General features: G+C 42.7%; 1 protein-coding gene and 1 pseudogene across 1 annotated transcript; one reads left to right on the plus strand and one right to left on the minus strand.

Moving 5' to 3' along the window:
• Window positions 1-7,976: 7,976 nt before the first annotated feature.
• Window positions 7,977-81,966, plus strand: TRPA1 (transient receptor potential cation channel subfamily A member 1). Its single transcript, XM_075920527.1, has 27 exons — window positions 7,977-9,625; window positions 21,072-21,234; window positions 21,706-21,881; window positions 26,018-26,125; window positions 28,193-28,301; window positions 30,553-30,698; window positions 34,793-34,929; window positions 37,287-37,335; window positions 48,815-48,914; window positions 50,176-50,276; window positions 52,237-52,406; window positions 52,494-52,658; window positions 53,609-53,723; window positions 55,232-55,398; window positions 58,166-58,259; window positions 58,625-58,684; window positions 62,904-63,002; window positions 64,581-64,651; window positions 65,210-65,357; window positions 68,591-68,680; window positions 68,906-69,075; window positions 70,708-70,837; window positions 72,313-72,495; window positions 73,712-73,780; window positions 79,117-79,227; window positions 80,070-80,167; window positions 80,841-81,966. Exons 1-27 carry the CDS (start codon window positions 9,509-9,511, stop codon window positions 81,037-81,039), a joined length of 3,345 nt encoding a protein of 1,114 aa, XP_075776642.1. The 5' UTR covers window positions 7,977-9,508; the 3' UTR covers window positions 81,040-81,966.
• A 50,358-nt stretch (window positions 81,967-132,324) lies between these two features.
• LOC102450806 (ubiquitin-protein ligase E3B pseudogene) lies at window positions 132,325-140,626 on the minus strand (annotated as a pseudogene).
• Window positions 140,627-144,179: the final 3,553 nt, after the last annotated feature.

The following is a 144,179-nucleotide window of genomic DNA, read 5'->3' on the forward strand; positions in this document are numbered from 1 at the left end:
CACAGGTGCCCTGATGGCCACTCCGTCCATAGCAATCACATCTTAAATGCAAGATGGCGTCCATTCAATGTGGACGCTATCTTTTGAAAAAGCAGATTGCTTTTTCGATGCACTTTAGCAGTGTGGATGCTCTCTTTCGGAAGAAGTCTTTTTGGAAGATCTTTTCTGGAAAACCGTCTTCTGAAAGAAGTCTGCTCTCAAGACGCAGCCAAACACACCATGATAATTAGCAGGAAAACACTAAATTTCTTGTCAGTTTACCACATAAAAATTGTGCCTGAGTTCTGTGTGTATGTGTGTATAAACACAAAACAACTTTTTTTTTTATAACATGGGGGAATCTTTCTTGCAGGATCTAAGATATTTGTGAGTGGGGTAAAAATGCAAGAAACAATGTGGGAGTGGGTATTGAAGGGTGGGATGAGAGCAAGACTATAAAACATACTGCCATGCAGGACTCTACCTCTTTCCAGCTCATTATATTGCTAGATATAACCAAGGGACCTTTGTAGATGGCCTTTTCTCCTGATCACATAGAATTCCTGGTTAATGAAAAATGTCATTTCAGTAGGGATGCTGTTGTCTTAGAAGAAGCAATAATTAGGAAGAGGCACTAACTGTAGGGACCACAATGATAATTTAGCATGTGCAGCTGATATGGAAGGGTCAAGCTAAGAGTAGCCAGTAGCACTTTTTAATTGTATCACAGCTAAAAAAAAAAATGGAAAAGAACTGTCAGAGGAGTAAACATTCAGACCTAGCCAGGCATTGAGACATAGTCAGAATTAAACATCAATTTGTCATAAGAACATATATCCATTAAGCAGAATCTAGCTCTGTTAAGAAGCAACTATTGCATTTGGTTTAATTATTTGTCAGATTTCAATTGACTCCCTGTGAGTCAAAAGGGAAGGGCAATCCAGGGAACTACAGACCAATCAGCCTTACCTCAGTCACTGGAAAAATCATGGAGGGGATCCTCAAGGAATCCGTTTTGAAGCACTTGGAAGAGGGGAAAGTGATCAGGAATAGTCAACATGGATTCACCAAGGGCAAGATACGCCTGACCAATCTGATTAGCTTCTATGGTGAGGTAACTGGCTCTGTGGACATGGGGAAATCTGTGGATGTGATATACCTTGACTTTAGCAAAGCTTTTGATAGTCTCCCACAATATTCTTGCCAGCAAGTTAATGAAGTATGGCTTGGATAAATGGACTGTAAGGTGGATAGAAATCTGCCTAGATTGTCAGGCCCAACGGGAAGTGATCAACGCTCAATGTCTGGTTGGTGGTCAGTTTCAAGTGGAATGCCCCAAGGATCAGTTCTAGGACCCATTTTGTTCAACATCTTTATTAATGACCTGAATGAGGGGACTGATTGCACCCACAGCAAGTTTGTGGATGACATTAAGCTAGGGGGAGAGGTAGATATGTTGGTGGGCAGGGACAGAGTGACCTAGACAAATAGGAGAATTGGGCCAAAAGAAATCTGATGAGGTTCAACAAGGACAAATACAGAGTCCTGAACTTGGGACAGAAGAATCCCAAGCTTTATTACAGGCAGGGGACCGACTGGCTAAGTAGCAGTTCTGCAGAAAAGGACCTAGGGATTACAGTGGATGAGAAGTTGTAACCAAAAAGGCTAATGGCATATTAGGGTGCATTAGGAAGAGCATTTCCAACAGATCTAAATAAGTTATTCCCCTTTACCCAGCACTGGTGAGGCTGCATCTGGAGTACTGTGTCCAGTTCTGGGCTCCACACTATACAAAGGATATGGATGCACTGGAGAAGGTCTAGCAGAAGGCAACCAAAATGATTAGGGAGCTGAAGCACATGACCTACGAGGAGAGGCTGATGGATTTGGGCTTTTTTAGTCTGCCGAAAATAAGAGTGTGTGACTGGAGGTGAGGGGGAGATTCAACTTCCTGAGGATGGAGAGAGGCTGTTCTCAGTAGTGACGGATGGCAGAACAAGGAGCAATGGTCTTAAATTACAGTGGGGGAGGTCTACATTGGATATTAGGAAGCACTATTTCACTAGGACGGTGGTGAAGCACTGGAATAGGTTATCTAGGGAGGTGATGGACTCTTCATCCCTAGACATTTTTAGGTCCAGGCTTGACAAAACCCTGGCTGGGATGATTTAGTTGGGGTTGGTCCTGCTTTGGGCAGGGAGCTGGACACAATGACCTTTTGAGGTCTCTTCCAACCTTATGATTCTATGAGACATCCTGATTAAGGACATATTTATTAGGCAGAGTGGCCTCTATTCAATGTGAATACTTAATAACTTCACGCACTCATGTTTCATATTTCCATTTCATCAGCTTTGGACAGTACAAAAAATGTCATTGCCTATATTCCCGTTTTCTGTCATTTCTCCACATTCATGTTATATATCTCACATTCCAGGGCAGTACTACAGTTCAAGATCTTGTTTCATATTCCCACTGACATTTTAAAAAGATTTTTCAGCATTTCAGGATTTGGTGGTAATATCTATTCTCGTTTACAATCCCCATTTTGATTTTATGAGATACATTAAACATTTGTCATAATAAGTTAAGCCATTTAATCGAAAGCAATTAGTGTACTCCTTAGTTACAAGAAAATTCCATTAAGATATAACACAGTAAAATGAGTCATGAGATTTATGTAAAGTTTTAAAATAAATTCAGTTAAAGGTCACAAGATTATACACAGGAAAAAAACAAGTATTTAAAGACAATATTATTGTTCTTTACAGTCAAGGAGTGCCAGAGTGCTTTTTATAAGCTACTATAGAACCATAATTTTGTAAGTCTAATAGCACTAGATCAAATTAAACTCTGGGTAACTCCATTGACCCAAGTAGAGTTATACAAGGGTTAATATGGCTTATTCATTAAATCAACAATATTAAACTCTAAATAATATTATTTTACATATCAATAATTTACAACATTTCTATTTGACAATGCTGCCAAATGGGATCATCTTCATAGTAAAAATGATAGTGTAATTTTTCCATTTATTTATGGAGGGCTAATTTTGCAGTGCCTATGACTATGAAACTTGACTTATTTGCAAGATTTTCCTGTGTCGAGCCCTTGTATATTCACTGTGCATGCAATTCAGTTATTAAACAGTCATATTTTCAATGAAAATTTTCTCTATGGAATTTTGCTGTACTAATGGAGCCATTGTTTTACCATTAGTGAGCTCATATCTGAAAGAAAATGGTATAAATGTGTTTTCAATCCACTCTAGGGAAAATGATTCTAAGAAGAGTTACTTTTTGACTGCTTATTTAAATTTGTTTCTTATGTCAAGTCATTATGGGGAAATCTGAAGCTGTGGTCAGTAGGCTTATGATTCCATTTGATTTCTATTGGGAACTAAAAAAGTGCATATTATTTTTTCACACTCTAAGCATTTCCTCTGCACACCACTGTAAGACTTCTAACTCATAGTGACTGAAAAAGAAAACAGAAGTATAATGAGTCTCAAGAATATTACTAAAACCACTGTAAGAATCTAGTGATGGCACTTTATGTGGGGATATAGCCTGCCATTGTTCTACAGAAAGAATTGTGGCAAAAATCCAAGGGAATTTTACATAAAAGGAGATAGCTGACATGATCCTAGAAAAATATTAGTTAAATACAAAGTGCAGATGAATTCAGTGATATACAGTAAAACTCCATTAGTTCGGCATCCAATGCTCCGGGACTCCTGATGGTCTGGCACCATCAGGAACCCGGAAGTGCTGGGGCAGCCGGACAGGCTTCCCCCATTCAGCTGCTGCTGAAACTGACCAGCAGCTGAATTGGGGAAGCCGGGAGCAGAGCAGCTGGGGTGCTGCCGGGTTGGTCCCGTAGCGTTGCCCCTCGGGGCTGCGGGACCAACCCAGCAGGACCCCAGCTGTTCTTGGGGACGCCTGGGACAGAGCAGCTGGAGTGCTGCCGGGTTGGTCCCGCAGCGCCAAAGGACGGCGCTGCGGGACCAACCCGGCAGGACCCCACCTGCTCTGCCACAGGGGTCCCCGATTCAACCTCTGCTGAAACAGATCAGCGGCTGATTCCAGGAAGCCAGGGGCAGAGCTGCTCTGCCTGGGGCTTCCTGGAATCAGCTGCTGATCTGTTTCAGCAGCGGCTGACTTAGGGAGCCCTGGAGCAGAGCAGCTGGGGTGCTGCCGGGTTGGTCCCGCAGTGCCGAGGGGCGACGCTATGGGACCAACCCCGCAGCACCCCAGCTGCTTTGCCCCAGGCATCGGGATTCAGCCGCTGCTGAAACTGACCAGCAGCGTCAGTTTCACCAGCAGGCTGAATCCGGACGCCTGGGGCAGAGCAGCTGGGGTGCTGCCGGGTTGGTCTCGTAGCGCCTCCCCTCGGCACTGCGGGACCAACCCGGCAGGACCCCAGCTGCTCTGCCCCAGGGGTCCCCAAGTCAGCCACTGCTGAAACAGATCAGCGGCTGATTCCAGGAAGCCCCGGGCAGAGCAGCTCTGCCCCGGGCTTCCTGGAATCAGCCTCTGATCTGTTTCAGCAGCGGCTGAATCGGGGACCTCTGGGGCAGAGCAGCTGGGGTGCTGCTGGGTTGGTCCCGCAGCCCCGAGGGGCAGCGCTACGGGACCAACTGGGCAGTACCCCAGCTGCTCTGTCCCAGGCGTCCCCAAGAGCAGCTGGAGTGCTGCTGGGTTGGTGCCGTAGCGCCGCCCCTCGGTGCTGTGGGACCAACCCGGCAACACCCCAGCTGCTCTATTGCAGGCATCCCCGATTCAGCTGCTGCTGAAACTCACCAGCAGCAGCTGAATCAGGGATGCCTGGGGCAGAGCCGGACTATCAAAAGGGGGGCTATGAGGGGTCTGGGGTGGCATCCCCTCCCACCCCACTCCAGACCCCTCATAGCCCCCCTTCTGATAGTCCGGCATATTTGATAATCCGGCACCCCCTGGGTCCTAAAGGTGCTGGATTATCGGAAGTTTACTGTACTATGCTCTTCATTATATAGCAAAGATCCCTGCAGAGAATGAAACTTAGGTGAAAAGGGCAGCCCTGTAAGCTACCTGAACCAGGCCTGCTGACGGGGAGGAATGGAAGGGCAAAAGGGGAAGTTGCCCCAATGTCCAGCGATTCAAAGGGACCCTGGGCTCTGGTCACTGCAACTACTACTGCGGCAGCAGCTGGGAGTCTAGGCCATTTAACCACTGCCGGAGCACTGCACCATGCACTCCTTGTGGTTCTGAGGATTGGTGGGAGGAGGGGTACCATGTGCTGGGTGGCATTGAGGACTGGCTGTTCTTGTCCTCACCCCTTCCACCTGAGGCCCCGCCCCTGTCAGGAGTGGAGAGCCCTGCTCCCCTCACCTTACCCTAAACATGCCTATTTTGAGATAGAATGCTGCCAGCAGTGCTAATATCCACCCATGTTCTCTACCCTCTGTGCTCAGAAAGGCTAGACAGCCTTCTAGGTGGCTCTTATGCAGGTAATAAGCTCTAATAGAAAGCGTCATCGGTTCTCCTTTATCTGGGGCAGCCATTTCTTGACTTAAAGTATGTATTTACATAGTGCTCACAATAAAGTATTAGAAGATCTATACTATCACAATTCTTCTTGCTCTGTTTGTCAGTTTGGTGATCTAGCTTATAGGAGTCAGGACTATTTTGTTTTTCAGCATTAGATAGTGGATCTACTGGGTACATGTAGATGAAAATGGGAAACTGTGGGCTATATTCTATCCTTGATCCATACAAAGACCTTCCAATGATGTCACTTGGAGAGCCATACATGAACTCAAAGAAAAATACAACACTGTATTTCTCTTCAATATTACATTTTTGCACATATCTATAGTTTCAAGTCTTAATGACCTCTGTTTATGACGAAGTCAGCATAATACCTCCATAATTCGTTTCGGTATTCCACTCTTGGTATATGTAAGCCCAAACACTTAAAAAACTTTAATGTAAATCTATTGGGCTAAATTCTACCCTTAGTTAAAATGCTGGAAAAACAGGATAACTCAGCTGACTCCCATTAGATTTATATTGGTATAAATGGGAAAATAATTTGGTCCATCTATGGCAAGAACCACAGTAATGGTCACAGGTTTTCCAACCTGGATTACTTCAGTGAGGGAACCACTGGGTTATCAGCTCATTTAGCGTTCCACTTATTTAGGTGGAGTATAGATTAGGAAACTAGCTTTAAACAATGATATTTGAAAATCCTGGACATGTTTTCCAAACCAACCCCTTTGAGTAGCTGACCACAATTTTCTTTAAAAAAACCAACAAAACAAAATTTAGTCGTAAGCTTTCTATGACTGATCTCAACCTGAATTTGATTTTTGTAGACTATTTAACCAAATTTGATTTGACCTTCTTCCAGTCATATGAGCCTAAAAATGAAATAATTTTTGCACACCCCAATAAAAATTTTGGAGTTGCATAACTTAAAGGAAGCTTACTCAAGACATTTCTAAATTGCCATGATTATATTATTCATCACTGAGGAAAGAAAAGCAATTCAAATCTGAAGAAATCATCAGTGCCATTGTGAATTCTGTTACTTCAGAGAACTATCAAGAAAGATTAAGGCAACGTCTACACTCCATTCTTAAATTGACCTATGTTAGGTCAACATACAAGCATCACATTAATTACTATAGTGGCTGATATTTACACTACGCTCCTTCTGTCAATGGGAAGCATCCTCATCAGGAGCATTTTCACTAACTAAAGGGGGTAGGTATGGGGGGATTAGCGCCTGGGCTCTCTGCTTCATGCAGCTTCCCACCAGGAGCCCCCTGGCGCTTCTCATCTTCCCACTCCAAGCTAGGAGTGGGGGAGGAGAGCGACCATCTGTGACTTCTCCCCTCTGGCAGGGAGATCTCTGTCTGGAATGTGATTGGCTGCTGTGCTCCTGATGGATAGTGGGGAGTCAGGACCACAAGCTAGGCTTCCAGTGGGAACCAGTTTTGCCATTAAATTGACAAGACTGACAGTCAAAAGTCAATGTAAGGAATGCACTGTCTACTCGGACACTGCATTGCTCTACTATATCTACATAAGTCAAGGCGGTTTTATTATGTCAGCATGGCAGAGCAGTTAGATCGGCAGGTACACTCTGATTGGCCTGCGGGTGGAGGAGCGTGCAAAATCTCCTCCCACCGTGAGGGGCATGGGCATCTAGAGGGAACCACAAGTTGTTCAGAACAGCTGGTGGTTCTTTCTGGGGAGGTGTTGGGGGCAAAGACTTCACATGCTCACCCACCTCCAGACCAATCAGGGTCTGTGGGCAGGGATGCAGGAAGTGTTTTGGCCCTGCCCCATTTGCCTGAGGCCCTGCCCTTTCTAGGGCAGCCCACGGCTACTTAAACATTTCTGAAGTGGCCCCTGCTCAAAAATTATTGCCCACCCCGGGTGTAGATAGACAAGGCCTAAAAATAAAGTCTTGGAAGGAGAACAAACACTACTACAGTCTATACTGAGCTCTGAGAAATAGTGTAAAGTGCAAATTACTTACAACTCGCCATTTCTGAGAAGGGCTTCTTCATAATTAATTAACTATTCCAGTAATTCATACTTAAAGGCATTAGTAACGTCCCCTCTGAGCTACTGTAGTATATGAGTGACCACCCAATTTACTTAGTTGTAATGATAACTGGGTAGTCAAATAATTTACAGTGACTTTATGACATTTTTAGAAAATGTATAGTACATATTGGAACATCTGCAGTTGAATTTTCCCCCTTCAAGAGGCCCTAACGTAAAATGTGTCATTGTTAAAATGGCTTTGGTCGTAGGCATTTTAAAATGCTCTGCAGAGCTTTTTTTGCTTTTTAATTTTCTTCCTACCCCAAACTCTCTCCAACTCTCTGGTTAAATAAATTGCAAAAAATAATATTAATGCAATGTAAATGTTGAGAAATCAAGCATACAAAACTCAGGAAAATAATAAATTAAAGTTATAACATTAAGTCAGCCACATTCAACATGTTATTCATTTCTATTTTTGATTTTTAAAATAGCTATGATAATATACAGGATTATAGTTTATAATGTTAAATGTATACAGAATTATAACAATTTATACCGTGTTGCAGATATGCATGTAATGAATAGCATAAACATATAAGACAAAATTCTAGGCCCAGTTAACAGTGTTGAAGCCGTTTAATCAGCTTCTTGTAATGGCTAGCTGACCTTGTCATGTTATCCTTCATAGCCTTCAGTATAAGCAGCATGCTAGAGTGTGAAGAGAGGTGAGCCACAACTTCTAGACAATCCCCAGCTTCTGGAATGACTCAAGGGGATTAGAGGCAGGAACATGGAGAACAGATCAGCCCAAAGGCTACCTTCTGTTTGTGGGAAACTAGTATAGCAAGAATTGCCTCCTTTCCCAATTCTCACAGAGTGCCAAAGGCTCAGCATTGCCAGCAGCGCACTATAGAAAAGCCTGTAGAATTTCCATATTTGAGGACTTGACTCATCAACAGTTAGGTTGCAACAATTCTTTCTTTCTTTCTTTCTTTCTTTCTTTCTTTCTTTCTTTCTTTCTTTCTTTCTTTCTTTCTTTCTTTCTTTCTTTCTTTCTTTCTTTCTTTCTGCATTTAAGTTAACTGCACTATAATATTTGTACATGGCACAGAGCTCTATAAATTTCTCCAATTTGTTGATATTCTGGAAATCCTCATTGACACCTTAATTAATTTACAACTCTGTGACTATACTGCCAGCACTATGGTTATATGTTTGTAAATGCTTCTCCACAAAACAGTAAAACAATGGTGAAAAAATTCACAATTCCATGTTGGGCGATCCCATTATAGGGCTATTTACTATGTACAGTGGGGGTTTCAGGATGAGCTGTTCAGGTCTAGTGTTAGCGAGGAAACCTTGCTTGATTGGAAGGCAATGTCAACATTTGACATTTCAGATGATTCTGACGCTTTTGCGTAAACATGGGGTTTCCTGGTTCTTCTTCCGACTCAGAGCCTGTCCAATATTTTGACCGGCCAAGACAGTTTTGGAGGCTTCCGTGCTGAAAGAGGCTGTGCTGCTTAGCACGTGGCTGGGACAGCCTTTCTCCAGCCCCCAGGCGAGCCCTGAGCCGCTCTCGAGCTCGCCTCTCTCACCAACACTCCGCGAGCCCACATCAATACTGGGGCCCCCGCCCACCGTGGTAAGGGCCTGTCCGTGGTGGTGGCGGCGAACGCTCCTCACCGCCCCCTGGGGGCGCAACACTCGCCCCGCTCCGCGCCTCTCCTCAGCTCCCGGATCCTTCGCTCGCGGCTGGGAGGGAAAGACCCGGGCTGAGCGCCCCCCGGGGAGGCTTTCCCCGCCGGCGGAGTGTCGCTGGGGCTGCCGGCGGTGCTAAGCGTGCGGGCAAGGGTGCCCGCTTCCAGCCGCGGGGCCGTCCCCGGGGGAGCTGAGGTGCGTGGCACGAGGCGTGTCCCTGGCTGGCCACGGCGCGGGACTCACTCGCTGCTCTGCTGCCTTCCAGGTGGCTGCACCGAGCCATGAAGCGCGCCCTGCTGAAGATGTTCCAGCCGCGGGAGAAGGCGGCGTGCGGCTTCTACCAGGGGGTCGTGTGCGAGGCCGATGCTGCCTCCCTAGCCTCGCAGGACGTCTTTAAGGTCGGTGCGGGGACGGCGCGGGGAAGGTTCGGCTGCGGGGTGGGGGTGAGTTGTCTAAAGTGAGGGCGTGGGAGAGGTAGGGGGCAAAGCTTGGAGGAGTTAGATTGTTACTGATCAATGTCAGCAGCCCTCCTTTTCCCTCCCTCTACACCCACTTCCCCCACCACACACACTGTATTGCCGGGGGTAACAGTCCCAATGTACAGCCCGGGGAAGGAAGGAAAAAGACGCTTGAAAACTTGCCAGCAGTAATGGTGCAGCCTGTTGATCCCCAGATATTGGCTAAGAGACTGGATATTAGCTATTAGGACATGAAGAAGAGTGTGGCTTGAAGGCATGTTTCTTTCACCCACAAAAATTGACCCACTACAAGATGTTGCCTCACCCACCTTGTGTCTTTTGAGAACTTTCCAAAGTTTGATCTTAGGCTACTTGGTATATTTTGGCATGGAACAGTGACAATTTGGGTTTTAACAGAATGCAGGCTTTGAATTTTTTAATCTCAGTGTTTACTCTCATTAAATAAAGATTGTTTCATCCCTTCTGTTGTTTGACATGCACCCTATAATTTCCCACAATTATGAAATTTTAAATTTATAAAATTGCAAAAAAGCTTAAAATATAAACATTGAGAATATTCAATTGTATATCTATCTATCTATCTATCTATCTATCTATCTATCTATCTATCTATCTATGCAGAATAACAGAATATTCCATTCAACAGGAAAGATAAAGAGATTATATAAAATATTCCCAAATACACGTTGCATCTATAGCTAATCTATACTCAGAGGTATGATTCCCAGCTCTCACAGATGTACCCACATTAAAGATAATGGAGCAAGTAATTAAGGAAATCATCTGCAAACACTTGGAAGATAGTAAGGTGATAGGGAACAGCCAGCATGGATTTGTAAAGAACAAATCATGTCAAACCAATCTGATAGCATTCTTTGATAGGATAATGAATCTTGTGGATAAGGGAGAAGAGGAGGACGTGATATACCTAGATTTTAGTAAGGCATTTGATACTGTCTCGCATGATATTTTTATCAATAAACTAGGCAAATACAACTTAGATGGGGCTACTATAAGGTGGGTGCATAACTAGCTGGATGACCATTCTCAAAGAGTAGTTATTAATGGTTCACAATCCTGCTGGAAAGGTATAACAAGTGGAGTTCCGCAGGGGTCTGTTTTGGGACTGGTTCTGTTCAATATCTTCATCAACAATTTAGATATTAGCATAGAGACAGGGGCGGCCTGTGAGCCTAGGCAAACTAAGCAGTTGCCTAGGGCGCCGCTGGCCCGGGCTCCCGATGATGACATCACGGCCATTGACAGCTGTGCAGGCGGGGGGCGCTAATCGTGCCTTCCGCCTGGGGCGCCAGCTGCCACAGCCAGCCTCAGACTGCTCCTGCATAGAGAGTACGCTTATTAAGTTTGCAGATGAAACCAAGCTGGGAGGGGTTGCAACTGCTTTGGAGGATAAGGTCATAATTCAAAATGATCTGGACAAATTGGAGAAATGGTCTGAGGTAAACAAGATGAAGTTTAATATGGACAAATGCAAACTACTCCACTTAAGAAGGAACAATCAGTTTCACACATACAGAATGGGAAGCGACTGTCTAGGAAGGAGTATAACAGAAAGGGATCTAGCGGGTCTAGTGGACCACGAATGAAATATGAGTCAACAGTGTGACACTGATGCAAAAAAAGCAAACATGATTCTAGGATGCATTAACAGGTGTGCTGGAGCAAGACACGAGAAGTCATTCTTCCACTCTACACTGCTCTGATTAGGCCTCATTTGGAGTGTCCAGTTCTGGGCACCACATTTCAAGAAAGATGTGGAGAAATTGGAGAAGGTCCAGAGAAAAGCAACAAGAATGATTAAAGCTCTAGAGAACATGACCTGTGAAGGAAGACTGAAAGAATTGAGCTTGTTTAGTTTGGAAAAGAGAAGATTGAGAGGGGACTTGATAGCAGTTTTCAGGTATCTAAAAGGGTATCACAAGGAGAAGGGAGAAAAATTGTTCTCCTTGGCCTCTGATGATAGGACAAGAAACACTGAGCTTAAATTTCAACAAGGGAAGTTTAGGTTGGACATTAGGAAAAAGTTCCTAACTGTCAGGCTGGTTAAACACTGGAATAAATTGCCTAAGGAGGTTGTGGAATCTCCATCACTGGAGATATTTAAGAGTAGGTTAGATAAATGTCTATCAGGGATGGTCTAGACAGTACTGGGTCCTGCCATGAGGGCAGGGAACTGGATTCTATGACACCTCGAGGTCCCTTCCAGTCCTAATATTCTATGATTAGCTCCAGCAGAGCTAGTGAATTAAAAAATAGCAGAGTAGATAAAGTATCATGTGCTGTAACTCAGGCTAGCCACTCAAGTATGTAACTCTCTAAGCCCCATGTCCATGTACCCACAAGTATATTACTGTTTCTGGCATGCTAGCTTGTACAGAGTTACCATGGTATGTCTATGCACAATGGGAATCACAGACAGCTCCCAGCTCAAACATAGGCATAGACGATACATAATTGGAGTAGTCTGAAGTTTCTAGTGCCAGAAAATATGTGAACTTGCAAGTGTGTCTAGACTACAGGTTTTTTTTTTTAAAAAGTGGCCTTTTTTCGAAAAAAACTTCCCCTGCGTCTAGACTGCCACCACATTCTTTTGAAATTAAATTGAAAGAACATAGCAGTTTGTCGACCGCGGTAAACCTCATTTTACAAGGAAGAATGCCTTTTTTTGAAAGTGCTCTTTTGAAAAAAGGCGTTCTTGAATGCAAACAGGGCTTTTTCGAAAGAAGTGGTTGCAGTCTAGACGCTTTCTTTCGAAAGAGGCTTTTTCGAAAGAATCTTTTGAAAAAGCCTCTTTCAAAAGAAGCTTGTAGTCTAGACGTACCCTAATAGAAAACAATGACTGAGAAGAAAATTCAGGTAAGTCAGGACTGAAACATTACCATCTGTGCCTTCTACTTCTCACTCCAGTATTAAGGCTCCTTGAGCCTGAATGTCATTTCATGGGCACTAGTGTTACACTATTGTAATTCCATCTTGAATAGAATTACTTTTGATATACACCAATGTGAGTAAAAGGAGAATCTTGTTGTAAATTGATACATTTAGACTAGACCATTATGACAATTGAAGTTGTGTGAGTATACAAGACAGACAAAAATGATAAAATGCTACATGTGTAGTTAAGGTCATTCTGTATTATTTAAGAAATAATATGTAATTAATTTCTTTACCGTAATACACGTACACCAGGAAGGTTGGAATTTCCTGATTTTTGAATACTTAATTGTGGAACCTTAAATTTTTCTTAACTCTGTGTGTGTGTGTGTGTGTGTGTGCGCGTGCGCATGCATAAAAATATATATACAATTTGTGTGCGTAACAGAACCCTTATTTTTATAATCTTGCCTTCAAGAGCTGTTATTTTCATGTTAAAGACCCTTTCAGTACTGATATCCCCTGCTTTTTATCACTTTCTTCAGATAGCACTCTGGTAGATGGTCTATGTGCCTTAGGTCCCAATCCTGCAAGTACATGTTTAATTCAGTTCACCTTAGTAGTCTTACTGAGGTCCTATATGGGCTAGAATTGTGCTTCATGGGGCTGGAGGAGAATTCCACGAGAATAATCAGGCTATGTCTACACAGCAGCATTATTTCGGAATAATAACGCGCATCTACACTGACAGCAATTATTCTGAAATAATGTTGAGGTGGAGGACGTCTTACTCTGACTCCTGTAATCTCATTTCATGAGGAGTAAGGGCAAAGCCAGATTTAGGAAGTGCAGGGCCCAATTTGAACCATTTTGGCGCCTCCCCCCCATCCACCCAGGATTTTTTGTTGAGCAAAAAAAAAAACCCCCACTCACACAAAGGACAACCACACACAAATATCACATCAGAAGTAGATCTGATCAAAATGTATACCAATGTAGTTGAACGTTTTAAAAAAATGCCATCCTTTATTATGCAAAATTTTACACAAAATTAAATCAGTTTCCTTAACTGTGGGTCAAATATTTTCAATTGCAAACTATCCAATTTTTTCAATAAAGTTTAATTTTTAAAAAGTTACCAGAGAGCGCTGCAGTTGTCTGTTACATTGATTTACTTTTTAAATAGCAAAAATGGAGTCTTTGTTAAGAAAGTGTCAGTTCTGTGGTCAAGTTCCAGTCCTTAGTGATTTCAGCACCAATGATTTCACTAGGTAATATGGTACCTCACCACACCGTTTGCCTCCTTTGCACTGCCCTTCAATACATTGCCTGCATGTTGAGCCCAAGGTCAGTCTACACAAGATTTTATCAATGATTTTTGCTCAAGCGATCACTGAGACAAGTCAAGGACTTTCAATTGATTCTAGTCAGCTCTGCCTTTAAACACTGGATAAAAAGGGTCAGATATAATCGAGGATTCCCAAATAGACTCTACACCGCCAGAAATAAAACCTGTTTCCATCTTCTGTGACTTTCAGTTAGATGTGACAGTTGATTAACAGATGGCAGTAGATCGCTCATTCAGACCACTGGCTGATAATAGTTAGTCACCCTGACCAGTCATTAACCAGAGTCATGGACTAACCCTACTCTCCATTGTCTCTATGATTCTCTAATGACCTGTGACAAAAAAGGAGGGTGGAAAGGGAAACTGAAGGAAGAGACCTCTCTAAATTCACCAATCAAAGAGCAGTATTGCCAACCCAAAAATCACAAGGAACGCCTACACAAAGTTATGAGACTGGTCTACAAATCATAAGATTTTTTTAAAAATAAAACATGTTGGATTTTTATTGGCCTTTTGTTTGAGTATTTCGGGTTCATGTTTTAAAGCTTTCCTCCTTAGCTGTAAGGCCCAGAAGTATAGAGAACTTTTTTTTTAAATGAAAGCTGAGATTCCTACATAATCAATTGACTCCAGGTCTTTAAAAAACACCAAATGTTTTGAGACTCATGGTAAAACAATGGAGGAATTCTTGTGAGCCCATACTTTGCCCACAGTATAAATAAAACACACACACACACAATATCTTCTCCACTAAACATCCTAATGAGATACTGCAAATGAGGAACTGAATTCAAATGAGGAAATGAGCTCCTGATATGAACAGGTATCAACCTAGTTTTTCATGTTTGAGATGGGTTACCAGGAATCATACATGACAATATGAAATCTTTCTACTCTCAAGTCAGCATAGTCACAAAACACCTATAATTTTGATCTATGCATTTATTGGATAGTGAAAGAGAAAGGAGGGGAATTAGTGTAGATAAATGTTCAAATTAAAAAAAAGCCTGAAGGAATTAGGACAGGGCTCCTACATCTCACATTCAGAACTGACTAGGACACTTATGACTAGATTTTCAAAGGTGTGTAAAGATTAGATAGATATCTTTGAAGATCTGAGTTGGCAACTGTCTCTTTAGGACCGTGGTCCCCAACACGGTGCCCGTGGGCGCCATGGTGCCCGCGGGGGCATTTCCATGCGCCCGCCAGGTGCTCGGGGCTGGCCTGGCACCGGGCGCATGGCGGGGGGAGCGCCGGCCCCGGGCACGCGGCGCTGGGCGGGGGGAGCGCCGGCCCCGGGCGCGCGGCGCTGGCGGGGGGAGCACCGGCCTCGGGCGCGCAGCGCTTGACAGGGGGAGCGCCGGCCCCGGGCATGCAGCTATGGGGGGGGGCCGCCCCCGGGCATGCGGCTATGGGGGGGGGCTGCCCCCGGGGCGCAAGTGTCCCCGGCGGGCGAACGGCCACGCCCCCTGGCGCCCGGCGGGCGAACGGCCACGTCCGCTGGCACCCGACAACCTCGAAAGGTTGGGCACCACTGCTTTAGGAGCTTAATTACCTTTGAAAATCTGAGCTTAGATTTCCAAGTCCAATTTTCAAAAATGACTTTAGTCACATAAGTGCTTTTGAAAATTTTAACTGGGGGCCTAAAGAGACAAAAATAGACAAAAGGCAGGAGATATGGTATTCCTTTTAAAAATGTGACATCTATTTTTGACTAAATTTTATATTATTTTTCTCCCACGGGTAACTGATCCCTCCATCCCCCTCACTATGCCACACTCCCCCCCCCCCCACCTTCCTGCAGATCTATCATCTTATGCATGTGCAAGATCTGTGAGAGCCGTCCCATGACTCTGCAGTTAGTGTCTGCTGGCTTCTGGGTGGTGTCTCAATGCTGCCACATTCACCTCCAAAGAGTGGGCTTTCCCAAAGCAAGCCCTTGCTGCAGACCCCCAAGGCATCCACAGGTCCAGTCTCCTTTCAATGGGCTCACTTCCCAGGGCTCATTGATCTTGGATCTGGCTTCTATCCCCTCTCCAACCTTTGCAACTGCCCAGAGGTGCTCACCTTCCGCCTTATCCATTCCCACCTCATTCACCCCACAGGGACAATCTCTGCCTCACTTGTCTTAGGGACTATTCTACCGAGATGCAATATAAAGTTTCCATGTAAAAGGACTCAATACAAAGCTAAAAACTTCAATGAGAGAATGATTATTACAGAGATGTGTCTACATCTGCTGCAGGGAGACACCTCTGCCTGCCTTCACCCCTCTCCCTCAGAGTCTACAGCCCCATTGCAAAGCAGGGGAGTGGAAGGAAAGAGGCTGAGGCCCATCAATGGGACTGAAGCAGTCATGAGCAAGCCATGCCTGGGAGCCATTCTCCTGTCCATTGATGGTGCAGTGTTGCTTCAGGCACGCTGAAATGCAGTCACCTCTAGGGTGGGCTGGACAGCTGTTTAACACCTGCACAAGGTTTCAGGAAGGGGGCAGAGCGGGCTGCCTTCCTGCAGAGCCCCCATCAGAACTACCATGCCCTCCTGGCTTAGGAAAAGAATAAACAGGAGGACTGGAAATTAACCCACCCAGTCTCATGTCCCCTAGGCAGGGAATGAGCCATCTACATTAGGCCCCAGCTGGAGTATCATGTCCAGTTCTGGGCGCCACATTTCAGGAAACGTGGAGAGACTGGAGAAAGTCCAGAGAAGATCAACACAAATGATGAAAGGTCTAGAAAACATGAGATAAGAGGCAAGGCTGAAGAAATTGGCCTTGTTTACCTTGGAAAAGAGAAGACCGAAAAGGGACATGAGAGCAGCTTTCAAGTATCTAAAAAAGTATCATAAGGAGGAGGAAGAAAAATTGTTCTGCTTGACCTCTGAGGTTAGGATGAGAAGCAATGGGCTTAAATTGCAGCAAGGGAGGTTAGGTTGGACATTAGGAAAAACTTCCTGCCTGTCAGGGTGGTTAAATACTGGAATAAATTGCCTAGTGATATTGCGGAATCTCCATCACTGGAGATATTTAAAACCAGGTTAGATAGACACCTGTCAGGGATGAGCTAGGACAACTCAACTTTGGAAGCCCCAGGGGCCACACGGATACTTACAGAACATGCTGAGGGCCTCAACTTAAGTGTGGTTGCATATGCAAGCAAATATATACAAATAGCTTCTCTCACACTGACAGGCATGAATACAAAGATTAAGGCAAGACTACACAACACACAGGCCCCATTTAAGTCAGTTCTGCTGATATTAATAAAATGCAATATTTACCAGATCTCTACCCATGTGACAGCACTTTTCATGAGCAATGACAGTGCAAGAATTTAACTACTGAAACACATATCAACAGAAGATCATTACACTGACTACTTTTTTTTTCGGCTCCCACTCGCCGGCCACGTGTTGATCCCCACATAAACCCAAACTGCACCGCGGGGCACAAACAAACTGGCCTTAGGCAGCATACCAAGTTATTAATAAATATTTTATAAACCTTGACCTTTTCTCTCTGCTGCCATGTCTCCTCTCCTTGCGCCATCATCTCCCCCAGTGCCTGCTGCCCCCCAACTCCTCACCCTCCTGACTCCTGCCCTTCTCACTGCCCTCAGCCTTCCTGAGACCTGCTCCCCTCCACCAGCCCTTCTCTCCCCCCTGTGCCCACTCCTCCAGTAGCCCCACTCTGATCATGTGAGCTACTCCTCTTCTAACACCTCTCTCTACACACTTGCCCTGCCTCTCTCCTCTGGTGCTGGTCCTTTCCCTGCAGGTGTCTGCCCTTCCACTTCACCCCAGACTCCCCTGGCACCTGCACCTTCCCTTACCCCTGCACCCTCCAGATGCCTCCCCCTTCCCTTACTGCCCCTCTACCCCCTTTTCCCCGATACCAATCCCCTCACCACTCTCTGCCCCATTCCCCTCTTGCTCCTCTGTGCCCTCACACATACCTTGCTCCATTTCCACCTTTCTCATGCCCACCCCTCTTTTCAAGCCTTCACCCAGCACCTCTCCCTCTAGTCCCCAATGCCCTTCCCCTCTCCCAGCATCATCCTGTCCCCCCTCCCACTGACACCTCCCCTCCTGCCCTTTCCCTCATTGTCTGCACTTGGCTCCCTGGCATTTGTCTCTCCTGCACCCTGTCCCTTGGTGCCTTCCCATCCCCTGCCCCCCCGCCCAAGCCCCTTCTCCTTCCACCCCGCCCCCGCTGCCTCCTCTCCTCCGCCCAAGCCCCTTCCCTTCCCCCGCCGCTGCCTTCTCTTTCTCTCCCCCCCTCCCCCACTGCTGCCTTCGCCACACGAGCGTTCCCTACCTTCTGCCTTTCCTGTTGCGGGGCCGGAGGCTGCGCTCAGGTCCCGGAGGCCTAACCCGAAGCCAGCGATGCCCCGCAATGTGCTTCCCAAGAGTTTCAAAATCCCGGGCCATGTCGTCACGTCACGGCCCGGGCGTCCTCCCCGCCCACGTGCAGCGCCGCACATGGACAGCAGCAGGTGACGAGGAGGAGCCGTGTGCGTCAGGGACATTTTGAGGCCAAGGGAGACGCTCTGGAGGCGGGGTGGAGGGACGCACGGGGGGACCGACGGGGGGCCAGGGCCCGCTCCGGGCAGAGCCGAGGGAGAGACCCAGCTCCACATAGTGGTGGACCAGGGCCCCGGCTTTGTAACTCGCCGGCACTTCCGGGTGCATGAGGTGGGGGGCCCCCTTAGGCGCGGGACCTGATTCGGCCTAATCAGTTGAATCGGCCTAAGGCCGGCCCTGAGTAAGGGAAGGCAAAGGAAGAGCGCTCTTCCTTTGACTTCCCGCTGTGTAGACAGTACCAAAAGCCGAAATAAGCTATTTTGACTTAAGCTACACAATTGATGTAGCTCAAGTTGCATAGCTTATTCTGACTTTAACCTTGCTGTGTAGATGTGCCCTCACAGTGTGGGGTTGCCATCATTGTCCTCACATTGTTCCTATTCCAAGACCTAGCACAGAAACTGTGCCGGGGTAGGAAAGGCAGAGTTTGTGTTGTGGACACCAGCACTACCTAAGATTTAGATTGTTCCTGACAGTGGACCTGCCTGCTGAGGGATAGCCCTCAAATGATAGTGGCTCTTAGCTATTGTAATGTATGCCAGGAGTTATGCCAGCTCCCCAGAGCAGCCTAGAATTCTGAAGGTACAAACCCTCTTTCCTTGAACTGTGACTTTGAAGCACAACCCAAAATCATTCTCAACCTCAGTGTAAAGTTTTGTACAGGGAAATGGTCAAAATTATTTATTTTCCTTCATAATTAAATTATTTTTCCCTGGACAGAAGAGAACAGAATAAGGATGTTAGATAGTGAATAATAGAATAGTCAACTAACCGCATGAAATCTTAGAGGTTAGTCGACTATTCTATAATCCCCAGAGTTCGAGGTCAGCAGCCAGTGTGTTCCGGCCCCACTCCTGTGGAGTCCCCTTCTATATCAGAGGCAGCAGTGTGGGGTGCCAGGCGGGAGCTGGTCCGTGAGGGGAGCCAGTTTAAAAATAGAGGCAGTAATGTGGGGTGGCAGCAGCTCCTGTGTGTGTGTGCGGGGGGAGGAGGTCCCAGCTTCCCACAGACAGAGGCTGGAGCAGCCTCTGTCCGTGGGGAGCTGGGAACCCCCACAGATGGGCTGCTGCCATGAAGCAGCCTCTTTACATGTCCGGCTACGGACAGAGGCTGCATTGGCAGCAGTCCCTGTCTGCTGGGACCCCCTGTGGATAGAGGGGCTGCTGCTGGAGCAGCCTCCCCTGCCCCCCCATCCCATGCTGACAGAGGCAGTAGTATGGGGTGGGAGGAGGCAGGTGGCACCATGGAGACGGTGCTGGGGGGAATCAGCTTTTAAGCTGACTCCCTCCAGCACTGGCTCCTGTTTTTCCTGCCTTGCTGCCTCTAATAAAGAGGCAGCAAGGGGGGAAGCAAGTAGTCAACCAGACTAACCAATAAGCCTAGGCTACTCGTCTACATCCCTAGAACAGAATGGAGGCAGGTGGGTGGAAAGATCTCTGACCTTGGGCAGAAGGGAAAACAGTTGAGTCTGGAGATTATTTACAGTTTTGTTAAATTAATTTTATTGCTCATCTAAGGCTTGATTCTGCACTCTTTGAAGTCCGTGAGAGGCTTTGCCATGGACTTCAATGGAGCAGGATCTGTTTCCTTCAACATGGAGCTAAGCAACTGGTGATCTATAGGGTGCATCTACACTAGCCCCCTAGTTTGAACTAGGGAGGCTAATGAGGGCAACCGAAATAGCAAATTCATTCCACAAGGAGTAACAGCTAATTCAAATTAGGGGTTTACTTCAAACTCCCGTTTCACTGCCGCGGGTAGTTAATCTGGGTTAGTCAGATTCCAAAATGGCGACTGCCCGGGAACATGCTAATGAAGCGTGGGATATTTAAATCTCGCACTTCATTTGCAATTTCGGTTGCCCTCATTAGCCTCCCTAGTTCGAACTAGGGGGCTAGTGTAGACATACCCATAGAGGTGTTTGGTTATAGCAACTGCAAAGAACATACTCATTTTAGCTTTTTAATATGGCTTATTTTATGCATTTTCAGGCTGTAAGGCAGGAGATATAACATGAAAATTATACAACAATTCACATGGCATTTTTTATTTTAATTGTTTGCCATTCTTTTTAGCAAAAGGGAAAATTAGAAGTTGGAATAAGGAAGTTGAATCTTTTAAATATTGTATTTCATGTTTTGTTTGATGTTGAGTATCTGTTTTCTAATTTTCTGTTGTTAGCTGGTTTACAGTTGGTTGATTCATTTTGTTTGTCTTTTGTATATTGAAAGCCCAAATCAATTATAAAATTTTATATGATATGTCAATAAAAAAGTTTAACATTTTCAGAAACAACTGTTTTACTTTTAGAAATTAATTTTATGCAAAGGTTAGGAACAAATCATACATTTATATTTGAAATATTATGAAAAACGTGCAAAAGTTTTATTAAAAGCAATGTAACTCACACAACTGCTTCTGAAACTGACAGGCAAACAAAACAGAAAAAAATTATCGTGAGCTGCTTTTTAATATGTGTTGTTACTAAAGCCTACTTACTGGAAAAAGAGAGACAATTACTATACTTGAATCCAAAATTAGATGATTTCAGATGGAAGTGCTTGCAGATTACGGAGTTTTATTAAGAAAAATCGTTCTGGACTAAGCAAATTGGATGAACTGAATGCCACTCCATTGCATCATGCTGCAGGAGCAGGTCAAATAGAATTAATGGAGATGATTATAGATGATTCTTCCAATGAAGGTAATAAATAATTCAATATTTTTCTGTAACAAATAAAAATAGTTAAATAAATACATTTGTAACTTCACTGGTATAGACTGGTGTTTGAATTTATTGCTTCCATTTTCACAGTGGAATCATGATTTCCTTAATATTTGTTTTGGTAACTTTGCTACATGTCCATCTTTGTACTTCTCTACTGTAGTATGTTGACAGTTTTAATGTAACATTTTCTCTCAATAATTACATAATTAATTAAATGTAATTAATTTATTATGCAAATGTCAATATGGTAATAGCAGCAAGAATCTTTCACTGTTGATAATTTATTTAAACAAAATTACAAACCAACGCAATGAAAGAGAACTAAATCTCTACTGACATTATGATATTTAATAGGAAAATCAGTTCTCTATTAACTACATCAGAACATTTGCCCGCTACATGTTTATTGTAGTGTTTACCTTTTTTTTTTTTAAACTTTTGACCTAGCACTCAATGTGATGGATTCCTTTGGAAACACCCCACTGCACTGGGCCGCCAAAAGAAACCAGGCTGAAAGTGTTAAATTACTTCTCAGCAGAGGAGCTAACCCCAACATTCTAAACTCCAGTATGATGGCACCTCTTCATCTAGCTGTCCAGTCCCTTCACAATGAAATAGTTAAGGTGAGATTATAGAACAAGTAAATATACATGAATAAATGGCTCAAGAGCCAGCTGGTAGTGGACACAGTGTCATTAGCTGTATGTGAAATTACAACTGTACAAATTAACCCACAAGAGGCTTATATCCCTGAAAATTTAGCCCTTTGTGTTCTTCATATGACAGGAATGTGATCTGGCATGTGGCACTCACAAAAGATATAATCTGCACTGAGATATGATTTATCAACAAAGTTATCATGGAGATGTGTTCTGACAATGGTTTTAGTAAGAAAACTTGATTTTTAGTAAAAATATTTTATAACCATTTTGAAAACAATTTCAATATAAATATTAATAAAGCTGAAATCAAAATATTGCAAAATATTATGAAAAAATGTCACAAAAATGGGACTATTCCAAATCCTGTGAGACAAACAACTTCGAAACTTTTAGAAAAACTATTTCTTGATTTTTTGACTAGGCATATTTCACTCCATATCCTAGTTAGGTACCTGTACGGGTAGAATTCTGAAAGTTATAACAGGAGCAGAAAAATCACTTTTCAGAATTGAATCCAAACTTTTCCAATAGCTATCGCAAACACAAAAAGGAATACAATACCTCTGTATTCCATAATGTAAATAAAAGTTCTGTAAGAGGTCAAAGATTTCCCTAAGCAGCTGCCAACTCCTCCTTCCTCCTCATAACTTTTGCAATGCACATATGTACTGTTGGTTAAAAACAAATATGGAACATGTTGGGATATGAAAATTAAGTTCTGGATTTGAGTATAAATTAATCTTCAGGACTCTCTACAAGTCTACTCGTGTTTAAACATATGCTTTCATGTCATTCCCCTTGCTCTCCTGTATTCAAACTAACTCTCCTTTTGTTTCTTTTTCCAAAAGCTAGTTAATGTGTCAAATTCTCCAGTGCAGACAAAGCATATGGGAGCTATTGGAAAGGGAAATAAGCAAGAAAAAACACAAAAAGAGAAATACAGATAATATATAGAGATATTTAACTTTTTCAGAATTCCCATAATCCATTGCTTTTTAGAACTGTGCTGGTAACTTTGAGCAATGTACCCTGATGGCAGTAGAAATGGAGTGGTATATAGTTCAGTTCAATGTGAACACAGAGCAAAATTGAATCAGAACTTGACTGAAAATAGTATAGCTAGTGCGGAGTCACTTTACTGCTGGTGCATACAACAGTATTGCCCCACTAGTTCAATTACTAGTGATTCTTCAGTTAGACATGACCTGGACTACTCTTACCTATATCTTCTTGTATTGTGGTACATATACCTGGAACTCCTTTCCTCTCCTTCCATTACTCTTCTTTATTCTGCCTGCAATTGGTTCTCATCAAATAAAGTATTAATAGTAAGAAAAATACCCTATGCATTATAAGCAATTACATAGTTAAGCTATTAGCCAGGATGGGCAGATATGGTGTTCCTAGCAAGAAGCAGGGAATGGGCAACAGGGGAACACTTGGGCTATGTCTACACTACAGGGTTTTTGTGCGTGGAGCATCCGCACCTCAAGCTTGTTTTTGCGCAAAAAAAATATATATCTACAGTAAAACTCCATTGGTCTGGCATCCAACTCCTGATGGTCCGGCACCATGAGGAACCCGGAAGTGCTCTGGCTGCTAGACAATTGGAGCTGCTCTGCGCCTGGCTTTCCCGATTCAGCCGCTGCTGAAACTGACCAACCCAGCAGCACCCCAGCTGCTCTGCCCCAGGCGTCCCCAAGTCAGCCGCTGCTGAAACTGAAGGGCAGCTGGGGTGCTGCCGGGTTGGTCTCACAGCGCCGAGGGGCGGCGCTACCAGACCAACCCAGTAGCACCCCAGCTGCTCTGCCCCAGGTATCCCCGATTCAGCCGCTGCTGAAACTGACCAGCAGTGGCTGAATCGGGGACGCCTGGGGCAGAGCCGGACTTTCAGAAGGGGTGGCTCTGAGAGGTCTGTGGTAGCATTCCAAAAAGAAATAACAAAATGTTTTTTAAGTACATTAGAAGCAGGAAGCCTGCTAAAAAACCTGTGGGTCCCCTAGAAGATCGAGATATAAAAGGAGCAATCAAGGACGATAAAGCCATTGCGGATAAACTAACTTCTTTGCTTCAGTCTTCACAGCTGAGGATGTTAGGGAGATTCCCAAATCTGCACTGTCCTTTGTGGGTGATGAATCCGAGGAACTGTCCCGGATTGAAGTGTCATTAGAGGAGGTTTTGGAACAAATAGAAAAACTTAATGTTAACAGATCTCCAGGACCAGGTGGCATTCATCCAAGGGTGCTAAAAGAACTCAAATGGGAAATTGCTGAACTATTATCTGTGGTTTGTAACCTATCCCTTAAATCGGCTTCCATACCTAATGACTGGAAGGTAGCCAACGTGACACCAATAATTAAAAAGGGCTGTAGAGGCGATCCTGGCAATTACAGACTGGTAAGTCTAACTTCAGTACCGGGCAAATTAGTTGAAACAATAGTAAAGAATAAAATTGTGAGGCATGTAGAAGAGCATAATTTGTTGGATAAAAGTCAGCATAGTTTCTGTAAAGGGAAATCATGTCTTACTAATCTGTTAGAGTTCTTTGAAGGGGTTAAGCAACATGCGGACAAGGGGGATCCAGTAGATATAGTATACTTAGATTTTCAGAAAGCCTTTGATAAGGTCCCTCACCAAAGGCTCTTGTGTAAATTACATGGCCATGGGATAAGAGGAAAGGTCCTTTCTTGGATTGAGAACTGGTTAAAAGACAGGAAACAAAGGGTAGGAATAAATGGTAAATTTTCAGAATGGAGAGGGGTAACTAGTGGTGTCCCGCAAGGGTTAGTCCTGGGACCAGTCCTTTTCAACTTATTCATAAATGATCTGGAGAAAGGGGTAATCAATGAGGTGGTAAAGCTTGCAGATGATACCAAACTGTTTAGGATAGTCAAGACAGAAGCAGACTGTGAGGGACTCCAAAAAGATCTCACCAACCTCAGTTATTGGGCAACAAAATGGCAAATGAAATTTAATGTGGATAAGTGTAAAGTAATGCATATCGGGAAAAATAACCCCAACTATACGTATGGGGGCTAATTTGGCTACGACAAATCAGGAAAGAGATCTTGGAGTTATTGTGGATAGTTCTCTGAAAACTTCCACATAGAGTGCAGCGGCGGTCAAAAGGGCAAATAGGATGCTAGGAATTATTAGGAAAGGGATAGAAAATAAGTCTCAGAATATCTTATTGCCCCTGTATAAAACTATGGTACGCCCACATCTTGAATACTGTGTACAGATGTGGTCTCCTCACCTCAAAAAAGATATTTTGGCCTTGGAAAGGGTTCAGAAAAGGGCAACTAAAATGATTAGGGGTTTGGAATGGGTCCCATATGAAGAGAAGTTAAAGAGACTGGGACTTTTCAGTTTAGAAAAGAGGAGACTGAGGGGGGATATGATAGAGGTATATAAAATCATGAGTGGTGTGGAGAGGGCAGATAAAGAAAAGTTATTTATTAGTTCCCATAATAGAAGAACTAGAGGACACCAAATGAAATTAATGGGTAGCAGGTTTAAAACTAATAAAAGAAAGTTCTTCACACAGCATGTGGTCAACCTGTGGAACTCCTTTCCAGAAGCCTGTGAAGGCTAGGACTATAACAGAGTTTAAAAAGAAGCTAGAAAATTTCATGGAGGTTAGGTCCATAAAAGGCTATTAGCCAGGGGATAGAAAGAGTGTTTCTGGCCTCTGTTTGTCAGACGCTGGAGAAGGATGGCAGGAGACAAATCGCTTGATCATTGTCTTCGGTCCACCCTCTCTGGGGCATCTGGTACTGGCCACTGTTGGCAGACAGGATACTGGGCTAGATGGACCTTTGGTCTGACCCAGTACAGCCATTCTTATGTTCTTATATAAGAGTGTCCATGCAGCGTGAATGCTCTCTTGCGCAACAGAACATCGCTTTTATGCCAAAAGCTCTTCCACAAAAAGCTTTTTGTGCAAAAACCCTGCAGTGTAGACAAAGCCTTGATGAATATTTTTCTGTTTATTCCCTCTGAAGCTCTTGGCATTGATCACTGTTGGAAGACTGGATATTGGGCTAGATGAACCATTGGTTTGAACCATTATGGCCATTTTTATGTTTACTATCCAGGTGTTGGTCCAACACAGCAGTACAGATGTTAATTTGGAAGGAGAAACTGGGAACACACCCATAATAGTAGCATGTTACAAGGAAAATCCTGAAGCACTGACACTTCTGGTATGTATAATTATTCAATTTCTCCTAATGTTCTTCCGCTTATCTTAATATAATGTGATGTCTCCTTTTCTACTTTGTGTATCTGTTTAATCAAAGTGTAAACATAAATTAAAGTACCTGTACTGCAAGCTGCATGTGCCTAAAGGTAGCATCATTCACTTCTAATAATAACCTTTATAATAATGTAAATAAATGTGTCATGTTCTTATGCTCTGATATAGTTCCATTATATGGAAAGGTACATCTATTTGCAAAATTGGTGTTTTAAGCTGGTAGGAGCCCCGGCCTCATTTCTCCAGCTTCCTTGGTGATGCCTTTCCCTAATCCCCTTTCCAAATGAAGTTTATTGAGGAACTATACCCCTCTCTAATGAGTACTTTCACTGGACAGCTGCTACACATACTACAGTAAACTTCCAATAATTTGGCACCTTTGAGACCCAGGGGGTGCCAGATTATCGGCTATGCCACAGTATCAGGAGGTACTCCGGAAGGAGGGCTCTGAAGGGTCTGGGGGCGGGGCGGTGGTGGGGGAAGCCCTGCGCAGCTGCCGGCGACAGGCCAGCTAGGGCTGCAAGCGACAGCAATGACTTGGGGAAGCGGCAGGGCAGAGAAGGTGAGGTGCTGCCGGGTTGCTCCCGCAGCGCCGCTGCTCACCTGAGCAGCGCTGCAGGACCAACCCGGCAGCACCCCAGCTACTCTGTCCCTGGCTTCCCCAAGTTGCTGCTCGTCAGTTTTAGCAGCGACGGACTTGGGGAAACTGTGGGGCAGAGCAGCTGGGGTGCTGCCCGATTGGTCCCACAGCACCACCCTCACTCCTCTGCTCAGCACCCGGCAGCACCCCAGCTGCTCTGCTCTGCAGCTTCCCCAAGTCCGCCGCTCATCAGTTTCAGCAGCGGCAGTGGCGTGGAGCAGAGCAGCTGGGTTGCTGCCGGGCACCGAGCAGGAGGGTGAGGGGCAGTGCTGCGGGATCAGCCGGGCAGCACCCCAGCTGCTCTGCTCTGCATCTCTTCCCCAAGTCCGCCACTGGTCAGTTTCAGCAGCAGCAGCAGCAGACTTGGGGAAGCGGCATGGAGCAGCTCCAATTGGCCGGGGGACTTCCGGGTTCCAGTTGGTGCCGGACTATCGGGAGTGCCGGACCACTGGATGCCGGACAACTGGAGTTTTACTGTATCTACTAAGTTCAGTTTGCTGGGTCTCTAATCTTCCATGAGGAAGATGAAAAAAAACCTCACTCTACCTTGGTCATGTATATTTCTTTTTAAATGCAAAAAAGCCCTTAATGAACTGTGATTTTTTTCAAATGTGAATTTTAGAAAATGGAAGAGTAAGCTTCAAGTATGCCCCTTGAGCAATTATAGTTCATTGTTTATTGCATTTGTATGTAAAAATATTGCTTGCTAGTCTAAATAAATAAATAAATAAATGATATACAGTTTGAATCTCTCTAGTCCAGCACCTCTGGGACCTTACTGGTGCTGAACCAGAGAAGTTGCCAAACCAAGGGAGGTGAATATTGTCTCGCAGGATTACCAACATTTCCATTGCTTACAGGGAAAATGTACCCCATTTTGGGGTAATTTAGAGCTAACTAACATTACAGAACACTCAGAGTCAGGACTGGTGGCAGTAAACAAACTTTATGGAACTGGGGGAAACTTGGGCACACCTATCATAAGTGGCTAATTAAAATTGTGTTGGGCTATGTATGTTGCCAGATGATAGAATGCTGTTCTAGAGCAGTTCAACCTACATTTTAAAAGTCTTCAAAACATAGATTAGAGACAGACATTGTGTAATGCCAGCAGAATCAAACCTGGGACCTCTGGAGCTTAGTGAATGAACCTCTACTGCATGAGCTAAAAGCCAACTCCCTGTTAGCTAAGGTTGTAGAGCAAATTCACCATTCTCTCTGTACATGGTCTCAGTGACACTATGTGGGACAGTATGCCACATCATCAGGTGGGTAGGGTACAGTTGCATGTAAGAAAATACATCTATGTCAGGGTCCTATTTGGTCATAATTTGCAGCATGACCTTTAACTACATGTGAAACACTATTTTTCAGCTTGAAAATGGAGGAAAGTTATGTAAATCAAACAAAACTGGATGTATGCCTGTCCATGCAGCTGCATTTTCAGGTGCAAAAGCATGTCTGGAAATTATTTTAAAAAAAGGTAAATACATGTTCCAAATCTCTTTTTTTACTGCCCTTATTAGTTATAACATGGGTGGGAAACCTCTAGCAGCAGAAGGTTTGTCAGGGTGAGCTGCTGGTGAGCCACCACGCTGTTTGTTTACCTGCGTGTCTGAAGGCACAGAGCCCTGCAGCTCCCAGTGGCTGTGGTTTGCCATTTCCAGCCAGTGGCATCTGAGGGAAGTGGTGGCTCAGCCTATGCCTCTTCCTGCAGCTCCCATTGGTCAGGAACAATGAACCACAGTCCCTGGGAGCTGCATAGGCTGGAAGTGGCTGGCAGCATATCACATCCCTGCGTCCCCTGGGGGGATCTCCATGTGGTGCCCCCACCCTGAGTGCTGACTCTGCAGTTCCCATTGGCCAGGAACTGCAGCTAATGGGAGTGATGGGGCAGTGCTGGAGTGTAGGGGCACACAGAGATTCCTTGACCCCCTGGCTGGGAGCAGGTGCTAGAGGGGTCACTTTTGGAAGCTGACCCCAGGCTCCATGTGGGCTTTTGCCTTTAAAATGTAGCAACAGCCTTAGGGCTGTTGCTACACTTCAAAAACGGAGACGCCCTATTGACTATTCAATTAGTCAATTACCTGCAATTTAACATCCCTACTCTCCAGCCAAGAGACATCATCTGATGAGCCCCTCCGCTGCTGCCCCTGGTGGTTGGCTCTGGTTGAGAGCCATCAGGAATCCTGCTATTGCTCCTCCGCCTATTATTACTACATTTATTTCTGTCCAGTCCTGGCTTTCTGACTTGATACCATCCAGCTAGCAAATACTTCTTCCTGCTCTTCTGCCTTCAGAACTCTGCTAGGAACTACTTGCCCTTCCTGGCAGCTTTCCTCTCCCTTCCCCTTTCTGACTCCTCACTGACTGATCCAGCTCTGACTTTTAACTGACCTTTTATAGACCCTCAAGTGCTTCCCTATCCTCTCCACTGACACAAGTGGGAACACATAAACTGGGACAGGAGAGCTGAGCCCAGTTTCATTTAATGGGCCACACTGTGGGTATTTCAGTGGACCTCATGGTGTCATGCTGCTTTGAGCAGTGTGGTGCTACAATGTCTGGCTGTGTGTTCCACTTTGTTGCTGTCTGGGTGCCACCTATGTTAAATGTCTCCTGACCAGGGACAGATCCTGCACGTGGCACAACCTACCACAACCACTTGCTCCAGATCAGTACCTCCTCCTGCACTGACAATCCCTCTCAGACCCCGTACTCCATCTTGTACCCCATTCCCTACATGGAGCTCTCCCCACACTCCCTCATTAATAGGAAAGACCTGTGCCCACTATGCAAATTTTTTTGAAGTGGCCACTGTGAAAATTATTGCTCACCCCTGGGATAGCCTACCGAGCGGCTTATGCTGCTGAGATACACTACCAATTTTAGGCACTAGCTTAAGCACAGCTAATGTGGGTATGTTTAAACAAGCTGGGAATCACATCTCCCAACTCAAATGCAGACAAGCCAGTAGTAACAGTTAATGTGTATTTAGTGCTTTGCTTCTCAGGCTACATCTAGACTACAGGCTTCTTTCAGAAGAAGCTATTTTTGGAAGAGATCTTCCGAAAAAGCTTCTTCCAAAAGAGAGCGTCCACACTGCAAAAGTGCATCGAAAAAGCGAACTGCTTTTTTGAAATAGAGCATCCAGACTGAATGGATGCTCTCTCACATGTAAGCTGTGATTGCTATGGATGGAATGGCCCCCAGGGTACTTGTGCTTTTTCCTCTTTCCTCTTCTTCTGAAAAAACTTCTTCTTCCCCATCCACATTTTTTGCGAAAGAGCTCTTTCACAAAAAGGCTTCTTCCTCGTAGAAAGAAGATTACCAATGCCGGGAAAACCCCTCTGTTCTTTAGATTTTCTTGTGGAAGAACGTAGTTGCAGTGTGGACGTTCCTCAAGTTTTGTCGGAAAAAACGGCCATTTTTCCGACAAAACTCTGTAGTGTAGACATACGCTCAGAGGACTGTGCAAACAAAGATTTTGATCCTGCAAACATTTACATTAACTTTCTACAAGTTCAATAAGAATTATCCGATGATTAAAGTTACACATATGATTAAGTGCTTGTAAAACTAGGTCCGTAACTTATACACTCTCTTCAATGCATGCACAGGAGTTACATATTTGTATTGAGGGGGAAATATATCCTTATGTTTGCTTCCTTTTTAAATCTTGTTTTGTTGTGTAATATTTATTTAATACATATGTCTTTTGTTTTCTCTCTCAGGTGAAGAGTTAGGCCATTCTGCTGAAAGTCACATCAATTTTACCAATAATGGAAAGTGCAGTCCTCTCCATCTGGCAGTTCAGAGTGGAGACTTGGAAATGATTAAAATGTGCATTGAATATGGGGCACAAATTGATCTGAAACAGGTAACTGACATAAGCCATTTTGTTTTCGGTATAAACTGATTATTACTAAAAAAACCTTGAGTTTTACAAAATGTATTACTCATTTTTTTCTGATTGTCACCCTCAATTTGCAGCATTAAAATATACAAAAACTTGTTTTATAGGAACATACAATGTATTGCATACAATATGGCTGCGTCTAAACTGGCAAGATTATGCGCAAAAGCAAGTGCTTTTGTGCAAAAACTTGCCAGATGTCTACACTGGCCACTTGAATTTGTGCAAGATCACTGACGTTCTGATGTAAGAATTCAGTGCTTCTTGCGCAAATACTTTGACGCTCCCACTCAGAGATAAGCCCTCTTGCGCAAGAATACTTGTGCAAGAGGGCCAGTGTAGACAGGCACCTTAATTTTTTGCGCAAGGAAACCCAATGGCTAAAATGGCCATCAGAGCTTTATTGCGCAAAAGCGTGTCTATACTGGGCACAGATGCTTTTGCGCAAAAGCACTTTTTGCACAAAAGCAACTGTACCAGTCTAGACGCTCTTTTGCGGAAATACTTTTAATGGAAAACTTTTCCGTTAAAAGTATTTGTGCTACATCTAGATGTAGCCTATATGTTTTACAATAGTATATCAGTTGTATTATTGGTCTCCAACCTTTTTAAGCACAAGATCACTTTTTGAATTTAGGTGCAATCCAAGATCTACCTCAAACCTAAATATCCTTGCCCTACCTCTTTTGTGTTCCTCGCTCCGCCTCTCTCTGAGGCCCTGCCCCTGCTCACTACATCCTCCTTCCCTCCCCCTTCCTCACTTACTTTCACCAAGTTGGGGCAGATGGTTAAGTGCAGGTTCTGGTCTTGGATTAAGGGATTTAGAGTGTGAGGGGATCTGAGCTGAGCTCGGGATAGGCAGTTGGGTTGCAGGAGGGGGTTCTAGGTGCAGGCTCTGAGGGTATTTGGATGCAGGGGAGCTCAGAGCTAGGGCAGGGCCTTGAGGCATAGGAGGGGGTTCATGACTTGGGTAGGGATTCAGGATGTGGACTCCAGCTGGGCACTGCTTACCTCAAATTGCTCCTGGGTGATGGTGGAGTGGGGCTAAAGCAGGCTCATTCCTGCCACAGCCCTGCACCACTCCCAAAAGCAGCCAGCAAACTTAATCTATCCCTAGTCCTGTTGTGCCCCCTCTCTGCTCTGTGGAGATAGGATACAAGGTGGAAGAAGGGGGCACCTTAACATCAGCACCCTCCTCTCCCTCTCCTGCCCTGCCAAGAAAGTAGGAGGCTCTTGGGGGAACAGCTCCAAGACCAAGGGCAGGAGATGTGCAGCAGTGGGAAGAGGAACAGCTGAAGTGCCAGCACTTGATAGCCACGTGGCCAAACCTGTCAAGATCAGCTGTCAGAGGTTCCAAGATCTACCAGTAGATCCCGCTCTACTGGTAGGTGACCACTGATGTAAAACAATGTGTTTCTGTTAGAAAAGCTAAATGAAAAGCATGTGGTATTTGACAACTTAGTTGTATCAGGGAAAACTATGCAGAAAAGGCCTGCATGGGACATTTGAGGATACCTCTTTATAGCAGCATTATTGTGGAATAACTGATGTTATTTCAAAATAACATAGTGTACATCTACACAGCAAGCCATTCATTTGAAATAATGTTGAGATGGAGGACTTCTTACTCTGCTCTTGTAACCCTCATTTTACAAGGAGTAAGGGAAGTCAGAGGAAGAGTATTCTAACTCAGACTTCCTGCCGTGTAGATGGCTTATTTCAGCTATTGGTGCTATTTTGACTTAGGCTACACAATTGATGTAGTTCAAGTTGCAGAGCTTATTTCGGCTTTAGCTCAGCTGTGTAGACATACCCGAATTCCATCTTTTTTGTGGAAGAGGCAATGCAAATGAAGTGCTTATTAGCATTTTCTTGTGCTTCATGTGCATAATCTCTTCCGATCTGTTTGTGGAAGAGGTTTTTGTGCAAAAAAAGCAGCGTAGAGGTCCATTTTGTGGAAAAACCCCTTTTGCTCAAGAGCCCTTGTACCTCAAAAAAGGACCCATTTACACTGCTTTTTTTTTTGTGTGTGCAAAAACCTCTTCCGCAAAATGGATCGGAAGAAATTATGCAAATGAAGCATGAGAAAACGCTAATGAAAGCTTCATTTGCATTGCCTCTTCCACAAAAAAACTTAGTGTAGACATAGCCTGAGTGTCTCTGGAGGACAAATTGTAGATCAGGCCCTGTTTTGTCTTTGTCATGCAAGCTATCTTAGGGTATGTCTACACTACCCCGCTAGTTCGAACTAGCGGGGTAATGTAGGCATACCGCACTTGCAAATGAAGCCCGGGATTTGAATTTCCCGGGCTTCATTTGCATAAGCGGGGAGCCGCCATTTTTAAATCCCCGCTGGTTCGAACCCCGTGCAGCGCGGCTACACGGGGCTCGAACTAGGTAGTTCGGACTAGGGTGCCTATTCCGAACTACCGGTACACCTCGTTTCACGAGGAGTAACTGTAGTTCGGAATAGGAACCTAGTCCGAACTACCTAGTTCGAGCCCTGTGTAGCCGCGCTGCACGGGGTTCGAACCAGCGGGGATTTAAAAATGGTGGCTCCCTGCTTATGCAAATGAAGCCCGGGAAATTCAAATCCCGGGCTTCATTTGTAAGTGCAGTATGCCTACATTACCCTCCTAGTTCGAACTAGGAGGGTAGTGTAGACATACCCTTACTGACTTCCAAAGGTCTCTGAGTATGAGTAAGGGCTATTTACTTAAGTATCGATGTGCTAGATCGAGCAACATTCACTCACTTAAAATCTGCAGTACTTTTTATATCTAAAAAGCCAAGTCCTGTTCTCCTCACTGTCACCACTAGTCTGATTGTAATCAGCAGGAATACAGATGTAAATAAAACAAGAAGTCCTACTAATCATAATCAGACTAGTGGACCCGAAGAAGCTGGAGATGAAGAGGGTGTTGTGACAGGGCTGCTGCATCTTGCCCCAGAGAGACAATAAAGAAGTCCTCCAAGCACAGTAGAGTGGCAGTGGAGGAAGCAGCCAATCAGTGGCCAGGAATGCCCTATGAAAGGAGGGGACGAGGAGCAGAGGAGCAGTCAGGTGCTCTGGAGATTTCAAGGTGTACAGCCTGGGAGATTGGCTGGCTGGCAGCACAGTGGACAGCTCCCTGTGGAGAACTTCTTGCAGTTCTGTGGACTATGATGGGACTTGGAGACAAAGCCCTGAGGTGAGGATGAAGATAATACTTCCAAGAGGGGAAGGCCTGGGGGCACCACTCTTTTCCAGAGTGAGGAACAAACTAAAGAGGGGACAAACTAAAGGGGGACTCCAAAGAGGGCACTGAGATGGCTCCCTGTTAGATGTGTCCTCTGGAAGGGGTTTGTGTGCTTCAGCACATGGGCTATTTGTGTGACTCCAAAGAGCCTTTGAACAGGAGAGAGTGCAGGAACAGTCAGCCAAAGGGGGCACTCATGAGAGATGAGCATCACCCTGTTACATGTGGGTTACAGAGGTTCTATTAATGTAGTTGAATGTGGACCAGCCTTATGTGTTTTTCTGTGTGAGTGTAAAGAGAAGAGTATTTACCATGGATATGGCATCATGAGAAAGACCATTTCAATTCAGTGATACTTTCTGCTCATTAAGGAATTGGAAATTGTATCTCAGGAAATAAATATAATTATCATGACAAAAACTGAATAATCCTTTTTGAGATTTTTTGTACCAGTTTACACACAGATGATTTTCCCTGCTTTAGCCTCCTACCTTCAAGGCTACACTGTGTGATCATTATTATTCTAGCTTCATAGGACAGCTTGGACTTTTTCACAGTCCATCTATGTCACTTTGCTCAAGAGGCTGCTGTGCAATAACTATGAGTATTCGGTAGATCTTAAAATTGATCTCATGGACACTGCATTATTCCTAGGCTTCTGTGGCCTAAGGTGCAAGAGTCCACATGCATGAACTGAAAGGTGGTCTCCTGCATTGCAGTGCAGGTCACTGAAGTAAGGATATGACTCATTTTTTAAGCAGACTGAATTGATTGAAAACTAATCTGATTTTAAATTGTGCCTTAAAATCTTGTTTGCAGAATGAAAAATGCACAGCTCTTCATTTTGCTGCCACCCAAGGAGCAACTGAGATTGTTAAATTAATGATGTCATCCTATGCCGGTGATGAATCTATTATTGATGCAGTAGATGGGAATAAGGAAACACTGCTTCATAGGTAAGAGAATCCTCTGACATCGTACTCACAATCACTGTTTCAGTTCCACCAACATCCAACAATGTCACTTCAACAAAATTAGAGAAAACAGGAGGTAAGCATCCACATCTGGAAGGTTTTCTCACTGAAATGGGAATTCTGGAGGGAGGTGATTTTAGTTTACAGTGTAACTGGTTGATTGGTCAAGATCTTGATGCCTGGAGTGAAGACCAGGGAGACTTTGAGACTGTGGCATTTCAGATGGTACATCCAGCTATTACATTGCCATTTGAACTGGAAAATGATTCTAGTGTAGGACCAGTGGGCAAACCAGCTGAAAGAAATTGCAGTACAGGCAGTCCCCGGGTTACGTACAAGATAGGGACTGTAGGTTTGTTCTTAATTTGAATTTGTATGTAAGTCAGAACTGGTACATATTGTAGGGTAAACTCTAGCCAATAATTTCTCCAGAGCTCAGTTTTATTCTCCCACACCTCACTTCCCTCAGTCCTTTATTCTCAAGCTGAGGTGTCTGCTGAGAAAAGCTGCTCCGCGTCTCCCTGGTCTGCTGGGGGGAGAGGGGCGCTAGCTTCGCGTCTCCCTGGTCTGCTGGGGGGAAGCAGCTAGTGCGGGGTTGCCTCACCCCGTTTGTAAGTAGGGATCCGATGTAAGTCGGATCCATGTAACCCGGGGACTGCCTGTACTGGAAAAGGGGTACTCATGGGAAGAGAAAATGGCATTTTGGAATGATCAACAGTCTCTTGAGGCACCAGGACCAAATAAATTCTACATGGGTTTAACAAGATTCAGCGGATCTTCCCAAACTAATGAAGAAGGAATGTAAAAAAATGCACTGGTGTCTATTTCACTGTTCCATAACAAAATTATTTAGTGACTGATTTAAAAGAGTCAGGGTGTGACTGCAAATCCGTGCACAGTTACTATGACTGCATTTGCACGTTAAGGATTTGTAAATGGCTATTTGTGCATGTAACTGCATTTCAGCTCAGGTGTAAATTAAAGTAGCAGTAGTAGCAAGATCAGGATTCTATTGCTGAAGAAGGGCAGGCAAATAGGAAAGCAGGATGCAATCTGCACAGATTTTTCTCATCACCCAGTGAATTTTGGATGTAGTAAATGCCACCGGGCATCACAAGAATTCACTGTTAGCAGGATTCCTCACAAGACACCATAAGGTAGGTAGGGGCTCTGTTAAGGGCAGTAAGTGTGTGTATGATGATGACGTGGTAAGAGTCCTGCTCTCAGGCTTCAGTCTGAAAATTTTACAAAGGCTTATTATTCTATGTCCTGTCATCTTGGAGTTTCTTTTGTCCATATGCCAAATAGTTGATTTTCCTGTTAGTAAATGTCTCCTGTAGATAGCAGAAGTCTCTCCACATACTTGAATCACTTATATTATTTTTAAAAATCACTCTTTTAATATCATCGTTTCTAAATATAGTGTTCTACTGTTATATAATAATTCCACCAATGTGTTTTGTGATATCTGAGAAATTTTATCACTGTGGCACTGTAATTGTGTATAGTTACATCACACTGAGATCACCTGTTGTAAAATGTAGTTTTAAGCCTGAATGGAAAAGGGAAGATACAGTTATTGAATATAGTTTATTTGCAGTGAAGTCCCATTTTTTCAAAACATTAAATTCCTAACTTCAGAACTTTTCTGAAAGTTTTCCCTACAATATTACTGTTTAATATCTTAATATCTTACTATTAGATAAAACTTCAGATATATGCAATATGCAGACAGTTAAATATATTTTAAGTTAATAACACTTCCACTTCCCCTGAAGTATGTTTTAATTCTTTCCCTAGTTTTGCTGTGCAATTGATTATTACAGTCAGAATATTCACTGAGCAGAGCCATTGCAATTACAAGGCTTGATCTGGCATTCTGTGCAGATCCAAAGCTTCCAATAAGGCCAATAGAAGTTCCAGGTGCCATATCTCATTGAAATCATTTGAAGTTTCAGGTGACACAGAATAAGTTGAGCTCATGGTGCATATGATTTTTTAATCAACATTTTACAGTATTATAAAAAGTACTAATGCCTTTCTCCACTGAAGTCAAAAGGAGCTTTGCCATGAAACAAAATCCTGGAGCCTTTAACGTCAATGAGATTTTAGCATATCTACAGAATGGAACATGGTTAAAAATTCAAGGTTAACAATACGAGTGGACAAAAATGTATTATATGTGGCATTATGCAGGAAGCGTTTTTGTGTCTCACTTTTTATATAAAGAAAATTATTTGAAAGCACTAAAAGAAGGCAGCAGATGTAGAAAAGTGTATTGCCCTTTACGTTTAAATGTCATTGACCTTTCTAAAATAAACTATGTTTTTACCCCACAGGACTGCATTATTTGATCACTATGAACTGGCAGAGTATTTAATTTCAATGGTAAATATTTAATTAAGGAATATATTAACAAAGATTGTTGCTAGTTACTAATGCAGTTTGTACAGAAACATCTATTAAAGGTTTTTACTTAAAAAATAATTTCCTGTTTAGCAAGCACAGGAAATTACAAAGACGGTGTTTCTTCAGTAACAGGTTTTCTTCTTTCTATACCTTTCAGAATACACAGCTGCAGATTATAGTGCTGTTATAGTTATGATTCCCTTCTGTACCATTCTGTAGGTGTTCATAATCATGCTGCAAAACTGCATCTGTATTTGTATTTGAATTATGAAACATGCAGAAGTGATAATAGAATATACCAGAATGATTCAATTGACCTCACTTTTAAAGTACTTAACAAAGAAAGGAAATAAAATTTAAAATATACATTTAATTCATCCCCTTTTTTCAAAAGTGAAATCTCACACCCATCATAGACATGTAGGTGTTACAAGCATCACACAGACATTTCTAGGTGGAGAAGAGGGTTCATGTGTGGTCCAGCAATAGCTTGTATACACTCACTCACCTCACCACAGGAGATTTATTGGGTTTCTTCATTGACTAATTGGGAAGGCAAAAGAGAAAACCTAGTTGGAGCTGCTGCTGGCTACAATATGGGTGCAAATTAACACCAATGTAGGTTGTCACATCTTTATATATTTACTGTATGCTCCACTGTTTATCCTGTGTTTGTACAGCTGAACAAATTGTATTCCCCTATATATAGAGCTATGCCAGATTGTAGTAGCTGAGGATTTTGCCCTTAATGTCATGTTAACAGACAATAATAGATGTTTTACTCCATATAAGTAGTCTCAGGAACTTTAGTTAAAAGTGAGTTGCAGAACCAGTTTTCTTTAAAAAAAATAAAAATAAAAGCAAATGCTAACATTTGGTATTAGACTATTTAAACTTATCCTTGGGTGGTAACAGGCACTTATATGTTTTGACCTGCGAAGGGCAGGAACTACTTTGTGCCTATGGAAGCCCACATGTGCAAACAATTAGAAGATAAAGAATGAAAATCCATTTTAACACTGTATTTGTTAAAAAATTAACTTACACTCTTTTTTTTATTTTTCTCTAGAATATTTTTGTTATATTTCTGAGGTTTGGCTGAGCTATGGTCAATGCAGGGCCTATGTTGGGAGGTGAAGGTGACTGTCATGATCCTGTACCCAATATGGAGTGGTCTCTGAACTTGCTTATGCATACCAGATACATTCATTATTAAATCTGTTAATGCTCTGCCCTGTCTGGCTGAGATTCATTGATATAAGGCTGCTGGTTCTCTTGCCTTGCTGTGGCTACTACTGCCATGGTGAGTGCAGAGTGGCCAGACTCCTGGTGCCAACCCATTCCAGGCCCCCTGGTTGCCTTTCTTGTGGGAGAGGGCTTTGGGAAGGGTACAGTGGAAACAGGAAGGGGCAGAGCAGGGGTAGGAAGAGGCAAGGCCTGGGGCATGGAAGGGGAGGTTGCCTGGGCCCCACACTTCCCTAGGGGTGGCCCTGATCATGGGAGCCATATTGCTGCTGAGAAGTTTGTATCCTCTGGTTACGTGCACTTTGAATGAAAAGCTTTTGTCTTTCTAAGTTGTTTCTGTGGCGAACTGGTCTATGAATTGCAGAGCAGCTCCAGATCGAGTCAGAGCTGTGTAGGTGTGTCACAGCACCACCACAGCACCTCCTGCCAGGTGCACTGAGAATTAGCTCATATCTGCCCACCAGACACCTCCTCCTGGCTGGTGTCTACCAGACCCTTATTGCTCCTAAACCATGGTGTTCTCGCAATTGTCGTCTGTCATCCCCATTCTAGGGGGTGTTATCACTCTGCACTTTGGGGTTCTCCCCTCCCAGGGGACCCCCAATTCTCCTATACCCACCTTGCCTCAGTGACCCACTTCCATTCTTCATCTAGCTCCTGCAATCTGAAATGGCCACTCATTAGCAAGGGGGTGTGGACCTACTGCCTTTTCCTATCTAGGGTTGCCAGATACCTTAACAAAAAATCCCAAACAGGCAGGGATAATTTGGCTGAGCCAAAAAAAAAAAGTCACTGCACCTTTAAATTTTACATGCCCAGTATTCTTCTTTTTTTTAAACCGGACAGAAGGCCAAAATATCAAACTGTCCAGGCAAAAACCAGACACCTGGCAACCCTATTCCTATCCTGGTTGTCCCCTTACAGCCCTACTACACTCAAACCTTGCTTCAGGCCTTACTGCCTGGGAGTAAGGTCAAGCCAGAGATCCCCAGCCTTGCTTGCCTTTCCCCAGCACTGCTCTGTCCTGGGAAGCCTCAAAGCTTCCTTAACAACCAGGTCTTTCCTGCTCCCCAGCTAAAACAAGTATGTCCATGTACCTCGCTCCAGGAGCCCTTATTTATAAAACCCCCAGCTGGGCTCTAACTGGCAGTATCTGCTTCAGCTGCAGGCTTTGCTCTCAGCCCTCTCCCATGGCTGGGTTTTACCTTAAAGGGCCAGTGTGGGCCGATGTCCCATCACAATGCCCTTTTAATCTCAATAGTCATGCTATGAATATTCAGTTGCACTGTCCAGGGAGATTCAATGTCCTTTTAAGTGATAGGTCCCCAAAAAAGGGCTCTTGATTGTTTGTAATGTGAGTTAACTACCAGCAGCAAAATTTCTATATTTTATGCATTTATTACAATCCATATTTCTAGCTGGACATTTATCATCTCTTGGAATATGATTTTTTTCCACACTTTATGCATGTAGGCTGGACTATGTCCCTCTTAGCCTGAATTTTTCACTCACATCAGGCATTTTAGGATAGTGACTTTTAAGTCTCAGAGTCTGTTTGCAATTGCTAAGCTAGTTTCAGGTTTTTAAGTTTGTCATGTTTCTCTAGGCTTTCCTGTTTCACTATTTCAGACTGTTTTGCTGCTTGAATAGTTGTGGCTAGGATTAATCTCTCATCATTTGTGGCTGCTGTGAAAGTTTTTTATCCTTTAACCCTATAACCAATTTCAGGTTTTGCATTCCCAAAATCAGTTTTCAGTCAATGTATGCAGAGCTTTTATAAAACATTCAACACTTTCCCTTTGTTCTGAGTTCTCAGGTTAAAACATGCTCTTTCATAAAGCATATTTCTCTGAGATATAATTATGCATCAAACATAGACTAAACTCCTTCGTAGTAATCTTTGTGACTGTCTTAATGTCAAAGTATTTAAAGATATGATTTGCTCGCTTCCCCATAGCATACATTAAAGATACTTCACTTTCTTTTTGCTGCTTGATAGTAATGCAAAATCTTGCAAAACCCTGTTCCTGTCTGTCCATTCTGAAGGTTTATCCAAGCTGAAGTTCTTTAAAGCAGTGAAGAGTTAGCATGTTGATGAGATCTTGCAACCTTTGCTCCTGTGTTCCTTCTGACTGAAATTTTTATTGCTGCTTTCTTTCTGTTTCTGTTCTTATCTTATGCCTAGTACCATATAATGTTTCTCTATCTGGTATGGACAAGTTTTAGAACACGCCAGCTATGTTCATTATAAGGTCCTTTAATGGCCTTCCAGGTATGGCTGAGGGTCATTTACATAAGTTACACAGGTCACTGTCAAGTGGCTGGACAGTATAATACAATTTAGCATTCTATTACAATGACTACGCACTGTCTTTGCACTCCTTGTTCCTGTAGCTGCTTCGAGCTGTTTTGCATGAATTAAGGCTAACTCAGGACTGCTCTTATTTGCAGTGGATTCTAATAAGTGCTGAAGTGCCAGCTGAGATTAACAGAACACCACACCTTTCAACTATTACTTCTGTTGCAGCTCTCAGTGGCATCTTTTACACTGGGTATGAGTAAGGATACAGGCAGTCCCCGGGTTACGTACAATATAGGGGCTGTAGGTTTGTTCTTAAGTTGAATCTGTATGTAAGTCGGAACTGGCGTCAGCCACTGCTGAAACTGATCAGTTTCAACCGCGGCTGAATCTGGATGCCAGTTCTGACTTACATACAGATTCAACTTAAGAAACCCAGGCGTCCCCAAGTCAGCTGCTACTGAAACTCATCAGCAGCTGATTCCAGGAAGCCTGGGGCAGAGCAACTCTGCCTGGGGCTTCCTGTAGTCAGCCGCTGGTCAGTTTCAGCAGCGGCTGACTTGGGGACGCCTGGGGCAGAGCAACTGGGGTGCTGCTGGGTTGCTCCAGTAGCGCGGCTCCTCGGCGCTACTGGACCAACCCAGCAGCACCCCAGCTGCTCTGCCCCAGGCGTCCTGATTCAGCCGCTGCTGAAACTGACCAGCAGCGGCTGAATCAGGACGCCTGGGGCAGAGCAGCTGGGGTGCTGCCGGGTTGGTCCGGAGCGGTGCTGCGGGACCAACCTGGCAGCCCCCAGCTGCTTTACCCCAGGGGTAGGCAAGAAGAGCCTGGTCTGCTGGGGGGGGGGGCACTAGCTGCACCCCCGCCCCAGCAGACCAGGGAGACGGGGGTGGCGGACCGCCCAAGTCCTCCACAGCTTTGCTCCGTCTCCCTGGTCTGCTGACCTGGGAGACGCGGAGCAAAGCTGCAGAGCACACGGGCAGCGGGACAGTCCAGGTGCGCCGCGGCTGTCCCACTGCTGGCATGCTCCGAGGCTTTGCCCCCCATCTCCCTGGTCTGCTGGTCAGACCAGGGAGACGGAGAGCAAAGCCACGGAGCACGCCCGCAGCGTGACAGCCCGGGCGCACTTGAGCTGTACCCCTGCGGGCGTGCTCTGCGGCTTTGCTCCCCGTCTCCCTGGTCTGCAGGGAGACGGGGAGCAAAGCTTTGGAGCACGCTCACAGCGGGACAGCCCAGGCGCGCCCGGGCTGTCCCGCTGCAGGCGTGCTCCAAGGCTTTGCTCCCCGTCTCCCTGCAGATCAGGGAGATGGGGAGCAAAGCCTTGGAGCACGCCCGCAGCGGGACAGCCCAGGCGCGCTTAGGCTGTCCCGCTGCGGGCATGCTCCGCGGCTTTGCTCCTGTCCCCCTGGTCTGCTGGGGGGGTCCAACAAAGCCGCTGGACCCCCCCCAGCAGACCAGGGACACCCGAGCAAAGCTGCCGTGGCAAAGGCGGCGGCTTTGCTCGGGTGTCCCTGGTCTGCTGGGGGGGTCCAGCGGTTTTGCTGGACCCCCCCAGCAGACCAGGGAGACCGGGAGAAGCTTTTCTCGCCCCGGAGGACATGTAAATGGGAAATGGTGGCATAGTGCTGATTGTGTCAGTCAGAAATTTCACTGTTCTGTGGGAATCATGAGCTCCCAGTTTAGTACAGCTTTCTGGCCAAAGCATGGCTTAAGCTCCTGCCCATTGTCTCCATAGTAAAAAGAGACAAATATTGACTTTGGGTTTGATTATCGCTTGTATTCTTTAATAATCTACATCTCATTTCATGCATGTTAGCTTGTATAAACATTAATTTTATTGTAAGCATCTGGAAATAGAAATGACAGTTGTCAAAACATTCTTAACAGGTTGTAGGTTGTGTTTTAAATAATAAAGGCCTGATCACCCTCACAAAAGCAGAATTCTCCGGCAGCATTATACGCCCACTTTGTACTTACTGTGCCCAGTGTGAACGACTGAATAAGATACAAAGCACCAGAGAATCAAGCCATGTAGCTAAAAATTGTACAAAATGGTTTATTTTGTAGTATTCATGTAGGCCCTAGTTCAGCACATCACTTAAGTTGATGCTTAATTTAAATGGGACTTAAGCACATGCCCAAGCTGTAAACTCTATTTTATTTCTAATACCTGAGCAGGCAGGAAAATTTGATTTTGAGTGGCTCCTTAGAAATGAACACATTTTTTAGATGCCCTCTTAAGTTATAGAATGAATGGTAACTGAGAGGCAGGGCATGAGGGGCAGGGAATTTTTTTTTTATCCTTAAGCAATTGATAGCTTTGCTTGGTAACTTCCTGATGTTTCTTGTTAAACCCATCATTATGTATAAAACAATTGATGTAACTTATCATGTTTCTATGACAACAAGATTCATTATTCCTTAAGTTAAATATTGATTGTGGTATTAGTTAATAATTCTCTCATAATTTAAGGTCTGAACCAAAAATAATTGAAATTAATCCAGTTGATTTTGCATCAGACTTGCATTAGTTGTACCCAGATCTTAATCCCATGATCTGAGTTGGTCTCAGCTCAAGTAGTATCCACATCACAAAATCCATAATCAACGCTGCTACATAATGACCCTTTTACTTGCACTCTTTGGCAGCCTCAATAAAGAAAATAATTAATAACAATTATCAGAGGGGTAGTCATGTTAGTCTGTACCCGCAAAAACAACAAGAAGTCCTGCTTTCATGGGCAAAGCCCCACTTCTGGCAATTACAGAGTAAAGCATAAATATACACATATACATATTTATTCCTCTGAGGATCTGATGAAGTGTTTTTTCCCCCCACATAAGCTTATGCCCAAATAAATTGGTTAGTTTTTAAGGAGCCACAGGACTCCTCCTTGTTTTAAGGATTTAATGGGCACAGAGATCAAGTTACACTAATTTCTGGATGTGATGTGTTGTGGTGACTCAGAAGAGGCTTGCACTTTTGCTGCCTATTATGTGGCTAGGTAGGGAACATCATTATTAGGGTTGTAATTTGGGTACATTTGCAGACCATTAAGGTTATGGTTTATGAATTGGAGTCCATAAAGATAGGTACCTAATTCCAGGGCTGGCAAATGGCATCCCAGACTAGGAATGTCTTCAGCACCCTTTCCCCCATTAGTTAAATTTTTATACCTTATTTTTATTGCTTTTCTACTCCATTTCATGACATTGATGCCCAATTTGCATGCATGGTTTATCCCTGTCATATAAGAAGTTACATTTGCACTCCAGGATCCATAAATTTGTATGCTGTATATAAGCAAATATAAAACCTGTTTTCTCTAAGCTTATAGAAACTTTTTAATTTTAAGAATACCTGAAATATACTAACATCAGGAAATTGAACAGTGCACAGCGTTGGGTGGTTCACTATTAAACAGTTTTATAGGAGGTGACAGCCTTAGAATATTACCCCTAGTCTTTTAGTTAAAGAGGTCACATTTATCACCTATTTCTTCATAAACTGAAGCACAGCTTCAGAGAGATTCAAAGTATGACCATTGGCATTTTCAAGTGACAAAATAGTAAGCTCAGTTGGCCTGAGCTTTGAAAAGCTGTGCTCACTAGCTCATGTTTGTGATTAGTAGCATGAGCAAAATCCTCAAAGCTATCCACATATTAGGAAAGTGTCCTTTTGCTCTCCATTATTAATGAATTGGAAAATTTGGAGTGGAGAATGCTTCCCATGTTGAAAATTTGATGGATATGGTCAATATAGAGGTCTTTATCATTGATATCCAAAGAGTCCCTGTGTGTCAGCATCTAGTGGAGGTCTGTACAATTATTTAAGAATGTTTTCCTGTCTGCTAGCAGTTTACTCAGATCATACAACAAAAAACGAACAAAAACAAAAAATCACTACCCTCAACCAAACAACCCCCCCAAAAAAACTCCTTGAATTTTCTTCTGAGCTTCCAATCATTTCTTCCCTTATAAACAGCGTCTCTTCTTTCAATGAATATGATTTTCCTTGAAGACGGGCTCAACTCTGATGCTTTCTGCCATTTCTTTGGCAGCAGTGATGGCATCTTCAGATCTATTGTCTCTGTATAATAGTCATGATGTCCTTCGACTGAGTTTGTAATGCCTTTCTTACAACATTTACTAGAAACAGTATATATGACAAACCACAACTGAGACTAGAAATTTGAAACTAGTGATCTGATTTGCCACGTTTTATGCCTAATATCAGATTCTGGCCTTCGCTTTACTTGACTGCGCCAGTGCCATCAGGGCATTATTAATCTCAGTCACTTGGTATTTCACTGGCCTTATGCTGCTGCCAATGCAGCTCTCCCACCAAGTGGCACATTAGAGGTTTCATGGACAGATTTGTAACATTGTCTAGGAGGGCCTAGCACCTGATAGTTATTGCTAAAAACAGGATGTCTACCCTTTGCAGTACTGCAAAGAAAGATACTGAATCTAAAGAAGGTGATGCTGTGTCTGACATAACCAGTTTAGGGAATAGCTGAAGAAAGCTCTTGGATTCAATACAAAGATTCTTGCCTGGATCCCACTGTTTCTTTCCTTCAGGTTCATTCCATTGTTGTAGCAATCCTGAAGCTTTATTTTAGTCTCATTCAGAACATTCATAAACAATTCTATTAGGTCTTTTCCAGAAGAGTCATCCACAAACTGGAAACAGATACAGTGTTCCTTTCCTTGGATACAACCAGCCTTCTCATCAATATACCTTATTGTAAGTGACATCTTTTCATTGTGACCAGGCCTACTGGTAGTGGGGGGAGGGGGGACAAAGGGACAACTGTCCTGAGGCCCAGTGATTCAAAAAGGCCTTTCAAAGCATTGCCAGATCCTCACACAGTACGCTTTGGGTGGCTCTTAGGGGTGGCTGGGCAGGGCGTAACATGGTTCTGGGTATTGCTTTGGGCTAGCTGCCCCCAGCCCTTCCACTTCCATCTGAGGCTCCTTCCCTTCCAGGAACGAGGAGGAGCCTGGCTCCATTCCACCTTGCCCAGGGACCCAGCAAGTCTTTTGTCTCCTCTGACTGTGACCAATATCAGGAGTGCAGCTGTTATTAAGTGTAGTACTTTGCTGATCTGCATCAATATGTTATCAAGCATCTTCCTTGACATAAAATCAATCAATTTGCTTTGAATTGTTTTGCTGCAGTAATAGGCCATAGTATCTTTCTGTAGGTGCTCATGCATGTCATAATCACATTTGCCAAGGAACCAAGAAAATTAACATTATGTTCAGTGAACAATTTATCTGAGCCCTGGAAAGTCAACTTATCCTTTTTCAAGGAGGAGGGTAATTTAGATCAAACATTTGAGCATGTTCCTCCAGTGCTGGGTTTCTGCATTAACAATATTCTAGTTTTCTGCATCTGTGCACTTACTCTGCTTGAGCCTGGATTATTGAGCTCAAAGCTGCATCCATTTGAGTAGGCCATCAAAGCTATGTCTACACAGTATCCTGAAATAGCTACCCTACGTCTTTTGAATGCGCCCGCTATTTCGAGACCTATTTCAATATTCCTGTAACCTTCATTTCATGAGGTTTAAGGGATGTCTCGAAGTAGTGCATTATTTCAAAATTCAATTGAAATAAGAGATGCAATTTGTGTAGTGCAAATTTCATATCTTATTTCGAGTTTAGGGTGCTGTGTAGACACACCCCAAATGGCCAGGTGACTTTTCATGTTGTTTCAGGGCATCAGCTAAGTTCTGCCACTAATTGCATCCAGAAACCACAAGCAATGATTTGGCATTCTTGTCACATATTTTGCAACAAAACTAGAGCACTTTGTCAGTTGATTTTGAGTAAGCTAGCTAATGTCGATTCAATTTTTCACCATTGTCAAGCACTTGTTCACAGTGTAACTTTGAGAAATGTCACTTCTGCTCCATTACTGGAAATGTCATATCTTCAATTTTGCCCAGCTCATTCTAAATTGTGTTATCAATATGGGCAGAGTTTGATCATCTGCTTAAAAGCAAGAATTGCTGTATTGATTTATGTTGTGCAGTTTTTCTCACTGCTGTTTCTATCATCTAATGTGATTGATTCTTCTTTATATTTTCTCTACTTATGTAAGACAGTATTTTCTTTGTCATTACTTTCCTTTTCATGTAAGCCACATTCTTGTTTATTCTCACTCCCCTTTATTCTGCCAGGAAAATTGGAGAATACTCCATGTAAAATTGATAATTCCTTCATAACAGAACTTCCTTCATTTACACTTTATTTTGCTCTTCAATTTCTTTTGCACAGTGATGATTTTGTGCTATTGCCAAAAACCTCATTTATATTCTGTTTTAGATGATTTCCCATAAAATTTACCCCTCACTGCAAACTAGATTACAGTTGTTATTGTGGTTTCTTTTTTCTTCCAACACTGTGCTCCTGAAACCTTCTTAACAGTATTAAATTGAGTAAAAGTCTATGTTTTGCAGTCTTAGAAAGTCATCAGTCGTTACCTGTTAAGCATGGCAGTAACAGCACCTTTTTAATATTATTGCATTAGGGATGCCAAATGGTTTCAGAAAAAATACCGACACCCCCCAAAAATGCAATGAAAACATTCTGTTGAGAGAAAAAAAAACCACAGTAAAAGTTATTGAGAAAAAAGCGGGGGGAGGGAGAGGGCCAAAATACAGTCGCTTCCCCCTCCCTTCATCCCAGCCAGCACGAGCTGCGCCACATGTCAAGCCTTCCGTCGGCCGCCCAGACTGGGCCTCGGGAAAAAAACATTTTAGATGTCTGGTATTTTCTGAATTATTAAACCAGGCTGTCTGGTTTAATACTGGACACTTGGCATCCCTATATTGTATAAATAGGGTTGGTAGGGTGTGAATAGATATTGCCATCAGAAATATGTCCTCAGTGCTGCCCAGACCATGGTGGGCATCTTCTGCCTAAAATCCTGCCCTTTCTGGGAGTGCAGTGTTGGGCATCCCTCACCTTGCCCAGGGCCAATTGAGTCTGTCAGCTCACTTGTAGTTGCTACCTACGCTCCTTTAGTTTTAAAACACAAGTATACTTTCATAATTAAACAATAAACCATGGCTCCCAATATTGCAGCTGGACTCTCACTTCATTTCACTTTATATCTCACTGAGGGTACGTCTAGATTACATGCTTCTGCCGACAGAGACATGTAAAATAGGCTACCTAACATAGTCAATGAAGCGGAGATTTAAATATCCCCAGCTTCATTAAAATAAAAATGGCCACCACGCTGTGCCGGCTCAGCTGATCATCGGCACAGCGCACGAGTCAAGATGCGGCTCAGTCGACAAGGGAAGACTTTGTCGACCGCTCCTATAAACCCTGTAAACCCTGCCAGTTATATAACTGTGAAGGCTGACAACATTCTAGAAGGTTTAAGAAAAATATAGTTCTCAAAGTCTAAAAGGTTCCACAAGATTATACAGAAGTCCAGAAATTTCTACAAGGTTTGTGAAAAATTACTCAACATACAAGATATCCCAAACATTTTGCTTCAAACATTCTATTTTCCCTTTTGTCACTAACAAAATAACACTCTGATCCTGGTGCCCCTTCTCTCCAGGTCTGGCAACTTTCCCTGGGTTGCCTGCCCTCAATTCCAGCCTTGCCTAACTCTATATAAAGGCTATGATATTCCCTAGCTCATGATCTTTTAAAATCAGGATGCTGTTATTTAGATGACTAAATATGGGATTAGATGCTAACCTTAGGCACTCAAGCTTGAACACTTAGACTTAAATTCATTTAAATTAAGAAGGAATTTGTTTATTGAACACAAAAATTTAAACATGAAAGTGACTAACCATACCTATAATTCTTCTCTGTTACAACTTATTGCTAAACTGTATTTGTTCAGGAATCAGTGATAAACCTGTTTTTTTTTCATTGCAGGGAGCAAATATTGATAGTCTTGACATTGAAGGTCGGTCACCACTTCTACTGGCTACTACCTGTGCATCATGGAAAATTGTGAATTTATTACTCTCAAAAGGTACAAAGGAACAAAGAAATATATGTGGGGGGGTTTTCTCAGAAAAGTCCATACAACTTAAGATACTCTCTCAAAAATGTCAGGCACAGGTGAACACAAGGACTGTTCCATGCTAGCACCTTCTGGAGTGCTAAATCTCACAGAAAAGGGAAGGAGGAGGCAGGACCGAATCTATGCCCCTCCAGATCACTGTGTAGCATATACAGGCTATGGAAGGAAACCATATGCTTCACCCTCCTAAGGATTGGTGTGCATTCCCTCTGCACTTTCCAGAAGTTCAAAGCAGGGTAACAGAATTATTGAACATTAAGATATCACCAGGGGAGCTGACAGACCTTACTGGGTCCCTGGGCAAAGTGGAGGGGAAGAGGAGGACAGCTGCATGCTACCAGAAGGGGAGAGACCTCTGGTGGAAGGGTGCAGCCAGGGGCAGCCAGGCCTCAGTACTGCTTGGAGTATGTCATGCCTGTCACCCCAGTCCTTAGAGCTGACCAGAGCACACTGGGCAGTGCTCCGGCAGCAATTTAAAGGGTCCAAGGCTCCTGGTGCTGCTTCCGGATACCACTTTAACATGGTCAAGTTTCTTTAATTGGGTTTTAAACCTAAACTGTAGTAAGTGGTCACAGTGCAGTGTCACCTGAAACTGTACTAATTACTACACCCTTAATGAGGTTTCCTCTTTAATTATTAGTTGCCACATTTTTAAGAGTAAGCTACTGTAAATATATTGTGAGTATTTTTCTCATTAATATTTATAATTTTATTAACAGCTTTCTTTTTTAAATAAAAAGCTTATAGTAAAACTGCCATGGACTTTGGAAGCAAGACAGTGCCTTTCTAATCAGCAAGTCACTCCGTTTCTGTGTTGTCCAATTATTATAATGTTATCATAAATTATTCATGTAACATCACTGAGGTAAAATGATAATAAAACATAGAATTCCAGTTGAAATAATATGACTATGACTGGAGTACACTATGAGCCTGATTTATTTAGAGGTGTTGATCATGCAGCCTCCATTCATACCTAAAGCTGTGGAGGCTCAACATTTCAAAATAATAGATGCCTATAAATTTGAGTGCTACAGTGGAACAAATGAAATTCACAGAGTGCTGTAAATTGAAAATTTAGTATCCACAGAAGTCTTGGTGTGATTTTTTTGTTACTGCATTTTTAATCTCATTTTAGCTTGTGTATTTTAATTAAACACAGAAGCTAGTAATATTTCAATTGCTAGTATTTATCTCCATATTTATTTAGGAGCAAATGTGTTCTTAAAAGATCAGCTTGGTCGGAATTTCTTGCACTTGACAGTACTTCAGCCTGGAGGACTACAACATCTGGATGGGAAATTTCTGCAGGTACACTGAGGATCTATTTATAACTTTTGCTGATTAATGCAATGTCTTTCCCCAACTGTGTAACAATTCTCTTGTCTTCCAGATCATTTATGAGCATTCATTTTATTTGTAAACATCTCACTGACCCATAGAGTAATTTAAATAGATAACATTTATAAAAAATACCCAAACATGACCAAGCCAATAACATGGATCTCTTTGGAAGGCAAAGGAATAAAGTAATGCCATAAATATATTTGCTGCTGGTGGATTGAATGGCTCAGGAGATTAACAATATATTATAGGAACTTTTGCTTCTACTTTCTCCAGTTATGCACTCAAGCTCTGGGTAATGCTGCAGGCTGCAGCAAATCCTTCAGAAAGGCTCTGTTGATTGGGTTTCAATAAATCTCCAGTCATTTTTAAAATAGGAATATCAAACATAATTCTGCATCTGTCCTGTTTTACGTGTCTATATAGACCACTTGGAATATTCAGATTCTCTGGAATCTACAATTTCTTTTAAAGAAAATTCGGTAAGTTTCTAATCCTCTGAGCTGCAGAGATAACCTTCCAGATGTCAGCCAAGTATAACTGCTGCAATTATGACTGCCGGAATGCACAGACAGGATGAAACCCATGAGTCAGATGTGTGAACTCTCCTGTCCCATATGAATCTAATTGGAAAATCAACGTTAATAATGACACTTGCATGTCATATTGTCAACTTTTTAAATTATTTAATATCATTTCAGTGAATGGAATGGGGTTAAGAGCTGAGAGTGAACTACACTGGGCTGGGAATAGGAAGTTGCTGCTGGGAGGGAAATGCAGACAGAAAAACAGACTCACAAAATTAGAGGATGGAAAGAGAAAGGATGGCCAAGGGAGGGAGACACAAAACAGCTATAATGACATCTCAACAAAAACATCTCAACAAAAACAATCTCTTACTAAGTAGTGAATGTTGATAATGAGGACCTGAATAAATAATAATTAATGCTACGTTTACACTGGCTTTTTTGATGCTACAATTTTTGTTGCTTAGGGGTGTGAAAAAGCACCCTTCTGAATGACAACAGTTTTAGAAATGAAAAGCTCCTTTGTGGACAGCACTGTATCAGTGGGAGCCACAGTCTTGTTGAGAAAGCTACTGTCCCTCACTGGGGATGGTTTTATATTGTTGCTGGAAGAGCTTTCCTCCAGTGATAAACAGAGGCCATGCACCACACCTTTGTAAGGTGTGATGTGTGATCTAGCCTAAATGCTTCATTACTTCCTATAAGCTTTATTGCTTTCCATGCAAATCTATCACTGGGCATTGCACTGAATACTGTGAGGAATAAATACTCCTAAATTTATACCCCAGCCCATGGAACACAAGTAAGTGGAATTCATTCCACTCCTCTGAATGAGTTTGACATTTCTGCTGTAATGGTCTTCATTTCCATTTGAACCCCTATAGGAGGGTGTTGGAAAAATGCCATCTCCCATCCCTGACTGAATCTCCCCTGTAGTGCAGCTGTACCTACTGGCACAGATGTTCAGTTTCTGCCTTTCTTTACTACTGTGGGAAAATTCGGCCTCAGGTCATTTATGACTACTTTTTTTCACCTTCTGATGGACTCTCAATAGTCTCATTCCCCTTCCAACTAGGCAGGTGCTCACACTGCAAAATTATCACCATCCGAACTGGCCTCCTTTTTAATGGCCTCATAGAGAGACCAAATATTCAGGAGACATGCAGGCTGACATGACTTTATTTTTCTGCCTGGTGTGGTTGAAGTGCATGCTGAGGCAGCATAGAAGAATCTTGTACTTTCAATATTGTACCTGTGAGTTTCTGAGTTCTTTTTGCAAAGTGTAAATTTGGTGAAAAGCATCTATCAGTACATATATTTGTAAAAGGCTCTCTTCTTTTTGTTGTCTTTGATTTTAACTTTACCAATCTAAGTTCCAAAATCATTTCTTTTTGCCACAGATGAAATATATTAAAGATCTTGTTGTGGAAGAAGATGACGAGGGGTGCACTCCACTACATTACGCATGCAGACAAGGAGTGCCCTTCTCTGTAAATAGCTTGCTCGACTTGAATGTTTCTGTCTATTCTAAAAGTAGAGACAAGAAGTCTCCCTTGCATTTTGCAGCCAGGTAATTTAACATAGTCTATACAACATATCAGTGCCATTTTATCCATCCAGATTTTTACAGTATTACCCTGTACACTATCTTTCAAAGCTATGGGCGCATCAATACCTGTCAGCAACTTCTAAGAGGCATGAATGACACAAGGCTTTTGAATGAAGGTGATAAGAAGGGAATGACTCCCCTTCACTTGGCAGCCCAAAATGGTCATGAAAAGGTTGTGCAATTTCTGCTGAAGAAGGGTGCCCTCTTCCTATGGTAAGTGTATGGATTTCCTTTCTTTAAAACAATTAGATTTACTGAGCTACTTTGTTACTTAGGTTTTTACTCACCTCTAAAGTTTTTCTGCATTCTCAAGACAAGGTTGCATTAAAAGAGATGTATTGTCACATGCACAGTAACTTCATATATTACATTTTTGTTTAAGTCATTAGGAATAGTCTTCAATTAACCTGATTCAGGCGATTTTTCTTATACAGTAAACTTCCGATAATCCGGTACCTTTAGGACCCCGGGGGTGCCAGATTATCAGATATGCCGGATTATCAGAAGGGGGGGCTATGAGGAGTCTGGGGTGGAGGGTGGGGGATGCCACCCCAGGCCCTCATAGCCCCCCCTTCCGATAGTCCGGCTCTGCCCCAGGTGTCCCCGATTCAGCCGCTGCTGAAACTGATCAGCGGCTGACTCCAGGAAGCCCAGGGCAGAGTTCCAGAGCATTGGATGCCGGACCAGTGGAGTTTTACTGTAATATGTTATTAGCCTAGGACAATTCACTAACACATAAGATGTCAAAATATTAACATGGAATAATGTTTATAGAAATTAAATTGTGTGCTTTTAATGTTTGTCAGTTGCCTTAAACATACAGTTCAACAGTACTATAGTGTTGTGTACAGCTAAGTGTTAGTACCAGGGTCCTGTAAGTTTCTCACTTATTTCAGAAGGGAAATCTCATGAAATAGTCAAGATTCCACAAGATCACATATCCGCCTTTAAGAGACACAGTTACTTCTGTGCACTTGAGATTACTCTTACATGCCTGAATGTAGTACTAGTGGGATAATATTGTACTTTATACAACAAAAAGACCCTGACATTGACAGAGAACAATAGTGGGGAAACTGTTATGGGGTAGAAGAGAATCAGGCCCCTGAGCTCAATGACCTATGGTAACTTATGTGAATAACATTGTATCTGCTGTTTTAAAGTGATTATAAAGGCTGGACAGCCCTGCACCATGCTGCCTTTGGAGGATATACTCGCACAATGCAGATAATTTTGGATACTAATGTGAAATCTACTGACAGAGTGGATGAAGAGGGGGTATGTAAATGTGTAATTTTTTGTTTGCATTCTGTTTTCCCATTGCAATCGAACAGGCAGTTACTGTTAGCAAACTTGTTCTGTTGTTGACAATTATAAGAGATTGTGTTTATGATCATGTTTCTTTTGGCAGTTATAAAATCATACTCTTTTGTTCATGATAATATATATTGTTTAGGTTTATTTATAATTAGTGAAAATGCCAGTTCAAGTTCTAAGAGTGATACAGAACAGAAGTTGGACATGATTAATATAAAATGTAAAGTATAAAACTATACAACATGTGGGAAATGATGGATCAACAGTCTCTTCTCAGAAATAGGGATGTTAGATAGCGAGTAATAAAACAGCAGAGTAATTTCATTAATTCTTATTGGTTACTCGACTATTCTAATGTCCCTGGAGGTGGGGCCGGCAGCCAGTGCTCTCTGGGCCCACTCCTGGGGTGCCAGGTAGGAGCTGGTCCACGAGGGAATCCAGTTTAAAAACCAACTCCCCTCATGGATTGGCGGCTGCCTGCCACTGCACGCAGCCGGGGCGGGGAGCAGGCAGCACCACAGAGCCAGTGCTGGGAGGCACTGGCTTTTAAGCCGGCTCCCCCCAGCACCAGCTCCCGCTTCCCCACCTTGCTGCTTCTGTTACAGAGGCAACTGTTTGTTTGTGGGGAGGGGGAGGAGGAGGGGAATGCAAGTAGTTGAGAAGATACTCATTTACATTCCTACTCAGAAATCAGGTGATGCTCAGTCAACTGCTATATTACCAATATGGAAGAGAGACAATATTTTAGGTAGTCACGGTTCAAAGCATTTAAAATTTGCCAGATTAAAAACAGCACTTCGGATTTCACTTAGAAGCTGATTGGAAGCCATTGTGTAGTCCCTAATTTCTAGATTGCTCATAGAACACTAGATGGGTTGATATGTGGGGAGATTCAAAAGAGTGCCACGGAGATCTAGAAGTACTTCTGTTCCTGCCCACCAACTTGCAATGGGACTTGTACTTTTAAGTCCTTTTGCTTTTTTTGAAAATCCCAACCATTGCACTTAGTTTTATGCAAGTCACTGAGGACACAATCTTCCTCTCAGAGAGCTGCTTGCAAATAATTTCCTGCAGACCTCTGTGTACCACCATGGTAGAACTAATTTGTGATTCGTCTTTTCCTGACTCTCAAATATGGGTTTGTGGGTCTTTGACACAGGACAGTTTTAATTATTTTTAATGTCATGCTTTCGGTAATTGCAGAACTATGAGATATTAATGACCTGTATCTCTTGTATATGCTTTCCTGTTTCCTGCATTTGGTTTCTCTCAAACTATACCAGCATATAAAACTAAGCACTTTGGACAAGGTTTTACTTTTTTATATCACCACTGAAATGATGCAGGACTTGTGCTGATGGAATGATAGCAGAATCTGGCCCTTGAGAGGTGATGGGGAAGATGATTGTACATTCCTTTTAAGCATAGTGATTGTTAATGATATTTTGGTATCTTGTCTTTCTGAAAAGAACACAGCTCTTCATCTTGCTGCAAAAGAAGGACATGCAAAAGCAGTGAGACTGCTTCTTGACTGCGGTGCCAAAATAATCCTCAACAAAGCATCGGCTTCTTTTTTCCATGAAGCAATACACAATAGGAGAAAAGATGTAGTGTCTGCTGTTATTCTCAATAAAAGGTGATATGCCTAAACAACACTTTTTAATAGTTTCATGTATTTATTGCCCATTGCCTTTTCTTTTTTTGCTTGCAGTAATAAGCATGCAATGTACTATGAATTGAACAGATACATATATTCCATATTCAAAAGACTGTTATAATGTATATCATGAAAATTGAAAGAAATGGCAAATAAATAATAATTAGCTATAGGAAGAAAATACTCTCCATGTCAGGATAGTTGTTCAAGGACTGCAAGAAACATATCAAGAAACCAAAAGATGTGAGTAGTTCTCACCATAGAATATGATATTGTAATATCACAAAAATAGCTTTACATTAGGACTTGCAGTTAATTGCAGTTAATTCATACAATTAATTTAAAAAATTGCTATTAAAATAATGTGATGAATCTTAGTTTTAATCACACTGATCAACAATAGAATATCAATTGAAATATATTAAATATTTTGGATGTTTTACTATATTTCCAAATATTTTGATTTAAATTATACCACAGAATATAAAGTGTATTCTGCCCACTGCTGCTTATTATTTTTAATTGCAATGTTTGACCAGTAAAAATGATAAAAAAGATGTAATTTTTCAATTCACCTCATACAAATTCTGTAGTCAATTTCTTTACCATGGAAAGCAACTTACAAATGTAGATTTTTTTATTATATAGCTGCACACAAAAACAAAACAATGTAAAACTTAAGAGCCTACAAGTCCACTCAATCCTATTTCTTGTTCAGCCAATCACTAAGATAAGTTCGTTTACATTTAAGAGAGATAATGTTGTCCATTTCTTATTTAAAATATCACCAGAAGTGAGACATTCTTATGGGACTTACTAAGCTATTTTTAGTGTATTAAGCTTTCAGAAGTCTTGAAAGAGCAACACTCTAATGTAGAAACTACAGAACTCAAACCACCAAAAAAGAAAATCAATCTTCTGCTGGTAGCCTGACTTAGATGATGAAAATTAACGTGCATTGTTCCACACTGTTACAGATTGCTATTGAGCAGAACCCATCATCACCATTGATTTATGTGCTCTGGAATGATGTTTGAAACATGAAGAGACATATGAATCTTAAGTATGTGGCATGTAGCTTTCTTGCAATGCTGACAACAGTGACACATGAATGCCTGTTCTCACATTCAGGTGACATTGTATCAAGACTTAGGCTGCATTATCTTCTGCAAATGTAAGCAGATGTATCTGTTTGAGTGTCTGGCTGAACAAGAAATATGACTGAGTGGACTTGTAAGCTCTACAGATTTACATTGTTCTATTTTAGAATGTAGTTATTATTTGTACATAATTCTACATCTGTAAGTTCAGCTCAGCTTTCATGATAAAAGGTTGCACTACAGTACTTGTAATGCAGGAATTGAAAAATAGTATTTCTTTTGGGTTTTTTTCAGTGCAAATATTTGTAATAAAAATAAAATGAGCACTGTATTCCATATTGTAATTGAAATCAATCCAAAAAATTGTAAAACACCATCAATTTATAAATACATGGCATTATATTACTGTTTAACAATGTGATTAATTGCATGATTAATCATGATTAAGTTTTTAATCATTTGATTAACCACAATTTTTAAAATGCTTGATAGTTCTACTTTAGATACAGAATTTTAATTAAAGTCATACAGCTCACATAATTTCAGAGATTTAATATAGAATTCCTGGATAAAACTGTTGCAAATGTTTACATATGCAAGAAAGATTCAAGGAAAAAAAAGACTACTGCAAAAGAAGATAAATGAATTTTTTGATTGATCTTCATTGAAGAGAATGTGAGGGAAAATCCCACACTGGAACAATTCTTTTTTGGTCACAAATCTGAGGAACTATTCCAAACAGAGATATCAGTAGAGAAGGATTTGGAACAAAGTAATAAACAGTAACAAGTCATCAGGACCAGAGGGCTCTGAAGGAACTAAAATATGAACTTGCAGAACTACTAATTGTTGTATGTAATCTATCACTTAAATCAGCCTCTGCACCAGATGACTGGTGGATAGCTCCTGTAATGCTGATTTTTTAAAAAGTGCTTCAGAGATAATCCTGGCAATTACAGTCAAATAAACCTAATCTCAGTATCAGGAATATTGGTTGAAATTACAATAAAGAAAATTATCAAGCACATAGATTAAAAAGATTGTTGGGAAAAAGATTTGTCAGTGTGGCTTTTGTAAAAGGAAATCACGTCCTGCAACCTGTTAGAATTCTTTGAGGGAATCAAGAAATATGTAGAAGGGTGATTCAGTAGATATAACAAGAAGAATTATCTGGTGTTGCCCGGGTCCTGCTTGGGGTTAGGGTGACACTGTGCATCCTGGTGTTGGCTCAGTGTTATTATTATTTTCAGAATTTTGTGAGCCCAAGATATAGACTTCCAGTATCAGTTTGGGTTTCATAATGATTCCAATGTTTTAACAAGAGTTCAGTATATCCTGTGATTTAGAAAATACGATTGCTTATCTGCTAACAGGATTAAAAAATGAATCATTCTTAGGGAAACAGCCAGAGATATTTTCAGTTATGAGTTTAACAGCTGACTTTCACTCCAAGGCATATCAATTCATTATATATTGTAATCTGCAGAATGATTTCTGAAATAACAGCTCATCTGGTCTAAAAATAATTAGATTTCAAAATAAAGATACTCCTTTTTTTTCTTTCATTAAAAAGCTGATATTTAGCTTCGTATCCTTCACAGAGTAGCATAGAATTCATTCTCCGCTATTTCAACTTATTCTTACAGGTGGGAAGAAGCTGTAACAACATTTTCTCATTCTTCTACTTCCAATAAATGTCCTTTGTTGGAAATGATTGAATATATTCCTGAATCCTTAAAGGTAAGGCTGTTTAGTCAACTCATTAAGAATTTATCTCATTCTAAAAAGTCTGTGAAATTTGCAAGTAAATCTATATGTATCTATAGATATTATATTTGCATATGCAAATTTTCATACACCTATGTAAATAGGGTTAATTCTTCATCTGTTTTATATATATACACACACACACAAATTCAGGTTTGTGCACATCATTATGTATGCTGTAAATGTGGACTGAATAATTATTTTTGTTAGGCTATTATTGAAGATCATGGACACTCTTTTTTCAAAAGCATAGACATCTTTTTTTTCTGAACATACCTAATTTTCAACAATCATAATTAATTTATGTAAATTAATTGTTTTTCTCTTCAATTTTAAAGTTGGTTTTGGACAACTGTATGATTGAGTCTTCAGAGGAAAAGTCAAGTCAAGACTTCTATGTAAGTGGAAGAAAAAAAGTAATTAAAATTAGTACCTATTAATTATTAAAACTCTTATTACAGTTAGATACTTCATAATGTAACAGCAATATGTTTATAGTAATACATTATTTGTTAAATTTTGATTGCAGTAAATTGAGTGAGCGTGGCACTTTTTGAACCGTGGCAACTCATAAGTATAGTTTATATCTGCTTAAACTTGCTTATTCTGTAAAGTTTAATCCCTTTTTAACATGTTTTAGATAGTTTATATCTGGATCATTGTGCAACTGAAATTCACCTAAGGTAAGTTATGTAAACTCATGGGTCTGTGCTCCCAGTGTGTGATTGGCAAGAATCCCTTTAGTTTATAATAAATTGTTTAAATCACCTGATCAATAAGTAGCACAAATTTACCAGGTAATGAGGTTTGGTGATACCAACTGTCTCTAATTGTCTGAATATACCAGAAGGACAGGAGTCATTGAAAATGGTTTAGTTAAGCGTCAGCTGTCTGGGACTACCAGCAGATACAAGTGTCCAATGCAAATAAATCCATGATCATTTCACTATCTATCGAGGGGGCTTCCATAAGCCATATTCTTTTTCCATCCTGGGCTTAGCCAACCCGCTGTTGAGTCTTTACCACTACCACCACCACCCATGCCCTCAAAATAAGGTTAAGGTGAACTGTAAAAGAGGGGACTTGACTCCTTGCTTTGCTAGTCATGGGATTTCCAAAATTCCTTTTCTAATCATTTAACAAACACTTCCTTTAAAATCCTTTACCAATCCATTTATCTGATCAATCTATCCCTTTCCTATGGTGCATCTGCCCTGGACTCCTGCCCAATGCTTACATAATGAGGTGTGATATCAGCCTCAATCCTGTTCTTGCTCACCCTACCTGTACCCCACTGAAGACGCTATGAGGAAGGCAAAAAAACCCACCTTGCTTTGGTTCAGATGAGAAGGTATTAATGGTTCATTGAGCACTTGTGATAACTCTTTTAAAAGTCTTAGATACATGTTATCTGGACCTGCTAATTTTAAAATGTCTAACTTTAGTAGTTGTTGTTTAACATCATTTAGTGATACTAGTGGACTGGAAGGAGTATTACCATTGCTGTATTATGAGACTATATTATTATATTATAAAATGATCCATTCACGTCCATGGATGTAGGTACCTGAAGACATAGAGCAAATATCTGCAAATTTGCATGGTTACAGATAGTAAATTTGTTTCCGTATCTGCATCTGTAGCTGCAAAAATGAGCCGCAGATATCCTCATCCACATCCGTGGATGTGAATACTCATGAATATAAAGTGAATATCTGTAGATTTGTAGGGCTTTATTGATAATTCTGCTGTTTCCATCTTGTAGTGGACCAGTAACCTTGTCAGGATTCTTTTTGTTCCAAGTATATTTTTAAAAAAAGTATTGTCTTTCGCACTGCTGATCGCAGTTAGCTTCTTATGTCCTTTGGCATCCCATATCAATTTTCTGCAATTCATAACTTCTGATTTATACTCATAAGAACATAAGAACGGCCATACTGGGTCAGACCAAAGGTCTGCTGACAGTGGCCAATACCAGATGCTCCAGAGGGAGGAATCACAAGAGGTAATCCTCATATGATCCCTTCCCTATCTCCCATTTCCAGAGAAACAGCCATTCCTACCCATCCTGGCTAACAGCCATTGATGGCCCTAACTACCATGAATCTATCTAGCTCTTTTTTGAACCCTGTTAAAGTTTTAGTCTTCACTACATCCTCTGGCAAGGAGTTCCACAGGTTGACTATGCGCTGAGTGAAGAAAAACTTCCTTTTGTTTCTTTTAAACCTGCTGCCTGTTAATTTCATCCAGTTTGTATATTGTGGAAATAAGTAAATAACTTTTTCTTTTTCTCTTTTTCCACATCAGTCATGATTTTATAGACTTCTATCATATCCCCCCTTAATCTCCTCTTTTCTAAACTGAAAAGTCTAAGTCTTTTAATCTCTCTTCATATGGGACCAGTTCCAAACCCCTAATCATTTTTGTTGCCCTTTTCTGAACCTTTTTAAATGTCAATATATCTTTTTTGAGATGAGACGACCACATCTGTAAGCAGTTTTCAAAATGTGATCATACCATGGTTTTATATAGAGGCAATAAGATATATTCTGTCTTATTCTCTATCCCTTTTTTAATGACTCCTAACATTTTATTTGCTTTTTTCGCTGCTACTGAACACAGAGTGGATGTTTTCAGAGAACTATCCATAATGACTCCAAGAGCTCTCTCTTGAGTAGTTGTAGACAGATTAGTCCCCATCATATTGTATATATAGTTGCGATTACTTTTTCCAATGTGCATTACTTTACATTTATCAACATTAAATTTCATTTGCCATTTTGTTGCCCAATTATTTAGTTTGATGAGATCTTTTTGAAGCTCTTCACAGTCTGTTTTGGTCTTAACTGTATTGAGCAGTTTGGTATCATCTGCAAATTTTGCCACCCCACTGTTTACCCCTTTCTCTAGATCATTTATAAATAAGTTGAATAGGATGGATCACAGGACAGACTTTTGGGGGACCCCACTAATTACCTCTCTCCACTCGGAAAATTTACTGTTTATTCCTACCCTTTGTTTTCTGTCTTTTAACCAGTTATCAGTCCACGAAAGGACCTTCCATTTTATCCCATGACAACTTACTGTACTTAAGAGCCTTTGGTGAGGGACCTGGTCAAAGGCTTTCTGGAAATCTAAGTATACTACATCCACTAGATCCCCCTTGTCCTTGTATTTGTTGACCCCCTCAAAGAACTCTAGTGGATTAGTAAGGCATGATTTCCCTTTACAGAAACCATGTTGACTTTCCCTAAACAAATTATATTAATCCATGTGACAGTTTTATTCTGTACTATAGTTACAACTAATTTGCCTGGTACTGATGTTAGACTTATGGTGTGTAATTGCCAGGATCACTTGTAGAGACCTTTTTAAGTATTGGGGTCACGTTAGCTATCTTTCAATCATTAGGTACAATCATTAGGTACAGAAGCTGATGTAAAGCTGATTACTCATTACTATCAACTTCCCCTTTCTTCCATTTGTTACGTATTAATTTTTTATATTTGCCTTCATTTCCTGTCTAAACCGGGTTGTTTTTCTAACTATTGTGTGCTTATTCCAAACCTGAATTTGGCCTATTTATGCAAATTGGCACATCCTACTTCTTTCAAAATGTAAAACAAAGGCAGTCACCTTATGGATATTCAAGAAAGGAAGATATATTTTAAAGTTACTTTTACAATTGCACTAATTTTGGATTTATATTAAAACAACTCTTGTAAATTTTTATATCGGCTTGTCAATAACAGATATATATATATATATAGTTTGGGAAATATATTATGGTGTGGGTTTTTTCTTATTTTACCTATATAACTTTTACCTTATAGTCAATGCTAAAATAAAACTAACAAATCTTAATATTTTCACTTTCAGAATATTTTAAGATCCCATTTATTTTACTGATAGTTATGATAATTCATAGTACTGTAATTGTAGATGATCATTGAGATCGCAGTTTTACTGACTGAAAATTACAAAGTATACATGTTGATAGTTATTCTGCCACATCAGATATATTTTTCTGAATATTTAGTTATTTTGTGTTTTGTTTATATCAATGTACCAAGATTGAATTGCCACTAGGAATATTAGATAGTATGTAACTGAATAGTCATGTAATTACATTTTAGCGATAGTCCCTGGGGGTGGGACCAGCAGCCAGTGTGCTCCTAGCTCCACCCCTCTGAGAGCCCCCTGCCACCTCACTCTGCTGTCTCTCTATGATAGAAAGGCAGCAGCACAGGGTGGCATAGCCTCTGTCCTCAGGGGGTTTGGGCTTGCCATGGAGAGAGGCTGCTTTGTGGCACCCCCTTCCGCCCCAAACGCTGCAGCCTCTCTATCATAGAGGCAGCAGCGCAGGAGGTGGCAGGCAACTCCGCGGAGCTGGTGCTGTGGGTGAACTGCCTTTTAAGGTGGCTCCCCCCAGCACTGGCTCCTTCCTGCCCCCTCCCTGCTGCCTCTGATACAGAGGCAGCAAGGAGGGGAATGTGTATAGATGACACGATTAATCGATAAGTCCAGGCTTATCGGTAGTCATCTACACGTTGACATCCCTAATTGCTACATCAAGATTGTCATAAACACACACTAACATTTGTGTTTACTATATAGATTGAATATAACTTCAGGTATCTTCAGTGTCCACTAATACTTAACAAAAAAATAAAGGCAGGTGAAGAAATTGTCTACGAACCTCTTACCACCCTAAACGTAAGTTCTGTTTTTTAACTATTAAAATATTTTAAATTAGTGTTATTGGAGCTAAAGGTAATTTTTTTTTATTCTAAACCTTCTTTTCCAGGGTTTTAGCGTTTGAAAGCACATTGGGCTGAAACTAGGGCTTTAAGCTTCCAGGCAAAGTTCTTATAAATTATGTATATAATAAATATTTTAACTAGTTGTTAGATATAGATAGAAATTATGAAGTTATTTACGCACTTAAATATACTTTGAAAAGGGTGTAGTGCATGTGAACATCCATATAACTAAGCAAACTCATCCTTCATCGGTTGTGCCCAATTTCTGAAATAGAAATAGAATTGTCGAAAAAGCATTTCTAAGGAAAGGATCTGGCCAGGAATCATGTGGTCATGATGTACTCACACCTTCCTTTCTTTGCATTGAAATTGCAAAATGTTTTATTGATCTAAAACCAGTTCTGATGTTCTCACACAATATTAGGCTCAATGAATATTTAGGTTTTTTTTCCAGTTCATTCATAATAAAATTAGATTAAAAAGCAAAATTTAAATATATTGCAGTAGCCTAGAATTAATGTAAAGTACAGTGGAACCCTAATAATCCAATCTAATTGGACCCTCAGCCAGATTGGATAACAGAAAATCAAGATAAACTAAAGAATGGGTGGCCCCTGCTATCAGCTAGGGATGTAAGGGTATGTCTACACTACCCCGCTAGTTCGAACTAGCGGGGTAATGTAGGCATACCGCAATTGCAAATGAAGCCCGGGATTTGAATTTCCCGGGCTTCATTTGTATAAGCGGGGCGCCGCCATTTTAAAATTCCCGCTCGTTCGAACCCCGTGCCGCGCGGCTACACGCGGCCCGAACTAGGTAGTTCGAACTAGGCTTCCTAGTTCGAACTACCATTACTCCTCATTCCACGAGTAACTGTGTAACTGCTAAGACGTGTAATGGTTTCATGGTTACATTAAGGCTATGTCTACATTGAAGGCTTTTTGCACAAGAACAGCCATTCTTGCACAAAAACTTGTGGGGCGTCTACACTGCACGTGTGTTCTTGCGTAAGTACATTTACAGTAAAGCATCAGAAGAGAGGGCTTCTTGTGCAAGAGTTATTCCTCTCCCCACAAGGAATAAGCCCTCTTGTACAAGAGCTCTTGTTCAGGAAGGCAGTGTGGACGGGAACAGAGGTTTCTTGCACAAGAAACCCCTATGGCTAAAATGGCCATCAGAGCTTTCTTGTGCACGAGAGCATCCACACTGCAATGGACATTCTTGTACAAAAGCACATCTCTTGCACAAAAGCACATGGCAGTGTAGACGTGGTCTTGCGCAAGAACTTTTTGCTCAAGAACTCTTGCACAAAAAGTTCTTGCACAAGAACCTGCAGTGTAGACATAGCCTAGCTGTTTTTTTACATCCCTACTCCCCATCCATGGTTAATACAGAGCTGGATAATGTATGCTCAGATAAATGGAATCTTATTTTACTGAAATAAGTAGTCTAAACAAATTGGTTTGTAACTAGGTCTCTCACCTGAAGCAGATATACTGTATTTTGACACATCTGTTTACACATTTTGTAGGCTATGGTACGTCATAACCGCATGGAACTTCTCAATCATCCTGTATGTAAAGAATATTTGCTCATGAAGTGGTATGTATCTGTGAATTGAATAACTAAAGCAGTGTTTTCAATCTCTTAATTAGGTTTTTAATAGAACATACACTTACTATAAAATCTTTTATATTTCCCATGGAAAAGATTTTTTATAATGAAAGATAATTTTAAATTTAGAATTAAAGTGAGTTTCACTCCCATCCACTCACCCTGATAAGAATCTTTGAATGTTTCAACTGTTGGCAGATAAGATAAAAGGGTTGCTTGGATGCTAGCGAAGATTCTTGCAGATTCTTTCTAATTTACAAGAGGCAGAAACTCACCTCATTCTATAATGGCACAAGTTTTATTTTCATTTCCATCACAAATAATCTGGTGCAACTTCATTAACTTTAAAGGAAATAAGAGCAGAGATGGGCCAAGAGTCCATAAAGACAGCCATTAAGCCTTTGTTTGCTTTGAACTTCCTGGGCAAGGCCAGTCGCTAAGAATATTTATACAGTTGTATTTCCATGGCTGCAACCCATGATCACAAAAAGACCACTGGAAATACAACCTTCCAAATACAAACTATCTTCATTTTTCACTTGCCAGGATGGCCTATGGGTTCCGAGCACATATTATGAACCTCGGCATATATTCTCTAGGTCTCGTGCCTCTGACTCTTCTGATAACCCGCATACAGCCAGGAATGCCCTCCAATGCAACAGACTCCCACCAAACAGGACCATTTGAGTATGAGGTACTATTTTTAATTAATCACAATATAATTATCAATTTAAAACAAGGTGATATGAGAATTGAAATGGTTTTCTAAAATTATTAGCAACAATAAGGCCATATCATTATAAAACATGTACAGGCAGTCCCCGGGTTACGTACAAGATAGGGACTGTAGGTTTGTTCTTAAGTTGAATTTGTATGTAAGTTGGAACTGGTACATATTGTAGGGGAAACTCTAGCCAAACATTTCTCCAGAGCTCAGTTTTATTCTCCCACACCTCACTTCCCTCAGTCCTTTATTCTCAAGCTGAGGTGTCTGCTGAGAAAAGCCGCCCCGCGTCTCCCTGGTCTGCTGGGGCGGGCGCTAGCTTCGCGTCTCCCTAGTCTGCTGGGGGGGAGGCACTAGCTTCACGTCTCCCTAGTCTGCTGGGGGGAAGCAGCTAGTGCGGGGTTGCCTCACCCCGTTTGTAAGTAGGGATCTGATGTAAGTCGGATCCATGTAACCCGAGGACTGCCTGTACATCCAAACTATCTATTCTCATGCTGCTATTGTTCTGGAATGCGAGTGGTAACTCCTATTGTTTCAGTGCTGATTCCCTATTTTCAATTCTAATTCCCTATTTTTACTCATTTTATGAAAATGTTATCTCTTGGGCACATTTTTTTTAGTTTCAGTTTCTGCCCTAAGGCAGAGTTTGAACAAAAGGGATTAAAAGCTATTTTTATGTGTGAAGTGACTGAAAACAATAAATACAAAAAGAAAAAGTGGCAAAATGGGTGATGTTCAAAGTTGCAAGATTGAAATCTGGCTTGGATATATTCATAATTAAGGAGTACTTTTGAGTATTCAGGTGAACACTGAGTTTTCATTGGCCATGTTTTGTGTCTTTGACTTAGACAGGCTTCACAAGCATAGTACATTTTGCATTAAGCTCAGAAAGGATGCAGGTAAGAAGGGTTGTACTTCTGCATAAGTAAGTCAGCCATAGCTATAGTGAAAAATGTAGTATAGGAATACTGCTAACCCATTCCCTCATCCTATATTCCTTTTGCAAGGGGTTAAAAAAAGTCTCCTGCACATATTTCCAGGATTTTCAGGCTTCCTTTTCAAGGTTCTTTCCACGACCCCCATGAACTTTGTAAATTATAAAAATGTTGAGGAAAGGCTGCTGAGCAACAATATTTATGATATCCTAATCAGGAAGTAGAATGTTATCACATAATAGACTTAATCAGAACACATACCCATAAGTAACACTTGTGTATGCAACCTTACATTTTCATCTACTGATTTTTGAATGATTAACTCTGTATTCTCAATATTCTATTGATACAGATAGTTTAGAATTCATTATTTATACAGCCTCATGAGTTAGCATCATGCTTTACACATAAAAAAAGCAACAGACTAAAGCGGGGAAGAAATTTGAAAAATGGATAGATGTTGCTATACTATGGTGAAATAAGAACCCTAGGACTAAAAAATAGAGTTGAAAGTTACAATAAGAATATAAAACATATTGGTATGATGGTGATGTTGCTTCTTTTCTTTCTTTCTTTTTAAGTTTCTAAGAAAACTGAAACAATGATTTTAAAATACTGCATGCTTATATTATTTTTGTGATGCTGTGATGTCCAAAATGAACATTAAGATGAATATAAATCAGCTAATGGAACAGAAAAAGAGGGGGAAGGATCTAAATTATATTGTAATATCACCTCCCCACAAAATCCCCAAAACATTGAAAATAGTGTTCATTTCAGAGTGTCTCATATATGTGCATGGTTGCTCTTTGATCAGAGAACCCCGGTGGTCTAGTAGCAGAATGGCAATTCAGAAGGGGCCAGGTTGAAGCAGTGGGGGGGTAGAAGCTGGAGGCAGCCCTCGACAGCCTGAGGCACTGGGACCAGGTTGGGGCATCCCACAGCAGCACAGGATCGGTGACAGCTTGTGGCAGCAAAGGGCTGGAGCTAAAGCCCCCAGCAATCCATGGAAATAGGACCAAGGCTCGGGCTGGTGGCAGCCCCCAGCAGCGTGGGGCTGGAGCTCCAGACAGCCCGTAGAAGCAGGGCCCGATCCTGTAATCTGCTGCATGGCAGGACTCCCACGCTCTCAGCAGCCTACAGCAGAGGGACCAGGTTTGGGGCTGGAGAAAGCCCCAGAAGCCCATGGGAGCATGGTGGCGGAGCCCCAAACACTCTGTGGAAGTGGGTCTGGAGCCCGCAGGCTGCCACATGGCTGGGACCTGAGCCCTAGCCCTTAGCAGCCCAGAGCCAGCCCCAGGCAGCCCATGATAGCGCAGTGCTGGAGCCTATGGCAGCGTGGGCTGCTGGGGCCTGGCAGGCGGTCCAGTGGAGGCATCAGGTAGCAGGGCTTGAAGGAGTCCCTCTGCCTCCTCTCACCCACCTAGTAGAGGCAGTAGCTGGGACTGTGGCAGGGAACCATCTGTAGTCCAGCAAATTCCCTGATTTGGGACCGGTCAGGTCCTGAAGGTGAAGGATAAGAGATATCCAACCTGTAGTACAATTAAAAATGATTAAATGTACCTAGGAGGAAAATCTACAACACATAGTGTGCTGCTGAGATCAGAGACACAAACATCCAGAAACAAGTCATACAGTAAGTCAGTAGCTCTCTGTGTGATTTATTGCCAAGGCTTATACACCTTGTGGACATTGCTGGAATATGCAGCCAAGTCTTCTTCTTTCTTAAAATCGTACAGCATCTCTGAAGGCAAGATATGACCGGTATGAGCCAAGTGCCCGAGGCAGCAGAATGTATGTGAGGCAGAATTTGGTCCATAATGTAGATTTAAAACTCATTTGATCCTTTCAGGTAACGGTTGACACACTGGCGAGAGAGTGTGATAAATCAGAAGCTGGTGGATTGAGCACTGCAGCATTGCTCCACTGCATAGTGTAGACAAGACCATAGCTCAGATAACACCTCTAGAAGGTCTGCACAGCGATGCTGCTCATTGACTCTGAGTTGTAGGGCTGGATTTCACCTCTTGAACCCCTCTATATAACACTAGTATAGATCCTCATTATCTGAACTCAATACAGGTGGAGTGGATTTCATCATCAATATTAATAGAACATTTTATTACTTATTTTTAATGATATTTTCTTGAAAATCTTGTTCTGTGAAAAGCTAGCAGACTTGTCAATGCAATGTGAGTGCCCTAATTAGAACCTGGGCCAAAGTTTCTGTTATTCACTATTGTGTTGACTTTGTGGTTTCTGTTTCAGGATTCATACTTCATAAGAGTATGTATGTGTTTAGTTTTTGTCATGAGTTTATTTGGAATCTGCAAAGAGATATTTCAACTCTTTCAACAGGTATATATTTATTATTGTTATCATACGCTATTTATTTGTAATAACGTGTTTGATATTTAAAATACAGCTGGATTTTTCTCTTAGTAGAAGGGAAATCCTAACTCAGGGTTATACTTAAGCTACATTAAAACTTAAGAGGACAGAAAACATAAAATATATAATTTATTACTTTTAATAGTTCCATACTTGCTGGTGTACTAATATTTTCTCTCATTTAAATCCTAGAAATTGAAGTACTTGTTGGATTGCTCTAATCTATTAGACTGGACAATTTATACTTCAAGCATAATGTTTGTGTCTTCCTTATTTGTTAATATCCCAGCTCACTTGCAGTGGGAATGTGGAGCAATTGCGGTATATTTATCTTGGATGAACTTTTTGCTTTATCTTCAGAGGTAAAATTTCAGTCCTGATCCTACAAATATTTAGAAAATACACATTTAATTCAGTGGGAGAAATGTCCTGGGTAAAATCATAGTACAGGTTGAACCTCTCTAGTCTAGCACCTTTGGGACCTGACTGGTGCTGATTGAGAGTATTTGCTGAACCACAGGTGGTCAGTATTGTCTAGCAGCATTACCAACACTTCCACTGCTTGCTGGGCTCTTAGGAGACATTGAGAGATAAATTAGAGCTAAATAACAGCACAGAACACTGAGAGCCAGAAGCGGTGGCTGTACACAAACTTTATGGGACCAAGGGAAACTTGGCCACACCCATGATAAGTGGACATTCAACTAACTAAAATCATGCCAGACCAGAGTGTGCTGGACTAGAGAGTGCCAGACTGGATATTTTTAATATCTACATGCCTGTTTGCAGGATTAGATATACTGTAACGATCTATGCTAGAGTTACTGCAGCAATATAATTTTGGCACTGCAGTGCCTTAGCATAAACACTTTCTACATCTATCTGTTTGAGAGGCAATAGCTTTATCTACACTGGAGTTTAACTTGACCTAATTATCTTGCATAGCTTACAAAGCTTTTCACAGCCCTGACCAACATAATCTAGTTTTTAAATATGGGCCAGGTCTAAATTGCTGGCTAAGGATCATACAAGTCTATGATAAAACAAGAAGTTGAGTCTGAGTTTTCTACAGCCAAGACTGGTACCCTAACTTCTCAGCCAGCCTTCTTTTCCCTGGTGAATTGCTTCCATTATTCAAAGCACTTTCGGTTTTGTGCACAAGCAGAAACATTTAGGGTATGTCTACACTGCATTCCTCCTTTGAGAGAAGAATGCAAATGCAGACAAACAAAATTGCGAATGCACGGATTTGAATTTCCCATGCTTCATTTGCATAATTGCGGCTGGCCACTTTTTCGAAATATCCTATTTCGAGATAAAAAACGCTGTTTAGATGCGGTTATTTTGAGAAAAAACCCTTCTTTCAAAATTACCCTTAAACCTCATTTTATAAGGAGTAAGGGTTATTTTGAAAGAAGGGTTTTTTCTCTAAATAACCACGTTTAAACAGCATTTTTTATCTCAAAATAGGGTATTTTGAAAAAGCGGCTGGCTGCGATGATGCAAATGAAATGCGGGAAATTCAAATCTGCATTTCATTTGCAATTTTGTTTGTCTGCATTTGCATTCCTCTCTCTCGGAGGAATGCTTTGTAGATATACCCTTAGTTACCTAACATAACAGGCCTGACTATCTTCTCAGTTTATTCATTTTACATTGGGGTGACTCCTTTGTCTTAGATGGGAGAGGAAGTGGGATAATGAATGAGAGAGAAGGAAGCCATGAGGTAATAATCTTTCTATGAAAATGTGATCCACTGTGTTAAAAAATCAGAGAATCCCTGTGTTCTAAACTTGAGACAAACTGGACTTTTTCCAGTTTTGTGTGCATGCAATTAGATAAATGTACTGACTGTTTAAAAATTTGTCCTAGAAGCAATAGGTCAGCCATAGTGCGTGGTTATGGGGAGTACTCATCTTTTCAAATATGTCAGGAAACATTATTTATTGCAGTATTTGATGGTAGTTAATTTTTATCTACAATCATTTCCTTAGATTTGAAAACTATGGAATCTACATCGTAATGTTCTGGGAAATTCTGAGGACTCTGCTTCGGATTGCTGTTGTGTTCTTTTTTCTAATATTGGCCTTTGGACTCAGCTTCTTTGTCCTTCTATGTTCACAGGTTAGATTGATGTCATAGTTATTTGCTGTCGTTGTCAATAATCCTGTTTGTATGTATTCTATAATTAGATATTTAGTAAATAGAATTGATGGGTGATTTAAAAGTCAAAATAAGGATAATTTGCAATGTAGTGAAAAATCTTTATTATAATTCACAAATGAGACCAAAAGGCACTGCTATTATTTTTCCCTATCAAAGAAAAAACATACAAATATATTGCTGCCTAGGCTTCCACAACATTGGGATTCTTTTCTCACACAGATCTTCCCCCACACTTGAACAAGGAACTCTCTGGATTGTTTATGTTAATTGTTAATATTCTGGGGATGTTCCAGAAATCTGGAGAAGTGCTAACAAGATGCCAGTAGAGGTTGGACCTCACTAGTCTGGCACCCTTGGGACCTGAGTCCTGAATTTTCCAGACCAGGGAAGGTCCTCTGCCTCTGGCCCCCTCAGCCTGCTGCTCCTCGCTGCCGCTGACTTCTTTGGCCCTGATGCCTGCTTCTCCAGCCCCACTGCCGACACAGCAGCCCTGACCCTGATCCTGCTGCCGTGACACCAATCCCTCTACCAGCTGGCATGTGGCCCCGATTGGACTGCTGAGCTGCCGTGGCCTGGCCTTCCTGCCATCCAGGCTGCCATGGCTCTGTCCCTACAGCTGAACCAGCACGCAGCCTCACTTGGGCTGCCACAGCACAACCCCGCTGCTGGGCAGGCATGCACAGGCTGCCCCGTTACCACATCCCTACTACCACTGCTGGTCTTGTGAACCTGGCCCTGCTACCACCAGCCTTGCCTTTTGCGAGCTCTCAGCTGATGGCCTCCTGCCCTAGGGCTCTCTTGTTTAACAACATCCACAGTTCTGCTGGACCACAGATATTACCAGATGACAGAGTCCTGGTTTAGGGTGGTGCAACCTGTATTTGAAATAGGAAAAACAGAGTTACCTAGATAATTGTACATTGACATTGATCTTAGGTGAAATAATGGAAAGGCTGACACTTGATTCGATTAGTTAAGAATTGAAGAGTGGTAACATGTTTAATACTAGTTAACAGAATTGTATGGAAAATACCATAGGCCTTATTAAATGAACTTGGGACCATTTTTGCATGAGATTACAAATTTGGTTGATAAAGGGGTATGTGTTGACATAATAGGCTTTTGCACAGAGGTATTTCCCAGTGCAGCAGAGAAACTCTCAAATTCCATTGCCAGAAGTACTTTTACTCCTAGCAGAGGTGGGAGACCAATTTGTCCCTATGTGCATACAGTAAATAAAGATCAAGTTAGAAGTACATCATTGGTATGGTCTTTAGGACACTAGTTTTTCCAAGGCTGAACCATCACTGGAGCTACAGCAGTTTACACCAGGGGAAGATTTGGTTCACTCTATTTTGTACTTGTAAATTTTACAGATCTGTGTGCAAATTTTAAATAGACCACAACCAATATTGATTTCATTTTTTTTTCAGCACCATTACAAGACTCCCCTCCTTTCTGTAATGCAGACATTTGCTATGATGCTGGGAGATATTAATTATCATGAGGCTTTTCTTGATCCGCTTCTAAGTAATAATTTGCCCTATCCCTTCCTGAGTTATGCAGTTCTCATTATCTTCACCCTGCTTATTCCAATTCTTCTTATGAACTTGTTGGTAAGTATTTCATAGAATAAAATACGGAGATTTGGGAACATAGCTGTTTATACAATACACATAATTTATTGGATAGGATAATTTGTGTATGTGTGCACTGATTTACAGCAAATACCGTTCGTTAGTTAGCGACATGACTTCTTAAAATAAGACATCAAGGCTATGTCTAGACTATATTCCTCTTTCGAAAGAGGGATGTAAATTAAACATATTAAAATTGCAAATGAAGCTGGGATTTGAATTTTCCGCGCTTTATTTTCATAACCACGTCATGGCTTTCTTTTGAAAAACACTGTTTCAAAAGTGAAACCACGGAAATAAAGCCTTTTTTGAAGGATCCTGTACTCCGGGATTTTTTTAAGAAGCAGTACACCAAACAGGGGGTCAGAGAAAGAAGCAGGGCCCTGGGTGGGGGTGTCGGGCTTTGGCTTCAGACCTGGGCCCCAACAAGTCTACAATAACCCATGGAACCCTATTAAAACAGGGTTGCGACCCACTTTGGGTTGCGACCCACTTTGGGTTGCGACCCACTGTTGAGAACTGCTGATCTAGCACTTACTATAGTAATTTACAGCTTCATTTTCTTAAAGCTATATTAAAACGAATTGTTTAAGCAAATCACAGTAGGTTGTATTAAATAAATGAACCACTTATCCCATTGGAAACATTGTTGAACACTAAATGATAGTACTGGTGTAAATAAAAAAGATCAGAAAACTGGAACGGTAGCAAAGTGAGAGAGAAAATACTGAATACATCTTCGTTGCCTTCTCTATTAAACAGCTTCTTTGATAGGAAATGAATTCTATCTGGACATTGTCGAACCAAATGATACCAACATTTTTATTATACAGGATGTTGGCCTGATCCTGCTTCAGTTGATCGCAGTAGTAAATTTATACTTCTATAGCAGCAATAAAAGGACTTTAAAGAAAGTTTCTGAAAAGTTTTTAGTAGTAATAAAGAGCATCAGTGACATCCAAATAAGATTTGCTAAGAAAATGAAAATAGTATTAAATAAACATTAACTTTTTTGATTATGGATTTCAAATGTGAACAAAACTTCTATGTTTAGTGGTTAAGTGTTGTGCTGATCCAATATGATTTAGCCAAAGGATTATCAGCTCTTTATACAAGTGAATTATATAATTTAAACCACCCAGTGTGAAAAATCATGTAATTAAAATATGTCTTTGATTCCATTTTGTACTTTTAGATTGGTTTGGCTGTTGGAGACATTGCTGAGGTGCAGAAATATGCTGCACTGAAAAGGATTGCAATGCAGGTTTGTAGTATACGTTCAGTGTGTGGGGAGTAAGTAGCAGATATAATTGCTTAAATATCACCTTGAAATAACTGGTTTATTTAGCATTAGTATTCTTGGTCTGTAGTGAGGTTTTTAGTATTATTTTCATCACTATGGTAAAACTATATTCAAATATCTCTATAAACTAGGTAAGTTGACAAATGCATTCCATCTTAAATCCCAGCTTTGGTCATTTGAATTACTATAAAAAATCCTTATAGGATGAAATTTTTCATAGTTTAAGCTAATGAATGGATAAAAAATCAAAAGTCAATTTAGACTATTTTAAGTTATGTGCACACAAAAGCCAAAAGCAGTAAATGTCATTTGGGGGACTTATTGCTTTCCCTCTGAAAGGAGAATCTGATTAACCTAGAAATGATAAAGATCCATGAAAATGTAAAAGACACCAGATCCATTGCAACATGTTTGGGGCTCACTTGATTGGTCAGAGGCCAGTATTGAGACATATTATGTGGTTCATTGATTCCGACCCTGCTTACTATAACTATTGACAATAATAACTAAGGAACTTATTTCAAAGTTACACAGGAACCGAAAGATGCAGATGATGGAGTTTTCAAAAATTCAGGAGCATTTAACTCTCATTTATGCATTTATGGAAAGCTCAGTAAGGGAGCTATCTGCATCTTTAGTTGCCTAAAATCCTTTCAAAATCTAGCCCTTAGGACAGGGATTGGAAACTTTTGGCACATGACCCATCAGGGTAATCTGCTGGCAGGCCATAAGACAGTTTGTTTACATTGACCATCCGCAGGCACTTCCCCCTGCTGCTCCCAGGGACTGCAGTTCACCATTTCCGGCCAATGGGAGCTGAGGGAAGTGCCTGCAGAGAACCAGCATAACCAAAATGTCTCTCAGCCTGATGGGCCATGCACCTTAGGGCTAGTTACTGCAGGTAAGGCAGCTTAGGGGCATGACTTGTAACGTTTTCACTTAAGAAATCTGCAGGTCTGCTAGCTGGAGCTCTTTGCACATGTTTATTTTGAACTCTCCTGCCCACCTACTTGTAGGTTGTATGAGCATTAGACTTCCACAAGTAGAAACCATGCAGAATATGCAATTGTCTAAGAAGAAATAAAGATTACTTATCATAAAGTGTAGTTCTTAGATGTTATTGTTTCTGTATCCTCACACTACCTTGGAGTTCTGCTTCTCTAGGGCTCTAAAGTTGGGTGAAAGGAACCAAGGTGATTGGGAGCATGCAGCTATTTTGTAGTATCAGTTTTGAACATTCGGAAACTCAAGTGTCAAAGGGGGATGCATATGTGGCCCTGGTTGGCACTGCTCTCTAAAAAGTTCCCAGAGCTTCACTGTGCTGCAGCATATATCCCAGAAGTGTGCAGAAGCAATATACTCAAAAGAACTATACTTATTTTTGAGGAGCCTTTTTCTTTTGATGCTCACATAATTCATAATTAGATGAACTGAGTATGATCAAACTTATTTTAAAATTTTGCTGTTAGCTTATGGTGTAAGAAATATCACTCCCAAAAGAATTTCTTTTGCTAGAGATACTAAAGATTGAAAGCAGGGGTTTGGGTGGATGCAGTTCTTGAAGAAGGTTATTTTAAACCAATCCACTAGTCCATTGGTTTGCGTATGGTTTAATGACAGTCTCAAAGAGTTACCTCTCAGCAGGTCACACAAGTCCTTGGTTAATTGTGAGGTGAAGTTTATTTCTTAGTCTGTTATTATTTCTTTGGGGCCACCCCCTCCCACTCAGACAAATACTCTTGAGTTCACTGAAGACAATAACTGCTATTGCTGACTAGATGGAATGGGTTACAAATAAACAACAGTAAAAACAATATGGTTTCTGACGGCTAAGAGCTAACTTAACAAACTATAGACTCTGCTCAAGATAGTCTTCTCTTCACTCACTCTTTGTCCAGCATGGCTGACCAGACCCTTTGGCCAGGGCCTATCACATGGAAAACAAAGAGCATGGTTCCTTTATCTGCTCAGGTATGGGATAAAGATGGAGTCCTTTATATTCTCAAAGGGATGTCTCTGTCCTGAAGTCAAATGCCTCCTGAAGACCCAGGCTTCTGTGTCTCTCTGGGGGGCAGGAAACATTTTAATTCTGTCTCTCTTCGGTTCACTCTCAGGAGAACCCCCGCTAGTTTAGCTTGTTGGCTTTAATTATTGCTAGTACAGGCAGTCCCCGGGTTACGTACAAGATAGGGACTGTAGGTTTGTTCTTAAGTTGAATTTGTATGTAAGTCGGAACTGGTACATATTGTAGGGGAAACTCTAGCCAAATATTTTTTTTAGTTTTGGATAGCATAGGGAAAGGTTAACTCCCCTCTAATGTTTGTTTTGCTGTCTGTTCCCCTGTTCAGAAGATTTCACATCTATTTCTGTCCCTGTGACAAACTCAGGACTAAAGGAGTAACTCATCAAATACCAAACAGCTCTGCACCATGCTTTGAGCTAATAGCTTTATTTCCACACACCACCCAGGGTTCTAGGAGGAGGGTCCTTTTTTTGCTAACACAATGAGGCCAGCACTTTGTTTGTTTTGGTGGAGTCTTTGTTTGCCCAGGGAGCCCAGCATGTATAGGGGGAGGAGGGGCGGAGAGGCTGCTTTTGTCTGCTGTTCGGCAGCCTGTTGCTGGCAGGGAGGGAGGGGGGAGGCGTGCAGGATGCGAGGCCGCGGGGGAAGGGCAGCGGGCGTGGGGAGGCACTTTTCCTCTGCCCGGCAGCTCTGCGGGATCCCTGTCCCTGTGGCCAGCTGCTGCAGGCAGAGGCCAGTTGGAGCCGGCCGAAGAGGAGGAGGAGGTGGATTCTAGGACCCAGGTGAGCGAGCCCCAGGGACGCTGCTGCGCTCCGGGAGCCCGGCATGTATAGAGGGGAGGAGGGGCAGAGAGGCTGCTTTTGTCTGTTCGGCAGCCTGTTGCTCAGGGGAGGGGGCAGCCTGTTGCTGGCAGGGGGGTGGGGGGGGCAGCGGGCGTGGGGAGGCACTTTTCCTCTGCCCATCTGCGGGACCCCAGTCGGAGCCGGCCCGAGGAGAAGGAGGATCCTAGGACCCAGGTGAGCGAGCCCCGGGAATGCTGCTGCGCATGTGCGGGAGTTGCCTCACCCCGTTCGTATCTAGGGATCCGACGTAAGTCGGATCCATGTAAGTCGGGGACTGCCTGTACAGTAAACTTCCGATAATCCGGCACCTTTAGGACCGAGGGGGTGCCGGATTATCAGATATGCCAGACTATCAGAAGGGGGGTCTATGAGGGGTCTGGAGTGGGGTGGGAGGGGATGCCACCCCAGACCCCTCATAGCCCCCCCTTACGATAGTCCGGCTCTGCCCCAGGCGTCCCTGATTCAGCCGCTGTTGGTCAGTTTCAGCAGCAGCTGAATCGGGGATGGCTGCAATAGAGCAGCTGGGGTGCTGCCTGGTTGGTCCCGCAGCGCTGAGGGGCGGCGCTACGGCACCAACCCAGCAGCACCCCAGCTGCTCTTGGGGACGCCTGGGGCAGAGCAGCTGGAGTGCTGCCGGGTTGGTCCCGCAGCGCCGTCCTTTGGTGCTGCGGGACCAACATGGCAGCACTCCAGCTGCTCTGCCCCAGGCGTCCCCAAGAGCAGCTGGGGTGCTGCCGCGTTGGTCCCGCAGCCCCGAGGGGCAGCGCTACGAGACCAACCCAGCAGCACCCCAGCTGCTCTGCTCCCGGTTTCCCCGATTCAGCTGCTGGTCAGTTTCAACAGCAGCTGAATTGGGGAAGCCTGTCCGGCTGCCCCAGCACTTCCGGGTTCCTGATGGTGCCGGACCATCAGGAGTCCCAGAGCATTGGATGCCAGACTAATGGAGTTTTACGGTATGTAAATTAAGATAAACCCACATTCATTTGTTTATTACCTTTATCTAGATGTAGCAGCCTGGTCTTAAATATGTTTTGGTGACATCACAGATACTTCATAATGTCACATAACATTGCCATATGTATTTCACAGTGATATTATTCACCTGTGTTATTTGTTTTCAAATGATACTTCACAAGCCAAATATTAAAGTCATGCATAACATGTGAATATAGGTATGCTTAGGAGTGCTTTGGAGAGCTTCCTACCTCACTGGGTCACTCCTACCGTCTCCAACAAAATCTCCAAGTTCAATATAAGATAACCCTCCCCCCCCCAAAAAAGACAACTAAATCTTCAGCCCCAACTGGTCTCACAGTGAGATTTCTCCAGCACTCTTGTTCAATAGCTCTCTCCAAGTTCTTCCCCTCTGAGCTGGAGCATACTCCGTAGGCCTGAAGGGGCAAGCCACTTGGCTACAGTTTTATCCCAATAACTCCTTCGGGCGCAGGAGTTTGTATATCCCATCACAGAGGGAATCATTACTCAGCAGCAGTGGTGTAAAAGGGTCAAGAGAGCCCTGAATCAAACCGGGGTGAATTCCTCCTGGTTTTGCACAAGGCAGCTTGGGCTCCCTTACAGGGGCCCTGTCACAGACTCATACGTGTCAGCGCATCATAATACCTACTTCAACTACTGAATGATCTCAATTCTACCAGAGTGACAAATACCCAACCACAAACCAATTGCAGAATCTCTTCTAATACCCTACCATTCCCAGTCTTGCAAACCCAGCTTCTTCAAGTGATGGAAATCATCTCTCATCTAACCTTGAGACAACTGCATAATCCTTCCTGACTCCCACTGAAACCCTCAATACTAGTCTCTCTGTCTTAGCTACTTACATAATCCTCATTACTAGAGTCTTTGAGAGCCTATAATTATTGTATTTACCCTTACAGTACCACTGCAAAGCAGGGGATTGCTATTATTCCTATTCTGCAAATGGAGAACTGAGGCACAGACAGTAAGTGATTGGCCAAGGTCACACACTGTCTGTGGCAGAGCACGAGATCCAGGTTTCTGAAATCTTTAACTACAGCCTAAGGCACAAAGTCATCCATCCTCTCCTGGAGCTTTGGAACCGAGCTTTGCAAACCATCCAGATGTTTCCCTGCCCACCCTGCATCCACTAAAGAAGTGTCTTCAGTGACTTTTTACATTCATTCTCTATGAATAGTTTACACTTACATTATTTTGCAACACATGGCTTTTCCTCTTTTTGGCTATAACAAACCAGCCTTATATATTCTGCATTGGATGAAGGTTTACATTTCAAAACAATGAAGCAAAAGTTTATTTTTAATCTATTACTACATTGAATAAAATATTGGTGAGATGAAGGGCATTTACATAATTCAAATCATGTATATTGATATAAAGAGAACAATGCTATGCTATTGTAATTACTAATCTAAATGCAAAAATATGTTTAGGTCAATCTTCACACGAATTTAGAAAAGAAGCTGCCGTACTGGTTCCTAAGTCGGGTGGACCAGGAATCAATCACCGTGTATCCTAATAGGCCAAGATACTGTGGATTCATGGTAAGTTGATGTATTTTAGAAGAAAATGCTGACGCACACTTGGGGCTCTGTTTTTCACAGACTTAAGGGAATAGAACGGTTGCTATTAACTTTGCTGGGTGCAGGATTTGGATCAGAAGATAAAATTTTGCCCTCATTAAAGTTAATGGCAAAATCTTCCATTGACATCACTGAGAGCAGGATTAGACCTCAAACTATGCACAACAACAAAAATCAAGTTGTGATTAAGCAAGGAAGTGTAACTCTGTGGGAAGCTTGGCAGGGGAAAGCAAAGAAATATGAGATAAAATAATATAGTACAAACAAGGGAACAGTTCAATGACCTGCAGACTTTGGGGGGACATGTTCTTTTGCTGGCAAAGTGAATTTGGCTGTTTTCAGGCCAAATACATTTTCTAAGCCAAAGTTATAAGGGAGCTAAAATATAGCTTCATAATAGAAGCTGCAGCTTTCACTCTGGGGAGGACAGCTTTCTGCCTCTCTTTAATCTATGTAAGAGCATGCCTACACTACAGAGGATGATTGAAGTTGCCTCTGTTGATCTTCCAGGGTTCAAATTAGCGGTCTAGTTAAGACAGCTAATTTGGAGTGAAAGGGCATACTCCAGTTGATGCCAGTAACCCGGCTTTCACGAGGAGTAAGGGAAGTCAAAGGGAGAGTGTTCTTCCTTCGACTTCCTGCAGTGTAGGGAGTGCCAAAAGCCAAGTTACGCTTCTTCGACTTCAGCTACATAATTAACATAGCTGAAGTTGCGTAGCTTAATTCAACTTTGTCCTGTAGTGTATACATTCCCTAAGGGTTTTGCACCTCACTGTAATATCTGATAGTTCTTTCTTCTTTAGAGTGTGTTTAACTATTGCTTTGGTTATGAAGACTCTGTCACAGATGCTCAGAGTGCTGACACAACTTTAGAACTGGAAATCTTGAAGCAGAAATACAGGTATTGATTTTTTTTTTGCACTAAAAATTAGAATCAGCATTGTGAATGTTTTCAATTAAGTCAGTGTCTTAGCACTTAGATTTAATTTTACAGGGCAGGGACTTGAAAACAGCTCTTCCATTTTCTGTGCCAGTGATGCTCAGATCTCAGTGGTTCAGGAGCCAAATAAGCAATCGACATTAACCAAGAGAACCACAGTCATGTGAATGTATTGCTTCATCTACTATGTATTTCGTCAATAATTTTGCTGTGAGAAGTAATATATGTGTATAAATAACATTCTCACAGGAAAACGACTGACTCTTTTCAGTATTTTACAATGGTTAATAACAGTAAAAGCACCCTGACTGGTTAATAATTTACATTGGTTAATTAAACTATATATTTTTCTTTAATATGTGCTGCAAAGAGGCACAGGAGACACATTAAAGAGCCACTTACAGTTTCCAAGTCTCAGTCTGAAAATCACTGTTCTATCACTGGATCACCAATGAATTTTTCTAGACACTCATTCAGTAGCTCATGGAGGACAGTTAATATCTTATTTTTTCTTGGAAGAGAAGTAAACTTGATGTTCTAGTAAGTCTTTTGTGTCTAGAAAGTTTATAATTTTATGAAACTTGGTGTAAAACTAAATTATAAAATTTACTCTGTATACACTTCTCTATTTTAGGCTTAAGGATATGTCAACACTCTTGGAAAAACAGCATGAGCTCATTAAACTGATCATACAGAAAATGGAGATAGTATCAGAAGCTGGGGATGAAGACAGTAATGATTTATTTCAGCATAAGTTTAGGAAACAGCAGTTAGAACACATGAACAGTAAATGGGATACTGTGTTAAAAGCTGTAAAATCAAAATGTCCTTAGATGTAGCACAGCTTAAAACAACTCTTTCTGAATGTGACTGTCACATCATTTATTATTACCTATACAATTGCTTCACTTTAGGATTTCCTATCTTTAATGCCCATGTGTAATGTTAATGGGACTCACATCATGTACGTAAGTATAGAACAGGTTCCCAATTAGAGTTTCCAGAGATACAATAAATCTCTTAACTCTCTATTTACTGACCTGTTTTGCTATTATGAACATCTTTTTGAAGCATTCAAAGCATACTAATTCCTATAATCATCTGACTTTTTAGGTAAGATGAGGAAAGGAGTCACTTTATGTAAAAAATAATTTAATGTAAAACAAGAAGTTGAGCCAGGCTGATTTAATTGGGAGTTTTGACTGAGTAAGGACTGCAGGATCAGGCCCTGAAAGGTACCAAGTAAATGTAAGATTGTGAATCTGTTGTGCAACTGAAGGGCCAGATTTTGTCATGAGATATGTATTCAGGGATGTACTTATAGCAGAGTGCTACATTTAGCTCTGTGAATCGCTTTGAACTACTGTCCCTTATATATAGTATATTGAAAGTTTGTCTATCCTGAAATTGGCCTGCTGCTTTCCAGTGCAGGTATACCAACACGCTACTGCTGCTCCAGGTAGTGTGTTAGAAATGGCAGTGTGTCTGTGGCTGTAAGAGGAGTGGTTCAGGCTAGCCAACTGAGTCCAAACCTGCCTAACTCACTGGGTACCTAGCCCAAGCCTAGCAAAGCTAGCCTGTATGTGTTTACCTGGGTTGGGAAGCAGTCTCAGCTGCATCTTAGATATACCTAACACTCTTATTAGCTTAATCTACACTTTGGGTCCTGTTATTTATTTACAGAATATAACATGTATTATGTGGAATACAGTAGTATACATGTATGTATGCATAAACATTAATTAAACTGCACTGTTGAAATGCTGTGGTGTATTTTCAATATCACAAATAGAGATAATAAATTAATTGTCTGGATTTGGTTGTTGCTCTCAGGGCTCTGCCTTTGTGTTCAGACATATTTTAGGTTTGCATGATTTTACTCATTCTCTAAAGAATACCTTCTTATTTAGGTAATGGTGAACTAAGTACTGGGAATGATGCTATACAATGTAGAACCTCACTAATCCACACAAAAGGCAGGGAGCATCCATGCAAATTAATGGCATTTGTGCTGTAAAACTGCCTGGGGTGAGATAGCACAGATGACATTACGTGATTTCAATGGGGGTCATCATCTCACTCAATAATTTTAACCCAGAACTGGCTATCGACCAGAGCTGGAGCTAGTTAGTATCTGCTCATCTTCATTCTACTTGACACGGCAGAGCTGCTGAAAGAGAACAGGGAAAGAAACAGGCTCTCTGTTCTCACAGCTATTCTGATGGGCTTACCAAAAGCTTCAGTGCAGACTGCTGCTGGATTGCTGAAGATTCCTGTGTCTCTGTGGGAGAGCAGGGGGGCTCAGGAGGGCCTTCTGCCCTTATGTGGCAACTCTTACTGAGCCACTGTTGCCTCTTGCATTCTGAGCCTCAGTCCAGCTGCAGGCACAAGTAGACACAACTGCTATTGATCTCTTGAAGATAGAAGACGTTTCCCAGCTTTGTCCCTCCCCTTTTCCTTCTGCTTCCAAGTGGAAGTGCTGACCATTCTCCTAAGAGCCCCTTCTGTAAAGATGTCCAGGAATCCATTCTGACATTGCTCATCAGGTGGCTCTTCACTCCTAGGGTGTGTCTAGACTACATGCCTCCTTCGACGGAGGCATGTAGATTAGCCAGATCGGAAGAGGGAAATGAAGCCGCGATTAAAATAATCGCGGCTTCATTTAAATTTAAATGGCTGCCCCGATCTGCCGATCAGCTGTTTGTCGGCAGATCGGGGGAGTCTGGACGCGATGCCCCGACAAAGAAGCCTTTCTTCATCGACACAGGTAAGCCTCGTGAAACCAGGCTTACCTGTGTCGATGAAGAAAGGCTTCTTTGTCGGGGCATCGCGTCCAGACTCCCCCGATCTGCCGACAAACAGCTGATCGGCAGATCGGGGCAGCCATTTAAATTTAAATGAAGCCGCGATTATTTTAATCGCGGCTTCATTTCCCTCTTCCGATCTGGCTAATCTACATGCCTCCGTCGAAGGAGGCATGTAGTCTAGACACACCCCTAGAGTGACCCACCATGCTCACCCCCAGAGAGACAGTGGCAGCAATGTGTCCAAATTTGAAACTAAGGTAAGGTCAGGCACCTTAATTTATAATTAAATTTATCCAAATAAGCGGTCTGGTTTTCAAAGTTTCCAAGTATACGCAACTTCGAACTGACTAAACAGGTCTATAACTCTAAAATAGAGCTAGTGGGAGACAGGAGCTTGCAAGCCCTGAGAAATCCCACTCTGAGTTTCTCCTCCATGCTGTGGAGCCAGGAACTCCTGGGATGGGCATCCAGGGTCAGGGACTCCAGGGAAGCCCTGCCATGTGGCCAAAGTGAGTTGCTGACCACCTGCAGTTCTCACTGACATCAGTGGAAGATGGGGATGCTCAGTACTATTGAAAATCTGGCCATTTTTTAAAGAAACTTAACCATGGAGTTAAGAATCGCCAGCAAGTATGAAAATGTTGGCCTAAGTCAGTGGTTTTCAAACTAGTCTGCAGACCCCAAAGGGTCTGCCATCTGTCTAAGGGGTCCGCAAAAAGTGACTGTGAAAATAAAGTTTCAGATCCCAGAAAAAGCATTCAATTTTACTGATCAATCAAAAGTATGTGAATACCTACACTTACGGGTCAAAAGCCAGAAGTGTTGAGGATACCAAAGAAGCCCACTTTAGCACTCTTTCTGAGACTGCATCAAGTGCTGGACTGAGCACATTTATAGTTGAATTCTTTTCAGTCAGTTTTCAGTCTAAGTAGGGTCCCTGAGACCACAGCTTGAATTTGCGAAGGGATCTGCTTCTCCAATGGAAATATTTTAGAGGTCTGCAAAGGAAAAACGATGAAATGACCAAGCCTTTGAAAGCAGAAGACAGTGATTTGCAGTTTTGGCATTCTCTCAGATTAACACTAGGTGGCAGTGAATGACAGTATTTCTTAAAAAACAACAAATAGTCTGGTAGCACTTTAAAGACTAACTAAACAAGATGGTATCATGAGCTTTCGTGGGCACAACCCACTTCTTCAGATGACCAGCTGAAGAAGTGGGCTGTGCCCACGAAAGCTCATGATACCATTTATGTGTTTTGTTAGTCTTTAAAGTGCTACCAGGCAATTCATTGTTTTTTAAGTTTATCCTGTATAGACTAACTTGGCTACCCCCTGAAGCTTTTTAATATTTCTTAATGCAGTGTAGTTATAACTAGCTGATCCCAGGATACTAGAGAGACAAGGTAGGTGAGATAATATCTTTTTACAGACCAGCTTCTGATGGTGAGAAGGACAAGCTTTCAAGCCATGAAAAGCTATGAAGAAGAGCTATGTGTTGTTCAAAAGTTTGTCTCGCTCACCACCAGAAATTGATCCAATACAAGATATTACTTCACCCACTTTGTGTCACTACTATTTCTTAGATAAGAAGATTCAATTTTTAGAATATTCTTTTAAGGGACTCAACACAGTTACTTGAGAACAGAAGAAAATGCCATCTGGAGTGTTACAGCCTGATTCTGTCAGCCTTTCATGTGCAGAAGCAGAGGAGTTTGCACATGAGACTTTCAGCAGGGGGCTCTTAATCAGTTCTTAGGTTTTAACTTTTAATTTGAAATGTTTCATTTTTGTTCTTTTATGTTCTTGTCTCTTTTATTCACTTAGCAGCTGTGATGAGGGTTGGAAGTACAGATAACCATATCCATCCCTCCTGTATGCACATCCACAGCTAACCCCCAAAGCCACTCTGAGGATTGGCTGGCAGAGAGGACCATTTGACTGGTGTTGTTAGCAACTTCCCAAATCTCCAAGTGGTTTTGTTTTATTTTATTTACTGTGACCTAGACATAGCAGGTTCACAGCCAGTTGAAATTTATAGCCACAGATCTTCCACAAATCAGGATGACAACACAGCCTGGAAATTCAGGGCGGTCGCAAATCCCACCATTAGCTCCAGAATCCCAAGCCAATGTGCCACAGAGCACCGAGAAAATTAGTAATTTGGAGGGAGTAAATGCTTTTCTGACATGTGAAAGACATAGTTTAAGAAGGCAAACAATTTATATATTGTACACAGTAATTTTGTACATATACACACTTATGCATAAATCATTTAAATGGTTTCATACTATTTTTGGAAGCCTGACTAGTAAAAATAGTCAGATGTACGTTGTTTACTTGGGCATTTTACACCAAATGTATTTAAACAAGCATTAAGATCCAGCAATGCCAATGGACCAAACTAGTTTATACTACTATAATCCTGGGAGATGTTTTGGTGGTAGCATCTTCCAATGCCCCTGGAAAGGGTGGCAAAAAAAAAAAAAAAAAGCAAATTCAGTTATAAGGAGAAAAGAGCCAATATTATTGTAGTGTGGCAGGAAACATTGTGTAGCAAGCGTATCTGGGGAGCTTGCTGATTCAATAGTACTCCATTGAACCTCCCGCCAGTAGAGCTCCTTTGGATGCTTGACAGGAGTAAGAGCTGCCCACATCTGGGGAAAGCCTGTAGAGGTCAATGGCAGAAACACTGCCCGTCCTGCACCTGAGATGAACGGAATTCTGCTGGCAGAGACTAGTCTAATTCCTGGTGAATTTGGGAGCAGATAGAACACGACACTGTCTTCCGCCATAGAAACCATGGAAGGGAGTGTCCATTGACACACTGGTAGTGGCAGAGTGACTGTACTGTCTGGCAGGCACAATGCATCTGGAAGTTCTCACAGGGATCATGCACCTCTCTCTGGCCTCGTGGGAACTATGGTTTTTAGGCCACAATTTAGCCCCCAAATGCTACAGGAGGGCTCATTATTATTAGTTAATCCTAGGACTTGGCTTCCCAAGTTTTGAAGTGCAGCTTAGCTGGCTCCTTCCCTGAGCAGGGAAGATGCACTAATGTGATCTAGCAGTTGTTGGGACACTTGGGACATATCTCTCCAGTGTGGGGAAAGTTCTGGAAGAATCATAGAACAGATGCTTATGCAGGTTTAGTGTGAAGACTGGAGCAGAGTTATTGCTAAAATCAGAGACCAGAGGCTGCCTAGGGCATGTGCCCAAGAGAACCAGGAGTTGAAGCAGAAATTCAGGGAAATTCAGACTGATAAAGGACACTGGCCATGTGAATTAAAATCAACCAGAGAAATAAAATGCTTCCTCCTGAGAAATCCCAAAATGTCCTTATTTAGCAGTGGAAAAAATTGAGGTTATTTTAGGATTGGAAAGCCTAGTAAGCAAGGAATTTCCTGCTTCAGCGCACCTACTTGGTGATGTCTGTTATAAAGTGCTGACTTCTCTAGTCCAGCACCCTCGGCACCTGACCAGTGCCGAACCAGAGAATTTGCTGAACCTTGGGAGGGTCAATATTGACTAGCAGCATTACCAGCACTTCCACTACTTACTGGACTCTTAGAAGACATTTAGGAGTAAATTAGAGCTAAATAACAGCACAGAGCACTGTGAGCCAAGATTGATGGCTGTAAACAAACTTTATGGGACTGAGGGGAACATGGCCACACCCATGGTAAGTGGACATCCAACTAACTAAAATCATGCCAGATCATGGATTTTGCTGGACCAGAGAATGCTGGACTTGAGAGGTTCAACTCGTAGTTGTATTGAATGGTAGGCGATTCGTTGGGGTCAGGCTGGCATAATTGTTCCTGTGATATGAGAATGGGTGTATTTGTACTTCAAAGAATCATGTAAGTCTCGTTTTAATGATGGAGTCTGTAGTCTGTGTCAGTATTGGTATACCAAGTTCTTGTTCTGTAGGTTATGAGCGGTGTGTGGACACTCTGGGGTGTTATGATTGGTAGTGATATCTCAGTAGGAATATTTAGGGCAAGGGGGAAAGTGTGTGTGTGAGACATCCGTTCAAGGCACTTAGAACAATGAGACATTCTCCAGCCATTTGCAAGAGAGGCTGACTTAAGCAGTAGGTTTACATATGGCCGTTAGTAGTTCTACAATTTTATATTTGAGTCTTTAAAACTCTTGGGTGAATAGCATCTGGTTCTGGTGACTCCTGAGTGTTTAATATATCAGTTTGTTCCAAAACCTCTTTTACTGACATTTCACTCCAAGGTAGTTTCTCTGATTTGTCACCTGAAATAAATGGCTCAAGTGCACGCTCTCCCTCATGATCCTCTGTTGTGAAGACCAATGTGAAGAATTCATGTAGCTTCTTTGAAACTCTCCCCACAACTTGATCACTAAACTGTCTTCTCTGCAGTGCATTGGCTTAATGGTTTTGTTTATCTTCTATATAAACGTCCTTTCTTTGTCCTTTACTAGTAATCAGGCTAGTCAGGCATATAAATACACATGCTTTTGCTTAAAGCAGGCTGGGTTTACACATTGCCTCCCAAAACCATTTAAAGAACATATTTCCAGCATGCATCTTTAGCTCTTTGTACTCAACTTGAACATATATCACTCCTATGATTTTTTTCACCAGCGTATCACCAGTTTACCTATGATACTTCACACGCCATCTTCTAGATACATAGAATGATGATATGCATTACAGGACAAAGGAGGCCCTCTGCCAGTTGGCACTAATGGGCACCCAAGTGACATGGTGATAACATTTAGCTAATCTGGGTGGATTGTGTGGAATGGGCTCAGTGTTTGACCATAACCAGGTAGAAGTAGCTCCTTTTTGCTACACCCAAGTTTTGCCTTAGCAAAGAGAATATGTTAGTGTGTGTCTGACACTGCTCTTGGGCTCTGTTTCCAGAGTGAGGGTGGAGTACTAGTTTGCACATTACAGTTGTGTTGGGACATTTCCCAAGAGGGCAGAGTTAAGGTCACATTGCACAACTACTGTGTACTTTAATTCTTTATTTTCTAGTTTTAAGAAGGATAATTTTGTGTTAACTTCATCTTTGGGTTTTCAGAGATTTGAGCGTAACTGATTCAATGTCCTGGAGGGACATGAGCTACTGCTGGGAAACTGTATCTCTGTTAATGGAGTTTGGGGGCATTTAATTTCTTTTTTCTTAAAATAAACTCTCAGCACTCCTATCCACTGCGTCTGGCCCTTTGGCAATGATTTCCCTAGCTGCATGTTAGTCCCTTCACTTTCTCCTTGTCTTCCTTCTTTCTTCCTCTCCAGCCTGGTTTTCCCTCTTCAGCTCCCTTTCCAATGGGGAGGCATGGGCTCCTTCGGTTGAAGAGCTAGGGAGAGGCTGCAAAAGTAGTGTGGAGCTAGCATGAAGTTAGGGGAGACATTCATTGATGAGGGAGAAAGACTTGTGGGTATATAGGTGAGCAGTGTCTGAGCTAGAGACTACCCACCCCCAACATCCCTCACTGCATGGTTCTGATGCCCTCTATTTCCCCTGCATGTGCACACACACACATACACAGTCACACTCAGTCACACACACACACACACACAGAGCTCCTGGAAATCTCAGGGAAGAGGTGGTGGGACTTTGAGGAGGACGGGAGATCTGACAGTGTTCACAGGCTCCTGGGCAAGGTTGGGGTGGCCCGCCTCCATGCTTCTAGAAAGGGCGGGGCCAAGAGTGAAAGGGGCGGGGCCAAAGACACCTAGCCCCCGGTGCTGCCTGGAGCATGGTGTGCCCCCAGATCTTAGCGCTGCTGGAAACATGTGTTGCGGCACTCCAGTGGTGATTTAAAGGCGCCCACAGCTCTATTCACCACCATCAGCAGCAGTGACGGCCAGAACCCTAGGCCCCATTGAATTGCTGGGCCCCAGGGCAACTGCCCCATTTCCCCCACCCCCCACCTCGGCTGCCCTTTCCGTGGGCCTGGAGGAGGCAGGATGAGGCAGGAGCGTAGAGATGCAGAGTCTCTGCCCAAAATTTGGGCCTGGTATATGGGAAGGGCCTCTATACATCTGTGAGGTGCGAAGTGGCCCATTCATCTCAATGAGATGTGGTCAGCTAAATGAAACCTGAAACAATAGCTTTGGGAAGAGTGAACTACTATGTTAATTTTAATACATAGCACATCCCCTTCTTGTAGTATCAGGGCTTATGAGTCTGTGTCATGCACCAAGTATGCCTGACCCCCGTTTTAACCCAACCTCAGCACTATGTTCTGGGTGCATGCCGCAAGCATGCCTTTTCCTCAGCTCCCAACTGAGATCTCAATGCTGTGTGCTGTGACATTTGACAAATATGCTCATTTCTGGGTTCTTACCCAGAGCTCTGCTTTATAGCTCTGGGCCGTGAACCAAGTAAGTCTGTTCTCAACTCTCCACCTCCACTCTGCCCTGTATGCTTGTGCCATCCACTGTTTCAGCTTCCCATCTTGGTTTCAGCATGGGGGTATGTTTTGGACAAAAATGGGGAGGATCTGTTGCAGAGGAAGGCAAAACAGCTTCAGCTATGTATATTTGCAGCTATCTGAGGAGATCTGAAGTTTGCTTTACATTCCCCACAGAACAGCTCTGACCCACTTCCTTCCCTTTCCCCATTCTTACTGACCTCTCCACCCCACTTCCACCCCTTGTGATGGTGCATCAGGAATTCTCTCAATCCTGCACCTCCATAGCAGCCAGAACAGACTCCACCAGCCAGTAGAATAGGAAGAGCTTATTGCTTCTCCAGGATACAGCACAGTATAGACTCGACGTGAGTATCAGGAGTCAGGGCCAGGCAGCCGTAGACCCCGTGGGGTGGGGTGCCTAGGCCCCCAAACTCCAATCCCTCTGCTTAGTCGCCTCTCTTCATGATTCCAGCCAAAGACTAAGTCTTCCCCCAAACACTCACTTCCTTTATTCCTTCCCTTCCCTTAAGCAGTTGGGTCACTGTCTATGTAACATGGGGGCCCTCAAGGCGCCCCTTGCTGGGCAGTGCTTACAGACAGAAGCCAGTAGGGGTCATCCACAGCCCAAGCATAGCAACTAGCAACGTACTGACCCTACATCGCACCCCTCTCAAGACACAGAGAAAGAGCAGGGCCCAGAGCCCTGAAGCAGGAAAGTGAACAAATGATGAGCGAGTGGCCAATCTGTGGTGAGCAAGTGTGCGGCCGATGAGTGAATGGCTGACAAGTGGCCCATGAATGAGAGTCAATCAAACATGTGGATGAAGAGCAAGTAGCCAACTAGCAGCAAGAGAAAATAGATAGAGAGGAGAAGGCCAAGGAAACCCTTGAACCACTGTAAACTGAGAAGAGGAAGAAATGGTGTAATGACTCGATAAGCCAAGGGTGGGGAACCCCTCAGGCCCGGGGGCCGGATACAGCCCCCTGCTTGCCTTTATCTGGCCCCTGAGGCTCGGCATTGGGGAGCCCACACTGCCACTCCAGTCACCTAGCCACCCAGCTACAGGGCTGGAGCACACAAAATCTACTAGCCAGGGCCCCCCAGGCTCTGGTGTATGAGAGGAATGTGGGGAGTATCTTTCTCTTTGTTAGTTAGGGGCTTCTCACATTGCTTCTCACTTGTGTATGGCCCCTAACCAATTTTTCTGTGAGTCAGCAGCTCCCAACCCGAAAAAGGTTCTCCACCCCTCCCATAAGCCATTTTGAAAGAGAAAAAAAGGGATTTGAAGTTGGAGAGAAAACTACTTCATCTGCAGCCAGGATACAATAATAATAATAATTAATAATAAACCTCACTGGTTCTGCTATGGAGTCCTGGAAACAAGATATCACAGACTCATCAACTTTAAGGTCAAAAGGAATCATCACCATAATCTTGTCTGACCTGCGCATTGCAGGCCTTAGAACCTCAGACACCCACTTCTGTAATAGACTCATAATCTCTGGCTGAGGTGTGGAAGGCCTCAAACTTTGATTTAAAGACTTTACAGAGAATTCACCATTTACTTTAGCTCAAAGCAGCCAATGACCCATGTTGCAGAGGAAGGCAAAACCACTCCAGCTGTATATATCTGTAGCTACTTGATTATATCTCAGATAAATGCTTGGAAGCTGTGGGATCTAATCAGCTAAAATCTCCATATTTGCTATACTGTAGTAATCCAGCGTCATCCACAGATCCAGATGATCACAGGAGATTAATATTTGAAAGATTGAAAAGCAATAGCTACAGGGAGGGGACAAGGACATATAAAAAGACAAAAACTTATTAAGTTTGAGAAAGTTCAGTGCTTCTTCAAGTCACCTCCTTTTGACCTATTTCACTACCAGTTTAAATATGTAACACACACCAGAAGATTACACAAAGAACTGACCAAAGTACTTACTTGGAAGCTTCCTCTTCTTAAAAAAAAAGTTTAATGGGAAAGCTATTCCATATTTGTATAACACACTGTGTAAAATAGATCTGGCAAGGAAAAACAAGATTAAGAAACAATGGACTGATTATTTGGCAGTGGAATGGGCTGATTCCACCAGAGAAAACTTTGTCTTAGTCAAAAACGTTGTTCCTAATCCTCCACATGGGCTCATGTTATATTCTTCACAACTCTCACCTTGTCATTATAGGTGTAAGGTTCATGAGGGCATTTTATTGCACAAGATCTGAGCTTGCTCACTTGATTTTGTTTTTTGTAAATGTCTCTTTACTTGTCTATAACGAATATGAGAAAACCAGGCCCCTTTAAAGTCAACTGCAATGCTTCCATTGATTTGAATAGAACTAGGATTTCACGCCACGATTCCAGGTTTTCTGTTCTAATTTTTCACTTTTTTCATATAATTTTAATGAACACAGGACAAACATTTCCCTATACTTGGGTGAGTGTGGACAACTGAGTATTTTTTCTCTATAGAGGATTAGTTGATGGCTCAGTAATACGTGCACTTCTTTCCTTTCACAAGTTGATTACAAACTCAGAGGGAAAGCCAAGGAATTCTGTTGGGCCTCTAATTTCACTTACAAGAATCTTGTCTCATTAATTTATTTCTAGGGCTGTAAATCAATTAAAATAATCATGATTAATTGTACAATTAAAATTAATCACAATTAATTGTGTGATTAATCATGCTGTTCATAATGGAGGGCCATATATTTAAATATTTTGGATTTCTACATTTTCAAATACATTGATTTCAATCACAGCACATAATACAAAGGCTGCAGTGCTTGCATCATATTTATTTTGTTTGCAAACATTTACATTGTAAAAACCAAAAGAAAATGTATTTTTAGTTCACCTAATACAAACACTGTAGTGCAATCTCTTTAGCATGAAAGTTGAACTTACAAATGTAGAACTGTGTACAAAACACAACTGCATCCAAAAATAAAACAATGTAAAACCTTAGCACCTAGAAGTCCACTTAGACCTATTTCTTGTTCAGTCAATCCTTAAACAAACAAGTTTGTTTATATTTGCAGGAGATAATGCTGCCAGCTTTTGATTAGTGTCACCTGAAGTATGCCTGTTCATGCTTTAGGTGCCATTCCAGAGGACATGCTTCTATGATGATAATAGTTTCTGCTTGATAATGACCCAAAGCAGTGCTAACTTACACATATTCATTTTCACCTAAGTCAGATGCTACCAGCAGAAGGCTGATTTTTTTTTTTTTTTGTGGTTTGGGTTCTGTAGCTTCCGTATTGGAGTGTTGATCTTTTAAGACTTCTGACAGCACGCTCCACACCTTGTCCCTCTCAGATTTTGGAAGGAATTTCAGATTCTTAAACTTTGGTTTGAGTTATGTAGCAGTTTAGAAACCTCACATTGGTACCTTTGCATTTTGTCAAATCTTCAGTGAAGCATTCTTAAAATGAACAACATATGCTGGGTCATCAAAGATGGCTAGAGCATGAAATAGATGGCAAAATGCAGGTAAAACAGAATAAGCAATGTACAGTTCTCCCTCCAAGGAGTTCACACAAAAATTTAATGTATTCTTTTTAAACTAGCCAATTAGCCCGTCATAAGATGGGATTTTCAGGTCTCTCCTCCACGTCGGTCTTCTCTCCTGAGCCTCCGGTCTCTCGCTCTGTCTCTCTCTCTCGCTCTCCTCCTCCTACTGTCTCGCCTCCTCCCATCTCAGCTTTCCTCCACCTCCTGCCTCTCTCTCTGTCTCTCTCTTTCTCTTCTCCTCCCCCTCCTGCCTCTCAGTCGGGGGACCGCTGAGCCCAAATGGCCATTTGGGCGCCACACTCCCCATGCTGGATGGGGGGTGTGGAGCCCAAAAGGTCGCTTGCACCACTTGCTCCCATGCAGCAGCCTGGCTGAGCAGCGCAGAAGTCAGCCGAGCACCATGGCGGGAGGTGAAGGGGGTGGGGCAGTGCCATTCACAGCCAGGGGCAAGGCCTGGAGCCGCTGTCACGCCATACGTCACTGCCCCGTCCCCCTTTGCCTCCTGCTGTGGCGCTCGGCTGACTTCTGTGCTGCTCAGCTGGGCTGCCGCGGGGGAGCAAGTGGCCGTTTGGGCCCCGCACTCCCCATGCAGCATGGGCTGCCCAGTGGGAACAGCCAGCATTTCAGGCAACAGCGCCCCCCAGAGGGAACAGCCAGCATTCAGTGTTACAGACTCTCAAACATTTGGCTACTATATTTATGATGAATGTCATCAGCATGGAAGCAGAGTGGGTGAAGCACAAAGAGGCATATAAATAGTTAGCATATCTAGCACATAAATACCTTGCTTTCACTTGACATTGTAAATAAGAAAGTGGCAGTAGTATCTCCCTTAAATGTAAACAAATTTATTTGTCTGAGTGATTGGCTGAACAAGAGGTAGGACTGAGTGGACTAGTAGGCTCTAAAGTTTTACATTGTTTTGGTTTTGAATGTAGTTATATAACAAAAAAAATCTACATTTGTAAATTTCACTTTCATGAAAAAGAGATTGCACTATAGTATTTGTACGAGGTGGACTGAAAAATATGTCTTTTGTAATGTTTACAGTGCAAATATTTGTATGAAAATAACAATAAAAAGTTAGCACTGTACACTTTGAATTCTGTGTTATAATTTAAGCAATTTATTTGAAAATGTAGAAAAACATCTAAAATATTAAATACATTTAAATTGGTATTCTATTGTTTAACAGTGGAATTAAAACTATGATTAATCACAATTAATTTTTAAAATTATGGTTAATTTTTTGAGTTAATCCTGTGGGTTAACTGTGATTAATTGAGAGCTCTACTTATTTCACTTTCATTTCAATTTGTTCCATGGAGATCACAGCCATATTACCTCTGAACCTGTGAAAACAACTTTATTATTTTATGGGGTTATTTCTTAATATGGTCAAGTAGATAACAGTACACTGCACTGCTATCTTCATTTTTTCATCAGACACATGAACTGTATCTTATTTTTCAAGGGTCTCTGTTACTCTGTAATATTATTGAATACACAGTTTGGAGGGGGAATAAAGGTCACAGTGAAATAATGTTGGATAAAAGGAGTCCAAAGAATCTTATTTAATTAACCAAGTAGAGAAAAGCAAGACTACTCTTGGGGGAAGGACTGAAAGCAGGTATGAAAATATTCAAGGAGTTTGTGCTGCAGCAAACTAGTGAAAGTGATCAGAGAGGCAAGAGAAAGCACCTTCTCCAGAACTTTGTTATACAAAGGCAAAATGCCCATGTTGATAGTGAAAAACAATCAAGCAAGGGATTTTTCCAAAGAAGTAGGTGACAGCAAGAGACCAGGAAATGTCTATTTGAGATAAAGACAATGATTCATGGATAAAGGACAAGAGATGACAAGTGAAGGTGAAAATGCATGATCCAGGAAGCAGGCTTTTGAATTAGACAGGCCCCGGTTCAGCAAAGTACTTAAGTACTTGCTTAATTCTTAATTCTCTTAATTAAGAGAAACTGGGACCATAGTGAGTGAGTGGATAAGATGGAAGAGGAGATGACATGAAGGTAGATAAGAGAATGGAGGTACTTGGCTTTGGGGCTGTAATGGAGCCATGCAATTGTGTTCTTCAAAAAGAAACAAAGGGCAAACTTCTAATAATGCACAATGAAGAAAGATAAAAAGAGGGAGGTGCTGAGGGAGTTAAGAATGGAGTTAACAGTCCAGAACAAGCGCTGTGAGTCACCCCTTACCTCTGGTTGTTCTCCAGCAGAGTCATAAAAGCATCATCCAGTTATCTGAATAAATTCAACAATATACAAATTAGTCCTAAGCAACTCATAAACTATGTCCTAATGACTCCAAATATAAACAGTGAGATTCTAACTGTGGCACTGAGTATTTTCTGTTTGAAAAGATTGCTTTTTAATTCTCTGTCAGCAAATCTTTTACATCACCAAAATCACAATGGCCTTTAGATAAAGCAAGACTGATTGGTAATGGGCCGCATCTTGTATAACTACACTGAATAGCAACATATTTGTAATCATGGGAAAACCTTACCTCCCATATTTCCTGCATAGTTATAAATATATATGTTAAGCTGATGAGCTGGGGAAATAAAGGAAGAAATTACAAATAAACCTCACTTAAGTGTTTATCAAACTTTGGCTGTTTGTTTTTAGCTTCGTCCATAGAAGGCAAAATACTTCAGTGAGACCTGAATTAAAAGCAAAGCAGTATTTCATAATCATATTCAACAAATACTAATCTGTTCCATGATGTATACCTGGCATATCCTAATGTTGTATTTATTTGAATGATGCTCCATCAGAATCTATCTGTCCGTCTTAGGGTATGTCTACACTTTGAGCTGGGGTGTTTGAGTCCCAGATGGAGGAAAAATATTTGCATTAGTGCTCATGGAGTTACTACATTGAAAATAGTGTTATCTGCTCCGTGTATGTGTCTAGCTTCTCAGACAGATACATATTCAGGGTGGCTAACCCTTCCGACCACTTGCACTGCTGCATCTATCCTCCAATTTTTAGTGCACTATCTCAGTGAGAACTAGCATGAGTATGTCTCCTCAACCTGGGAATCAGATGCAGCTCAATGTGCAGACATGCCCATTGGTATTTATCTGGCCTTCATCACTGCAGTTTTTAGTGTGTTCATCCTCGCAACACCCTGGAGCAGTAGGGCTGAGGTATTATCCTCATTTTACAGATGGGGAACTGAGAGAAATGGAGGCTAATTTACTTGCCCACGGTCACACAGAAAGTTTGTGGAGGGGGGAATTCCAAGTCTCTGAAGTTCTACGCTAGTGCCCTCACCACAGGACTACCCAGCCTCTCTTACAGAAGCATCCTCCCAGAAAATGTGAATGAGGTGAACATTTTAGTAGCAATAGCACTGATTGGCTCAATCCCAAGGTGACATTCTGGCCTCAGTGAAGTTTGTGCTAAAACTTATTTTGACTTCCATGGGGACAAGCTTTCACCCTAGTGAAAGTGTAGATTTCTAGATTGTTCCTATGGCACAGCAATTAATTCTTCTTCTTCTAATATTTTAATTATTCCAAGCTCTTGGCTGCTACCTTATTTCAGAGACCATGTTTCCAGCATGTAATACTTCTCCTTTTGACCCTCTAGCATAAGAAATCAAATTTCAGATTCAGAAATATATTCAGCATCAATGTTGCTGAACTCATCCCTAGTAGAATCATCAGCAACATCCTGCCCTATGTTACCTGACTCATTTTTCCAACAGTATCTCACCTTCCTAAGATGTCCGCTCAGTGTCAGCTGCTGCCCAGGGCTGCTTCACTATCACCGGAGTTGTTTCTTGTTTACCATCAATAAGATCACTGGATTGTGTCATCCGAATATCCCATAGACAGCATTGCCATTACCAAAATGAGTATTATGTTACTGTCACACTGATGACATTTTCTAATTGGTTCCATCCTTCTTTTGGAACAGTTGGAGGCAGATGCTGAATTTTTCTCACCTTTGATATGTTCCATGCTGGGCCAGAGCATCACAGAAGGCAAAGAAATTCTTTAGTGATTATACCCACAATGAGCGTTGGGAACCCCTCAATGACAACTGAGAGAGGGCACACCATACCATAACTCACACCAGGCCTGACACACTCACTACCCCAATATACTGTTATAATCATTATAATCTGTATCTATAAGGTGTGGTGGGGGTATTGTATGTGACCTGGTAAAATGCTGTGCGATGGAAATATATTGTTAAAGGTATTTCACAAGCAATCCCAGCCTTTTCTAGACAAAGGCATGTTGTTTCATCTGTTTTCCTGTGTCTCCAGTGTAAATTGAGGCAGGTAATTCCTCAGGGTACATCTACACTTGCCCTCTACTTAGAAGTAGGGAGGCAAATGAAGCATACCAAAATTGCAAACCAAGCATGGGATTTAAATATCCCGCGCTTGATTAGCATATTTGCGGCTGGTCGCCATTTTAAAATGCCGGTCACCCGATGTAACTTGCCGCGTGTAGACACAGTAGTCTGATTTTAAATCGGACTACCGCGTCTACATGCTGCAAGTTACATTGGGTGACCGGCATTTTAAAATGGTGATCGGCCGCAAATATACTAATCAAGCACGGGATATTTAAATCCCACGCTTGATTTACAACTTCGGTATGCTTCATTTGCCTCCCGACTTCGAAGAAGGGGACAAGTGTAGACGTACCCTCAGAGAAAAATGAAAAGAACATCCACACAGAAGGCAAACAAAGACATTGAGCTAAATGAGGGAGCTTGGGAGCAGGAAGACTGTTTAATGATCCCCATGGGGATGAATCCTGCACCCCCAGGAAGGGTCTTGGATCATAAAACAGAGACAGTGGAGTTTGGGAAATTTAAGCAAAGGCAGAAAGCTGCTTTGGCATCCATCACTGAGGTGGGGATAGTGTACAGCACCTTCTGAGCCTTTGAAAACTGGAACCTTCTACACCGAAAACAAGAGGTGCTGGAGACGTTAGGTAAGTGAGACACCTGCATAGGAAAAGAATGTAACTTGCTGAAATTAAGTGTTAGTTGCTGGGAAGTGTGTGTTGGCTGGGTAGGGAGACATGTATGCATACCTGTGTCTTCTTATCACTTATATCCCTGGTCTTTGTTAATGAACTTACTCTAGTTGTATTAGATAATTCTCTCAGTGCTGTGCACTAAACTAAAGCATAGGCTGTCAGTTAAAATACCCACCAGGCATGTGCTCTGTCTCTTTGGAAGCAGCCAACTTCATAACTTCTGTGAGGGGCTCAGGACAGGAACAGGACATGGCAGAGGAGGTGGTTTGGAGGCAACTCTGGACTGCAGGGGTTGTGGTGCCTGCAAAGAGAAAGCAGGCTGGTGGAAACCAGGGTGAGGTCACTGTGCTGTTAGCAGGCAGCTGATGTCAGGGCTGCACACAGCATGTAAGGACTCAAGGTGGTGACAGAACCCCTTACTGGTCTGGGTGAACCCCATAGCATCACGCCCACAAAAGCAGCAGTGGCACAAATGAGTGCTCTTGCTCTTTGTCATAGTAGCAGGAACTGTCACACACTGGCACAGCGCTCACTGCCAGGAAGCATACAGCTGGGGAGCACACCTCAAGGAAGGGGGACTCAGCCGAGCAATAATTGGGAGGACAAAACAACAGGTGCTGTAACACGCAGTGTTTGTGTTTAAGAGGGCGAGAGATAGACAACTCCCCCAAAACAGTGCTGACCCACAGGTGTGCCCTGATTAAACAAGCAAACATTGAGCTGGCTGCAGGGATCAGTCACCCTGACAAGGCGGTTTTGGGTTTGCTAACTAAATAGTACACTCTGGGCCTGTGGTATGCCCTAGGTAAAAGTGCGTAGGAAAATCTCAGGATTACTGCAGTCCTGCTATCTAGAGCTCAAAATGGGGATGTTTTAAGGACACCCAGTGTACCAGCAGCACCATAACAGAGCAGCAACTGGCAAGAAATGTGCAACAGGTGCTACGGCTACTGGAATGTGTGTGGTCTCCCACAAACTGAAGCCAGATGACCCTTTCCAAAGGCTTTCTAAGTCAGACATTTCTGGATGTTCTTGCTGTAATTTCCCATGTTGATATTTTATAGCTACTTGCAACTCAGTCCGGCACCACCGGGCGTGAAAGGGCAGTGAAAGTGCTGGCAAAGCAACTATCTACTCTCACTCATGAGTCATTATTAATTCAGCTAATTTAAACTGCACAGCAGTTACCAATCCCTGCAGCAGAACATAGTAACACACAGGCCAGATCCCCAGCTTGCTGAGGTCAGTTGGAAAGATTCCCATTGACTTTGAATCAGATCTCTGGTGCGGCTGGAGTAGATAGCATTGGGGGGCATTCTTGGGCAAGCAGTGGCATGTCAGAAGTAGATTAGAAGAGGGGTGAGTGTGATATGAGGAAGAGCAGAGAGAGCTCTGCAAAAGGAGAATGGGAGAAAATAGCTTTACTGGAATTCTCCTGACTTCAGCAGAGCTACTCCTGAATAAGCTGCTCCCATTGTGAGCTACTCAGGCCCACTGACTCTAGCCTATATCGGCTCAAAATCTCATGAGGGAGCAGCTCTCATCTCATTTTAAACCCAGAAAGAAAGACAGAGTATCATCTGAACCCAGGAGGTAACTTATGGATTGAATGAGGAACCTACTTACTAGAAAGAGCAAACCAGTATTCTGCCCCGCCACAACACAAGCTCTGAAAACTCAAGTCTGTAAGTTGACAACTCAGATGGTCTGAGTGAGTTTTAAATCAGTCCTAATATGGTTGTCCATCCCTAGCACTAAACATCAAAAGGCAAAATCAATATGTACTGTCACAAGATCTCAGAATTATCTACAACCTAGCAATACTTCAGATTAAGCACTCCACAGAGCTGGGGAACTAACTATATAGCAAGCTTCTGTAAGGAATGGATTGACTATCACATGGATATGTATTTGGGGTGGCTTTAAGCAATGCCCTCTCTCACACCCCTAAGTGTGTTGATGCAAACAAAGGGCTAAAACGTCTCTGAACAAGCTAGGGAAGATACTGTAATCCCTTTGTTAACTGATAAATCTGGCAAGTGCTGAGGGCTAGCTGGAATTTATTAGCGAGCATGTGAATCCAAAATATTGACAGGAGAGAGGCAGGACTGATGTATCTAAATATGTTCAAAGGGAGCCACTTTCTTTTCCCCTCATTCCTTTTCCTTTATTAGAGGAAAGCTGAAGGGAAGTTAGAGGATTAGAATAGTGGAGTTAAGTAATTATCTGATTATGCATATTCTGTTGTTTTTATGACTCACAAGATGCATTGTTATAGGTACATTGACCACTCTCTTGTAAGGGCTATATTCTGCTACCTTTACTTGTAGCAAGTGCTGCCTTATCTTTCAAGTAGAATTGCTAATTTTAGACTCTGGCCCTCAGTTAGTACACCCTACTTTATGGATTTAATTTGCAATTTTGTTACCTAGGTAATTTATTTATTAGATGAGGAAACTTAATGCACAAAATCTAGGGTATTCCTACAACCTCAAATCTTTGCTGTGATAAATGGAGGTACCTAAGATTACTTGATGATAGCCCCAAACCCATCCAATCTAAGGAAAAGCAAACTCACAAAGGAAATTCTTAATAGCTGATTTACTTCCTTAGGAGAAATTATTTCTGTAAGTATTTTTCTGAAAACCTTTCAGAATATGAACATGCACCATTTACAGCAATTCTACTAAACCTAGTACAAATAAGGGCAGATGACAGAGAGCTAGCTGTAGAAAATTACAGGCTTCGTGGGACTCAATTAACCTATTGTGGTGATGACTGTTGACACACTGGGACAATGATTAGGCTAATGAGGTAATTAGCTCAGTGGGGAAGCTAAAGAATTGGCAGGAAGAGGAAGTAAGGTGAGAGGCCTGGGAGAGTGAGCTGGGTGTGGTAGAGAAAGTTGGGTGAAAGGCTCCCCCTAATGCATGTCTGTGCTATCGTTTGTAGTGCTTGGAATCTAATGGTTAAAGCTACTCGTGAGAAAAGAAAGGTACTGTGCAAATGTTGTGAATAAAAGACCACACAAACTGGCTAGGCCATGCAGCACACTTGGTAGCTGAGGAAGTATTTTGGGCCAGCACAAGTGATCCTGGAATGTTCTACTCCCTATTCCCACTTCTGAATCAGATAGAATTTAGATAACTATAAAATTAGCATCTTCCCTCTTTTTCAGTGAAGGAACTGAACTCCTCACTACTGTGTATTACACGGCCACTTTGCATTATAGTAGGGGTATGTCTAGATTGCGGCACTACCTTGGGATACCAAAGGTATCCCAAAATGGCTATTCTGCATCTTTTAAACCAACCAGTTATTTCAAAATAGATTTTGAAATAACAGGGTTGCTACTCTGATGTCCCTGTAACCCTTGTTCTATGAAGGTTAAGGGATATTTCGGAATAGCAGTTTATTTTGAAATTTGGTGCTGTGTAGACTGCGCTAAATTTCAAAATAAGCTATTTCGAAATAAGATATGCAATTTGCGTAGCTCAAATTGCATATCTTATTTTGACCTAGGGGTGCAATGTAGATGCACCTAGCTGTCCAGTTAGCAGTTTGCAGAAAATGTGAGACAGAAACATGAAGAAGAGCTGCACATTTTTTTAAAAAATCCCAGAAAAATAGTGAACGCTTTCCATTCACCTTGCACCTAAGTACCATAAAGAGTGCTTTCCAAACACTACTAAGTTACTGTACACCTCATATCTCTGCCAGAAGGCATCTGACTTTAATCTTGTTTTACAGATGGGGAAGCAGGTAAAATTAAAGAAGGCTGAAATCAAACAAAGTCTTGACACTTATATAAATAAAATGTTTGAATTAACCTGGTCTGATTTTTTTCATTTTCAGTTTGTGAAGATTTGTGCAATTTTGACATTTTGTCTCATAAGAAGACAGAAAATGCTAATTACATTTCAAAAATCTCTGAAGGATGAGAAAATTTTTTGCTATCCGGCTCTAATTGTATGTGCACCAAGATGCCTCTGGGCAGCTAGTTGTCAGGGGGAATCAACCCCAGAACCTCTGGATTTAAACAATGAACCTCCACTGTGCACATTAAAAATCCAGCTCTGCTAGCTAATTCTCATAGTAGGCTCATTGATCTCGACGTGTGGCTCAGCTGGTACAAGAGAAGGACAGATTGCCATGCTAAGTGGGGATGGCTTACAGTGTCAGAGACATTGCTGCTCTGTAGTTCTGGACTTTAGCCCACAGTAAATGCTCCTTCTTGTGAGCTCAAAAGTGGCATAGAAATCAGATAGAAAAAATGGTTCTGTTCCTACTGCCACTTCCACTATAGGTAGATTTCCACCCAAGCATTTACAGTCTTAATTTTTGTATCTGGCAAGTCATTTGCTGACCTTCAGGTCATGCTGTAAAGCTTCTTGCTGGAAAAGTAGGCTGACTGCGCTGCACTGGATGGTGGAGGAATCCTGATTTGATGGGTGTGGGAGGATTTTATGTTCAGGATAATGTTCCATTATTCTTTTCATTATTTTTTTGTACATGCTCCCAGAGCTTCAGAAAGGGCCATTTAAAAATAAATAATAATAAATAACAATAAACGGCACAACTGCTCTTTAGGGTTTACTCACCCATTCTCTTCTGCATTCACATTGCACTAAATAAAACATGTCAAATTGTTCTCTAGTCGAGAATTGTTTTCATAAAGAAGACAGTGGCTGTGAGATGGAAGGTTTTCGCCTTGTGTCAGCTTTATGTCGTGACCTAAACATTAGTTTCGGATTTAGGGAAAAGTGCTGTTATCTGCAACTCCTTCATTAGGACTTAATTAACTTTCCTTTCTTTCACCTGCTTCTCTAGTGTCTTTGTATCTTCATCAGCAGTGCTCTGAGTGACGCTTATTAGCAGCTGCAAGTCTGCCAGCACCCTTAACATTGTCAGACATTAGATATCTCACTGGTGCAAGACTACCGTCCCACTGCACCCTATTGTCTGCCCCTTCCTCCCAGCCTCCCTCAGGAGAGGCAATCATCCTGAGGTGTGATACCCTATCGCTTGCCCCTTCCTGTCTAAGGGAGCCTAGAGAACTATTAAAACCTTGTTATTAATCATAGTTATTAGCCAACTGACGCATCTTACAGCACTGAGAGGGAATCTGTGCTCTCCTGAGAGCTCACAGAGCACTAGGGTGTTGATGAATCTTTATGGAATCCTTATCTTGTATTTCTAACAGCAAAACTCAAGCTATGTTTTACTCTGGCTGTTTATACATCTAATCAAAGTAGGCCAGGAAATGTGGAAGACAGCACCAGGGCTGCCTGAGAAACATAATATTTGTCAGAGAGCATTAACTCAGCCTCTCTGTTTCAAGGAATGATGGATGAAGTGTGCCTGATCCTCTGTTTAGATTATGTGTAGTAATGCAGTGGTGGTTACATTCGTCCTAGGCAAATCATTTCTACTCCCTTGAGCTGCCTACGGAGTTTTCCAATAACACGTTAGGCAGTGTAACACAAAATGAAGTCTTGAGAGCTCTCTCATGTGGGAGTTCTTCTCAGGACACATTCAGAGACAGCGAAATTGGGAAGGTTCTGTGTATAGAATACAGGTGGGCCCAAGCCACCTGGATCAGGATACATGGTTGGGAGGGATTAAGGGGCCAAGGTTTGGTTTAAGTCCATATCTAATATAAACCAGTTAGGCTGGTGAGAATCTTACTGGTCCAGTATCAGGAAGATTCAGATATCACTTAACGAAATAGTAGACTAGGTTAACCTTTGCTTGTGTGCCAGGAAGAGAGACTGACCCCAGTGTTGCAACTGCCACCCTCCCTCTAAGAGATGCATCTATGGCAGAGCATCTGACTATCAGGTGAGAATTCCAGAAGAGCCCTGATGTCTTAATGTGGATGTGTAGCCCCTCCGACCACTCACTTTTGGAGATATTCTGGTTGGCTGCAAGTTCGCCCAGGTATTTTCCCACACCTTCCAGTAGAAGGGAGGTTGTGAGAGTGTATTGGGCCACCTCATTCCCCATCCAGGGAGACCTAAGAAAGGCTATGCACCAACAAAAGTCGGCAGACTCTCAGTGAATGTAGTCCAACATGTGGTTTTTCTGAGAGAGATCTTTATTTTGTTCTGTATTTTGATGTATAAATGCAAACATTAATCTGATTGGGCCTGATTCAGCCTTGCTGTAATTCTAATAAAGTTAAGGGTGATCTATAAGGTCATGTCTAGACTATGCTGAAGTTCCGAAAGTGGATATGTAAATTCCATGGGAATTTGCATATCTTCTTCTGATCTCACTTTCGAAAGCGGAGCCTTCAAAAGTGAAAGTAGTCGGGATGCGGGTTTTTTGGGCAACCCCCCCTTTTTGGAAAAGCCGCTCTTCCTAAAAAAATGAGGTTTATGAGGCTTTTTGAAAAAGGGGAGGGGGGTGCCGAAAAGAATGCATGTCGACTACTTTCACTTTCAAAAGTTCCGCTTTCGAAAGTGAGATCAGAAGAAGATATGCAAGTTCCTCTTTCAGAACTTCAGCGTAGTCTAGACGAGCTCTACGAGATGAATCTGGCCTACTATATTTAATAGTTACACATGCATATGCTGCACACACATCTCTGATTAATATCAGAGGCAATTGTGAATTTACGTTTGCTTGAGTATTACAATCTGCAGGAGAAGCTATAGTTAGATTAAGTACCCTAGATTCCTTCTGCCTGCATGTTTTAAAGATCTTTGCCTTTAGCTTTTATAAAAGAAGCCTTTTGTTGACATCAGCTCATGCTTTTTCAGCAACTCTTTACCTTCATGTGGCTGCAGCAATTAGGAATGCTGGGGATTAAGGGTAAAGTCCCATTTTAAACGTTTCATAAAATGCCTTCAAACAAGAAGGGGGAACCACTTAAGTCAGTTGCTTCCGTGCAAGGTTTTTTCCCTGTGGTATGAAATATGACTTCAAAGAAAACCTCTCTGTTTCCATTTCAAGGTCTTTTTGTAAGGAAAGAAAGATAGGCAACCAACATTGGAATGCTACCTTTAGAAGATTTATTGAGAGTCATGAAGGGCTCACTAAACTAGGAAGGTAACTTTTGTATCCTACTGCACTCAAGACTGATTTGATTTCATGTCATTTCTGGAACTGCAACCACAATATGAGCTGTGAGTTTATAAATTGCTCCTTAGAGTGGCTGACCTTGGTGGGGAGAGGAGACTAGAAGGAGTTAGAAGATAAAGATATCTTGCACTGTTGATCAGATATATTTCACTGGGTTGGGGGCCTCTCATTTGTTCCTCATTTCACCTCTAATTGCCTCTCTTTTACAGTATGTCAGTCCTATAAAATGATTCTCTCTGTGAACATCAAAGGCAGAAAGGTGGCCTTGTGTATACTGTCTATTACATTATTTCTGAACTTTGGATCATATTATGATATATGTTGAGTTAAAATGGAAGATAAATGAACTGAAAAAGAATTAGTTCTATCAAATAGGACTACTTTAAAAAAGTGGACTGTTTACTAGAAACAAGTACTTTAAAATATTATTGTTTATGTACACACATCAATTTTTTTCTGTTTTGATTATAATATATGGTTTTAAAAAATGAATTGGAAGGAAAAAGCAAAGAAAATGTTAATGGCTGGCAAATTTAGACTGAATACCATGAAAAATGCCCCAACAAATTTATTAAACTAAGGAGTATTCTCTTAAGAGAAAAGTCCATTGTATGAGTCATTTAAAAGTAGATTGGATAAATTATTCAGAATATATTGTAGAAAGCAATCCTGTTTTGGTAAAAATTTTATATATTAAATGAGCTAATGATACTGAAGAATGTGTCAGTGTTCAATTCCAGATCTAATTTCTATTATTCTACTATAGGTTGAACATCTCTAGTCCAGCATCCTTGTGATCTGACTGGTTCCAAGCCAGAGAATTTGACTGGCCATGGGAAGTCAATATTGTCTAGCAGCATTATCAAACTTCCACTGCTTACTGGGCTCTTAGAAGACATTTAGGGGTCAATTAGAGAGCTAAATAAAAGCTCACTGAGACCCAGGACTAGTGGCTAAAACATTTTTTTATGGGACTGTGGGAAACTTGGCCATATCCATGAGAAGTAGACATCTGGCTAACTAAAATCATGCCAGGCCACAGATGTTGCCAGACCAGAGAATGATGGACTAGGGAGGGCCAACTTGTACTGCAATGTATGCATTGTATTAAATCTCCTTAGAAACCAACCTTCCTGCTCTTTGGCTAATAGATCATTTATCAAATGTAAGACATTCAGGACAGAGTGATCACCTTTCAAAAGGCTTTTCAATTGCCTGAGGTTACTGTAAATATTATTTCAGTATTTCCTCTGGTAGTTATTCTCTATTCTGAGTACAGGCAGTCCCCGGGTTACGTACAAGATAGGGACTGTAGGTTTGTTCTTAAGTTGAATCTGTATGTAAGTCGGAACTGGCGTCCAGATTCAGCCGCTGCTGAAACCGATCAGTTTCAACAGTGGCTGAATCTGGACGCCAGTTCTGACTTACATACAGATTCAACTTAAGAACCCCAGGCATCCCCAAGTCAGCTGCTGCTGAAACTGATCAGCGGCTGATTCCAGGAAGCCCGGGGCAGGGGCTTCCTGTAGTCAGCCACTGGTCAGTTTCAGCAGCGGCTGACTTGGGGATGCCTGGGGCAGAGCAGCTGGGGTGCTGCCGGGTTGGTCCAGTAGCGCCCAGAGCGGCGCTACGGGACCAACCGGTAGCGCCCCAGCTGCTGTACCACAGGCGTCCGGAGCAAAGCCGTGGAGCACGGGGGCAGCGGGACAGCCCAGACGCGCTGTGGCTGTCCTGCTGCCCTCGGGCTCCGTGGCTTTGCTCTGCTTTGCTCCCCGTCCCCCTGGTCTGCAGACCAGGGGGACGGGGAGCAAAGCGGCGGAACATGCGGGCAGCGGGGAGCCCAGACGCGTCTGGGCTGTCTGCTGCCCGTGTGCTCTGGGGCTTTGCTCTGCTTTGCTCTGCTTTGCTCGCTGCCCGCGTGTTCCGCCACTTTGCTCCCCGTCCCCCTGGTCTGGAGACCAGGGGGACGGGGAGCAAAGCAGAGCAAAGCTGCGGAGCACGCGGGCAGCGGACAGCCCAGACGCGTCTGGGCTGCCCGCTGCCCGCGTGTTCCGCCGCTTTGCTTCCTCTCCCTGGTCTGCTGGAGACCAGGGAGAGGACCCCGTTTGTAACTGCGGATCTGACGTAAGTTGGATCCGCGTAACTCGGGGACTGCCTGTATAGGGAAATTTAGGCAATATCATGAATACCAAAGTAATGTTTAATTACAAAGGCAAATCTGGAAAGGGCCTCGGGAAATGGTGTATCAGATTCTTCACATGGTAGAGATATAATGTATGCCAGAGGATATCAGACTAGTTCATGGTCTGTGGCATACTGATGGGATACATGCTTTTGGTTCCTGTCCTTATTTTCCACTGAAATTTGCATTTAAAGACATCTGAAATATATATTATATACTTACCTAACATCAATCTTTCCTATAAGCAATTGCTATCACTGCCACAGGAGTATTATATGATCAAAAATGGAAAGGGACATGATCCATGAGTCACGGTTAAGATGTGGATCACACTAGAGAAAAAAGGAGAAGTGATGTCTTAGTGTTTATTTACATAGGTGTAGTATTTAGAGACTATACATATTGTATATCATAGGTATTATATAGGCATGGTATATAAATAGTATGTATGATGATTGTAGGGAATTGGGAAAGTGATACAAAGCCTTCTGCCCCTTGGACACCAGTAATAACTGTCCACTTCTGCTGTGGTCCCAGACAGTATAATGCTTTCCAGGCATTCTCTGTAGGGCCAGAGTGGAGGGGAACAATGTGTAGCCCTTCCTCGCCCACTCATCTCTTCCAGTGCAATCCCCAGGTCTGCCGAGTGACTTTTGTAGGGGCCGCCAGAAGGCAGTGAGAGCTGCAACAGGAATGTCTCCACTATGCATGGATCTTTTTGGGGGAGGAGGGGAAGGAAATTCAAATTAGGATCAAAAGTTGCACACTGAATCAGAAGTTTTATTTAGATATGAGGACTAGGAAGAAAACTCAGCCAAGCATTTCAAAGACTTGCCCCACAGCATTTTCTCTCATGTGCAGATGGTGGAGAGAGAGAGAGTTTATGAGGCTCTATTACATTCATTGTGTTGCATAGCTTTCTCAGAACTTTTCTGGCAATTCTGTTCTTAACAGAGGCCAATTGATTTGAGCATTCTATATGGCTCCTTTGAAACAGAACCACATGATTTTTGCTGCAATTGTAGCTTTTAGTTTAAGAATGAGTAAAATTGTTAAATCTGCAACAAAGCTTTTAAATCTGAGGTTATGCAGGTCCGTGACTCATGCAGCTCCGTGACTCTCCTCTCTTACACATGGATTTTTCATAGGAACAGGTCTTAAGAATGTAACTGCAGACCTTGAGCAATGTCAAGGTGGCAAATCATCTCTAATTAGCCAGCTACCTCATTTCTGGTAGTGAATTCCAGCTCTGCCAATTGTTCTTTTTATCTGATTTAGTGATGGTCTCGCTGTTCAGGATATGCACTAAGATTACTTCACTGGATCTTCTGACAAAATGGGGATCTCTCCTGTTACATTGTATGTGAGTCTTACTGTTTTGTATGGATATTATGTGTGGCTCAGTTTCTCGGTGTATTGCACCAATATCCAAGTGGTGGAAATAAGGGTGTATGATTTTTGTGCAGGCTATTCAAGCTGCCTGTGTGTATGTTATGCCTGGCCCTTTGGTAACCTGAGACACAGCAGGGAGATATGCCCAGGTGACTCTTGGCCTGGGAAGGGAGACAAAGGCCCCAGGAGGTGCAACTGGCAGCTGGAAGTGAATTAGTGTCAGCTGGTTTGGGGTGCAAGGGAAAGGCCAGAACCCTCACACTGGGCTCCCTCCTTCCCCTGATGGACTTTAATGGATGTTCCTGTTTTTGGCGCTAGCAAGATCTGTGCTACGCTATGTCCTTGTTGACTAATAAACTCTTCTACATTCTCGCTGAGAGTTATGGTGAACTACAGAGCTAGGGTGCAGAGGCCTCTGGCTTCCCCAGGAGCCCCACCCGAGTAGGTTCACTGCAGGAAGTGCACGGTGTGGAAGGAGATGCTGAATATTCTGAGCTCGGACTCAGGAAGGCGGTGGTGACAATGTGCTCAGAGAAAGGAGGCATGCTGCACCTGAGTCCTGACTGGCATCACCCCCAGGACTCTGTGATAGATGGAAATGTCTCACCTATGAGGAACAAGGGAGAAAAATTACAGAGTTCTAAAAAAGATTCTACAGAATCATAAAGTTCTGTAAACTGTGTTCCATAGGGACTTGTCATCCTCAGCTTCATTTCCTCACTCTTCTTTCTGGCTGGCTTTTTATTACTATTTGTTCATATCTGAGAATGTATGCACATCAGGGCAAGGTTAGAATCCATTAGTCATTTTTATGAGGTGCTTAGCTCATTGCTGGGAGTTGTTATTAGTAGTACTTATGTGTTACGGTAACTGTAGCACTAATTCCTGCATTCGCAATCCACGGGCTAGATTGCAAAGCATTGTGAAGTCCACTACGGGCCTCACTATACATATTCAATCTAGCTGTTCAGCAAAATGCTCCTTGAGGCCAGAATATCATTTTATATGCTGAAACATTCCCTGAAAAGCTCTAAAATAAATGGAGAGATTAAGCAAAGTGACTTTGGCCCCATAGCACTATGGAGGTTAGGATAATAATTCAAAAGGATCTGGACAAACTGGAGAAATGGCCTGAGGTAAATAGGATGAAATTCAATAAAGACAAATGCAAAATACTCCATTTAGGAAGGAACAGTCAGTTTCACACACACAAAATAGGAAGTGACTGACTAGGAAGGAGTACTGCAGAAAGGGATCTAGGGGGTCATAGTGGACCACAAGCTAAATATGTATCAATAGTGTAACAAAAAAACCAAACATCATACTTGGCTATATTACGAGGAGTGTTGTAAGCAAGACACGAGAAGTAATTCTTCAGCTCTATTCCGTGCTTATTAGAATATTAATATGGAATATTGTATCCTATTCTGGGCACCACATTTCAGACAATATGTGAAGAAATTTGAGAAGGTCGAGAGAAAAGCAACAAAAATTATTAAAGGTGTGAAACAGTGTTTCTCAATGTAGGCCCTGGCTGGAAATGGTGACCCATTTTGAGACACACTGGTTTGTTTGGAAAACATGAGCTGTGAGGGAGGATCGAAAGATTTCGGTTTGTTTAATCTGGAAAAGAGAAGACTGAGAGGGGACATGCTAGCAACTTTCAAATACCTAAAAGGGTGTTACAAGAAGGAGGGAAAAAAATTATTCTTCTTAACTTCGGATGATAGGACAAGAAGCAATGGGCTTAAATTGAAACAAGGGAGGTTTAGGTTGGACATTAGGGGTATGTCTAGACTGCACCCCTCTGCCAGCAGAGGGATGCAGATTAGGCTGGGCGAAATTGCTAATGAAACGGGTATTTAAATACCCCACGTTTCATTAGCATCAAAATGGCCACAGCTTTTTTCTGGCACTGAGCTTTGTCGGAGAAAAGAAGCAGTCTAGAGGCTGATCTATCCTTAAAGAAAGCCTTTTCGCTGATAGATATCGGAAAAGACATGACAGATCTAGATGGTGTGTGGTCCTGTCGTGAGTGCAGGGGACTGGATTTGATGGCCTCTCAAGGTCCCTTCCAGTTCTGGTACTCTATTATTCTATTATACTTTTCTGATGTAGGCTGATACAGTTAAACCATAATCAACCCCCCCCCCCCCCCCGTGTAAGTGAGAACAAAGGATGCCCTCTGAAATTTTTCACATGGTATGCACAACTGAACTGCTCTCATTTTAACTTGACATTGTGCCTACACACCAATGAACCTCATGGAAGTCAGTGGAGTTCCATCTGCCAAATTTCTCAAAGGAACAAATGTCTGATGCCCAACTCCCATCAGATTCCAGTGAGGAATCAATTGTGCCTTTGAACATCTCCCTCAGAGTGAGGGATCTAATTTGTAGGTGGGTGCAAACACATAGGGCTGGGGAGAGGGGTACCTCCTCCTCAGGGTCAGTGGGCGGCCACTCTGCCCCACTACCTTCTGCTTAGTCTCTCGGGGAACTTAGCTGTGACATTCAGTTCTTCAGGGCTGGTGGCTGGTCAATAAGCAATCCAGAACCCAGGACCTTGCTTGGGGTGGGCAATAGACAGGTAAACAGTTCAGTGGCCCAAGCCTCGGTTCTGGGTGGGGCAACAAGCACAGAAGTTCACAAAGTCAAGCCCCAGCTTGGGGTGTGGGAGCAAAGCAAACAGTACAAAAGCCAGACCCTTGCTCAGGGCATGGCAGCAAGCAAATAAAACAGTTCAAAAGTCTTGATATGCAAACCCAGCAGGGTCCCCTTGCTCGGGCAGGGGTCTGGCAGGTGTGGGCTGCTGTGGAATACCAGCTGAGGGGGGAGACTGCCACGCAAGGCTAGGGTGGCAGGAGGGACACGGGCCACCCACTCCACCATGTCCCAGCCCAGGGCCCTAGTAGCAGCAGAACCATCTGCTGCTGGGTCAGCGGGACTCTGCTCCAAAACATGCTGCCCCGGTTCTGGTTCAGCCACACGGTAGTTGGTCACCCCGGGGCTTCTTTTCTCCCCCTCGGGTGATACCTGAATCCACTGCACGTCTTTTGGGCTTTGTAGTTCTGGAACCCCCGGTCAGGCAAGTAGTTCCTCTAGGTCACCATTCAGTAGGGGTCCCAGCGGCCCAGGCCAGTCCTCTGCCTCTCTGGGTGCACAGGAGAGGCTTCTGGCTCCTTCCAGTGCTGGCCTCTCTGGCAGGCCTTTTATATCTCTGGCCCCGCCTCCTTGCTGCCAGTCAGGTGGGTCATCAGGGCCAGCTGTTGCCCACCAAGGCTCGGGGCGGGGCTCCTCCCCCTTGGCGGTCAGTGAGCGGCCACTCTGCCCTACTAGAGGGGGAAGTAAAGTCAGACTAAACTATATCAAAACTGAAATAAAGCAGTAGCATTGACGGAATGTGTAATGAAGTGGTGCAAAAGAGACTTGAGAGAGAGCTATCCGGGAACTCAGTTTTCACGCCATCTTTAATTTATGAAATATGTTTCCAAAAAGGACTTCATACTTATCTGAAGCTATGGTAAAATATTTTTAGTTGAATAGTGGTTCTGTATAATGTCTTGGTTATTGCAAACTCTTTACATTAAAATCTCACCCATTCAATTATTAATTTATAATAGTTGAACCAATTTTTATTTTCTTTCCAGCTTTGCTTTAACTTGACATGTCACTGACTACAAAGCAAGAGAAATGGGCTTTTAAAATATATGTAGCTAAGTGAAAAGCTTAATTTTAAAATTATGAAGGCAAGACTCTTAAAAACATGTGCCATGAGGAATGTATTTACCATAACTATCAACCCGAGCACTGTAAAACTGAGGTATACAAGAATTCATTGTAGCCTGCAATCAATGTCTGAACAATAGCTCCCCCCTTTCCTCCAGCTATACATTTTGAGCATATATGGTAGGTTTTGACCATCTTTATTTCTATTTCATGAATCCTGCATTATTAAAGTGTATATAATACAAGCACAGGAAACTGCATTCAGATAATATTAATGTTCAAAAGTAAACCCAGAAAGAGCAGGTAATGTAAAAGTCCAAAACACCTTTCTAAACTTTTTGCACTGTGCATATGCATTGCAGTACGATTAAGGGTGTATTCTAGAGTCATTTCTCTTCTCCACCTCCTGCCTCTCACTCTCTTTCTCTTCTCCTCTCCCTCCTGCCTCCCATTCTCTCTTCTCCTCCTCCTCCTGCCTCTCATTCTCTCTTTCTCTTCTCCTCCTCGTCCTGTATGGGGAGTGCAGAGCCCAAATGGCTGTTTGCGTCGCTTGCTCCCATGCGGCAGCCTGCCTGAGTGGCTGCCTATGAGCTCCAGCTGCCCCCCTGCACCGTTTCCATTCACCCCAGCATTGATCCTGCAGCCTCCCAGTTGTCCTCCACCTCCCCTGCCCCTTCGTTTCCCATCCTCCCCCCGGCCAGGGTCTGTTCACAGCCGGGGGCGGGGCCTGAAGCCGCTGTCAAACCGCACGTCACCGGCCCGCCGCCCTTCACCTCCCGCCGTGGCACTTCTGCGCCGCTCAGTCTGGCCGCCGCGTGGGAGCCCAAACGGCCACTTGCTCCACTTGCTTCCCCGAGTGACATCTGTGGGAATTCTGCTCTCCATATTAGAAGTCTATGTACAGAAGCAAGGCACTTGGCATGCTGCCCCACTTCCTCTCCTCCCCATGTGGGCAGGGCCTCAGCAGAGGGGGTGGGGCTGTAGGTGGGGCTAGGTGCCCATCTCTCCCAACCCAGCTGCAACAACTGCCCATGGAGGGTGGCGAAAGCTGGGAAACCTGGCATGGGGCTCAGCTAGGCTGGGATAGGGGGCTGGGAACTGGCACACGGTTCAGGTGGGATGGGAGCCAGCATGCAGCTCAGCTGGGCTGGGGAAGTGGTGTGGGGGGAGGAGGGGAAAGGCAGCACAGAGCATGACCCAGTTGGGCTGTCTGGGGATCCCAGGAAGCCCAGTAGGACAGCAGGGCATGGGGTGGGACTGGCAACAAGGGGGCCAGAAATGAACTCTGCTGGTCCAGCAAAATCCCTCATCCAGGGTCAGTCAGGTCCTGAGAGTGCTGGACCAGGGAGGCCCAACCTGTATTAACAAGGGGAAGGAATGCAAGTCAAAATAGGGAAAGAACAGATTAAATAATATTTATGTAAGTTAGATGTATCCAAATCAGCATGGCCTATTGAAATTCATCCAAAGGTACTTAAGGAATTAGCTGATGCAATCTTGGAACCGTTAGCAATTATTTTCAAGAACTTGTGGAGGACAAGTGAGGTCCCAGAGGGCAGGAGTAGAAAGTAGGTTTTTTTGAAAAGTGGAACAAAAAAGTACGCGAAGAGTTATAGACCAGTCAGCCTGACTTTGATACATAGAAAGATAGTTAAATTATTAAACAACCAATTTATAAATGCCTCGATGATAATTGATTATAGAGAATAGTCAGTATGGATTTGTCAAGAACCACTCATGCCAAATTAACCTATTTCTGTCTTTGACCTGGTTACTAGCAGAGTCGATGGGGAAACAGTAAACATGATATATCTTGAGTTTTGTAAAGCTTTTGACACAGTACCACATAATATTATCATAAGCAAATGAATAAAATGTGGTTTAGATGAAATTACTGTAATGTAATGACTGGGATTGGCTAGTCAAACTTAGTGGTAGGACCTGTGAATTAGGCCTGGTCTGGTTCCATGAGGTTAGAGTCCAGGCAGCAGGAGATAGGCAGGGTCAGATTATCAGGAGATCAGGATCAGACACCAGGTTGCAGGGAGCAATCAAAGAACAAAAGCCAAGGACAAACCATTCTAGAAGTCAGATTCTAAAGTAACCACAGGCAGGTAGACATTCTGCAGTGTTGCTCGGGCAGCTTCCCCTCCTGGCATCTTGGTTTAAGTACTGGTGCCAGCCAATCTGTGAGCTGTGAGGGGATGCCACTTATGTTATCCTGGGCACTACTTCTTGCCAAGCCCAGCCTTTCAGGGTCCTCTTATAGAACTCCAGCCTAAGCCTCCTGTAGCAATGCATGGTCATCAGTAGGGCAGAAGCCTCACAGGCCCAGACTCCAGTCTGCAGGTTCTTAAATATAAGGCAAGAACCATATAAGGTAAGAACTGAATGGAAGACTGTACTTGAGAGGGTGTCTTTAGAGGAGTCCGGCAGGAGGCAATCTTGTGTCTGATACTATTCAATATTAGTGGCTTGGATAATGAAGTGATTATAAAACCTGCTGATGACTTCAACCTAGGAGGGGTTGTAAGTGCTTCGGAGGACAGGGCTAAATTCAAAACAAGTTGAAAATCAGAGAATTGGTCTGAAATCAACTAGATCAAATTCAAATAGGAGAAGTGCAAAGTACTACTTGTAGGAAGGAAAAATCAAATGTACAACTACAAAATGGAGTATGTGGCTGCACTTCTGAAAACCATCTGGGGCTTATAGCAGATGACAAACTGAATATGAGTCAACTGTGTGATTCAGTTGCAAAAAAGTCTAATCATTATCATTATCATTCTGGGGTGTATACGCAAGATTGTTTGTTGCATGTAAGACACAGGAGGGTGCAGGAATTTGGGTTGGAGTATGTCAGGGGCTCAGGGCAGGGTGTTCCAGTGTATGACAGACTCAGATCTAGGGTCTGTGTGTGTGTGGGGGGAGTGCCGGAGTGTTATGATGCTGCAGCCAAATGGGGCCGTGGCCCCAACTGGGGGTTTGTTGACCAGGCTTCATTTTCAAATAAAATACTATGTCAAACACAAAAAGTTTCTGCATTGTCTTTATTTCTGAGAAGGGCAGGGAACCTGTTTTGAATCAGGGGTCACTGACTCACAGAAAAGTCAGTTGGGGCCATATAAGTGAGATGCAAAAAAAAAAACCTCCTCCAACCCCCCCACCTCCCAGCCTCACTAATGTGGCTCCAACTGTGCTGGTGGGAACAGGGGATATGGTACTAGGGCAGAGTGCTAGTGGGTGCTGGGGCAGGGGACAGGGTGCCAGCGGCAGTGGGGGACAGGGTGCCAGAGCGGGACGGGGGGGCAGGGTTCTGTAGTAGAGGACAGGGTGCCAGTGGGGGCAGGAAGTCCTCAGCACCCACCTCCTCCCAGGACTCCTCTCCCCTTCTTTCCCCCTCGCTCCCTGCAGAGGAGGGAAAGCCCCAGTGTACGCCTCCTCTGTGGACGATACCTCCCTCCCCACCCCCGTAGAGGAGGGAAAGCCTCATCACGCACATCCTCTGGGGACTTCCCCCCTCCACCCTGCCATGCCATGCCACACCACACCACACCAGTTCCCGGTATGCCACAGACCTGGGGGAGGGGAGCAGCCACTGCACTTCCAGAACCCCAGGAAGTGGTGCGCAGCTGCCAGACTTCTGTCCCCGCCTCAGAAAGGCGCCACTACCTCCATCATCACTGGAGGTAGGTAATGGGGCTTCTTGGGGGTGGGGAGAATCGGGGGAGGGACCCCGAATGCCTCATGATCGACTGGTCGAGCCTTTGTGATTGACCAGTCGATTGCAATTGGTGGGTTAGTGACTACGGTATTAGAAGGTTTACGGTGGATATTACAGTCCATTCAGATGACAGCCCACCGGGAAATTCCCAGTATCCTGCTGGGCCAGTCCACCCCTGGAGTTGCGGACACCCAGCCCCAATTGCTCCCAGGAGCATGCTGCCCTCCTCCTTTCCAGGCAGCCATCAAGCACTGTCTGGAGTGTGCCACATGGTGCTCTGGTGGCACTTTAAAGGCCCTGGGGTTCCAGCTGTCATTGCTGCCACACTAACAGCAGCAGCTGGGAACTTCAGGCCCTTTTGAATTGCAGGCCTCTGGGCAGTTGCTTTCTCCCACCCCAACCCCGCCCCCCATCTGAGTGCCTGCTGATCACTTAGAGTAAGTGTTAATGTTTCTTACATTTTCAGTTTTGTGTTCTTAATGCCTATTATCTTATCAACACTAATATTTGAGCCTGCTATACGCCAGAGAATACTATTTCTGACATATACACGCACATGCACACGCATATGCACACACAGACACTTGTGTCAGTAAGAAACATTTACACACAAACTGAGATATAGTTAGAAGTTAGCAAAGCATTGGCTCATGTCAAATTTTTGTGGCAGATTATAAACTCAGTAAAATGACTACAATGAAAATGTTCCTGTAAAGGAACTGATTTCAGTTAGCTCCTTTGGTAAGTGCACATGTGCTGTTTATGTTTCGACTGAATGTTTGCAGACAAGCCACTTGGAGCAAGAGCAGTTGAGGGCTTACACTGGGGACTGTGCCTGGACAATTTGCTGCATGTTGCAAGCTCACAGGGTTTCACTGAACAGATTAAATAAGCCTTAAATATTTTTTAAATAAAGGGTTTCCTGCTTTTCTCCCACATAAATTAAAGTGGTAAGTCTTACATGTGAGTAGCTTGTAGTGAGGAATCTTGTAGTGTAGGGCTTTGTACACACACACACAAATCTACCACTGAGCATTTTACAGTAAATCTCAAGAGTTATGAGTACTAGAATTACAACACACACTTCATTGGGAACAGGAAGTATACTATCAGGGTATGTCTGCACTATAGCATTTTGTCAGAAAAACAGCTGTTTTTCTGACAAAACTTGAGGAACATCCACACTGCAATTGTGTTCTTTCAAAAGTAAATCAAAAGAACAGAGGGCTTTTTCCAGTGCTAGTAATCCTCATGCTATGAGAAAGAACCCTTTTTGCAAAAGAACTCTTTCAGAAAAAGGCGTGTGTGGATAGGGAGGAGGGTTTTTTTTCAAAAGAGACCTCCACGAAATAGCACAGGTGGTCTTGTAGCCACTCTGGCCAAAATAATCACAATTCTATAGTTCCTGTCTCCTGGCCCCTCTTAAAGCTGCAGGCACCCTGGACAAGCCTTATGTCAGGAAGCTGGCTTCAGAGCAGCACCCTGACAGCGCAGCTCTCCTTACCTCAGGCCTGCATAGAATGGCACAACCTCAAGCCCCCCGTGACTCCCCTGGCCCTTGCAGGGAGTAGCCCCAGGGATCCCAGAACCCACCCAGGGGGACCAAGAGGTGTGCCCCATCCTGCTCTGGCCCGGAGATCCAGTCCCTCCTCAAACTGTGGGGCTGGATGGCCGAGATGGCTGAGTCCCTGGTGGAGCGTGAACACCCACCGTGGACCTTGAAACTAGTCTCAAGTCAAGTCAAAGAGCTCTGCCAGGGATATGTCCAGGCCCCAGAGCAACTCGCACTCAGGGGCAGGACCCCACACCTGCCCCTATTAGAAGGAGCTCCACCAAATACTGGGGGATGGGGAAATGTCTTCCCAACCCATCCTTGTTGACTCTGGCCTCGAGAGCCCCGTGATCACACAACCAGAGGTCTCCATGGAGGAGGAGCAGGAGGGCCAGGGCCAGCTGGCGGTGGAGGAAGAGGAGGAGGAGGAAATGGGCACTGTGACCCTCTCCATTGAGTTGGTGCCTGTGATCCAGGACATCTCCAAGGCCTCTTCGGATGCCTGGGAGGGATCTTCAGATGAGTGATCTTCGTAGACACAGGGCGTGGGAGGCGGGCACACAGGAGGTGGGGGGCGAGTGTCACTCGGGCTGCTCAGGCTGAACGTTGCGCTGCAGTCTGTGCATGTGCAACCACATGCAGCATTACTGTGCAGCACGTGGACACAGCAGGCAGCCCCTGAGCACAGAAAAGGGAATGGAGCTTCATGCAGGTGAAGTTTTTTTTTAAAAAAGGCTACTTTTTTCGAAAAAACCCTGCAGTCTAGACACAGCCCAGGTGATGCCCATGCCCCTCCACAAGTGATGCCTATGGCCTCTCTCCATGCCAACCCTGACCCCTGCTCCTGACTCCGCTCCTGTAAACCCCCTGTGCTCCCTAGACCCACTCAACCCCAACTCCAACAAGGTCCCCATACCCAAGGCGGCACATTGCACTGCCCCCTCCCCCTCCCAGTTATGAGCCCCCCTCCTCTCTCAGTTATGAGCCTCCTCCCCCTGCCCACCTTCTCAGAATCTTTCATTAATAAGAGTGCATTTTTTTTGAAAACCAAACAGGTGTGTTTATTGAGAGGTCAGGGAAAGCGTGAAGGGAGTGGTTGTGGTGGGGAAGGGATAGGGCCACAAGGCAGAGGCCATTAGGAAGGAGGCCCTGGAGAGAGTTACTGGGGTCCTTAAGAGAACCTCTTCCTCAGGGCCTCCCAGATGCACACCCTGGCCTGATGGGCCTGGCGGATGGTAGCTGTCTGTGGCTGCTGGCAGGCTCATCCCTTGTGGCCAGCGTCTGCACCCCCACACCAGGAGGAAGGCCTCCTCCTTCCTTTTCAGAATGTTGTGGAGGACACAACATGCTGCCACCACCTCGAAAATGTTGTGCTCCCCCACTTCCAGCAGGCTCCAGAAACATGACTTGAGGTGGCCAAAGGCACACTCCACCTGGATCCAGGCCTGGTTCAGGTGGGAATTGAATTGGTCCCTGCTGGGATCCATGAGGCCAGTGTACGGCTTTATTTGTCATGGCATCAGGGAGTAAGCCATGTCCCACACAATGCACAGTGGAATCTGCACATCCCCAATGGCAAGTTCACAGCAGGGGAAAAATGTGCCTGCCTCCTGCTTGCAGTACAGTCTAGAGTTTCTGAACACTCGGGTATCGTGTGCCCTGCCCAACCACACAACAAAAATGTGTGTAAAGTGTCCCCTGTGGTCCACCAGGGCCTACAGCCAGGGGCGGCCCAGGAGTATAGGCTGACTCAGCCGTCGCCTAGGATGCTGCCTTTAATGGGGCCCCCGGGGCACCCAATGATGACGTCACGCCGATGTCACACCGTTGAGGTCTGTGCAAGCGGGGGGCGCCGAGCACGCGTTCTGCCTGGGGCGCAAGCTGCCGCAGCCCACCTTGGGCCGCCCTTGCCTGCAGCACCATTGAAAAAGAGGTTGCCTGAGCCCTTTGGAGGTGCCCGCACTGCTCCCCTCCTCTGTCCCCCCCAAACACTCCAGGAGCCACCTCCTATGAGGCTTCCTCCCCTCCCAGCAGCAGAGCTGTGCAAGGGCGGGATGGCACAGCCCAAAAGTGCCTTACCTCCATGAGGAGGGCCCTGATGGTGGACTTTCCCACACGAAATTGGTTGCCCATCAACTGGTAGCTGTAGCGGGTGGCAAGCTTCCAGAGGTCCATTGCGACCCACTTCTCCAGGGAGATGGCCAGCTGCAGGTGAGTGTTTCGTCCCTGGAGGACAGGGGCGAGCCAGGCACACAGCTCAGTCTGGATGCTCTCTTTTGGAAAAGCGCATCACTTTTTCGATGTGCTTTTGTATGTGGATGCGCTCTTGCGCTAGAAGCTTTTGCAGAAGATCTCTTCCGAAAGAAGCCTGCAGTCTAGATGTAGCCTGAGGCTGCTCTCTCCCCCTGACACACACATTCACACAGTGTTAAATGTAAACTACTAAAAAAAAGGAAAAGCAGCATTATTTTTTCTGCCTTAATAAAGTTTCAAAGCTGTATTAAGGCTGTAGTAAACTTTTGAAAGAACAACTCTAATATTTTGTTCAGGGTTATATAAACTTTAGAGTTACCAACAACCTCCATCCCCTAGGGTAGGTCTAGACTACAGGCTTTTGTCAACAGAAGCTTTGTCGACAGATACTGTCGACAAAGCTTATGTCGACAAAGAGCGTCTAGACTACATTCAGTTCTGTCAACAAAGCATGCTGCTTTGTCGACATGGCAGTGTAGACGCAAAGGACAGTTTAGATGCAATAATGCCTTCTGTCGACAGAACTTTGTCAACAAAAGGCGTTATTCCTCGTAAAATGAGGTTTACCAGTGACGAAAAAACTGCTGAGTTCTGTCGATGTTATGTTGACAGAACTCAGCGGTAGTGTAGGGTTTAGTTTTGTTGACAAAAGTCCACTTTTGTCGACAAAACCCTGTAGTCTAGACACACCCCAAGGTATTTGTAACTTTGAGGTTCTACTGTACAGACCTGCCCAAAATGACATATTCTTGTCATTTTCTTTAAAGTCATCAGCTACTTGGATTGTGTTTCCCATTGAATCTGGTTTCTCAGGCATAACTTGCAACGTTCAGGAATAAAAGTAGGTGATTTTTTTTGGCCATATAAGATCTTTAAAATAACATCTATTATGTCCTTACATAAAATTTGGTTTCTGGAATATCATTAAGTCAGGCAATATCCATGAGTGTGTTTTTTCTTCCCACAATGGGCAAAAATACAGCATTACATTGTGTACCTTTCCCCCATCCTCCCCTTTGGCACTGTTGTTAGCTATAAAGAACTTTTCCAAATGGTTAAGATAAGCATCAAAGCTTTTTTACATTTTCATCAAAAGAACAAAAAACTAAGTTTTTTGTCTACAAATTTACTGTTCTTGGGAGCAGATCCAAAAATGATTTGTCTGGGAGCAAACCTTTAACTAATCTTAACAAGATCCCATCCTTCTTGCCAAATAGTCTCTGCAGTGTAATCAGGATTTATAAAATAGCCTGCGATTTCTTTAACCAATGCTGTACTGTTATTGGATCACAGAACACAAATTCCCAAGCATGGTAGGAATGACTGTAACAATACAATCCGTTTCTGGATATTTCTCTCCCCCACTGTTTTTAAATGCTTTCCTATAGATCTCAGTCATCAAACTATTTAATTAATTAAATGCAGCTACTGGCTAGGACAACCATTGCAAATAATGTATCACCATTTGCATTTGCCATGCATTTTTAGCTAATGAGAAAATGAAAAGTCACATAGAACTCAATCATCCCACTCATCACTGACTGTTAAGTGCCAAGAGTCTTCAATTCCCACTGATGTAAATTCGAATGAGGGGCATGCAGCATTTCTTCAGAGCATCCAAGCAAAGCAGCATCCCCTCAGGTCAGTAGATACTGATTCTTGCCATGTCACCCGAGTGTAACCTTTTCAGACCATGACCGATATCATGTGACTGGGGTCAGACTGGTCTCTTTCAGAGACTCCTGTGGGTCATGTTGTGATTATGTGGTAGTAGAAATAAACTAGGGACTTTTGCAAAAATGGAGCAAATGAAAGTGCTTGTATCCTTCAGTATGGAAGGGAATCTGTGAGAGAAGTGGAGCAGGTGGCTTTCGTGCTGCCAAATGTTCCTGGAGGCAAATGGTATTGAAAGGAAATTTGAAATAACAAGGATCTATGATAAATTCCAAAATGAAAGTAAAGGAGAATGCAAACTGCTAGACAAAGTAATTTCAAGTATATTATGAGCCATGCAAAAATGTTACTTGGGAAAGTGATGGTATAAGAACCTACACAGAACAGATTAGACAATTTCTTTGCTAGAAGCTAGCTGCCAGGTCAAACAGTGAGCACTATATTACAGATCTATGTGTTAAAGTAATCATGTAGATTTGAACACTTATCAGATGGACAAGCTGAGTAATATTGAACAGTCAGCTCCATTCATCTGAAGAAGTGGGTTGTGCCCACGAAAGCTCATGATGCCATCCATATGTTTTGTTAGTCTCTAAGGGTACGTTTAAACTACACCCCTCTGTCGGCAGAGGGTTGTAAATTAGACACATCGAAAATGCAAACGAAGCCAGGATTTAAATATCTTGCACTTCATTTGCATAATGGAGGCTGCTGCTTTTTTTTGAAATGGGGCTTTTCGAAAAAAACAGCAGTTTAAACGGGGCATTTTTGACAGAAATGCCCCATTTCGAAAGATCCTGTACTCCTGATCTTTCAGCAGGGATGTATAGTTTAGACGTACCCTAAGGTGCTTCAAGACTATTTGTTGGTTTTTAAGTTTATTCAGTAAGGATGAGTCTACGCTGCACTAGTAGCTCGAAATAAGCTACACAATTTGAGCTATGCAAATTGCATACCTTATTTCGAGTCAATTTTGAAATAGCTATTTTGAAATTTGGTGCTGTCTACACAGCACTTATTTCAAAATAATTCGCTATTCCAAAATGTCCCTTACTCCTTGTGGAATGAGGTTTACAGGGGCATCGGAATAGCAAGCCTGTTATATTTTGAAATAACAGGCACACTCAAAATAGCACTGCAGTGTAGACATAGCCTTATAGACTAACATGGTTACCCTTCTGAAACTTTTGGACAGTCATGTTATTCTTCATAATGGTGTGCATCAACCCAAAAAAGTAGAAGCTCCATAGGGAAAGCGGATTGGCCCTTCCTGCTTTTGGCTTAAAAATAGGTAAATACAGTAAAACTCCAATAGTCCGGCACCCAATTGTCCGGCACTCCCGATAGTCCGGCATCAAAATGGCAAGCACTCCTGATGGAACCGGGACGGAACCCGGAACCATTCAAGTCAGCTGCTTTCACGTGGGTTACAGCAGGGAGGGGAGGTGTTTGGCTCTGGGAAAAGAGAGGGAGGCAAGGGGGATTGGGTTATGCACAGCATCCCGGCCAGCTCATTGAAAAGCCGTCCGCTCAGCACACATGCCCCAGCTCCTGGAGGGAGATGCGGGGCTGTACCGGTGGCTCCAGGACCCAAGCATAAGGTTGCGGGGGGAGAGGGATTGGGTTCGGAGTATGCAGTACCTCCTGATACTCCGTCATATCTGATAATCCAGCACCACCTAGATCCCAAAGGTGCCAGATTATTGGAAGTCTATTGTAAATGGTTCAGACCCAAAGAGGCAGTTATGCAACACCTCTGCTATCACTTGTCATAGCAGCCAACCCCATCCTCTAGAAACTTTCCCAGGTCACAGAAAGTAGTGATGAATCAAAAAGATCTTTCCAGAGGGGCATCTGGAGAAGCCTGAGCGGTCATAGCCTTCATTTTACTCCCTTTACTGCAGCATTCACAACTCATGTGTATGTTTGATTGTTTTTCCTGGATCTCCCAGCTACATCAAAGAGAATCTGATTTTCACAAATGTTCAGCAGAGATTTCATTTTGTAATGAAGGGTCTGTTCTTGAACAGGAGACCATTTCATATTCTCAAGGTGCAGGTTATGTAGTGCATGGAATGTCATCACTCATGTTCCATCCAGTTTTCCTGATTCTTTTCATGACAGCTGAGGGTCATGTGTGTGCTAATTCTGGATTGGTCTCAGGTAAATCAGGAACCATGATGAGGATATCACTAATATGACTGGGTATCTCTTATAGAGCTGCTACTTCCACGCACATATAGAGATATGCTAGAGGCAACTTTGGCATACATCTGTCTTGGACATCTAGGTTGATATGAGGCTCCCAGGTGTGAGTTTTCAGCTGCCAATTCTTACTGGATATGGGATGCAATGTGACTGGCTAGACAGGACAAGTAGGCCTGTAAGGACACTAACTGGCTCCCTTTTGGTATACCTTAGGAAATGTGGGTTGTAGACTTGTCTCAACTGTTAATACTATCTGGCCATGCCAAAAGAGGGCCATGAGAAAACACCATGGAGTCCATGGCTGAAGAATGCTATCAAGAAGACATTTTGAATACTGAAAAGGCATATTCCATGATTTGATGAAGCAATTTCGGCATTGGAATTGGTTGCATTATTCAGGTATGATACATTATACTGTGCTATTGTATGTAGTACACATACATTCACATACATGCTGAGTATTGGCCCAGGGAACATGGAATTACCTGTGTGTAAGGGCAATGAGCAGAAAAGGGAGATAATAGTCAGGGCAGAAAGGGGTGGCTCACAGAGAGCTTCTTCCCTTAGATAGGGATTTTGGTGCTTGCTTGGTAGAACACACGAATCTGTCTTGTAATTCACCTGCATGCTGCTTGATTTGGGATTCTGCTGGAAGCAGTAAGATAGGAATGACCCTGTAAGTTCCCCAGCATTTAGGGAGTAGGAGAGTGCCTACTACTACACTTCTGTAGCTTGCTCCTCCCCTGAGTTCCAGTCCCAATCCCCGGAGTGGTGCAGGCGAGAGCACATTGTCTGTTCCCCCCGCCCACCCACTTCCCATCCCTCCCCCCTCCTTTGGAGTGCCATGAGCTCCACAAATAGTAGGGATAGAGTCATCTCCACACTCTCTAGTGTGAAGAGACTGTAGGTTTGCCTGGCCTTTATGCAGCCAACATTGCTTGTGTCCTTCCCTTCCTCCCATACAGTGCATCCATTTAAGAACATCGCTGAATCTGGCCTGTGGTGGTTTACCTTCCCAACATTCCCAGGGAATACTTTCTAGTAGAGTTTTTTGTGCTATCAGAGAAGATGTCTCATATGACTAAGAAGCATGCATGTTCTAGGGATGATGCCCATTCAAATACAATGCCACGAAGTGGAGTGGTTATGCATTGGGGCATTTCATCTTGCCATTGCACTGGAATGTTGGGAAGGTGATCATCATACTGTCATTTATAGGGTGTCTACTCCTGTTAGTGCACACACTATCACAGGAGGAAGTAAGATAGTTAATGCCCCAGCTAGGTTCTTACAGACTCTATATGCTAGTTACTTGACATCACAGAGTACAAACTTGGAACAGGAAATCCATTTCCCTTTGTTCATCATCCATCTTGGCATTGGCCTCACTTGTATTAAACAGGAACCATGAATTAAATGAATTAACCTATTTGTTCTGCTCTTTCTCAGAGTGCAGATGTTTGACTGGTAGCCAATCCCTATGGCTTATTGGCCAGCTTCTCATATAAGCCCACCGGCTGTCATTTTCTCTGTTAGATATATCCATCTTGCCTTTCATGTTACATGATAGCTTGCTGCCCATGCCCCACTGTTATGACCTCTACTCAGGGACCAGGAAAGCTCTGGTTCCATTGCAGGGTGTCTTGTTCTGAAGAGGTCATTCTGAAACACTCTGTAAACAAACATACCCTCTTCTTGCTCCTTGCCCCCTATTACTAGGCTCTGTTTTGTCTTAGTCCAAAGAAGGTATCAGGCTGGGTGATTGGCATATGCCTTTTACAGTTCTTGGTGGGAAATCAAACATTTGGTCCACTCTAGTGGAGGACTATCTTCAGGACCCACTGTCATCCTTCTTGTATAAGTCCCTCATCTCCACAAAAACTGTGTCCAGACAGCTAGCAAACTGAAGATAAATTAATAGAGTATGAGGCATATACAACAATAGTTTACAATGTGTTTGCCACTGCTGGCCTCTTTGCAGTAACAATTCCTTTATTTATAGGACATTGACAGGAGGGTTCAAAGAGAAGTTCCTGTCATAATTTTAAATGGTATGTTCTTCTCATTGGCCTCCTCTTGTCTCGTTTCTCTAGTTCCTAGAGAGCAGGCTTAGGTTACCTTAGAGATAGCCTGTCTCTTTGTGCTTCAGTCTGATAAATGAGATCCCCCCCGGCAAATGTTATAGTTGGTTCAAACATATTCATCAACTAAGTTTTCTGCCAGAAAATGTCATTTTGACAAAACCAAGCACTCTTCTCAAAATTGTATCAGTTTTTGATGAACTTGACTAAATGCTTTCAAACTTTTATCTTGCAAATTTTTTCAAAATGTTGGCTTTTCATCCTGATTCAAGATGATTTTTTTGTATTGTCAATCTTTTCATAGGATGGACAATCTGTGTTCAGAGCAGCTCAGATGCTGCCACTGTCAATGTCAAAGTTGAATTCTGAGGAACTAGTTGTAGGGCATTCACGTTGTGAGTCCAAGATCCCACGTGGAATTCATTAACTTTGTTATTCTGAGGGTATGTCTACACTGCAGTTTTTCTGAAAAAACTACACTTACGTCCATACTACAATTGCGTTCTTTCAACAGAAAGTCAAAAAAAGAGGGTTTTTTTTTTCCAACGGTGGTAAACCTCTTTCTATGAGGAAGAAGCCTTTTTCCAAAAGAGTTCTTTGGAAAAGGGTGTGTGTGGATGGGGAAGAGGGTTTTATTTTCCGAAAGAAGAGGCCTCCCGGAAAAAGCACAGGTGCCGTGGTGTCTACTCCATCCATAGTAATCACAGTTTAAATGAGAGATTGCATCCAATCAATGTGGACACTCTCTTTTGAAAAAGCAGATTGTTTTTTTCAATTAGTTTTTGCTGTGTGGACACTCTCTTCTGAAAAAGCTTCTTCTGAAAGAAGCCTGCAGTCTAGACATAGCCTGAGGGAGCCCCAGTTGTAATGCGTGACTTCTACTTACTTGGGCTATTGTCAGAAGGACTGATTTGAGAGAGCTGAACTTCTAGTTCAGAAGATGTCTTTTGTATCTCTTGAGCTGACATTGTGACAGTCTTGTTTTATAGAGTTTTAATTTGTACTGTTTTAAACGTATATTTGTACCTACAAAGTGTGGTGGGGCAATTATCAAATGGAAAAAAAATGAAATTCTTTCTAGACTCAGAGGTTTGGAGTGTTTTTTTTATTTTTAGGTAAACTTCCTAGACAGATAATTTTTCCCAAACTCCCTGAGTGCTACCAATTTTATCACGCACACATGATCTTAGGGATATTTGCTATGACACAAACTTGTAATTCTTATCAAAGTGTTTGTGAAAAGGGCTTACTTTAACTCTGCATACAGAAGTCTTATATCTACTCAACAGGCAAAGTATGGCAACAGCATTACCAGATTCTTGCCTTGCTGGTGTTTCTCAAAACGGACCTGCAGGGATCTCTTCACAATGCAAGTCTCTGTGCTCATTTGAACTTGGACCTGTCTGCTGAGAGGACCATGTGATATTGAGGGGCTGTGCTTTTAAAGGTGAGTTTCTCAGGCAGAGAGCCTGGGGCTATGTCTATACTAGGATACCTCTGTTCCACCGGGATACCTCTGTTCCACTGTATCCAGGGAACGCGTCTGCTCTTTTGCTTTTTTTTGTGGAAGAAGAAGAGCTCTTCCAAAAGAGGAGGCTTTTCCGAAATTTGACCCCATGTAGACGGGCCAAATTTTGGAAAAACCTCTTCCAAAAAAACTATTGAAAAAAGGCATGCAAATTGCACTCCACAATTTGCATATCTTTTCCAGATAGATCATTGTAGTGTAGACATAGCCTGGGTGGGGCACTGGAAGGCTCTTGTTATACACTGCCTGTTTATGGGTCACTGAATATAGCAGTCCTCTTACAAGCACCTTAAGCACTCTGTGATCACTCTGTGACCCAGGGATTTCTTGGCATCAATTGACAGCACTGGGGAGGCATAGAATTTTAAAGGGAACCCCTACGTCAGATAGACACATAATCATTCACCAAAGGGTAGCATGTGAGATCTTTCCTGAGAGCTAAGAACTCAATTCTCACCATAATCATTGCAAAATCCCTCTATAAATAATGCTTACAAAATTATGCATCTATAATAAAATATTCTTAAGGTCTGGAAATTAAGGCAGGTCATCAAGGGGTGACATATTTCCTTCAGGCAGGAAGTAGATTCTTATCTCTGTCTGGTCATTTGTGTATTGAATGCCTTAAAATGGAGGCCAATTTGCATACTAAGCCAAATACCAGTTGAAAGATTGTGAAATCTACAAGACAGAAAACCAAACAGAAAAAAAATCAGCAAAGAAGTGTCCTCTTTATGACAGATTAAATAATTATTCTGGCATATCAGGAAATGCAAAGAAACACAGCACATACTTCACTGAGGCAGCAAGCTGATAGCCTGGGCTGTTTCACAGAAAGCAGATCACAGCCAGCCTCACTGTAAAGCTCTGGAAAGCAATACTTCATTAGACATCAGAGTATCTTGTGAATTACATCTAGGCTCTAGAATGCATGCCATAATTTTATTTTCCAGGTAGCCTTGTTTCCAACACTTCTGCTTGCTATTACTTTGACTCTCTGGGCTTTGCTCAATAAACTTGTACTTAATTTGACTATTAACATATCCACATGCTGTGTGTTAAGCTGATCAGTGATCCAGGGAGGAAGTGGCAAGCTGAGGGGCACTGGTGCTCTGGAAGCAGCGGAGCTGTAACCATTGTTTGCGTGCAGTGGAACAGGGACTGGACACTTCAGGGAGATGCTCGGGAGTTGGAGAGTGCATACTGCTAGCCTCTAGAGAAACAGAGGGGCCTGCTTAGACCTAGAGAGGAGTGCCTGTGTTGCCCATGGAGTTGGGCAGACATAGACAAGGTTTCCTCATCCTAAGAGCATATTATAGAAAGGTGCCTCACAATCCAGGGTACCACTGGGAAGCATCACAACCAAATAAAAGTTGCAGTAGCTTTTGTAATGAGGACCTGATCTGAGACCATCAGTTCATTCCACATAGGCCAAACAACAGCCATTAGTTGGTACTAGCTTTTGGTCACTACTGACCAGAACTAGACTGGAACCAGTGATCTGGAGCAGACAAAGGTCTGTATCCTATTATCAACATCCTAAGCCCCCCACCAAATGAATCTAGAAACCAAAACAATGTAGAAAATGCTGGAAAACATTACTGAAGGATAGACCTCCAGAGAGTTAGAGAAGCTTCAGCTCAGACAGGCCCATAAGAAGCTCTTTCTAATTTATCCGGATCACCTGATTATAAATACCTGGATGAAGATATCAGAGAATTAGATTCATATTGAGATGGTGGGGATTGCAATGAAACTGGAAACAGCACAAGAAGATCCTGCTTCAGATCCTCATTGAGTGTTAGTTGTCATAGCTGCATTGACAATGAATCTATGATCACTTAAACCTCACAAGGAATCACTCGTCCTCCCCCTCTCCCTGTTACATAATTTCACTGGAGATCATTCCAGGGTTACACTTATCCTGATTTATTCAATGCCGCAATTGGATCAAGCGAAAAGGGTATGGAACTTCTTCGCGCACGCGCACACACACACAGACACTTACGCACGCAAAGAGTTGCGCAGAGAGAGCAGAAGAAGCCACACATGGTGGGTTCGGTATGTCTGCCTGCAGTCACCAATCCAGGCCAGCGAGCTGATTGTACAGCTGTGAGCTGCATGCTCTCTTTGCTCCTCCTGGGCCTGATGCGTGTTATCAAGGAAATGGGCTTTGGATGACTGTGCCATAGCAAACATTTTGGCAACCCGAGGGTTTGCTTCTGCAGAAGAAATACTCATACTCATCTATGGGCTGGATTAAGACCTTTAGAGGCCCTGAGCACTGAAAAGATTATGGTGCCCCCCATACGTAATTCAAAATAAAAACAATACTATACCGTAAAATCTCTTTTTTTTTTTTGGTGCTCCTGCTTTGCTGATGCCCTAAGCACATGCTGGCTATGTCTAGACTAGCATGATTTTCCAAAAATGCTTTTAACTAAAAAGTTTTCCGTTAAAAGCATTTTCGGAAAAGAGCATCTAGATTGGCACGGACGCTTTTCCGTAAAAGCACTTTTTGCGGAAAAGCGTCCGTGCCAATCTAGACGTGCTTTTCCGCAAAAAAGCCCCGATCGCCATTTTTGCGATCGGGGCTTTTTTGCGGAAAACAAATCTGGGCTGTCTACACTGGCGCTTTGGCGCAAAAGTTTTGCGCAAAAGGACTTTTGCCCGAATGGGAGCAGCATAGTATTTCCACAAAAACACTGACAATCTTACATGAGATCGTCAGTGCTTTTGCGGAAATTCAAGCAGCCAGTGTAGACAGCTGGCAAGTTTTTCTAGAAAAGCTGCTGATTTTCCGGAAAAACTGGCAAGTCTAGACACAGCCGCTTAGTCTGCCTATTGGGTAATCCAGACCCGTCAGCTCATCCATATACAAACATGAGCCACATATGCTTTGTTTTCAAAGTCTCCCTTTATCTTTTCTAAATTGCCCAGCAGTCACATAGTGAGAAATGGTGGACAAGCCTCACAACACAGGAAGGCTCATCATGGTTTCAATGCACCAAATGCAAGTGGTCTTTTCCCCAACCTACTCTGTTTACCAGGGCTTGGCTGGGCTGGAGCAGCCCCCAGACCCACAGTGTCCCTGAATCCCTCAACTCACCTTCCTCCCATCCCAGCACCAGGTCACCTCCCTGGCATCCTGTAACAGACACACACACACACACACCTCTCCCCTATGGGATCCCGCAACACACACACACGCCCCTGCCCCCTGGGATCCCGCAGCACACACACCCATGGCCCTCGAATGCTAAGAGAAGGATGGGAAGGAGATGGGGGAAGCTAGCAGCCTTGGCACAAGCTCTTTTTATTAGGTGGGTCGCAAGTGAAGAAATTAAAGAAAACTAATTTGTGCCTGAACATTGGTGCACATTGTGCTTTCCAGAAATCCATGCAGCACAAGGGGACACCTGAGAATTACATGGAGAATTACTGGATGGAAGCAGGACTCATTCTGGCTGTAAAATGTCAGAGGTGCAAAGCAGCAGGCTGGCTGTGTAAAGAGGTTTGACAGGATAATCTCTGTATTTCATCCTTAAGAATAGTGGAAATGGCCAGCATGTGTGACCCTCCCTGTCTGTCATGCACACACATACGTATACACACCTTCCCTCCCCACAAAAGACTCTTTCTTCAGAACCACCAGCTAAAAAGCCGGATGCAACAGGTGAGTATAAGCCAATAAAAATAAGGCCAAAAATATCAAAAATAAATAGTTTGGCAAACAAACATCACTGGGTTATGGAAAGGCCAAATCTGGGTTACAAATGGCCTAAAGCTGCGACCTCCAGGGGGAAGAGAGGAGATAGCCTTAAGTATGAAATTTACATCTCTGAGCAAGAGGCAAACTTCCCAGCAGAAGTGTTTTACCATGGGCTGTTGGCAGCCTGATGCATTCCAAGCATGGAAGATGCATTTACTGACACTGACACAGTCGAGCACTATACAAGTGCCATTGTGCTTCCTGGTCACTTGTAAGATGAAAGTCAAATTAAGTTAAAACCTTGTTCTAATTTTGCTTATGAGCAGAAAGTGGTCCCTCTCCTCCAACACACAGAACTGGCCAAGAAACAGCAAAGGCATGATTATCTCTGCCTTCCAGCCTCTGTGTCTGTTCTCTGAACACTTTGAAACTGTCTTTGAGATTGGAGGGTTTATTTTTCTGCCATTCTTGGCTGCTGCTTCTAAACTCAGGCAAGCAGTTTGTTTTCCCTGGAGATGAGCATGCTGGCCTTGCCTGATGCACAGTCACCCTTGTGAAGCTTTACCGGAGTGAAGGAACTAATGAAAGTTCCAGTCAATGCAGCAGAGCCTCCTAATTCTTTAGTAACATTTTCACCATCGCCTTATGTGCAATGGCTCCCTCCTACCCCCTCCAATGAAAGAGCTGGGCCATTTCCTAAGAAAGAAAAATAACCCCTTCCCCTCACATGACAGCAGCTAAGTTGGACTCTTCACCATGTCCCAGGACACACTGCCTGCTGGACTCATGCAGGGATTTTCGATGCTAACTTAGTGCCCTCCCTAGGTTTGATTTTAAGTTATAGATTACATGGCACGGGGGTCAGACCCAACACTTTTCCTAGTGCTGCAGGAGAGCCTAGGCAGATCCATGGCTCCTTCACCTAGGAGAGGGGTGGGGAACCTTTTTTAGGTCAGGGGCCACTGACCACAGAAAAATCTTTCGGGTGCCACACGCAAATGAGAAGCAGAAAAAAAAAACCTCACAGACGTGGCTCATGACTGAGAAGGAGAAAGACACTCCCCACATTCCCCTTGCACACCAGAGCCTAGGTGGGCCCAGGCTAGTAGATTTTGTGTGCTCCAGTCCCACAGGGGAACAGCAGAGGAGGGGAGGCTGGAGGGCCAGCATGGGTTCCCTAATGCTGAGGGGTAGCCCAGAGCCTCGGAGGCCAGATCCGGAAGCCGAGGCCACAGCTGGCCCCTGGGCCTTAGATTCCCCACCCCTGGCCTAGGAGCTCTCTCTGTGAACCTCTAATACCAGTTGCATATATTTGCCTTGGAGCTGACCCATTCTCTTTGCATGAAGGGCAGTTTCTCTGGAGTTGGCTGACGGCTCCCATGTGTAAAGGCAGATACAAGAGCTCAAAGCCCGTATTCATGCTGATGGCATAGTGCAGCTTGTCTCACAGGATGCTCTTCTTGTTGTAGTTGGGAAGTTTGAGCAGGTTAAAATAAGTAGAAGAGGTGGGAAGCCGGCCGCCTGGCTCCTTGTGCATTGTGAAGAAGCCTCTTAGCACGCTGCCCAGGGTATCTCCAGTGTCCTGATTGACTGATACTTCTACACAGTGGATCGAGAAAGGAGGCTTGAGGTATGCAAAGCCCAGAAGTGGAGGCCAGGAACAACTGGCAACAAACTTTAGAAACATCGGTCTCTCTTCAGGGCTGAAGTTGTGGGCTAGGATGTCCAAGAGCCAGATAATGACCCTTTGACTGCCATGGAAGCCACTGTAGTACACAGTGTGTTTCTTTAAGTCCTATAGGTCAATTTCAGTATTGTAATCAGATATGACCACTGTAACTCAAGTGCAGAAAACATCAGAATCCATTCAACCAGAAGTCACTAATGAGCGCAGCTGACTGACTTTTTATCCACGTGTGCATCCAACAATGAGCCATGAGATGGATGTAGATGATTTTATTTTCATTGGGTACAGGAAAGGTCTTCCCTCTAGGAACAAGTTCATGGCAAACAAGCTGACCCATCACATCTTCATCGTAGGAGAGCGCTAAACCCAAGTCGCTGATTTCTCCATTGTAGCGTTTAATCGAGGTGAGGTTTTTGTAGAACTCTGAGTCAAAAGACAGATGTTCATCCACTGAGCCATAGAAGACACTGTGATGGTGCCCAGGCAGCTGACTCAAGAAGAAGAAAGGTCATTAAGATAAGTGAGGCCTGTCAGCATCTGCAGGCGGATCTGTGTTAGTCATCAGGGTTGTTAGGTACAGCACACAGATGCTACACACCATCTGCACCTCTACTGAATCCACCCACTCACCTCCAACTGGCTTGAGGATGTTGCAAACATAGGTGGACTTCTGGAAGGCTACTTGAAAAGATTTTTCATGGGAAGGCTGCTCTGTGGGGAAACAGTTGGCTCCGGCGGGTGAGTCAGCTCCAGAGTCTCCAATAGCTTCTTGGTGAGAACATCGCTGAAAGGATGCAAATTAGGAGGAATCCCCAGAAATGCTGCAACTGCTTTGTCAAGAGGGACATGGACTCATTTAACCCATAATCCACAGTCTGGGAGAACCAGCCAAGGACAGGGTGCCAGTGCATGAGGTTGGATTTCTTTTGTGACACGTACTTCTGGTAGTACAAGAGCATGTGAATAAGCATGCTCACAAAGGATGCTGTCTCCTCCTTCAGCACTTTGTTGTTCAAGGAGCCCGGATAAATGAGGTTACCCAGTCAACAAGAAGAGTACAGCTTCCTTCTAAATACACAGACGTCTCATCCCTGAGCCTCCTGAGTTAAAAATAAGATGAATTAGAAAAAAAGGTCATGGGCTTCTATCACTGCCAGATACTCAGGTGTTAATGTAGCAAGGTGAGTCACTATCACAGGCACAAGCATGATATGGATCAGAAATGATTGCAAGAGATTGTCAGACAACTGAGCAGCAATCACAGGCTGCAATGCAAGAGAAAAGACTGAAATTAAAGTGCCTTTGGATAGAAATGGTCTGTATCTTCGTTAGCAAAATCTGCAGCACAGAACGAAATCCCTTCTGATACAGATGTCCCATGATATTTGGGACATGTGTGGTCATGGCAGGTTTCATGTCTTCCTCCTTTTCCACATGAAAGTGTCTATAAAGGTAATCAGCATCCTAAGGTGCAAATTGACCAGTTTAGAATCTTGTAGGATGTCAGGCTTAAGCTGTTTGAGAAACTTGCATCAAAACCACAAAACGTCCTTGTTTTGTTTGATCTTCAAGAATTGTAAGGTTCTTAGAGAGTGCTAATGACACATACCACACTTTGGGCTCATTCTCATCATCCATACTATTCAGGATACAGCAACACAATCCCTGCTATTACTATCTCAGGGTGTATCTAGACTATGCGGAACAGTTGAAAGAGGATATGCAAATTCTGCAGGAATTTGGATATCTTCTTCCGATTGCACTTTTGAAACCTCAAAAAAGGAGGTTTATGTGGCTTTTTGACAAACGGGAGGGTGGAGGGGGTTTCACTGAAAAAGACACATCTTAATTACTTTCACGCTGCAGAATTTGCATATCTTCTTTTGACCGTTCCCTGTAGTCTAGATGACCCCAATTATTTTGGTGCATCCACTTCTTGTCACAACCAAACTGAAGCTGTTATAGAGGCACAAGGAAATGAGCGTAACAGGTTAATTAAGTTTTGACACAACTCTTGAGGGCACACTGTAGTCTTCTTTTTACCCATATTTGCTGGCCCAGGATAACTTCTCTAAAACATTTTACAAATTGTTCTTTTATACCTCCAATACAAAGTATTTTATTGGGTTATTCATATTTTGATGTATTGCTATGATTTATATTGTAATAGTGCCATGAGGCCCCAACCAAGATAGGGATTCCATTGTGCAAGGGTAGTAGACAACATATAGTAAAGCTATGTCTACACTGCAGAGTTTTTGTGCAAAAATGGCTGTTTTTGTGCAAAAACTCATGGAGCGTTCATACCTCAAGCGTGTTTTTGCTCAATAAAATTTACAGTAAATCGACAGAACAGTGGGATTTTTGCGGTACAGGTATTCCTCTTACTACGAGGAATAACTCCTTTTTGCGCAATAGCTCTTGTGCAAAAAGGTGTGTGTGGACAGGAAACGGGGTTTTTGTGCAAAAACAGCCTATCAAAAGAAGCACAGGTACCCTGGTGGCCAGTCTCTTAATGGGAATCAGAGCTTTCATGTGAGAGTGTCCATGCAATCTGGACACTCTCTTGTACAAGAGCGCATCACTTTTCTGATGCACTTTTGCAGTGTGGACACACACTTGCACAAGACGTTTTTGCGGAAGATCTCTTCCTCAAAAAGCTTCTTGCGCAAGAAGCTTGCAGTGTAGACATAGCCTAAAAGACAATCCCTGGTCCCAAAATCTTCAGGTAACTAGAGAAGACAAAGGACTGGGAGAAGGGGAACAACATAAAAGTGGACTACTGTGAACTGAGGCACGGAGCATCACCAAGAAGTCTGTGGCAGAGTCAGAAACTAACCCCAGGTTTTATGTCCCCCAATCTGGTACCTTATCTACAAGACCTTCCTTACCTCTGAAGGCCACACTTCTTGCCCTGGCACATGATGATATGTGACGACTAGGTTTTTTGGGATGACCTTTGCCGTTTTGGACTGAGATTTGCCTGTGCCCTCGACAATGTGTTGTGTGTAGTGGAGTCCTTTTCGGTGTTATTTGTGCTAACAGGAAAATGATTGTCTGTATCCTTTCTCCATATATTAAAAAAATCAATTAAAACAGGCTGTATTTCAATCAAGAGGTTGCTGCTGTTCACAAACCAGCTTAAGCTGTCTTCTCATAGTTTATGATGTCAGCAGGACCCCTTGATTGAAATACAGCCTTGAAATCCACCTCTCTTTTTCAGACTGCAGTATATATTATTCTTGTAGTTTTTGAAGACAGCTGTGTGAATTAATGAACTGATGTGAGAATCGGCGTTGGCCAAGAGCCCCATTTAAAAGTCATGTAGATGACCTCATAAAAACAGCAAAGAATGCTTACAGCTTGCTTGTAAAACAAATCTATTCCTTAATAACTCAAAATGCCCACATAATTCAGTACACATTTTAACCCAAAATGATTGCTTCATAAGAGAGAACAAAAATTTCCCATGACAAAGACATTTAACCGGCACAGGCAACTATAAACTTTAATTGATATTTCACAGTATGTACAAGTGTGCTCTCCAGGGAGTGTAGAATATCATTTTTGCACCTGCACTCTAACTGCAGTCTTATAGTATTTCAGCCATTAAACATTTTTCATTAAAGCACTTCATATAGAATTAGTATAATCTGATTTTAACAAAAGTATTCTATATATAGGTTTTCCACACCACATTAATGCAGGGCTGTTAGAAGTAGAGGAGCACAGTGCTATTGAATCCCAGGGTTCTAGCCTCTGGCAATAATAAGGGGTGGTCTGTGTCCAGAATTTGCAAAACATATTTATCACAATGCTCTCCACTGTATCCCTAAAAAGGGTATTGTTAATAAATCAAAGTTTCCTTCACATTAATTACTTTTTTGAACTAGATTTCTCCAAATAAGTTGGGACAAAAACAATTTATGCAATAGCAGAATGGTATCACCTTCTTTACAACTTCCATCCTGACCAGTCATAACCTTGCAGAATGGGTGTTTGCATTGTGGGCGCGGAAAGAATATTTCTAGCTGGCTAAAATGTAGCAAATCTGTAGAAATATTAATCTTATGGCTTGTGTTTTACAACTGGTATCTTGCTAGCAAGTCTTAGGTGAGCTGCAATTAGATGTGGATAGCCGCAAACATCACAGGTCTTTTCTGGGGGGGGATGGGACGGGGGGAGGGAGGAGAGAAGTTGAGAGAGAAAGCATATACAGTAGTTAAAAGTCATCTGTGAACTCTACCAAGGCAACATCTCCTTAGAGCCATTTATCTAAGCCTGCCCTTCTTGAAAATATGTTCTGGGATTATTTTAATATTTGGTATTTCCATCAATGTCATTTTCAGCCTACCAATCCAATAGCACCTTTTCCCCTTTAAAAGACCAATACACAGAGTTCCTTTTGGTACTGCTGCCCATAAAATGCGATAGCATTTCACTGGTGGACAAATAGACACAAGCACTAATTACAAGTGGAAGAATGGCTGCTGGTTTTCTGATTTCTTAGAGTTGGATATAAAACTCTGCACAGAAAAAGCAAATTAAATCTTATGGGTCTATATTCTACTATATATTTGAGAGAGTGTGTTCAAGAACTCCTCCTAAATGGTAAGAGCTAAGATCACCAACCTCAGTATACAGATTCCTCTTATCATAAACTTAAAGGTTTTGGTTGTGCCAGGAAAATGAGAAGTGCCTGGAATGGGATTGCTTCTTATAAAACCATACAGAAGAGAGACTGAATCACCAGGCAGATGAAAGGGGTTGGCCCCATTCAGGACTGCCCCACTCCTAACATCGCAGCTGTCCTTTAGGGAAGGTGGCACCCCTGATTCATACAGGGACATTGCTGGCTGTTTCCCTTCATCAGAGAGTGAGGGGAAAGTGCATAGTTTGTTGCATTCCTCACTCTGGCCAGGAAGCATAGTGAGCAGATGAAGCTGGACCTGCTCCAGCTGGGGGACGTGCACTATCCCCCGGCTGTGCCCACTGGAGCTGCAGCAGCCATGAAGAGACACTTCTCACTTGGACCCAAGTTGCTGTGGTGAGAGAAAGCCGTGGTAGTCCCCTCTCCCTGGGGCAGCCTGCATACTGAACCCCTCATCCCCAGCCTCACACCAGAGCAATGATTTAAATGAAGCATGTACATTTTCATTTTATTTTCCAAAAAACAAAAAATATCATTTAAGAACCTGAGCAATGCCAGGTAAATCTTCTAGTCTCTCTCTCTCTCTCTCTCTATATATATATATAAAGCTCAGGTCCTTTAGTATGCCTCATATTAGACTAAATGGTCTAGGCCAGTGTTTCCCAATTTTATTTGGCCACAGAACCCTTTTAAACTCAAAAGAATTTTGTGGAACTCCTAATAGCAGTCTTATATATGGAGCTGAAAAAGTAGACCACAAATAAGTAAGGATAATAATAAACAAATGCTAAACAAGGTCATGAGATCAACACAAATGAAAATTGTTTTCAATAAAATTCATAAATGCTTAATATTAATTATTATTTTTTAAATAATAACATGTTATTGTAATGGAATTTTCTTGCGGAACCCTTATTTTCACTTCATAGAACCCTGGGGTTCCCCGGAACACCATTTGGAAAACACTGGTCTAGGCTGTTGAATTTTAAAATGGCATGTGACTGTTTCATAAAATTATGAAATAGTAAGAGCAAGGTTGTGCATGTAAAGAGTATATGAGACTTACCCTGCACTATACTGTACAGATCTGGAAGAATGGTGTATGTGGGCCTGACTCTTTTTCCATTAAAACAGTCCGCCTTGTACTATACCAGCTCACACAGTAGGTATCTGAACGTATAATTGTTTGGCTTTGTGGAGACTAACTTTGGGAAATACGTTAGTTTTCCCAGGGTTGGCTGATTATAAACAAAGATAAAAGGACAATATATCATGCAGGATCCAATACTGTATGTTCAAAAGAAAAGTTTGTTAAACTAGCAATTGTATTTACTTTCTGGTGTGATGCACACTGCAATGGTTTGGGGATGTCTTTCTATGCTCCTGGCTAGAACAACATAACAAAAGACTTCCTTAGAAAATCCATTCCATGTTTTATGCGGTGCCAAGTGGATACTGGGATATGAGGATCTTGGAAATGTAGTGAGTGTTGTGTGAATGTAGTGAGTGTTGTGTGAATAGTCATACATCGCAGATCAATTAAAGCTCATAGACACAGCTGAATCTCATTGCTAGGATTTAAGGAGTTCCCAGTGTCATGGAGAACCACACATAGTCCCTTGGAGGGTTCTACTGATAATAAAAGGAAAATGACATTGGTGGTAAATATTCCAAGACAGAACGTTTGAACAAATATGGATATTTTCTTTACTTTCTGTGGATTCTTTATTATCAGTGCAACCTGTGGTTGGGTAGTATATTTCAGTGAGGAATTTGGTTTTCATTTCTTTTCCAGTCCATCACTGCAGATTAAAAACTAGACTCCCTGAATGTCAGGGACAAACTGAAATAGCTAATGTGCAAACTACAGATCCTATGAGAGAGAGAGAATGATCTCTGAGGCTTGCTGTGATTTTTAAATCACTTTGTTCCTTCCACTATCTATTTACTCCAGCAACAATTTGCATAGGTAATTTGGAACTATACAGCCCATTGAGGTAGTACTTTGTGCTTAAACACAGAGAAGAAGCAGTGTGGTCTAGTAGATGAAGCACTGACTTAGGGTTCAAGCATTGGACTAGGAACCAGAAGACCTGTATTCTATTACAGCTCTGTTACTAACCTGATGTGTGCCCTCTGCCAGTCACTCTACTGCTCTGTATCTGTGCTTCCCCTCACACCATCATCTGGTGTATTTATGTATTTGGGGCAGGGACTCAATGTGTGTTTGAATAGTGCCTAGTCCAATGGGGCCTTGATATTTGTTGAAACCTCTAGACACTACTGTAATATAAATACTTCTATGGCTACCAAGCAAGCATTGCATATATAGAGGCTGCTGAGGTGAAATTATAGTTCATTAAAACCAGTGGCAAAATTTTCACTGACTTCAGTGGTACCAGAATTTCATACCTGAATTTTTAGAAAGATGGTCTAAAAAGGAAACATAAATTTTTAATACAAGTTAAATTATAGGCTACTGTCCAACCATATGGTTCTGTGTTTCAGCCTATTGTTGCTATAGACCTTATTTACATTCTTGATGAAAATAGAAAAAGCAAACTTTCAGCTTACTGCATGTGAATCATATACTCTATTTGATATATCCTATATTTTATTTACTGGTGATAACATATATCCACAAGACTTGACTATAAAAAGCCAGCAAACAAAAATTGGACAAAGCAATGATTCTCTTAATCCCATCTCACTAGCATTAAATATTAGATGTTGGGATTTTTTTTAATATCCTTTTAGTTTCCAATCAACTATTTTTAATTGCACCATTTTGCTTGGAACTGAATTGATTCTTTACTTATTCCCATATTTCAAATGTTAATTTTTCTTGATGATGTGTGAAATAAGTTTATCTATGGAGTAATCAATCAGTTCTGTCTGTTTGGGCAGTTCACATCTGGGATGGTAGTCTCTTTTATAAATAAGACACAGTAAATTCCATAATCTGTGAAATAATTTTAGCCCAAATGAGCCTTTTGTGTCCTCCTTTCATGGAGATTGTTTAAAACCAGGCACACATGTTTCAATAGTAATTGTACCCTTAGTGAGATTGGGAAGTTTTGCATAGTGTCTTAAATCAATCATTCTTGCATATTTGAAAAGAATTGGGTACAGTGGCTTCAGTAGATAATATATTATAGTTCTTTCCTTTCTCAGGACTGGGAACTTACATTTCCCTTATACCTGAATGACCATTTTTTGCCTTTGCCACCTCCTACTATAACGGTCTGAGCAGAAATGTAGCTTCAATAACAGGTAGTTGTTTAAGACAGCATTTACAATCCAACCCATCAATAGGCTACCTGATTGTCATTGTTGTGTTATAAAACCACATACAAAAATTTAGTTACAAATTGATGCTTTTAAACCTCTTATTATGGTTGGGGTAGAAGATATAAGTTGTATATTTAGGGTCAAAGAAGTTACATTCTCTCATGTAGTGTCTGAATTTGGCCAATAATAATGTGACCACATAGAGAATGCTCAATTTGATTGTTTAATAAGCACACTCATTTTGTTAACCTATTTTTTTAAACAGCGGTTTTTATAAACATCAGTTGGTATAAAGTAGTTTATTTCCACTGACTTTAATGGAACATAAGAACAGCCATAAGAACAGATGGTCAGATCAAATGTCCATCTAGCCCAGTATCCTGTCTGCCAACAGTGGCCAATACCAGATGCCTCTGAGGGAGGGATTACAACACGTAATCCTCATGTGATCCCTCCCCTGTCTCCCACTTCCAGAGAAACAGAGGCTAGGGACACCATTCCTACTCATCCTGGCTAATAGCCATTGATGGACCTAACCTTCATGAATCTATCTAGTGCTTTTTTGAACCCTGTTAAAGTTCTAGCCTTCACTGCATCCTCTGGCAAGGAGTTCCACAGATTTACTGTGCACTGAGTACAGAAAAAAATCTTTTTGTTTGTCTTAAACCTGTTACCTATTCATTTCATTTTGGTAACTCCTAGTTCTTGTATTGTGGGAATAGGTAAATAATTTTCCTCATTCACTTTTTCCACACCAATCATGATTTTATAGATCTATATCATATCCCCCCTTAGCCTCCTGTTTTCTAAGCTGAAAAATCCAATAATCTTGTTTTCAGTCTTCTTTTTCTCAGACTTGTGTGAATTTCTTCAGTCTTCGAAGTAGGATTTATTCACATTTATACTGGAGAACACCTCTCCTATTTAAATACGAGTAACTCACAGCTTTTCTTTTTAATAAACCTTCTATATTTATTCTGCTCTTCCACATTTGTGTTTCAGACCATTAATATATCCTGCTGCTACCCACCCTTACGATATGAGAACAGCTCTTTGTGGAGTCCTTGTTTTGTGTTGTTCCACAATCAACCTAGAGGAGGTTACTAGCTTTAAATCTTATTGCATCTTATGCTGCAAAGTGCTGAATGCCTTAGCAATGAAGCCAATGGAACATGGAGCTCTCAGCATCTATCAAGACTAGGCTTGCAATACACTCCAGTGGGGGAGTGCTTATAGGTTATGCTCAGATTGAATCTCATACTTGCAGTTAGTTGGCAATAAATCTCTTTTGTTTTTTTAAACTGTAGGGAATCTGTGTGGTTTGCAGGTTAGCTGCAGTCCTCAAATTAGCCATCCACACTCTAGTCAAAGCAATATCTTAAGCAAGGAAATATTTCCTATTGACAACATTCCAGTAAAGTAATTGACTTTGTATGAATTGTGAGCACAAATTTCCAGATTGTGATTCTTGACAATGTGGGGAAGGGTAGGAGACAGGCCCTAAGTAATTATTGTGTGAGTTTTTAAGCATGCTCCCCAACATCAGAAGTAGTTCCTTCTGCATATTATTCTTTGGAACGAATGTATATACTGTTGTGTTGGAACATGGTATTAAACTCTACTCCTCTTATTACCAGAATAATAAAAAACTCCTCTGACCTCTAAACTTTGATAGAGAAAACAATTCTCCATGATTTACTTTGGAAAAGCTACAGGCACATTCAGTAAATCTGAAAAATCATTAACTGTATCTAATCGGAGATTTCTATTCAAGGAAGATGCAACAGAACGTATTGCATGAAGAACATGCTATAAGTATTAAAAGCACCTTTAAATCTGTTAGGAGGTGAAATAGGAAATAAAATAAAATGGAATTACCATTTGCATCAGACATTTTCTCACCATTGTATAGTTTTTGTGACAAATAATTGTGTGTGCACCTGCAGAAGCACAGTATGTTTGCAAAACTGGCTTCCCAAGCTACTGACACAGCTTTTCATTTTTTTCCCAAAGACCAACATCTGTCAGAGATCAGTTAAGGCATCAGTGAATTACAGATCTCACTGTTCTAAGACACAGCACTTAATTTTCCCTTGGGTAAACAGAGCCAATAATGGATAAATACTATAGGATCAAATATCTTCAAACTATCAGCAAGAGTTCTGGCTGCAGACTTTAATCCACATCAGAAGTGCAAAAGACAAAAAGCTAAAAATTATGACAGCAGATCTCTAATAGTTAGTGAGTCTGCAATGATAGATTTAATGCCACTGCTGGAGTATTATCTTGGAAAGACCGTCTGAGTATGAAAAATGGAAATGCAGAGTGTCTCTTTAGAATATTCAGGTTATCCAAACAATTATTTAACAATTGTTTGCTTTATTTTAAAATTCAGTTGAAAGTATTTGGTTAGCCTCATCCAGAACTGTGAGATAAATATTCCTTCTTTCTATATGTAACAATACACTGGGAATACATACAATAATTTCCTCCTAATGTTGCAGTTTAAAATCCAAGCCCAGGATAAAAATGAACTTGTGAATTTGCTAGCATTTCAGAGTGTGGTTAGCGCTGTAACTGAGGAAGAGATTCCTGAGGGAAACAAACAGTCTGAGTTTATCTTTAACATTAGGGTCTTAGAACCTCTGGGGATGAATATTCTAAATTAAGACTGAGAAGACAGCAGGAGTGTTTGCATAACAATAAATAACTTTTAAAAGACAGCACTTCTAAAGCATAGCCAGCCAACTTTTCCTTAAAAAGGAGAGGTTTTTAAGCCAAAACGTTTGGAAATCTATTTTAAATTAGTGCGTGCACCCTTTCAGCGGCCATGTTGTTGTTTTTAAATTCTGAGGCAGTGAGGGCAGGGAGAAACAGAAGGACACGGTCAATTGCACATGTTTTTCATGCACTTAATATTGAGCCTTTTAGGCACAGTGACTTCATTTTCAGAAAGACAGCAACAAAAGGATTTTCAGGGATGTGACTGTCCGTGCTTCTTCTCAGACCGATAGTGAGTATTTATGGAAGCTGAAGAAAATCTGTTCACCTCTTTGTAAGCATGACAACATGTGGCATTTTAAAGCAAATAATTTTTTCAGAGGTCATTTTTCGCTTCTATGACTTCAAATGTTTGTCATATTTAAAGTGCAGCCTTTGGCTGTAGTCATTCCCAATGAGCTGCATGTGCTTTGTCACATTCAGGAGAGAACCATGGGCTAGATTGTATCATAGCAAGGGGCAACACATCCCTGCATCATGCCATGAATGCCCCAAAGGAGAAATTGTGGCCCAGGTAGAGCAGTTCCCACCCTGATCCAACCCCCCTTGTTCCATGGGATATGTATTTGCTGTTGGACAATCTGCCACCTGAGGCAGCGAGAGAGCAAAGCCAGATCTCTGCCTATTCCCTTCCTCATCCCACCCATTCTGAAGAGCAGTAAGTATGAATTCAAGTCTATTTCCCCTCATCAGA

The sequence above is a fragment of the Pelodiscus sinensis genome, chromosome 2, assembly GCF_049634645.1.
Source record: "Pelodiscus sinensis isolate JC-2024 chromosome 2, ASM4963464v1, whole genome shotgun sequence".
Taxonomy (NCBI): Eukaryota; Metazoa; Chordata; order Testudines; family Trionychidae; genus Pelodiscus; species Pelodiscus sinensis.

Excerpts from the sequence above, each read along its gene's own strand:
- TRPA1 (XM_075920527.1), top strand. The coding sequence starts at position 9,509 with ATGAAGCGCGCCCTGCTGAAGATGTTCCAGCCGCGGGAGAAGGCGGCG. Across the intron at positions 21,882-26,017 it reads TTCACAATGAAATAGTTAAG|GTGTTGGTCCAACACAGCAG; the intron begins GTGAGATTATAG and ends TTTACTATCCAG. Across the intron at positions 30,699-34,792 it reads CACAAATTGATCTGAAACAG|AATGAAAAATGCACAGCTCT; the intron begins GTAACTGACATA and ends TCTTGTTTGCAG.